The sequence below is a fragment of the Coenobita brevimanus genome, chromosome 46, assembly GCF_032717465.1.
Source record: "Coenobita brevimanus isolate Jiangsu-jjx chromosome 46, ASM3271746v2, whole genome shotgun sequence".
NCBI classification, from domain to species: domain Eukaryota; kingdom Metazoa; phylum Arthropoda; class Malacostraca; order Decapoda; family Coenobitidae; genus Coenobita; species Coenobita brevimanus.
Genome location: NC_136999.1, coordinates 4228170 through 4372348, shown reverse-complemented (window position 1 = coordinate 4372348; position 144179 = coordinate 4228170). Strand labels below are relative to the sequence as shown.

General features: G+C 41.8%; 1 protein-coding gene, 1 non-coding gene and 2 pseudogenes across 2 annotated transcripts; 1 reads left to right on the top strand and 3 right to left on the bottom strand.

Moving 5' to 3' along the window:
- The first annotated feature begins 33807 nt into the window (after positions 1-33807).
- Positions 33808-88408, top strand: LOC145398802 (uncharacterized). The gene is made up of 8 exons (XM_080271610.1): positions 33808-33967; positions 42444-42575; positions 43145-43180; positions 51920-52606; positions 54260-54435; positions 56879-56987; positions 68203-68323; positions 88141-88408. Exons 1-8 carry the CDS (start codon positions 33808-33810, stop codon positions 88406-88408), a joined length of 1689 nt encoding a protein of 562 aa, XP_080127736.1.
- On the bottom strand, positions 63441-63561 carry LOC145398839 (5S ribosomal RNA; annotated as a pseudogene).
- Positions 88409-98821: 10413 nt separating the features above from the next.
- On the bottom strand, positions 98822-98940 carry LOC145398891 (5S ribosomal RNA; annotated as a pseudogene).
- Positions 98941-134999: 36059 nt separating this feature from the next.
- LOC145398874 (5S ribosomal RNA) lies at positions 135000-135118 on the bottom strand. Its single transcript, XR_013897206.1, has one exon. It is a non-coding gene; the product is annotated as a 5S ribosomal RNA (ribosomal RNA).
- Positions 135119-144179: the final 9061 nt, after the last annotated feature.

The following is a 144179-nucleotide window of genomic DNA, read 5'->3' as shown; positions in this document are numbered from 1 at the left end:
TTCCCCTTCCCTCCATATCACTTACTCTTCCTGCCTACTTGCCCTTCCCCCGTTCGTCTTTTCCAAAGCCACATTTTCCTTCTAATCCTGCGGCCTTTAAAATGAATGCCCCCTCCTGCCCCCCTTTCCCTTTCGTCCTTCTTTTCCCTCTCTTTCTCCATCCTCTTCTTAGCCTCACATCCGCCCAGAATCATCTCTCCCCTTCCATTTCCCTGCCCCCTCTCCCCAGACCATTTCCTTTCCCTTTCCCTCCTGCGTTCCTTTTCTGATTCCCCTTCAACTCTCCCCTTTCCTCCTCCCTCCCCCTTTTCCATTTCCAGAATCACCTTCGTCAAACCCTTCTCCTCCATTCACTACTCCATTCCCTTCCTCGGCCCCCTTCCCCTTCCTCTTCTCCCATTCCCTTCCTCCAAAACCACGTCCTTCCCCCTGCCATCCTGCGTCCCTTTAATTCATTGCCCCCCTTTCCCCCTCTCTAATTCCAGTGATGTATACGTCTCTCGTCTCTCTGTAGGAACCGCCTCATCCATCACGCTGCTGGTTTATGGTACACCCGTATGTGTGTGTGTGTGTGTGTGTGTTCTATGGAGTTTATGTATTCTGTGTGGTCACTGATTTATGTGTGTGTGTGTGTGTGTGTGTATGTGTGTGTGTGCTTGTTTGTTTGTCTGTTAGTGTCGGAAAGTTTGCGTGTTTATGCGAATGTGAATATGAACCTACAAAATTAGCCTCTTTAAAAGCAGTGTTTTAACTCTACACTATGACATCATATTAATAAAATTTCAGATGAATTTTTTCTACAGCATTAGTGATGAAATCATTCTCCTCTGCTAACATACGTGCTCCCACAACTCAATACTAGCCTTAGGTGGAAGTAAAAATAAAATGATAAAAGGTGTCCTCAGCCTGAGTGAGTCAAAAGGATGAAGATGATAGGCAAAGATAAAGAAAAAAAAATCATTGTTGACCAGTAGTCTCTTGAATATATGAATAACTGACAATACTGCTTCTTTCTTACACTAGAGATTTAGACAGAAAAGTAGTGGGAATGTCTGGCCAGACGCTCGTTCCATGCCCGCTGTGATGTTAGTGGCATGAAGAGAAGGATTGGAAAAGAACAGCTTCCAACACACCAGCTACAGGAAAGAAAGTCATGTAACACTGAGGTGAAGAGAGAGCAGAAGAAGGCATAGATTAATGGCTATCGGCTGCATGAGGGTCATCTCCCAACAGTGCGACCAGCCAGTGGATTGGATGCAACATTCATGCCTCAAAATGTTTTGCTGGGTGAACAAAGACTAGGGGGAAACAAACTCTGACTGGTCCGAGAATCGAACTCAAGTTTTTTCAGTTACTATTTGGATTTGCTAACCAATACACCACAAGCCACCTAAAATAGAGAGACTGAAGGGGGTATTCTTATTAGCACTGTAAACTCCCAAGCACCTCTACCGCTTGATTTTTCATGTGTATATGGATTGTGGTTAGACTATGCAAAAGATACGCCATGAAAGTTGTACAAGTATATGCACCTATTTCTCAAAACACAGTTGAAGAAACAGACATTCTATGAAGTCATCTGCCAGATTATGGATGTCTCATGGGAGACTTAAATGCAAAAGTTGGTAACGCGAAAAATGGAGAAGCATGTATGGGAAGATTCGGAGTAGGAGAGAGGAATGACAGTTGTGAAATGGTATTGAATTTACTGAAATGTATAACATGAGATTAAAGGGACTAGAAGTAGAAGTAAGACTGGAATCAGGAATGAGTGTGAAAGCCGGAAGTGGAGTAGAAATAATAAAAAGAAAATGATGAGTGGTAGTGTAAATGAGAATTAGTGTGAGAGGTGGATCAGAACATGGAATGAGACTGGACGAATGCAACGTCAAAGTCAGTGGGAGTGGGAATAGGCTAAGGAAGAGGGTAGAGGTAGGAGTGAGTGGGAATGTGGATGGGCGTGCCGGGAGTATTGTGTCCAGATCCCTTTCAGCCGTCCTTTCCCCTCCCTGCTTGATCCATCCTTATCCTCTCCGGTCCGCCACCCTCCCTGATCCCTCCCTCTTTTCCCCCCCCTCTCTCTCTTCGACTCTATCCTATCCCCCTCCTCGTATCGTCCTTCCTATTGCTCCTCCCCATACCCCACCTATTATCCCCCTACTCATTTCGCCATCTCCTGTCCACCTCCCCTACTCCCACCTCCGATTCTTTCTAATCCCCCCTCCTGTCCCCACCTCGCCCACATCCTTCTTCCCCTCTCCTACTTGAGCACCTCGTCACGTCCCTCAGGATCCTGGGAAGGCCAGCTGCTGTGACGATCCCCCGGCAATCTTAGGAGCTTTGCAGGATATCTTAGGGTGCTTGGATGTGACTGAGAATGTTAGGATGAGACGTAAGATACCAAAGTGTAGCTATAGGATATCAGGGTGTGACAGGATATTAGGATGCAGATCATAGCAACAGATTGTGACATGGCATTAATGTAGGATGCTAGGATGTGACGTACGTTATTAGAATTTTACATAAGATTTAGTGTAGGATGTAAGGATATGATGTAGGATATGTTGTAGGATGTTGGCATATGGTGTGGGGTGTTACTATGTGGCATAGGATGCTAATGGATTTGATGTAGGGTGTTAGCATGTGGCGTACGATGGTAGGATTTGGTGAAGGATTGTTGCAAGCTGTAAGGATTTTATGCAGGATGCCACATAGGATGTTAGGATATGAAATGGGATGCTAGGACTGACTAAGGGTGCTGCGATGTAATGTAAGATGCTAGAATGTGATGTAGGATGCTGAGATGTATCATCAAAAGTGACGTTACAGTTTTCGTAAAATGAGAGATTGGATGTTAGGAAGTAAGGAAGAATGTGGCGTATGATGCTGCCTTGGATGCTAGGATATGACGTACGATGAGACACTGGATTCAAGAATTTGGCGTTGGATGAAACCTAGGCTGCTGAGATATGAGGCAAGATTTGGCGTACAGTGAAGTATTGGACACGAGAAGGTGATGTAGCATGTGATGTAGGATGCTGAGATATGATGTACTGTAGAATGCTAAAACATGACGCTGAATGCTGGGTTTTGACGTAGAATATAGCTTAGGATGCCAAGATGAGACGCAGGCATCTTGAGTATGATGTAAGATTGACATAATTGCAGTATATGACATAGAATTAATGTACGACAGCAAGATATGAGCTATAATTGATGTGGGAGAGCAGAACGTGTCGTAGGATTGAAATGAAAAAGAAGGATGTGATGCAGGATTGATGTAGATTAACAGAACATGACAGTAATATCATAGGTAATAGGACGTGGAGCAGAATCAATGTACTGTAGGATGGAAGGACATAACGCTGGCTTCATAAAGGAGAACAGTTACCGTAGGATTAATGAAAGGCAGTCGGACACGACGTAAGTTGTATATGCATGGAAAGAAATACGGTAATGTAGGCCTAATATAGGAAACCAGGATGTGACAAAGGATATCAAAATGTCACCTGGTACGGGAGGATGTGACGTTAGATGGCAGGATGCGATGTAGGAAGTGAAGCAAAATAACAAGATGTAACGTAGAATGTGATGCAGGATACCAACACGTGACGTACAACTGATGTAAGAGACAAGGAAGTGACGCAGGATACCAGGATGTTACGTAGGTTGCTATGATGCTGACACAGGGTTCTAGGATTTGGCGTAGGATTTGTAGGATGCAAGGAGATAACTGAGGGTTAATATAGGATATCCAGATGACTTATACTGATGGGATATAATTTACGATGATAGAATGTAATGTAGACCTCTGGGATATATATATATATATATATATATATATATATATATATATATATATATATATATATACGTGTATGTACGTATTTTTTTACTTTTGGGGTGACTTCAATGGCGTAGCCATGTGGGGTTCTGGGCCACTCTCCCCCAGTCAAACTTCCTTGACCCTCACAGCTTCCCATTTGAGCTTCTAGATCTGTTTATGTGTACAAAATGTGCACAACTGACCCCCTCCTCCCAAATTAGGGTTTGGCCCAACTTTAGCTGATCCCCCACCCCCAACAATTTGTGGAGGCCTAGCCACACTACTGGACTTCTCGCAGTGAAGGGTAAATATATAAACTTTTCATTCGGAAAGTCTCTCTTAAATGAAATGAAATTGCCAGGTTGAATAATTTACTAGCTTGTTGAGGTCCAATGCAGGACCGGCTTATCCCTACCGAAGCAGGGACGATACAGCCAACATATCTCTACCCAGTGGCTTAGGCTGTCTGGTAGAGACTGTATGTAAGGTGAGAAGTGCTTGTGAGTGTGATTGTAGTGTTGTAGTGGCTTTGGATGTGTGTGTAGTCTGTGAACCAAGTGTAATCGGCCCGCCTTAAGCCGATTGGATGCTGGCATACTAGTAAGCGACACAGGTTCAACCACAGCACCCCCTATGTCCGCCAAAGTAGCAAGTGGCTTGGTGAACGCTTCCCAAAGTTTTTACATCTCTGGCAGGAGGCGAACCCGCGCTCACCAGCGTGCGAAACGCACACTCTACCACTGTACCACTGAGGCTCCATATATATATATATATATATATATATATATATATATATATATATATATATATATATATATCAGTTGCTAGCAGGAATGAAAGGAAATGTACATCCTCAGAATGAAGAGATTAACACGGAAACGTTTTAATGTCAATGAATACTGAATTTCCCGTTGTGAAAAATAGAATAACATTCAGCAATTTTTCTCGTAAAATTACTTACGTACCTGTACTTGTTTGTCTTCACTGTACTGTATTATGAACCACACACACACACACACACACACACACACACACACACACACACACACACACACACACACACACACACACACACACACCTTTTAACAATAAAAATTCGAGAGAACTTTGAACATTCGAATGGCACAGTAAATATCTCTTTAACATTTTCTCTCACCGGTGTTTTCTGAAATGTTTTTCTCCCCAAAGCAACTTCTCTCTCTCTCTCTCTCTCTCTCTCTCTCTCTTTCTGTGTGTGTGTGTGTGTGTGTGTGTGTGTGTGTGTGTGTGTGTGTGTGTGTATGTGTGTGTGTGTGTGTGCGTGCGGGCTTATTATTCACCCCCAGTATCTCCCTTCTTCCGGTATCACGTATCGCCTTCTTATCTCCGTTCTCTCCCTCCCTCTCTGCATTCTTCTTTTATGTCCCTCTCGTTTTCGCTCTCTCCGCTCTCCTTCCATCCGCTTTAATCGTCATTCTTCCCTTCCGCTTCTCCGTTCGACTCCCATTTGCCTCCCTACATTTTTCCCTCTCTTTCTGTTCCTTGTCCAACACCCTCGCCTTAAGTTTCTTGTTTTCCTCTTCTTCGCATGTTTACTGCCCCCTCTATTTTCTTTAATCCTGCTTCGGGAAAAGCATGGAGGAGTTGGAGGATTCCATTGTTTATTTTTCTCTTTTAGGGGTCATTCTTGTTAATTTAAAGCAGTTCATAACACCTCTTTCTGATAGATTCAATTTCCATATCACATCTTAGAATCCTCCAGCAGGGTACTGGTGCTGAGTATGTCAGTATTCCCTCCTCGGGGACAGGACATCTTTAGTTTTGTTTAGCAAACACCAGATGATTATATCTATATGAGTGTATGCATTAGAGCCCGAATAAGTTAACACTGCTACCAGTAACTTCCCAATGATCGGGACAACTCGAGTATTCGATCCCAGCTAACAGTTTAAAATTTTATTCAGCTGACAAAATGAGCCATAGAAGTCTGAGTGTTGATGTATATATATATATATATATATATATATGTGTGTGTGTGTGTGTGTGTGTGTGTGTGTGTGTGTGTGTGTGTGTGTAGATCGATAGATAGATAGGTAAACAGATAATTTAATGGTTAGGCAGAGAGATAAGTAGTTTAAAACTCCTAAATGTCGCTTGGTATGGTGTGCAGTAATGTGTATGGACTGGACATGGGACGTGAGGTCGTATAACTGGTGTTGGAGATTTCATAACACCTTTTCCGTAACATTTTTTTTAAATCACACGTCAGCATCCTCCTGTACTTTATTGTTGCAAATTGTGTTAATATTAAAACGATAAAACTTGCATCCAAGAGAAAACGGAAGTGTAATAAGCCAAATAAGCCGCTAAATGGAAGGTAAAATACAAATTATGATTGCAAGTCACACAGTGTTGAAAACAAGCAATAATTAAAAATTGCCAACATCCCCAAGTGAATGCGGGATTGAGTCCACACAGTTATAGTTCACTTACATACTATTGTGCAACTTGCCATGATGCTTAGTGAATATTAAAGAATATAGGCTCCCAAAATTTTTATGTTTATGTAATACGGAATCACTCCGTAAATCTCATTGAAAGGCCTAAATTTTATAAACATGAAAAACTTGTCTAGGATAATTTGCCCAAAGAACAGCTGTTCCAAGTTCGAAGGGAAATGGAGAAGAAAAATGGAACAGCACCAAACCGAAAAGCGTTTGAAAGTCATAAAGAAGAAAACGGAACTGGGCAAATACAGCAGAACTGAACACTTATTTCACCGATTATGTTTTTGGTGGCAGAGTCGTGAGTTGCTCTACACCCTGTACTCCCCTCCCTGCTTGGAGGGATGTCGTAGCCAACGTTGTGTACCTGAGACCTATTTTTCAGTGTTATCCCCTTCACCACGATGACGGACACAGGGTAACCCTTGTACGCTCCATTTCCACTCCCCTGGGCGATTTCTTATGTGTTGTGGGAACGGCACAATGTTACCAGTATTTGCCATGCGTAAATTACTCATTTCCTACCCGCACTGCCACAAGCACGTCCAAGCTAGCCGACTGAGCCGTCCCCGCTAGTTACCCGCCACCTCGTATATCTTGCTGTCTCCAGTGGATTTCAAACAACTTAGGGTAGACCTCGTACCGAAGGGATTAATGAAGGCTTTGTCATACTACTCCACTTCGGAGTGTCTCTCCTTGGATAAACCAAACTGCTTGGAGAAAGAAAGCAGAAGAAATACGCCACTGAATGGATGAGAATAAGATGGTAGTTCAAAACTTTTGCTAGACGGCGCAAGGAACAGTTTGCAATAACAGTAATATTTGTGCAGTCTAGAAAAGCTTCGGATTACTAAAAAAAGGTCTGCTTTCAGCGTGAAATCCTGGCTACTGTTTCCTTATTGCCAGGGGGTAGGGGTTGAGGGTGGGCAGAAACTCCGTCTCGCTACTGTACAGCGTTTGTTTCTCACACGAAAGGCTCAGAGGCCAGATTTAAAACACATGCTACATACTGTAAGAGCAGTTCCCTCTTGTAACACGATTTACTGCACGTAGAAGAAAGGACACGAACAAAGAACAACAGAAATGGAAAAAAAAAATCTGCTCTGTGTCTTTCCTGCAAAACTATTGCAAGTTTACTTTCATCTGACAAAGACCTTTTTTTCGATTTTAGGTTGGTTGATGGCCAAGAGAAGTCAGAATGGAAGAAGTTTTTGATCAGTAACCAAGGAAATCATTCGTACCTCATAACTAAGGCTCATCGAAATTTACGCAATCACAACTAAGTATTTGGGTTGTGGGAGTAGTTTTGTTAAGTCAGATAAAAGAAAAAAATGGTTATAATCACAGTTACTAAAGACTGATGCTCGTAAGTCTGTGAATCCGAGTCGTGAGGTAAAAACTGCAAGAAAATATAGTGAAAAATATTTTTTCTAATATACTAATAATTTTCTAGGGGACAGCAAGTAGCTTACACGAGAATATAGAATACTAAGCTTGAGAGAAATAAGCGGGTATGGACGTGGTGCTTGGTAGTTTCCGGTACCCATGAGAATAGCTGCGGCCTTTTTTTTTTATTTTTGTTATTCAGTCTACAATTTTCATTTTTCCACAAAACATTCTCTCTCTCTCTCTCTCTCTCTCTCTCTCTCTCTCTCTCTCTCTCTCTCTCTCTCTCTCTCTCTCTCTCTCTCTCAGCCACTGAGAACGAGCGAAAGAAGGCAAGAAATGATTATGTCTAAGTTTCTCTGCCACTTCAAGATCACAATTTTAGATAGCGCGAAGTCCGAGAAGGGTAAATGAGGGATGACGGCTTTGGGTGGCTGGAGAGAGTGGGGAGCAGTTGTATTAATTAATGAGGCGTGATAGAGAGACCTCTTTTCTACTTCGTTCTAGCTTCCTCTTAACATTTTCATTCAGCTTGCGAGAGCCATTGCGAAGTAGAGGTGATGTCGTTTCTCCATTGGTCCCATTCTTTCATGAGGTCTTATTTTAAGGCGAGTAAAATCGTCTGTAGACAGAAAAAAAAAAAATGGTACACTAGGACACAAGCATAGTCAAGGGCTTAAATTGTGGTACGTTAGATGAACTCCGGGAACAGACATTTGGCAGTAGATAGACAGATAGGCTGAAAAGTCACCAGTGTCGATATAAGCCTGACCATAACATATCCAGCTGAAACAAAAGCATTCAGGGGCCGAATGCTAATCGCTCGCCAAAATATCTTGTTGACCAAAGTACAAACTACCTACAAACCAAATTTGAATTTAAAAAAGCAAAACTATACGGAATTAAGTCACCGTGTTTCGAAAAAAAAAAAAAATTCAATCCATGTTAAACTATAGGCCTAGCAGACCTGTCCCCGGCAGTCATTTTAGTGCTGACGTATAAAAACAACAGGATATCTAGTCAAAGATATCACATATCATGTTTGGAGTAAATCGGGTGAAAATTGACGATTTTATGCCCATTTGAAATTTTAGGCCCGAACCCCCCACCACTAACTGTGGGGTGAGCCCCCTGATGTAGTGAGACATGTTATAGGATGCAGATATGAAAGATACACCTTTAGGTTTTAGTTTCAAGTCTACATCACGAATTTGAAAGGAGTTATGGCGGAAGAACAATTTTTTAACGTTTTGGGGGCCTACAGCTTGGGCTTTGGCCCAGTTTGGCCCAAAATTTAATCAATTAATCAGAAGGTCATAGCCCATCATCCCTGTAATTTAAGTCAAAACCGCACCAGTAGTTCTTGTGTAAACTTGTCAACAGACAGACAGCCAGACAGACAAACCAAGTGAAAACAATATGCGCCCAAGAGCCCCTCTGGGGCGGGGCCGGGTAATGAAACAAAAGCATTCTGAGGTCAAATGCTGATCGCTAACCAAATTTGTTGTTGACCGAGGTACAAGCTACCTACAAGCCAAAGAAGATTTGCAAAGCTGTATCGAACTCAGTCGTCATGTTTCACGAAATGCGAATCCATATTAAAAAATAATATGTAACAACTGGCATTCGGTCGTCTTTGATTATATCCTGACCAAAAGTAATAGGCCTCTGCATATCGATATAGTTGTTATTTCCTGAAGGTTAGATGATAATTCATCCACAGCTTTTCGAGAGATTTTCGTGAAAGAAACATACACAAAGACACACACAGACAAAAACTATATCGCCTCATCTTGCTAATGGCAGGCGATAAAGATATATAGCTGCTGGCATTAGGTCGTCTTTGATCAGATCCTCATCAAAAGTAATAGGCTTCTGCACATCCACATAGTTGCCATTTTCCGATAGTTTATTGAAAATTCGTCCACAACTTTTCGAGATATTTTGGCCACACACACACACACACACACACACACACACACACACACACACACACACACACACACACACACACACACACACACACACACACACACACACACACACACACACACACACACACACACACACACACACACACACACACACACACACACACACACACACACACACCTGCTATACGGTTCTGATAAGATTTAGAGCAATTATCTTTCCACACACGTCAAACTCTTTTCACCACTGCGTGCCCCCGTTCCCTCTACTCCTACATTCCTCTCTCTCCATCTTCCTCCCCTCACTCCTTCCAAGTCCCACTCCACCACCTCTTACTCCTCTGCCTCTTTCACCCTGTCATTTCCCTTTCTTTCCTCCTTTTCATCCTTCTCCTCCACAGCCCCCTCCCCCCACCCTATCTTTTCTTTCTCCTGTCTGTCAAGCCTTCTTCTCATCCCTCTTTCTCCTTATTCACACTTGTCTTCCCTCATTCCCTCTTCCTTTCCTCCCAATCCACAAATTCTTTCCCCCCCATCCTATTCATTTTCCTCTGCCCATTCTCCCAGTCTCCCGTGCCCTCCCTCACTCGTCTCTCTTCTCCAACTCTCTCACTTCTCATGCTCACTCTCCATCTCTCCCTAGTCTCACCCTCCGCTCCCTCTCCACCCAGTCTCCTACTCCTCCTCCTCCTCACCTTAACTCGCTTCTGCAGAAAATGGTAAAACTTTAGATTATGTTTCACTCCCTTGCCGGCCAGTTCTAACCCTCCTTTCCTCTCTCTCTCTCTCTCTCTCTCTCCTTAACTATGTGTCTCTGTTACTTACTCTCATCCTTCTCCTCCTCCTCCTCCTCCGTCACACCCTGGGGCAGACGGAGGCCAAGGGTGGTACACAGAACAACACTTTCTTGGCAGTTCGAACCTAATTAGTACAAGAGGAGGCGAAGTGTGGAGATGAGGCGTAAAGTTGTGAAGAGAGAGAGAGAGAGAGATTGGGGGGAAGGGGAGGGAAGAATAATATGAGAAGGAAGGATGACAGCTGTGTTCGGAGGTATGAAACTTTATAAACAAATTAAGCTGTGTGTGTGTGTGTGTGTGTGTGTGTGTGTGTGTGTGTGTGTGTTGTGAGAGAGAGAGAGAGAGAGAGAGAGAGAGAGAGAGAGAGAGAGAGAGAGAGAGAGAGAGGTAAGGATGATAGCTGTGTTCAGAGAGAGAGAGAGAGGGAGAGAGAAAGGATGATAGCTGTATTCAGAGAGAGAGAGAGAGATGGGGGGAGGGAGAGGGAAGAGTTATGAGAGGGAAGGATGAGAGCTGTTTTTGGAAGTGTGAAACTTTGAAAATGGATTAAGCTGTGTGTGTGTGTGTGTGTGTGTGTGTGTGTGTGTGTGTGTGTGTGTGTGTGTGTGTGTGATAGTCAGTCAGACCGAGAGTTACAAGGAGTTACACGGACAAGTAGTACCTCAAAAGGTATTACAGTCCGTTGTGAGGGGCTTCCGTTCATGAGGTTACGGGGTAGGCGGTGATACTCTAATAGTGAGAGAAGACAAAGAGAAAGATGAAGCCTCTACCCACCCACGTCTCCCACCCACAATCCGATTGCGAGAAGGAACGTAAACATTACCCGGGGGGAATATAGCCTGGCTGGAAATGTTTACACGAAAGAAGGAAACATTCAGAATACCTTAAAATCAAAACATGCACAATTTTTTTGAAATGATCTGTCGACGAACCATTAGCTATATCCGTGCCGGTGGCTGATTCCAGGTATCTCAGATCTTGGAAGTGGAGAAATTACCTAATGTATTACCGGGGAAATGTTCCATGTCAAACCTTCATCCGTAGTTCCATGTCGTGTAAGTATTTAAGCTAAATTCTTATTAATAGTCGATCTTTTCAGGTCAGTGATCTTGAAATCCCCAATAAGCACTCTGCACAAGTGTCTAATTTCTGATGCAAAGAAATCCATTTCTTCCATCCATTTCTGGTATCTCATGTTCCTAATGAATATCATTTTTCAGTTTCGGCGACCAGAACTGCACAGCATTTTGTTGTGGCGGTATAAGCAGATTGACCAGAGAGAAAACTATCTCCTTTTTTCTGTACTTAAATTGTCTCTTAACATGACCTACAAGTCCGTGTTTTTTCTCTGCTTCAGTACTTTGTTTGAAGAACCTGAATTTACTGCTGATTAGTACACCAGGTCTTTTTCCACGTCAATAATCTTTATTGTACTCTCCAACAAAGAATAGTTGGCTCTATCATATACTGGATCAGTGTGCATCAACTTGTACTCTTCCAAGCTCAACGGCACTTCCAGTCATTCACACCATTCCATACATAACGCATCAATCTTCTCTGCGATGAAGCATTGTCTCTTCTAGCCTTGTGTCGTTACCAAGCTGCATTTCGGCTGACGATGCCCAAACCTGTATCACTGGTTTAAAAAAATAAAATAAAAATAAAAATAAACGGCAACGGACCCCGACCTGAACACTGGATCAACACACCTGTTACTGTTGCCTCCCACAGCTTGCCCCACTGCCCACCACTCTCTGGCGCCGATGGATCGCTAATTTTGAATCCATTCTTCTAGTGTTTCCTGAACTACCAGTTCATTTTTCTGTCAGTCTTCTGAGAGAGAGAGAGAGAGAGAGAGAGAGAGAGAGTGTTTTCATGGCGATGAAACATGAAAGAGTGAGCAATGTGCGTGTGTGTGTGTGTGTGTGTGTGTGTGTGTGTGTGTGTGTGTGTGTGTGTGTGTGTGTGTGTGTGAGAGAGAGAGAGAGAGAGAGAGAGGGGGGGGAGGGAAGAGAGAGGGGAGGCCTGAGGAAGAAGGAAGGAAAGATTTTACGAATGGAATGGGAGAGAGTAAAGAGGACTGGAAACTTAGAGGAAAGTATGTGGGGGGATATTAGCGGTAAGAAGATGGGGGGATGGACGAAGGAAAGGAGGAAACGGCTTGAGGCATGGAGGGAAATATGAGGAAAGAGTAAGAGTGAGTGGAGAGGAAAGAAGTTAGCTGAATAAGAAAGAGAGAGAGAGAGAGAGAGAGAGAGTTACAGGTACAAATGATACCTGAAATAGTTTTGCACACACGTGACGAGATAACCATGGATGCAGTAACCTGGTGCACGTTACGATTATAATAGTGAGAGAAAAGTATAGCAAAGATAAAAACTCTCACCACCTACAATATAGGCACGGAAAAGGAACACCTGACCCCGAAGAAAAAGGCCGGGCTAGGATATTATGCAAGAAAATGAGGAAGCATTCAGGCTACCATTAAGCTAGGCATAGCAAAACGTCGTCTAACCGTCCCATGAAGTGTTATGTTGAAAAAATGCCTTCTACCTCTGCTTGTAACCATCTTCAGGTACTGCAGGTCTTGTTGCGGTTGTGCTGCCCCGGTCTGTATGTGGTCAGGTGGTTCGACATCATGCTGGTATTTAAGCTAATAATTTGCTGAAACTCAATGTTCTCAGACTCATGATGGACTCTGGATACTTTAGCTAGTTGTCTGGGCAAACGTTGGTTTCTAATAAATAGAGGACCAGCGCCTACATTCTTCTTTGGTATCCCATTTGCCCGAAGGGTGGTATCAGTTTAGTGGCACGCACCTGGATTCCCTCAAAACTCACAATATCCTTCAGAGTCGATGACCGGAAATGAACAGTTTAATTCAAAGAAGACCGTGTAAGAGAGCTGTACAGATTATCCCCATATTCCTTTACCTAAACATCTTAATTCTAAAACCTAGAAACCTCTTTTTTCTCTCCAAGTCAGTGCTGATAATTGCACTCCCTAACATAGAGTAGTTGGTTACTGAATTTGCTTGGCCAGCATGCATCACTGTAGAAATCTTCACTTTGGCACTTGCCACCTTTCAGACCACTCACCTAACTTTCGCAGCTCCAAATGTACCGCATTACCTATGTGTTCATGAAGCACTAGCTCACAGTTTTGCGTCCTCTGTAAATTTTGTAATTCAGTAGATGATGTCGAATGATAATAATTATAAGTAGGTATTGATTTTTTTTTTATTATTTCATGTAATTCTTATATATTTGAGGTCTCTCTCTCTCTCTCTCTCTCTCTCTCTCTCTCTCTCTCTCTCTCTCTCTCTCTCTAGTATCGATAAGAACTCTACAGAATGCGGAGTTCAAGTCATATCTACAATATCAACGGGAACTCCACAGAGTGTGGAGTACTTAATAATAACTATAATAATAGCACAAATAAGAATGTTCTAGTAGTAGTAGAAAAAAATAATAATAATAATAATAATATTATTATTATTATTATTATTATTATTATTACTGTTATAACAAGAATTCTGAAATTGCTGATGAAAATACTTTCGTCATCATTACAGACCTCTTATTAAAGGACTTTTGGTATGACTAAAATGTTTTACGGATTTTGACCTGCGACCTTCAGATCAAGGTCAAGGTCATTCATACGATGCAAATCATGTTCACTCATGACCCACTACATTTCCACCGAGTTTGATCGGAACTGGCCAAATACTTACTGATTTAGCATTTTCAGGCATGAGGCTGCCATTTTGATTTTCCTTAGTATCTCAAAGAGTATTTGTTGGATCTCAGTATCAGTACCTAGGTGCACTAGCATATGTTGATGACTACATAGTGGAACATTTGCAAAGCAATCGATTCAGTAATTTTTGCTGCGCAGGAGGGCAAATATTGAAGGAGTAATATCGAGGGCGCAAGTGCGGCGATATTGCTAGGAAAAAAAAAATTGTGCCAAAAGAAGCCTGCAACCAAAATACATCACTCCTGAAAATTTTAAGCCTCTGTCTCGTACGGTCTTGGAATGCCGGCCTTCTTGATCTCCCCTCCCCCTCTCAAAAAAAAATAAAAATAAAGAAGAGACTATGTACAATATCAGTAGGAACTCCACAGAATGTGGAGTTCTAAATAATAATGATGATGAAGTTCATGATGATGTGGTGGGTGGGGCCCCCACCATCCACTCAGTTGATGTAGGAGTGCTTCCAAGGGATTTTACTTTAAGTGACAAGTCAAATGGTTTACCCTAGCCCAGGGACTCATTTACAGCCCTGGGTGATAACCATGTAGCCTATCCCCAGAGTAGGAGGGAAAGAACATTACCCCCCATAATCCCTAGGGGCCTGGCAGCAAAAAAGGGAGAAGGTGGACGGGGATTAGCATTCCCACACCTATTCTTACAAACACTGCTACAGAGAGCCTTGGAGCCGGGTACTGTACCAGTAATAAGTTGCTTCTTGTGACCTGTTGGAATGTAAGAGGTGTGACTGATGAAGGTATGAGAAAGGAAGTGGTGTGTTCAGGAATGCAGGATACGCTGTAAAGGTAATTTGTGAAACAAAGATGAAAAGGTGTGAAGTGTAGGAGTGAGAGGGTGTGGAGTGCATAAAGTCAGGTATAAGCATGTGTGGTTGCGGAAGGAGTTGCCCTATTGATGAATAAATAGCAGAGGATAATGCACGATTATTAATGTGTCATATCGAAAAATATCTGTGTCAAGTTCCAGTTTGAGAGGGTGACGGTGGCGTTGTTACATGTGTATTATGTTATCATAAGAGAAAGAATAGGGATGGTCTGGGGACCAGTTGGATGAAGTACTACGACGGATGGCAAAGGTTTAGAGTGTTTGTGACGAGTGACACGAATGGGAGTGTTGACATCGGTCCTGTGAATAATGTAGTGGACGGTTATGCAGTACCACAGGAGAATGATAACGGACGACGTCTGAAAGACATGCCGCGAAAGAATGCTATGCATTTGTTTTTCATATTTTAACGATAAGAATATACATAACCATACACAGTACACGCAGACGGACGAGAATAATGAAAGGAGCCTAATTAATTACTGTATGTTCTGCAAAACAAAGGGATGTTTGGGAGTGTTGTTAATAAGCAGGTGGTGAGAGGAAGATGCGGAGGTTTATCGGACCATATGATACGCTACCAGCAGCAAGGTAAAAATTGAGAGAGGCATGGAGAACAAGAAGAACTTAGAGATCAGAGTGAAAGACTTAAAGTGGAGAAGCTGAGCAACAGAGCAAAAGCAGATGAATATCAGGTAAAGGGAATAGGAGTTAGAGTAATGTAATTGAAAGGAAATGAATCTGGAAAATTTGTGGAGTGCATATACGGGTGTTTGGGTACTAATATAAATGCGGTATTTGGTGTTACGAGCAACAATTAAGGAAAGTACAACTTGGAGAGATGCTCAGGTTGAAAGGCTCATGCAGGAAAGAGATAGAAGTGACTAGAGTGGATGCAAGAAAAGGGATTGCATGAAAGAATAGGGGAACATATTGAGAATATAAAATGTGAAACACTAGCAAAGAGAGAATAAAAAGAAAGATAAGGGCATTAGAAGCAAAATGAATATAAACTATTCGGAAATTTGGAAATTGTTCCGGATGTGGTTGAGAAGATTAGGAGAAATACACTGAGGTGGTTTGGACATGTGGAGAGAATGGAGAATGAAAGACTGACTAGGAGGGTGTATGTAGGTGAGGTGGAGGGAGGGAGAGGGAGGGGTAGACCGAGGATGAGGTGGAGGGATGGAGTTGAGAGGTATATGAGGGAGGGGGGGTGAGTTGGGGGGAGGGTAGTCAAATGGTGGGTGACAGAGTGACTTGGAGGCGTTTTGTCTGCGGCCACCCTTTGCGGGATTAGGCGTCGGGCTATAGATAGATAGTTCCGGAAATAGGTACAAAATGTAACTATGAGAGTGGGGAAAAAAAAAAGTATGAAAATGTGAAGGATGAAAATGGAAGAATACTCAAAATGGAACCATGGAGCATATGGAAAGAATATTTTGAAAAGATGATGAATGGTAATGGTGAGAGCATAGCATTGAAAAGCAGAACTGTGTTTGGCTTTGTGCAGAGGATTGTGGTATCGGACAATGTGACACTGGCAGAAGTGAAGAGTGCTGTGAAGCGGTTGAAAAATGCGAAAGCTTCAGGAGTTGATGATATATATACAGAAATGACAACAGTACTGGAGAGAGAGGAATGTAGTGTTTATTGAAAGGATGTAAGAAAGCGTGGATGAAAGGAACTGTACCAGCAGAGTGAAGCAAGGATATGATTGGGCCCTTATACCAAAATAAAGCTGACTGAAATGAGTGCAGTAATCACCGTGGTATAAGTCTGTCGAGAGTAGTGGGAATGGTATAAAGAACTATAAAAGAGGAAGTAAGAAATACGAGTACATCAGAAGTATTGGTGAGTGATGTTAAGGGAGGATTTGGGATTGGCAGGGGATCTGTGGGTTAAATATTCGCTGAGACAGATAGTGGGGAAGGCTTGCGAAGAAGACTGTATGGTATTTATAGCATTTATGGTTCTAGAAAAAGCATACCACAAGGTAAACAGAGACGGTTTATGGAAGATTCTGGGTATTTATAGTGTAGAGGGAAAGCTGAAAGCTGTTAAATGGTGTTAAGAGTTTTTACCATAGCAGTGAAGCTTGTATAAGAGCAGGTAAGTGTAGGCCGTCAAGCGAGTATTTAAACATCAGTGTTGGACTAAGACAAGGATATGTGGTGTTGGACAAAGACAAGGATATGTGGTGTTGGACAAAGACAAGGATATGTGGTTACCCCATGGTTGTTCATTACGGGTATTTATATGGATCGGGTATTGAGAGAGGTAAAAACTTTAGTGGTGGAGAGAGGGATGAGAACAGTAATGACTGTGAAGACTGAAGTATTTCACATTCAGCGTATACTGATGATGCTGTGCTGCTGGCAAATATTGAACAGGAACTTTGCAGATTCGTAAGTAGTTTGTTTATGTCTGTAAGTGTCGTGTTTTAAAAGTATTTTTTTAGCTGAGAAAGAAGGTGACTCACTGAGTATTGTTCTGGTGAATGGAAAGAAACTTTAACTATTGAGAGCGTTTACTGTACGTACCTGGGTGCAGTGATAAAAAAGAGCGGTAAAAGCACAAAGAAAGTAGAAAATAGTGGCGGAGGGTAGAAAAGTGGCTGGCAGTGTGAAGGTCTTTATACGAAAAAAGAGATCTGAGCGATGAAGTTGCAAGAGAATTGCATGAAGGAGCATTAGTACGCACACTAACATGTGGTTGTCAGACTCTGGAATGACATGAAAACGAAAAGTCAAGAGTTAGAGCGAAGGAGATGAGATTCTTGAGAAACGTGCGTGGAATGCAGAGAGGTGGAAATGATAAACAAATAATGTGATTCGTGAAAGATGTGGAGTAAGAGGTCGAAGGAAAACAGAGCTGCAGAGGGTGTGCCTTGATGGTACTTGCTTAACGGCCGCCTTCGGAGCCCTTTCCGCTCGGTGTAAAAAAGGCTGTGTTACGGTAACTTCAATGTCTAAAGAAAGTGATCCGTCTAATGGCCGCCGAAGCCGCTCGATATCAGAAGGCCAGAAATGAGTCATAACTCGGGAACCGGTATCGCGATTGGACTGGAAATTGTATTATTCTTCAAGACGGAGTATTTTAGCGGTACCTTGCTCTGACAAAAGTTGTGCTACAGTCCGCCGTTTTTGCTGTGTTTCGGTAACAAATGGACACACCAGCAAACATACAGAAAACGGATCATTATGATACATAAGATAGATAGATAGACAGATGGTTATATGGAAAGAATGGATATGAATATGGTTGTGAAAAGGGTAAATGACTGAGTTTGGAGGCTTGAGGAGGCGTGATAAGCCAAGAAGGAAGTGGATAGAAATGGCAATGAGTGTATGAGAAATAGTTGAATGGAAGCTTGACTAGGCTAAAGGAACTGACAATGCATCGAGCTGGATAGATTAGTTTTATGTAGAGGAGTGAATGATATTGATTTATGGTTTAAAAAAAAAAAAAAAAAGTATATACGAGTGAATTTTGAGGTTGAAGACAGTGTATCACATCCAGAAGAATGTGGATTGATACGGTAAGTGAGTATCTGAGAAATAGAGGTGTGAATGTTGACAAAGCTAAGGAACTGACAAAGGATCAAGTTGACTGGATGAATTTTGTGTGGAGGAGTGTATGACAAGTGTTTTACGCCCCTTTATATTTACGTGGCAGTCGTCGGAATGACTTTGCCTGTTTGGTAAATATGAATCTACTTATGAATAGATGTACACATCAGTTGAGCTAAAATTTGAGGGGCCTGATTGGTGACTGAATGTGTATATGTGGCCCATTTCATTTGGCTTGCTGTTGGTTAGTTCTCGTACTGTTGTATTCTTTCCTTTCCAGGCATTTTGTACCCCATGTTAACCCACCTGCGCGCCATGGTGATGAAGATGGTGATGATGATGTTGATGATAATGATGATGATGATGATATAATAATAATAATAATAATAATAATAATAAATTGATTAAAATTATATATATATATATATATATATACATATATATATATATATATATACATACATATATATATATATATATATATATATATATATATATATATATATATATATATATAATAATACAAGGGAGAATGAACCAAAGGCCAGGAGCCCGCAAACCGTTCCTTAAAAAAAAAAAAAAAAAAATACAAAGGAGAGCCAAATTCAAGATCCGTTCATTTTGAGATATCTGGACACACTGTGTTTGAAAGACTGGCGATCACAGTGTTGCCACTTTGTGGGTTTTTACCCACAAATGTGTGGGTAAGGTGCCTGTTTGTGGGTGCTTTTGTGGGTGAAGCTATTTTACTTCAAATCTGTGGGTAAATTTTGTGGTGATTGAGTGTTCTTGTGGACATACACGAAATACATTCATATACGTTTATATTGATTTTTCTACGAAGGAAAAATTATATATCTATATATATATGATGCAAGAAAGATATTTTTTGTCTCAAGTTTTCTTGTGCTGTATATTTTTGGCTACTGCTACCTAAATATGTTATTTTGATGAAGACTCATTTTTTTTTTATTACCATTCATATGTCAAACAGTGATACAAGAATAAATTCACATGTATATATGTTGTTGAATTACTTGAACATAATCCACCTTGCGATCATATAAATAAGCCTAGATTCCGCATGACACTACGGGCGTCTGCGCGGCCGCCATTTTGGAACGGTCGACGAAGACGATGTTGTATTCCTAACAATGGACAAGGTTGACCACCATTAACCTAGAAATGCAACAACACTGTGCTGCTTTTGGGTGTAGAAAGCGTCGGAATATATCCATAGTGACACCGATAGCATGAGCGGCTCAACTCTCTTGCTACGCAAACTTCCTTCAGCTGCTTCCCTATCCCCCGAAAGGAAGATGGTGGGTTGCAGAAGGGAAATTTAAACCTGCAGTCCACCGAGTTCACTTTTCACATGAAACAGGAACCACAACCATTACCGCCACAACAGCCACCACCATAACCACCACAACAACAATCACCACCACCACCACCACAACAACAACAACAATCACCACCACCACCACAACAACAACAATCACAACCACAACCACCACCACCACCACCACCACCACAACAACAACAACAACAACAACAACAACCACAACCACAACAACAGCCAACACCATCACAACAACAACCATCACCACATCCACAACCACTACCATCACAATAACCACCACAGAAACAACCACCACCACCACAACAACCACCACCACCACAACAACCACCACCACAACAATCACCCCAACAACAATCATCACCACCACCACCACCATCACAACAACAACCACCATCACAACAATAACCACCACCACCACATCAGTCACCACAACAACAATCACCACAGCAACAACCACCATCACTGCAACAATAACCACCACCAGCATAACAATAACAAATATGACAACAACCAACACAACCACCACCACAACAGTCTTATTTATATCTGTGAATCTACCGAAGCGTCGTCGCAGTCCATCAAATGTTTTCAGTTTAGAAGGCCATAGTCTTTTTAATTGGTAAAACCTTAAGTGAAATGACACCATCTTAATATTTTGTAAACAGGAATATCAGTCTTCAAATATGCATGAACGGTACAAATGAATATTTGGGTAGTCATTGCAAACCATTTATTATGCATTTTTTCTGCTGTAGCCATGGATTTATTACATTTGACATTTACTGTTAAACAATCAACCAACCTAACGTTTATAACTCCTATAACTCAAGAAATAATGTATCTGTAAAGTATGACAGGGCGGGTATGGTCAAGTTTTTGTTGTGACGGTGAATCGTCATGAAGGGGAATTGTCCCGAAAGCGAAGAAAACAAACATCGCCGATAGGTGAGGTTAAGGTAAGTGTAAGTTGTACGTTTGAACACAGAAGGACCTTGGCAGTTCAGTTGCTATTACTCCTGTTTGTTTTCTGTGTTCTGAATTTTCATTATGATATACAATTGTTTTCTGTTTATTTTCCCCCCTCCGACATAATTGTAATGGCTCAGTTGCGGCCGAAGTGGAGCTACCAAGTCAATAACTAGGACACACAAGAAGTGCGCAACGTACAGTAGTCAGAATGATTATTTACTCGTCTGAAAAACTAAGACAGCCTTTGATTACTTTCATAACAATACTCGTTCACCTCCAAACACGTATCTTCGTTATATGTACAAACTTTTGAGCAACTTTAATGTACTTACTCCTAGTATTAATTTAATACCAACAAGGTCTTGCCACCTGGAGCCCTATTATAGTGACTGTGGACAAATAGAAACTCTCCAAGCCCAAGGATCAGTGGCTGTCTTGGGTTAAATCCCTCTTCATGAAAAAAGTTTCGTTCATTTCGTTTCGTTTTTGAAGGTTCCGTCATGTAGCATGCGTCGGCCCAGTTATCATCCCCCATCTTCTCCACATGCCCAAGCCATCTTAATTTACCCCTCCTCCTCACAACATCAATACACTCCAATCTCATCCTATGCCTCAACTCTTCCATTGTAAACCTAGCACCCCCCAGGCCTCACACTCAGGGACTCACTGCACATTCACCTAATCATTGTCATTTCTGTACAGTTGAGCCTGCAGATATCCTCTTCTTTCACTGCCCAGGTCTCACTACCATACAACATTACCCTCCTGACACATGCTACATACAAAGATCCCCTAGCATGGAGGGAGAGCCCACACAGTGTCAAGAGAGGCAACAGCTCCTTGAACTTTTTCCAACCACTCCTCACCCTAGCTGCAGAGCCAGCTCCACCTCAGCACATGTCATCCAAAGAAAAAAACTCTTCCACACACTCATGAGACTTACTAGCAGTTTCAGTCCTTTCATGCCTGACAATCTCCACCTCTCTCCCCGACACACCGCAAACATGAAATCAGCATTATCTCAGTTTACCTATAATACCAGTACATCACCAATGCACCCATTTATCCCAGACACTGCACAAGATGGAATTACTTCCTACGCCCTTGTGGCAAATCACACATGGCCACTCTTCCTCTTTGACAGTACTGCCACCAGCTCTTGATACCATCACTTTTGTTTTATTTGCATTTACTTTTAAACCTTTGTGCCCATACCATCTCTCCACTTCCTAAATCTTTCCTTTAACTCACTTTCATTCTCTATAGTCAACACCAAACCATCAGCATACAACATCTCTCACGGGAGTCCAGTTCTGAAGATACGTCAGAGGGCTTCAGGTACAGTACCATGATAAAAAGTTGAAGATAATAAGTCATCACTAGGCTGTACATATGTAAAAACTGAAATGTAACTATCTATCTTTCTAGCATTTGCCAGATGCCTCAATCCCATGAGGGGTGGCCACAAACAAATTTCCTCCATGGCACCCTCTCCAATGCCATTTCACTACCTTGCACCCAACTCTCACATCTCCTCTTTAATATATCTCACTGCTCCATTGCTCCATCTCATACTTGGCCTCCCCCTCTCTCTCCCCCCCCCTTCACCTCACTCGCATACACTCTCCTCGTTAGTCCCTCGCTCTCCATCCTCTCCACATGGCCAAACCACCTCCGTGTGTTTCTCCTAACGCTTTGTATCACATTCACAACCACACCACAACGCTCCTTCACTTCCTGATTTGTCGGTCTGTCTCTCCATGTATCTCTACATGCTCCTCTCAAATAACTCATTTCCACTGCTCTCACTCCTGACTTGCGTCCTTCCAAGAATGTCCAAGCTTCACTTCCATATGTTAGAGTTGGTATGACAAGACTGTCCTGCAGTGACTATTTTTACTTCCATGCTCATTTCGCTGTTCCTTATCACTGCTTTCAAAGAACCAGCATCGTTTTCTTCCCTGTTGTACTCATTCAAGCACTTCACCCTCTAAACTTCCATCCTTACTCATCACGCTACCCAAGTGTGGTGCCTAAATGCACCCACATTTTCCATTTCCTACTCATCCAACCTCACTGTACAGTCAGTGGTTTCCTTTCTTTCAAAGACCATAACTTTACTCATCCCTACATTCACCTTTAAATTTCGTTTCTTACACACTCTCCCAAACTCATTCACCAAGTCTTGCAATTCCCCTTCATCTTCACTTAGATTACAGTATCATCTGCAAACAGCAGTACTGGGAATTTTCAGACACTACCCTCTCTTATTAGGGTCACTCCAGCATCCACTGCCCTACCTTGTATCTTCTTTTTTTCTTTCTTTCTTCCCTTCCTTTTTCTTTTTTTTAATGTGTTTGACTCTGGGCATAGACTTCAGGGCCTATCCCAAGGCCCAGTAGTCCTCCTACACATGTCACCACTTTGGCACCAATACCCACCGTCCATACTGAATATGTGCTAGGGCTGTCTCATACAGGACTGGTGTGCTGGTGTTAATGGGGTATTTTTGCGACATGTCAGTGGGTCGTCTGGTAGATCAGTAAAGTCTACTTTTGTGAAACTCAAACCCTTAAACTGTTCCCTGCCCCAGCTGGAATTTGATCCTGAGTCCATTAGGACTGCAGGCCACCTCTCTACCGATTCAGCCACCTCCCCTTTTATAACTCCGTGCATACAGCTACAGACTCAACAGCCATGGAGACATGATACACCCCTCCTTCATTCCAACGTTCAGATAGAAAAATCCACTCAGTTCACTATCCACATGCATTGCAGCCCAAGCACTCTCATACATACTCTTCACAGCATTCAGCAGCTTCCCATTTATTCTGTACAATTTTTAATATTTTCCACATTCTTTGTTGATCCATTCTGTCAAATTCTTTCTCTAAATCCATAAAGGCCATATGAAACTTCTTTTCCTTCTCAGCAAACTTTTCCACGAAAGACCTAAGGATGACCATCTGTTCTACACAACCTCTTCCCTTCCTAAAACCTCCCTGTTCTTCTTCAACTAATTCCTCTGTTATTTCCGTAACTCTGTCAATTAGTATCCTACCATATACTTTCCCTGTTACACTAAGAAGATAAATGCCCCTATGATTACCACACACTTTTTTTCCCCCTTTTCCTTTGTACAGGGGAATAATTATACCTGTCTTCCAATCCTCCGGGACTCAACCTTCCTCCCAGGCCAATCTGCACATTATCCATATCCATTCTACTACTATTTCTCCATCATGCTTCTGCATTTCACCACACACTCCATCAGTTCCTGGGGCTTTCCCCATTTTGACTTTCTCCACTGCTTCTATTACTTCCATCCCACTCATTTCTTCCTCTTCTCTCACCTCCCTTCTCCCAGCCATTCCCCAGCCACTTATACTTACATTAGTTTCATTCTCAATGTTAAACAGTTCCTTAAAATGTTCTCCATCTGCTCACTTTTTCCCCCTTTTCCACTGTCAATCTACCATTTTTATCTCTCACTCCCCAACTACCTTCTTTATCACCCTGTCTAACTCTACCTCCATCCAGAACATTTTCTTACATTCCCTTCACTTTACACTCAGTTTCCTTGCAAATTCCTCATCCACTGTCTTCATACTCTTCCTTGCTAATATTTCACCTTTATCTTCCTCTCCATAATTGGTTAAGTAAAAAGCCATCATTAGGCGGGGTATCATGTATCGGGTAGATTTAACATGTAAAGTATAGGGATGCATTTTTGAGCCTTGAGTTTCCCCCTCAACCAAGTCCTAAACCCACCCAAATGAATCCAAAAACAAGTTAAAAAAACAGTCTAAATGGCCAAACAGCTGTAAAAGAAGTTAACCTAAGCCTAACACCTGTAAATAGCTTGCTAAATCCAACAAATAAAATCTTCATATCTTCAAACTTACCGGTAAGCCTGGAAAAAATCAAACTTAGTAAACTGTACCCCAAAATGACAGTGTTCGCCCCATCTATGACTAAAACACATTAATATAAGTCAAAAAACAGTTTATGAATCAATCTAAACATACAATTTGTCAAAAGTATCATCAAAATCAGTAAACAAAAATCAAAACCCATCGTTAAACTGGGATTTGGCTATCGTTAGGCGGGGTATGGTGGTATTTCTACCCACCCATCGCTAAGCTGGGGTATCGCGTCTAGGGGTATCGTATATCGAGATATACCTGTAACTGTCTCTTCCATCTCTCAACTTCCTCCATGCCTCTGCTCACTATCTGCTTTCTTCTTTTGTGCCACAGCTTGTCTCACTTCTTGATTCCACCATGCTGTTTCTTGCATCTCCTTTCATCATCTCTTCACTCCACACACCACCTCACATGCTGCACAGATTTCGTTTGTGGATATTTTGCACACATTTAGCCTCCCCCAACTGCTCCAGATCATATTTACCCACTCTATCCTCCACTTTTCTCTTATTTTCTGCCTTTTTTTTCCATCCTCTTGCAACCTTTCTACTCTCCTTGTATGGACTACCCCCTCCTGTCCCTCCCTTCCTCTGTTCATCCATTGCATTTGTACCTTGACTTTCACCACCACCAAGGGTGCTCAGAAAGTCCATTCCCATAACTTCTGTATGCTTTTGCATCCATTACATACCTTCTCTTCTCTCATCCACACACACGATCAATCATTGTCTTCCGTTCATTCAGTTCACCACCTACCCTTCTCATCACTTGCCATGTATACCTGTGGATCATTTTGTACCCAAAGAGGATATTGGCTATCACCAGTCCCCTCCCCGTTAATGTCCACTCGAGCACTGCCATTCTCATCCACTTCTGCAGGCATACCCCACTCACCAACTACCGGTACTTCATCCACTTTCACATTTCCTACATTTAATTCATACCGCCAATCAAAAATGGTCCCATTTCTTTCAGTCTTTTTCATGCACACTTCCACATTTGCCTAGGACTCTTCTTTCACTCTGCCTGCACGATCTTGTGTTGGTGCATGTATGCACACAGTCGCCCATGTTTGTCTTCTTACTTTCAGTCTTAACTACGCACTTATTGAAACAATTGATCCGTACTCTCTTATATTCTCCTTCCATCTTCTGCATGAAACAATACATACCGGTACACCCTTGTTTTGCCCTCTCATTCTCACCTACTCCCGCACATACAGTATACCCCATCCATACTGCCACTCTCTTACACGCTCGCCTCTCCATTTCATCTCAGTCAGTCCACATAGAGGCATGTCCTCTTTTGCACTCTGAAGCACGTAAACAGTCTCTCTCTTTCACCTCATCATTCTCGCCGCTTACATTCCATGTTGCAATCCATACCATGTCCTTTGTATTGTGAAGACAAAGGGGAGCTACAAGGCTTGGTGAATGAGTTTGGGAGAGTGTGTAAGAAACAGAATCTAAAGGTGAATGTAGTGAAGAGTAAAGTTGTGGTCTTCAGGAGAAATTAAATCACTGAATGCACAGTGAGATTGGATGATGAGGAAATGGAAAATGTGAGGGTATTTAAATACTTGGGTAGTTTACTGAGTAAGGATGAAAGTTTGGAGGATGATAAGTGCTTGAAAAGATACAACAAGGAAGAAAGGTTGCTGATTCTTTGAAAGCAGTGAGAAGATATAGGAAAGTGAGCATGAAAGTAAAAAAGTTACTGATTATATTGTGATACCAACTCTAACGCATGGAAGGGAAGCTTGGACCTTGTTCGAAGGGCACAAGTCAAGAGTGGTAGCAGTGGAAATGAGTTATTTGAGAGGAGCATGTGACTCACAAATGAGGAAATGAAGGAGCATTGTGTTGTGGATGTGGAGGTGATTGAAAGCGTTAGGAGAAATACTGTACATTGAGATGCTTTGGCCATGTGGAGAGGATGGGGAGCGAGAGAATAATGAGGAGAAAGTACAGTATGTGAGTGAGGTAGAAGGAGGGAGAGGGAGGGGGAGGCTGAGGATGAGATGGAGGGATGGAGAAATATATGAGGAGGGGTATGTGAGCTGGGGGAAGTGCACCGAAATGGCAGGGGACAGGGCGACATGGAGGCAGTGTGTTTTGGGCCACCTTTTATGGGATTGAAGCGTCCGGCAATAGATATATAGACTATGGCTAGGTTGTGGAAGATGGAGGCTATGATGTAAATATTCAAGCGATATATGCACAATATTCAGTAACATAATGAATGTTTTGGATAAAGGTAACATGACTGAAGAACAGCAACTACAGTATGTGTATGTGTAACTATAGATGTAATGAATATAGTGCTTTCTAGAACTTGGGTACAAATTCAAGATATTCACTGAGAATGGAAAGTAACAGATTTTCATTAATTAACGATGAGATTTGCCCAGTCAGTGTAATAAGTTATGGGTTTTTACACTTTGCTATAAGAGGACATTCCACTACTGTACATAGTGAGTCAATGTGTGTCCTGCTGGTGTCCCACAAACTGCACAAGGTATGGGGACATCTCTGGTGAATTCCCCAAAATATTTGTATCCAAGTTGCAGTCTCTTGACAACAGCGTCATAAAGTCCACCTCTTTGGCCATATGTTACCTGAGTGTTCTGAGACAGATTTACATGGTGAAGAGAGCTAGTACTGCCATTTTGTTATGCTAGCTTGAAGCTGTCTAGATGTATCATGACTAACAAGAGAGTTGAATCATACTTTTGACAGAAGTACAGTAGTCCCTCATTTATCCAGATGCTCAGTATCTTGCACTAGGGTGGTGGGAAGTTATATGAAGGGAAGTTTTACTCCTGAACACTTTATTGTTGCTGCATTTCTATTCTTGTATTTATCAGTTTTATGTTTTTTTATAAAGGAGCGTTGTGGTGTGGATGTGGATGTGATAGGAAGCGTTATGAGGAACACACTGAGGTGGTTTGGCCATGTGGAGAGGATGGAGGGCGAAAGACTGACGAAGAGAGTGTATGTGAGTGAGGTGGAGGGGGGAAGAGGGAGGGGGAGGCCGAGGATGAGATGGAGGGATGGGGTGGAGAGGTATATGAGAGAGGGGGGTGTGAGTTGGGAGCAGGGCAGTGAAATGGCGGGGGACAGGGCGACTTGGAGGCGATTTGTTTGTGGCCACCCCAAACGGGATTGAGGCGTCTGGCAATAGATAGATAGATAGATAGATGTTTTTTTTTTAGCTTATGGTATAAACACCAGCGAAGATGATGGTATACCATTTATACCAATATAACCAATTTCTGGTGGCATAATTGGCTGTGAAATTTTTTAGGGGGGTCCCGGGAGCAATCACTCATCAGAGACAACAGATTTTCAAATCGTTGTCAGGTCTTTTGTTGGTTATGCATTGTTTTTATGATTTTTAGCATTAATATGAATAATCCTACTTGTGTAATGATGTCTCAGTATGGCAGAATGACCGGAAAACAGAGCCAAAATTAGGAGGGGTACTGTACATACAGTACACCTGGGAGAAGGAGGGATGTGAGAAGAGAGGAAGAAATCAGTAGGATGGAAGTTGTGGAAGCAGTGAAGAATGTTAAAATGGAGTAAGCCCCAGGAATTGATGGAGTATGAGGTGAAATGCTGAATCTTGGGGGAGAAATAGTAGTAGAATGGATGTGGAAGATGCGCAGATTGGCCTGGGAGGAAGGCAGAGTCCCGGAGGATTGGAAGTCAGGTATAATTATTCCCCTGTACAAAGGAAAAGGGGAAAAAGAAGCGTGTGGTAATCATACAGGCATATGTCTTCTTAGTGTAGTAGGAAAAGTATATGGTAGGATGCTTATTGACAGAGTTAGGGAAATAAGGGAGGATTTAGTTGGAGAAGAACAGGGGGGTTTTAGGAAAGGAAGAGGTTGCGTAGATCAGAAATTCATTCGTAGGTCTTTAGTGGAAAAGTTTCTAGAGAAGGGAAAGAAGTTGTATGCGGCCTTCGTGGATTTGTAGAAAGCATATGACAGGGTAGATAGACAAGGTTGTAGAAAGTATTAAGAATATATGGAGTAGATGGGAAGTTGTTGAAGGCTGTGAAGAGTATGTACGAGGATGCTAAAGCTGCAATGCTTGTGGATAGTGAACTGAGTGAATTTTTCTATTTGAAGATTGAATTGAAACAATGATGTGTCATGTCTCCATGATTGTGAAAGAGATACAAGGTAGGGCAGTGGATGTTGGAGTGGCCCTGTTTAAAGAAGGCAGTGTTTGGAGCCTCCCTGTATTGTTTCCAGATGATGCTGTGTTGTTAAGTGAAGACGAAAGAGAGCTGCAAGGCTTGGTGGATGAGTTTGGGAGAGTGTGTAAGAGTTGGAATCTAAAGGTGAATGTAGGGAAGGGTAAAGTTATGGTCTTCGAGAGAAATGAAGTCAGTGAATGTACAATGAGGTTGGATGAGGAGGAAATGGAAAATGTGAGTGTGTTTAAGTACTTGGGTAGTGTGATGAGTAAGGATGGATGTTTAGAGGGTGAAGTGCATGAAAAGGTACAACAAGGAAGAAAGGTTGCTGGTTCCTTGAAAGCAGTGATAAGAAATAGGAAAGTGAGCATGGAAGTGAAAAAGTTACTACATGACAGTATTGTGATACCAACTCTAATGTATGGAAGTGAAGCTTGGACCTTGTTGGAGGGAAAAAAGTCAAGAGTGAGAGCAGTGGAAATGAGTTATATGAGAGGAGCCTGTGGAGTCACATGGAGAGAGAGGCTGACAAATGAGGAAGTGAAGGAGCATTGTGGTGTGGATGTGGATGTGATAGGAAGCGTTAGGAGAAACACACTGATGTGGTTTGGCCATGTGGAGAGGATGGAGAGTGAGAGACTGATGAGGAGAGTGTATATGAGTGAGGTGGAGGGGGGGAGAGGGAGGGAGAGGCCAAGGATGAGATGGAGGGATGGAGTGGAGAAGTATATGAGAGAGGGGGATGTGAGCTGGGAGCAGGACAATGAAATAGCAGGGGACAGGGTAACATGGAGGCCATTTGTTTGTTTGTGGCTACCCCGTATGGGATTGAGGCATCTGGCAATTGATAGATAGCTAGACTGTACATACAGTAGTGTATAGGTCGGATGTTTTTTGATTTTCAGTGTGTTTTTTTTATTTATGGTTTTCTTTGTGCTTAGCGTTGATATGGGTAATGCTATGTGTGTTTTGATGTCTCAGTATGGCAGAATAACTGGAAAACAGTGCCAAAATTAGGAGGGGTACTGTACGTACAGTAGTGTATAGGTCGGGTGTTTTTTGGTTTTCAGTTTTTTATTTTTTTGTTTATTTTTTTTTTTTTCATGGTTTTCTTGGTCTTTAGCATTACTTTGGATATTCCTATGTGTGTTTTGATGTCTAAATATGGCAGATTGACCTGAAAACAGTGCCAGAATTAGTAGGGGTACTGTACATACGGTAGTGTATAGGTTGAATGTTTTTTGGCGTTCAGTGTGTTTTTTTTTTATTGTTTTCTTGGTGTTTAGCATTACTTTCGACATTTCTATGTGTGTTTGGATGTCAAAATATGGCAGATTGACCAGAAAACACTGTCGGAATTAGGAGGGGTACTGTACATACAGTATTTAGGTATGATGGTTTTTGGTTTTCATTGTTTTTGTTGCATAGTTTTCTTGGTGTTAAAAATTATTTTTGATATTCTTGCGTGTGTTTTGATGTCTAAATATGCTGCATGACTGGAAAACACTGCTAAAGTAAGCAGAGGTATTGTACAAAAAGGTTAGGTATAGGTTGGAGGTTGGGTATAGGTAGGGTCTGGGTATAGTAGGGGGGATATTGTTCATTATCCGGACATTGCCACTACCCGGATATGCTTTTGGCTTTATTACATTGGCTAATTGAGGGACTACTGTACCTCCCTTATTTACTCCCCTCATCCACATAAACACCTCAGTTACCGGGTAAGTCTCCCTTTACTCTACACCTTTCTAATGAGTGCAGATTATGTCTTTTCAGGTGTCTTCATATGAAAGGTTCAGAAAATCATGTATAATTTTTGTCATTCGTCTCTGTACATTTTCTAACAAATTTATATCCATTCTATAGTATGTATACTAAGACTCTTTTTCATTACGTGTCATCACGTGCGCCCAGCAGTTTTTCTAGTACTTTTAAGTTTAGGTTTATGTTGTGATGATTTATGTCATGGGAGGGTCTTTGGGAGGCATAGTCCCCCCCCCCCCATCCCTCTCAGTTAGATACTCTACCTGCCTGAGGTTCATATTTCATTTGTTTGGAGGGAGAGGGGTTCAAATGAAAGATTTCATGTTTTTGACTGTTTTTCTTATGTCCATTTTTGTTGGAAATACAGTACTTGTTTTTTTCCATGTGAAAGGGGGGAAGGGAGATAATAAAGGGCAAAATAATGCATTTTTGATAAAAATGACCAACATAAGAATTTAAAACACTTGGAAATCTTTCATTTGAACCCCCCCCCCCAGGAAAAGTGAGTTAATGTAAAAAATATCCTAACTTCTTCATATTGTAAACAGGCATAGAGAGTATTGGCTTCCCAGATGAAGTAAACCTCCAGTGGCAAAGTGAATAGTTCAGTGGACACTGGTCTAATGTAACTTGTACAGATGGCAGGTTTAACAAAGCATGATGTGATGAAGTGAAGCATGTGACTACATGATCGGCAGATTTCCTGTTCTAGCAACACCCTCCATATTCAAGATTATTGTCAAAACTGGTTTCGACCAAAGAAAATCTCGCCAGAACACGACTCTCTTGTAATCCAGATCATATAAGGGTAGGAGATCGATTTATGGTCCAGGTAACATTTGTTTGATCACAGTACTGTATGTTAATATATACTGTATTTCCCTAGGCAGGTTGAAGTCAGGTAGTTAACTCTTAGATTTATTAATGTGTGAAGTGTGATCATTCATGAAGGTAAGCACTGGTGTAAATTAATTGGATACTGTGTAATCCCTTGATTATCCGTACAGTTTATATCCTTTCATGCTTTGTATCCGTTCATTAGGCCTTGGCTATACTGTACTGTATTATAAACTTAATGGATTTATTTGTCTGTAGTTAACTCTTAGATTCATTAATGTGTGAAGTGTGATCATTCGTGAATGTAAGCACTGGTGTAAATTAATTGGATATACAGTAATCTCGACAGATATCCGTTCATGCTTTGCATCCGTTCATTAGGCCTTGGCCATATTATAACCGTAACTGGATTTATTTGTCCGTAACCATTCATAAACGCTCCAGCTTCGTTGGTTGGCTGGCTGCCGACAAAATAAAAAATTCATTCTGTGGCTTATTGGTTTCTGTGTTCGCATGCAGGTAATAGACCCTAACCCACAAGGTGAGTGAGAATGGCTGTATGGATCCCTAACTTATAGTCGAAAGCACCCTGCCACACCGATCAGTGGAAACATACTGGCTGTGCGTGAGGAAAACAGACGTAAACCACGTGGTGAGTGAGAATGGTTGTACAGGTCCTTACCAAATGGTGAAATTCCCCAGCTGGCTGGATCAGTGGGAACATACCACCCTCGGTGTAGTAACACAGAGTCTAACCCACTAGCAGAGCAAAAGCACCTGTCTGCCTCCTCACCATATGGTGAAAGTCCTGTGGCATCCCTCGTTTCCCTCCCTCCCTCCCAGTCCCTCCTCCATCCCTCCCCATGATCACAGCTGGCAGACTTACCACCCTCCCTCTCCCTCAATCCTCCCCCACCCCCATGTCGCCTATAATCCCTGCATGAGTTTTTTAGTTTTTTTGTGATTTATTAGAAGATTATTGGTTGTAACGAAATTCCGAAATGACCACGAGAAAGCTCATGAAGTTCTGCATCTAGACATGTGCTTAGCTCTTGCACGGTGCGGGCAAAATATTTGCGCTAGGGTGTTGGGAAGTTATTTGAAGGTATTTTTTACTCTCCAACAAATTTAGTCTCACTGCTTTTTTGTGTTTTTACCAATCAGTTTTTTGTGGTCTTATTGCTTATCTTATAGTATAAACACCAGCAAAGATGATGGTATATAATTTATACCAATATAACCAGTTTCTGGGGGGCATATTGAAATTGAAAGAAATTTTTTCCTCATGAATTGAGTCAGCCATTATTCTTGCTGTCTCAGAAACTTTTTGAATTCCTGAGAGGGTTAAAAATATTGCAACCATCATCCTCATTGATTTTTTTTGTGGACTTTTGTTGTTTATGCGTTGCTTTTTTAGCGTTTAGCATTACATTGGATATTCCCATGTGTGTTTTGATGTCTAAATACAGCTGAAAGACCGAATAACACTGACAAAATTAGGAGGGGTATTGTACATTATATGTGTTTGTGGATTTTTGTTGTTTATACTTTGTTTTCTTAGTGTCTAGCATTACACTGGATATTTCCATGTGTGTTTTGATGTCTAAATACTGCTGAAAGACCAGAGAACACTGCTAAAATTAGGGGGGGTACTTTTGCATATTGTTTTTTTTTTTTTTTTTTTTTTTTTTTTTTGCAATGTGTGTTTTGATGTCTAAAATAGCCAAAAGACCTCAGAACACTGCCAAAATTAGGAGTTGTACTGTATACTGTATGTTGGTATGGTTTTGGTTTTTTTTTTTTTTTTTTTTTTTTTTTTTTTAAATGGATTGGTTTCTTAGTATTTAGGATCATATTGCATATTGCAGTGTGTGCTTTAGTGTCTGAAAACAGCCAAAAGACCTCAGAACATTGCCAGAATTAGTAGGGATAGTGTACATATAGGTTGGGTATGGGTATGGGTATGGGTACAGGAGAGGATATGGCTCTGTATCTGTCTGTTGGCTGTATCTGGTCATGCCCTTGGCTCTGTTACGACAGATAATTGAGGGATTACTGTATTCCCCTTTCAGGGAATATGGAGTAATTTGTAATACAGTTGCTATATTTTTCCTTCAGAGTGGACACCACAGTGTACTGCTAGCAATGGATACAACACTGTTTGTAACTTGTGGCCGTGGACTGGGTGTATTTGCTAAGGAGGAGATCCAAGAGAAGCTCATTCATGTTAGCAAGGTTCATGAACTTGGAGAAGGCAAGATTTCATTTACCATCAGACATCACTTCGAAGACCCCAGCACAAATGGTAATCAGACACAGTGACTATTTTTTGTGTGCTAAACAAAAATCCAAGTCAATTGAATCATAAGGCGCCCAAGGTTGTGGCATGCATGTCAGATGAGACATCCATTGTTTGGGAAATATTAACCGTTTTCACTTCAAGAAATTTCACAAAAATACGAATGTTGATAGAAATTGATAGCTTCACAAGTTGTTGTGATAATTGCTCATCCTTGGTCCTCCTTGCTGAGCAGACCCATTGACCACAGGTAAGCTTCTGCCTGTATGGGGTTCTCCCATAGGTTCTTACACCACTGTTTTGTGTCTACCTCTTAGTTTGGCATGTGCTGTGCAGTGCTCTCTAATGTGTTAATATTGTGTGGACCTAATAGAGGCATATGACAAATCCAACCGATATCTAAGCTAGTGAGGATGGCGGGGTAGTGTTCTTATTAAAACCTAGCTAGATGTACTCAGTCAACTCTCTTCAAGGATATCTCTGATGTGTGAATGTCAAGAGGTGGGGGGGAGGCTGCAATGCAGTGTTTTGATTGGGATGCTGTATTGCCCCGCACATGAAATGAGTGTGTAGGTGTTTCTTCATTGTTAGTGACAGAATGTCAGGTATTGTGTGTGGTGATTGTTTCATATGCTTTAGTTGTGTTATGAGGCTTTGTCATGTAATAGCAGAGGTGTGTGTTAGCACATGCTGCCATGTAGAACTGTATTGCTCTTGATCAAGATACTTGATCAAGATACTTTAACAGGGAGGACTTTAGTTTTAAAGTGTCAGTGAGCTGTAGGAATAGATTTGGTTCAACCAGTGATGATCTGTAGGTTGTTTTTTTTGTTTGGTCTGCAAGGCATTGTAGTGGGTTTTTGATAAATTGGGGGCTCATGCCAGAGAGACATTGAACATCACTGATCTGATATATTGTTTGTAGAGTAGGGAGAGTGTTTCTTTTTGTTACCCAGAGTTTGTCACTATAATAGGACATCACTGGTCTGATATATTATTTGTAGAGTAGGGAGAGTGTTTCTTTTTGATATCCAAAGTTTGACCCTTTATGTGTCCTGAGTGCCTTGAGTCTGGGGGCGCATTGCCTCTTCATGTCTGTATGTGGTTCTTGAAGGTGAATCCAGTGTCATATGTCACTCCAAGGATGCGGCCTACTATCTTGTAGTTCATGTTAGTGAAGTGTTATCACTTTGGTTTGGAGTGTATTCTTGTGGTGATGCTAGGGAGGAGGTCTGAAGGGAGTTTAGGTTCTGTATGCCTGGTGGTGGTTTGTGAAAATATGGATGGGCAGATTATGATGTCTGGGGAGGAGGGAGAATAGAATGCATGTTGTGGGATGTAAGTGTATTGTAAGATGTTATTGAATATGTACGTGTTGTTAAACGGCGTTCCAGTGTCAAGGCCGTGACAGTTGTCTTGGGTGTGTTTGTACCAGGCATTGTTTCTAGTGTTAAAGTCAGCAACAAGGATAGAATTTGTTGTGTATGTTTGGGGAAGGAGCTAAGGGTTGCACTGAGAAGTGTAAGGGAGAGTGTAAATGTTAAAAATGTCGATTTCTTATTTATGACCAGAATTAACAGCGCATTGTGGTGTGGATATGAATGTGATAGGAAGCATTCGGAGAAACACATTGAGGTGGTATGGCCATGTGGAGAGGATGGAGAGTGAGTGACTGATGAGGAGAGTGTATGTGAGTGAGGTGGAGGGGGGGGAGAGGGAGGGGGAGGCCAAGGATGAGATGGAGGGAGGGAGTGGAGTGGTAAATGAGAGAGGAGTGTGTGAGCTGGGAGCGGGGCAATGAAATGGTGAGGGACAGGGCAACATGGAGGGGATTTGTTTGTGGCCACCTCTTACGGGATTAAGGCGCCTGGCAATAGTTAGATAGATAGATAGAATTAACACTGACTGTATTTCTGATACGGTGTCATTCTGGAAGAATGATTGTGTTTTCTGAGTTGTATCTTTGTAAGGGATGAATTTGTGAATGTAAGTGATGATGCCACCCCCATGGCCATCAATTCTGTCTGTGCAGATATGGGAATTGTGTGTGATGTGTTTAGTCTTATGTGTATGTGTGAGCTTTGTTTCTTGTAGGAGTGAAATGTTTTATGTTATGCTTGTTATGAAAGTCTTCAATTTGCAATATTTTGGAGTGGAGGCTGATGACATTCAGTTGTATGTGTGATGTGTTCAAGGTGGTGCATGTGTAGTGTGGATGTGTGCTTTAGGTGTAGTGCTTGTGTACAGGACTGAGTTGTGGTGGCAGGGGCATTGTGAGTGAGGATGTTATTGGAGAGGGTGGGGGGAATTGTGTTTGGTGTGGTAGGAGTATATTTGGAGGAGGTGCACCTGTCACCTACCCATATGCATTAGTGTTGTCTGGTATTTGTAAATGTAGTACACATGGTGTGGGTCCATTCAATTCAAGAATTGCATTGAACTGATCCACATGTTCATTATTACTTTGTAATAATCAATCTATCTATCTATAGCCTGACGCCCTAATCCTGCAAAGGGTGGCCACAGACAAAACGCCTCCAAGTTGCTCTGTCACCCACCACTTGACTGCCCTCCCTCCAACTCATTCCTCCCTCCTTCATATACACTCAGCTCCATCCCTCCTCCTCCTCGGTCTTCCCCTCCCTCTGCCTCCCTCCACTTCTCCTACATACACTCTTGTAGTCAGTATTTCACTCTCCATTCTCTCCACATGTCCAAACTGCCTCAGTGTATTTCTCCTATTTTTCTCAATCACATCCACATCCTCCCCTCAATGTTCCTTCACTTCTTCATTCATCAACTTGTCCCACCATGTCACTCCACATGCTCCTCTCAAGTAACTTATTTCCACTGCTCTCACTCTTGTTTCCCTCTAGCAAGGTCCACGCCTCGCTAGGGTAGGGATCACAATACTATCATGCAGTGACTTCTTAACTTCCATACTCACTTCCCTGTTTCTCATCACCACTTTCAGTGAACCAACAACCTTCCTTCCCTGCTGTACCCTTTCTAGCACTTCATCCCCAAAACTTCCATCCCTACTCATCATGCTACCCAAGTATAGTACTTGAATGCACTCACATTCTCCATATCCTCACCATCCAGCCTCACTATGCATTCAGTGAATTCATTCCTCTCAAACACCATAACTTTACTCTTGTTTACTTTAACTTTCAGATTCCTCTTCTACACACTGTCCTAAATTCATTCACCAAACCTTGCAGCTCCTCCCCCCCCCACACACACACACAAACACAAAATCCTTGGTGTAATATACAATACATCATTGTCATTTAAACAGCACATTACAAACAGTAAAGATAGATTAACACCAAGACTCAATGCCTTAAGGTCACTTGCCTATACAGTACAACATTTGGACACAACAAAGAAACCACCACCACAGTATACAAACAGTATATTCATTCAGTGATGAATTATGCAAGCCCTGCTTGGGTTTCTAACCTAACCAAAACACACTGCAACACTCTACAGACCATACAGAACAAGATCCTTAAAATAATCACAGGCTGCACAGCTACTACACCCACAGACCACCTACACCAAGAAACCAAAGTCCTCAAAGTCAAGGATCATCTAGACATGAGAGGCACACAAATTCTTGCCGCAGCCTCCACAAACCTGCTCCATCCACTACACTACATTGCAGCACATCCACACATACCAAGGAACATCAAGACAACACCCAGCACACGATATCATATGCAAATACTGTCATCTACCCCCTCGCTTGCCTCAAACCAGCTTCCAGAAACATATCCATACTCAAGTCACTTGCTGCTCCATTCAGTCACTTAAAGACAACACACAGCTGCATGCATGGCCTCTTGATATCCACCCTTCTGAATCCTACCTCCCTTGTGAGGACAGGGTTCACCTGGCCAGGCTGAGATGTGGGCATCATCCAGCCCTCTTGAGTTATCAGAAGAGGCTGGATGACTTCGTCGCTAATGCCTGTCCAGGATGCAACACAGCACCCCATACTATTCAGCACATTATGGAGGACTGCATTGCACACAATCACCTGCACCAGCAACGCAACGTACACTACTTGAGAGCTCTGTGGGAAAGCATGGTCTCGGCCATGGCCTTCCTTAGGGACTCAGGGCTGTTCAGCCAGACTGCCTAGGGAACAGCTGCTACTACTACTACTACTACTACTACTACTACAAACCAGAGATGAAACTATGGCACACCTAATGTCTGACTTGGCTTATATCTCCGATTGAGGTAAAAGTAATCGTGTTGTTTTTAATGGATCAAAAACTCATTTCATACATCTGTCAACCTGACAGAATCTTCCACGGGAGTACCCTCTAATTTTCAACAATATCCAGCTTATTCCTGCGTCATCTTTAAACATACTTGGGGTTTCATTCTCTTGGGATTTTTCTTGGAAAGAACATATTATCTCTCTCATAAAATGTGCTTCCAAGAGATTAGATGTGCTAAGCCGTCTCCATGGCTTTTTTACCCCTGCACAGTTGTTGACTTCACACAAGGGTTTCATTCATCCCCGTTTAGAGTACATCTTTCATGTGTGGGGAGGCTCCCCACATTCAGACCTTCTCAACAAGGTGGAGGCAAGTGCTTTTTGCCTCATTAACTCTCCTCCCTTACTAGCTCCCTTCAACCTCTGTATCTCCGCTGTACTGTTGCATCTTTATCTCTTTTCTATCACTACTGCAGTGGTCACTGCTTGTCTGAACTCTCTGCTTGCATCCCTCCTCTACTACGCCGGGCGTGTAGCACCCGTCTAGCAACAAACTCCCATCCCTGTTCTGTCCAACTCTCAGATGCAAGAGTTAACCGTTACTCCCAGTCCTTCATGTATGCAACGGGTAACTGTCTCCCTCTGTCTGTATTTCCTACTGCCTGTGATCTCCAGTCTTTCAAATCCAGTGTGTCCAGGCATCTTGTAAGGAACGGTTCTTGAATTTGGGTCTCTTGTCTTGTTTTTGTTTTTTCTTGGAGGGAACAATTTGCTGTTTCCTGGCCTTTGGTTCTTTCTTTTTTGCATTAAAAAAATAAATAAATAAAATAAAATAAAAATACAGTATAGGGATTGCTTAGGAATGCTAAAACGGTGTGTGGTGTGGCAAGAGTAACAACAAAGAAGAAAAGTATGGCATGGTGGAATGAAGAGGTCAAGAGAGTAGTGGAGGAAAAGAGGAAGAAGTAGCTAGAGTGGATACTGGACGGGGATTCAGTTGAAATAACTGAATATATTGAGAGCAAGAAGCACATAAAGAGAGTAGTGAAGAGGAAAATGGAGGAGGTAAATGATGATCTAGGAAGAAAATAAATGCAGATTTCTCTGAAAATAGGAACTTAATCTGGAAAGAGGTGCAGAACTGTAGAAATGACATTGGAAAGAAAGGTTTGAAGGTTTTAAGTGGTAGATTGTTAACCCATGGGGACAAAGTGAGGACCATGTGGGAAGAATATTTTGTAAGTTTGATGAATGGGAATGGAAAGAGCAAAGCAACAGTTAATATGATTGGTTTTGGAGGTGTACTGAGAAGGAATGCAGTGCCAGGAAGCATGACACTGGCAGAGGTGAAGCGGCTGAAAAATGGGAAATCAGCTAGGGTTGATGAAGTGTATGCAGAGATGATTAAATGTAGTGGAGAGAGCAGACTGAAGTGCTTGTTGGAGATAATGTAAGAAGGCATGGATGAGTGAAACTGTGCCAGTAGAATGGAAAAAGGCAATGATTGTACCCCCGTACAAATATAGAGGTGAGTGAAGTGAGGGCAAGAATTATCATGGCATAAGTCTGTTGAGTGTTGTAGGGAAGATGTGTGGAAGAATTATTATGAGGAAAGTAAGTGAGATATCAGAATTCCTAGTGAGTAACGAACAGGGTGGCTTTAGGAGTGACAGAGGATGGGTGGATCAAGTATTTGCTCTCAGACAGATAGTGGCAAAGGCTTGTGAGAAGGACTATAAGATGTTTATGACATTTGTGGATCTGGAAAAAGCATACAACAAAATAGACAGAGAAGGATTGTGGAAGTATTTTGAGCATGTACGGTGTAGATGGTAAGCTGCTAAGTGTTGTCAAGAGTTTTTATGATGGTAGTGAAATATGTGTAAGGGTAAATGGGCATCAAAGTGAATGGTTCATGATCAGTGTGGGTGTGCGACAAGGTTGTGATGTCTCCATGGTTGTTCAGTATACAGTGTATATGTATGGATGAGGTGATGAGAGAAGTAAAAACACATTTAATGGAGAGAAGGATGGTGTAGGTAATGAATGGAGATGAATGGAATATCTCAAATTTGTTGTATGCTGATGGTGTGGTGCTGTTTGCAAATACCGGACAAGAGCTTGGTAGACTAGTGCAGTTTTGTAGATGTCTGTGAGCATAATGCCTTGAGAGTAAATGTAGAAAAGAGTAAAGTGATGTTTACCGAGAGAGAAGGTGACTCCCAGTGCGATGTTACAGTGAATGGAGAGAGACTGGGATTGGTGAGAGAGTTAAAATACCTGGGTACAGTGATAGAAAAGAGAGGAAAATGTGCAAATGAAGTTGAAAGTAGAGTGACACAAGAAAGGAAAGTAGCTGGTGCAATGAAGGCCTTGATAATAAACAGAGGCTTGAGTGTTGCAGCTGCACAGGGCTTACATGAAGGAGTGTTAGTGCCAGCTTTAACATACAGATGTGAGACTCTGGTGTGGCATGAAAATGAAAAGTCAGGGGTAAGAGCATTGGAGATAGGACTGCTGAGGAATGTATGAGGATGTGGATTAATGTGATTCATGAAGGATGAGGAGTGAAGAAGTCTGTGGACACCAGAATCAGAGAGAGTGTACTGAGATGGTATGATCATGTGGAGAGAATGGATGACAATTGAGTGGTGAGAAATTTATATCTGAATGAATATGAAGGAGGGAGGATGCAAGGCAGGCCAAGAAGAAGGTGGAAATTTATAGTGGATGAATGTGTGAGGAAGAGAGGTATGGAAGTTGGTGAGGCTAGGGGACTGACAAGAGATTATGCTAGCTGGATGAATTTTGTGCAGAGAAGTGCGTGTCCAAGGATTTGACACCCCATTTTAACGTGACATTGTTCGGTTTGGCTCTGTCTGATAGGTATATGTGAAGCTACAGAATGTGGTGAAAGTTTTTTGACCTATCAGATGGAGCTAGGATTTCGAGGGCCTGAGTGATGAGTGAATGGATGCATGCTCCATTGAATTAGGCAAACTTTGACTGTCTGGATGTTGCTACTCCTTACCCTGCCCTAGGGTGGGAAAGGAGGTCCAGATGATGATGATGATGATGGTATTGAAAATTAACATGTTGTTTAGATGTGAAACAAAATCAAGGCCTCTGCAGTTCTTTTGGTTGTGTTTGTACCAAGCAATGTTTATAGAATTAAAGTCCTGATTGAAGTGAATTATGTCTTCATTAAGTTTTACTTTTGGTAAGAAATGTGTACTTTTCTGTAACAGTCACATAGCAAGGATATTCATTTGGAATTACTGGGATAAGATTTCATTTGCAGTTCGTTACAATTCAGATAGAAATGTTCACCAATAAATACGCAATATTGATCATCATGTATAACCAGTATTTACAGATATGCTTATTTTAATGCAGTAGTTAATAAAGAGATGGCAGTTGATTTTTATTAACATGCATCCAGTTGGGAGTAAAGAATGTCATTGAATCATTCTAATGGGAAGTGGCCTGCAGTTCAATACCAAAATCATTGTTTGTCATGCCAGCTAAGAAAGTTTGCACATTCCTGCTTTAACCCATTCATTACAATTATCTGTTGTTATTTGTGGTAGGTGGGGGTGCTGACCGTCCACTCACTCGATGTAGTGCTGCTTGAGGTGTCTGCCTTTTCCTTTCTTCCTTCCTTCCTCTTTCATCTTTCTCTCCTTCATTCTTTCCTCTTCCATCTGCCCACGGGTGACCTTACACTCCCTCCTCTGTCTTTCTTTCCTTCATTCTTTCCTCTTCCTTCTGCCTATGGGTAGGATTGAATTGGATGTTGTGTAAAAGAAAAAGAAAGAAAAGTCTTCAGATATGCATTTTTCGTGTGGAAACAGGTGATATAGTATATGTCTCATATCTCTCTCGCATGCACACACACACACACACACACACACACACACACACACACACACACACACACACACACACACACACACACACACACACACACACACACACACACACACACACACACAAGGTGATATAGTATATGTCTCATATCTCTCTCACACACACACACACACACACACACACACACACACACACACACACACACACACACACACACACGTACATACGTTTTGCAAATCGGAGGCTTTGTAAATCAGATTTTTGGACATGAGAGTTTGTTCTGTATTCATCGTTGATCGCACAGAAATGATACTATACTTGTTATAATTTCATGATTTTTTACTAATGTAATATTTACACTGTGACAATTGTTGACAGATGAGTGCAGTATGGTAATCAGCACCCCTGAGAAGTCATGGAGAGACTTTTCTTATGTTTCTGCCATTGCTCCAGTCTTTCAGCTCAAGTTGGTGGAGAGAATCTTTCTTTTGCTTCACTGTGAGAGCACAGGTAATATTTATACAGTATTTGAACATTAATTACAGGTATTTTGGATTTATTATTTAGTGTGTGACTGTTATTATTTTATTGTATTTTGTTTCTTTGGATAACAGACACAGTACTGTACAGTTTAAAAACTTATGTCAGTTTTACAATGTAATATAGGACACTGGTACTGTACTCCTGTAAGCCTAATGCTTAAACAACTGCTGAGTCATTAAAATTGCAAAATCTGTTTTCAGATATACAACCTGTTGCAGATCTAGACCCAGATGATAGCTCTGCAATAAACTCTGTTTTAAAAGAGTGTAAGTTGCTCAGTCATTTTGTATATTGTAATACAGAGCATTAATGCTGTATATAGCAAAACAAAAGATATAGTTACTGGATGCTCTTGTAGAGTTTATTTGATTTATTTAAATGATTTTCTGTAAACCAGGAAGTCCCTTACAATGCCGGGTGGTAACCTTATGACCAACCAGCACGTGTTCTCTGCGTGACAATAAGTAGGGTTAGTGCCCCTCCACAGAAAACAACTAACAAAAAATATGAACAAGAAGCCTCAGACCAGGACTGACCAACAGGTGACGACCAAGGACTGAACATAGGACATGGTACAGCTTGCGGCATGGCATGTAAGGGGTGCAAATGATGTGAAAGAGAGAGAGATTTTCCAGGTGCTTGAGGGTGCAAAAATGGATGTATGTGGATTAACTGAAACTAAATGGAGAGGTGAGAGTGTGAGAGAATGGGAGCATGGTTGGAGTATATGTGAAGGAGTGGGTTAGAATGAGAGGGCAAAAGAAGGAGTGTGTATTGTTGTGTGCAATAGAGTATGGATCAGTTGGCTCAAAGGTTGTGTGGGTAAGATTGAAAGTTGGGCTACAAATGTGGGCGATTGTGTGTGTATGCGCCAGTGCAAGATTGTGCAAGTAGAGTTAAAGAAGAGTTCTGGACAAATGTGGAAGCATGCATGGAAAAGTTTGAAAGGAATGAGAAAATGTTTTTGATTGGAAATATGAATGGAAAAGCAGGGAATGTGAAAGTGGATGGAGTAGTTGATGAGTGGGGTGGGCTTGCAGAGGTGGATGAGAATGGCAGTGGTCTAGTGGATGTTTGTGCCGGGAAGGGGTTGGTGATAGCCAATACCCTCTTCAGGCACAAAATGATCCACAAGTATACATGGCAAGTGATGAGATGTGTGGGTGGTGAACTGAATGAACGGAAGGCAATAATTGATTATGTGTGTCTAGATGATAGGATGAGAAGGTGTGTAATGGATGCAAGAGCATAAAGAGGTTGGGGGAGTGAACTTTCTGACCACTACTTGGTGGTGGTGAGAATCAAGGTTCAAATGAAATGAAGGAATTGAAGAAGGGAAGGACAGGAGGAGGTAGTTCATAAAAGAAGGGTGAAAAGTTTACAAGAGTATGGAAAAAAGGCAGAATATAAGAGAAGTGGAGGAGCGGTTGGGTAAATAAGGAATGTAGTAGATGGGGGATGTGGAAGGTGTGTGCAAGATATGCACGGAAGAAATCTGTGCAGCATGTGAGTTGGTGCATGGGATGAGAAGAGAAGACAAAAGGGGGTGCAAGGAACAGCACATTGGACTGAAGAGGTGAGACAGGCTGCGACACAAAAGAAGAAAGCATATAGTGAGTGGATGAGAAGCGGGTGTGGAAGAAGTTGAGAGACGGAAGAGAGAGTTATATGTAGAGAGGAAGAGAGAGGTGAAAAAATTAGTAAGAGAGAGTAAGATGAGAGTGGATGAGAAATTAAGAAGGAATTTGAGTGTAAAGTGGAGGGAATGTAAGAAAATGTTCTGGAAAGAGGTAAAGAGAGTTAGACTGGGTGGCAAAGAAGTTAGGGAGTGAAAAATAAGTATGTTAGATTACAAGTGGAGAAGGGAGAAAAGTGAGCAGATGGAGAGAACACTTTAAGGAATTATTGAACTTAAAGAATGAAAATAATTCGAGTATAAGTGGCTGGGGAATGGCTGGGAGATGGAGGGATGTGAGAAGAGAGGAAGAAATCAGTAGGATGGAAGTTGTGGAAGCAATGATGAAAGTCAAAATAGGGAAAGCCCCAGGAATTGATGGAGTGTGTGGTGAAATGCTGAAGCATGGGGGAGAGGTAGTAGTAGAATGGATGTGGAAGATGTGCTGATTGGCCTGAGAGGAAGGTAGAGTCCCGGAGGATTGGAAGTCAGGTATAATTATTCCCTTGTGCAAAGAAAAAGGGGAAAACAAGTGTATGGTAATCATAGGGGCATTTGTCTTCTTAGTGTAATAGGAAAAGTATGTGGTAGGATACTTATTGACAGAGTTAGGGAAATAAGAGAGGAATTAGTTGGAGAAGAACAGGGAGGTTTTAGGAAGGGAAGAGGTTGTGTAGATCAGATATTCATTCGTAGGTTTTTAGTGGAAAAGTTTCCATAGAAGGGAAAAAAATAGTTTGCAGCCTTCATGGATTTGGAGAAAGCATATGACAGGGTGGATAGACAAGGATTGTGGAAAGTATTAAGAATATATGGAGTAAATAGGAAGTTGTCTAATGCCGTGAAGAGTATGGATGAGGGTGCTAAGGCTGCAGTGCGTGTAGATAGTGAACTGGGTGAATTTTTCTATTTGAAGGTTGGATTGAAACAGGGATGTGTCATGTCTCCATGGTTGTTCAGTCTGTATATGGATGGGGTTATAAAAGAGATGCAAGGTAGGGTAGTAGATGTTGGAGCAGCCCTTATGAGAGAGGGCAGTGTTTGGAAACTCCCTGTATTGTTGTTTGCAGATGATACTCTGTTGTTAAGTGAAAACAAAGTGGAGCTGCAGGGCTTGGTGGATGAGTTTCGGAGAGTGTGTAAGAAACGGAATCTATAGGTACATGTGGGGAAGAGTAACGTTATGGTCTTCAAGAGAAATGAAGTCAGTGAATGTACAGCGAGGTTGGATGGTGAGGAAATGGAAAATGTGAGTGTGTTTAAGTACTTGGGTAGTGTGATGAGTAAGGACGGAAATTTGGAGGGTGAAGTGCTTGGAAGGGCACAACAAGGAAGAAAAGTTGCTGGTTCCTTTAAAGCAGTGATAAGAAACAGGGAAGAGAGCATGGAAGTGGAAAAGTTACTACTTGACAGTATTGTGATATCAACTCTAACGTAAGGTAGTGAAGCTTGGACCTTGTTGGAGGGACAGAAGTCAAGAGTGAGAGTTGTGAAAATGAGTTGTTTGAGAGGAGCATGTGGAGTCACATGGAGAGAGAGGCTGACAAATGAGGATGTGAAGGAGCATTGTGGTGTGGATGTGAGTGGAGGCATTGAGAGAAACACACTGAGGTGGTTTGGCCATGTGGAGAGGATGGAGAGCGAGAGACTGATGAGGAGAGTGTGCGTGAGTGAGGTGGAGGGGGCGAGAGGGATGGGGAGGCCAAGGATGAGATGGAGGGATGGAGTGGAGAAGTATATGAGAGAGGGGGGTGTGAGCTGGGAGCAGGGCAGTGAAATGGCGAGGGACAGGACGACGGGAAGGCGATTCGTTTGTGGCCACCCCTTATGGGATTAAGGCATCTGACAACAGATAGACAGATAGGTAGGTTCCTTATATTCATTTAAATTCTTATCATCAGCAGCATTTGATCTGTTTATACATCAAATTTTAGAGGAAAAGGAGACTCTGGTCATTAGTAGCCTCTCCAGTTTAGCATACGTAAATTGACATAAGGATTGTGGAGGCAGTATGCAGTCTTTCATAACTCCAGAGATTGTGTTTGTAGTTGTTGTTGTTGTTGTTGATGATGATGAGGGTGATCATCCCTGGTCAAGGCTGGCCTAACAGACATCTCAGCCAGATGTAAGCAACTGCCTGTATGGCATTGTTCCATGGATTCTCTACACTGTTGATGGTGTGTGTGCATCATAGTGTAGCATGTGTTGTTCAGGGCTCCGTAATGTGGATGTTGTTGTCTGTCCGTCTGTGTATCTATCTATCGCCAGACTCCTTAATCCTGTAAGGGGTGGCCACAAACAAATCGCCTCCATGTCACCCTGTCCCTCCCTCTCTCATATACCTCCCCACTCCATCCCTCCATCTCATCCTTGGCCTCCCCCTCCCTCTCACCCCCTCCACCTCACTCACATACACTCTCCTCATCAGTCTCTTACTCTCCATCCTCTCCACATGGCCAGACCACCTCAGTGTGTTTCTCCTAACACTTCCTGTCACATCCACATCCACACCACAACGCTTCTTCACTTTTTCATTTGTCAGTCTGTCTCTCCATGTGACTTCACATGCTCCTCTCAGATAACTCATCTCCACTTTTCTCATTCTTGACTTCCGACCCTCCAACAATGTCCAAGCTTCATTTCCATACGTTAGAGCTAGTATCACAATACAGTCATGTAGTAGCTTTTTCACTTCCATGCTCACTTCCCTGTTGTTGTGTGGGCCTTCCAAGCTCACTTCCCTGTTGTTGTGTGGGCCTGTTTTAGAGGGGCATATATTATCTGTGATTCCACCCAACCCAGATATAGATTAGTAACTGAGAAGGGCTGTGTACTGTCCTGATCTACATTTAGCTGGGTGAACTTGATCATCTCTGTACAGTACTGAAGTGGAAGAAGGGAGGAGACAGAGTTGTACGTGGTGGCTAAGTGAAGGGCTAGGAACAAAATATATTGGGGAAAGACTAAGGCACCAGAAGATAAAACTGAACAAGTTAAATAGTCTGGAAGGAAGACCTGAAATATTCAAAATGCCTAAGCATTATGTCAAGGAAGATTCAAGATACTGTATTCAATATGGCAAAGAATGTGACAAAAGAACATCACAAAGTGGTCACTGAGCAATGCGTCAAGCATGATGCAGGAATGCTGGCTGGTGCAACGGACTACTGTACTTAAGAAGAGCACGATAAGAGCACTATAGCAGTTTATTGAAAGAGACATCTGACTGGAAGAGGGTGGGCATTAGCAATCCTGCACAAGTGCAAGAGCCTTGTGCATATATTAAAGAGGAGGCAGTTAGAAATACAATTAACAAGATGAAGAAGGGTTAAGTGGTCGGAACCTCTGAAATTGTAGCTAAGATGCTCATTGCTGCTGGTAAAGTGTGAAAATGGTAGCTGTGCTCATAATTGCAGTTATATGTGAAACAACAGAACCAAAATACTGGCTGGAGAGTATGAATATAAATATATAAAATGAAAAGATCATACAATGAAGAGAGTTTATTAGAAAAAGTTAAAGTTACTGCACCATAAATGATAATAGAAGGGCTCTCCCTCTGTGCTAGGGGGTCCTTATACCGTATGTAGAATGTGTTGAATGTGTTTTGTGGTAGGTGGGGATGCTTACCATTCACTCACTCGATGTAGTGCTGCTTTGGGTGTCTGTCCTTTCCTCTCTTCCGTCCTTCGTCTCTTTCTTTTTTTCCTTCATTCCTTCCTCTTTCTTCTGCATATGGGTGACCCTACACTGAGTGACAAGCCAAATGGTTTCCTGTACACCAGGAAACCATTTACTGTGCTGGGTGGTAACCATATAAACAAATTTTGGCGCTTGGTTGTTTAGTGGGTAATTACGGCATTCCAGTCGGATTGAGCTGGTTAAGGTTTATATCCAAGGGGTGGTTGGGTTTTATTGCTCATGTAATGCCACTTAGGGATGAGTGAGGGTGGTCACTCTCATCTTAAATGTCAGGACCAACTTGCCTAGCCCTGGGATCCTATGCTCCTGGTGGGGCAACATAGGATTGGATGATGGTGATGATGATTTTTTCTGCTTTACCCACCATCCTCATAATTGCAGAAATTCTTTTCATCATAATGGGTTCCTTTAGCTTGATGTCACAGACTTGTAGTATATGATTTGACTCACATTTGTCACCAGTTATTACCAAGTGTAACTTTCACATCCTCGATGAAGATCCTGTTCTGCTAATAAGGTCAAAATATGCCCGACGTTCATTCCCACCTGAATAACTACATAGGTTTACCAACCTTAAAATGTGGTGACACACTAACTGGTGTTTAATTACAGTAGCCACGAAATATTTGTTTACCTTTTGTAGGAAGGATGTACAGTAGACCCTCACTGTAGCAACCCTCAGTAGAACAGATTTTGGATAGAATGAATGCCTCAGAGCCCACCAAACTTTTGTCGGCTATACAGTACTGAACAGTGGTCATTAAATGAAGTGCATCACACAGCCCTTCTGAACACCTCTGAGCCCACAGAACTGTTTTTCATCTGTACTGAAGAGTGATTGTTAAGTGGGGCGCAGTACACAGCCCATCTGAACTGCTTCCCAGCATGATTGCTGAATTGTAATACCAGATTATAGTAATGCTGTAGTAGTCATAAAGAAGTGCTATGACAAGAATATGAAATAAGCTGCCAAAGGGCAAAATTATGGGCCAGGTTAGTGTAAAATGGGCTTAGATTTCATTTTTAGTACTAGAATATGATATTGTACTCACTTATTTTCAAACATGTACTTGAATTCCTACCGGGGGGTGGGGGGGAGGACCCTCAGATTTAACGTACTTTGGGCTTTATCGAACCTGGCTTCCCCCCAAACAGTCCATTACAGCGGTCTACTGTAGAAAGTAACCATCTTTCCTGGAAGGTACTACTGTGGGAATGTTATGGTACCAGAAGCCCAGCAGCTTTCCTTTTGCAACATTTCTGTGCAGGGAACTGAACCATATTTATACAGCCAGTCCTGGTTAAGAGTACTTAATTCTGTAGAGCTGTACTTGTGAATGAATCTTGATTTTAGCTTTGTTTTGGTTTGCCCCATTTCCACTGTGAGCAGGGCAATAGGCAGGATGTAGTTGGGAAGACAGCAGATGTGTCTGGGTTGACTGATGAAGTGCTGAAAGCCTTGTTAGATATAGGATAGGGGTTAGTTATTGATTTGATAAAGATATGTGAATGTGTTGTCCCAGATGACTGACTGAAGAGTGTGATTGTAAATGTGTGCCCTGAAAAGAGAAAAATTATAGAGGCATAGAACTTTTGGACCAGATAAACAAGGCAGTGGTGAGAGTTCTATAAAGTATGATTACAGAAGGAGTTAATATTAATGAGATGCAGTTTGGGTTTATGCCAGGTAAAGGAACAACTGATGCCAGCTTGAGGAAGGTATATAAGAAAGAAAAGGGATCTGTACTTTGTTTTTGTTGATTTAGAGGTCTTTGACAGAGTCCTAAGGGAGGAGGTGAAGCTAGCAATGAGAAAGACTGGGATGGAGACATGGCTTGTTAGCATAGTTATGGCCATGTCTGTGGATGTCCACACCCAGGTGAGAGTGAATAGAGATTTGATTGATGAGTTTCCATGAATATTGGTGTGCATCAGGCGTCAGTCATGAACCATGTATTGTTTATCATGGTGCATGAAACCCCCTGATGTGACTTCAGAAGTGGACTTCCATGGGAGATGTTTTATGTTGATAATTTGGTGTTGATTGCAGAAAATGAAAGGGAGGTGGAGGAAAGATTTAGGAAGTGGAGAGATAGTATGGGACACAAGGACTTGAGAGTAAATGGAGATAAAACAAAAGTAATTGTATCTAGGGCTGGTGGTAGTACTGTCAGAGAAGAGGGAGAGTGGCCATGTGTAGTTTGCCACAGGGGTGTGGGAGGCAATTTCATCTTGTACAGTATTTGTGATAAGTGGGTGCATAAGAGATGTAATGGTATTAGAGGTAGATTGTTTGATAATGCTGATTTTGTGTGTGTGGTGTGTCAGGGAGAGCATGTGGACAGTGTCAGGCATGAAAGAACTGATCTTACTGGTGAGTCTCTTGAGTATGTGGAAGAGTTTTGTTACTTGGGAGATATTTTATATGCTGGAAGTGGGGCTAGGAGCTAGCTCTGTGGCTAGAGTGAGGCATGGTTGGCAGAAGTTCAGGGAGTTGTTATCTCTCCTGACATTGAGAGGGCTCTCCCTCCGTGCTAAGGGATCATTGTATGCAGCATGTGTTAGGAGTGCTGTGCTGTACAGTAGTGATACCTGGACCATAAAGGAAGAGAGTACAGTATTCATAGGCTCAAACGTACAGAAATGACTGATTAGGTGGATGTGTAGTACGTCCTTGTATGCAAGGTGTGAGGGGACTAAGTTTTTGATGGAAGAGTTGAGAGGAAGGATGAAACTGGGGTGTATTGGTGTTGTGATGAGGAGAGGTAGATTGAAATGGTTTGGGCATGTGGAAAGGATAGGGGATGACAGTTGGGTGTAGAAAGTGAGCAGTGTGACTGAAAAAGACCTGGGATGAGGTCATAGCGTATGACTTCAGGGATGAGGGACTGAATAGGGAGGCTGCCAGAGATTGAGCACCATGGAGAGCCACCAATAGGTGATCAGTGCTGACACATGCAAGCATATTGGAGCCTTTATAACTGAAATGAAAAGAACAAGTTTTGCAGCCTCTAACCCTATGATTAGAATGTTGAAAAGGGTATATCTGAGCAAATTTGAAGGTAGGAAGAGGTGTGGCATGCCTAGAAGAAAGTGGAAAGATATACTAAATGAGTGTGTGAGAAAGGTATAGGAGCTGATGAGGCTAGGGAACTGATAAGCAATTAAGCTTGCTGGATAAATTATGTGTGGAGAAGGGTATGATCAATGTTAGGCACCCCATTTTAACTTGACAGTCATTCGATTGGCTGTCAGATAGGTGAGTGTGAAGCTACATGTGGAATGTCTTTTTACCTATCAGGTGGAGCCAGGATTCCTGGGGCTTGATTGGGAAGTGAATAGGAATTTGGCTCATTCAGATGGACAAACTTTTGTTAATACATTGCTGTATCTCATTGTCAATTTTTTTTTACTCTCTGATCTCTGCCAATACCTCACCCCACATTTGGGTAAGGAAAGTGGTCTGGATGATGATGATGATGAAGATGACAATGATGAGAGGAGGAGGAGGATGTTGATGATGATGATGAGGAGGAGGAGGAGGAGGAGGAGGAGGATACAGTCTCCTCTGCACCACCAGCATCTGTTCTCGGAGGCAGGCTGGACTCATTAACCTTGAATGGTAGCTGGCCTTGGAGAAGGAAAACTGAATTCAAACAGGAGGTCCTAGTTATGGGTTGGCGAGAGTGTGAGCATACAGGCATTACAAAACTGTCCCACCGTACTTTATGGTGGCACACTGTTGATGGTGGAGCTGCATGGCATATGGTAGTTCAGTTATAGCCATGAATGGTGAAAATACTTACACAGATATTCATGACCAAGACCTAAAATAATGTAAACTAACATTGTGACAATATGTCAGACTTTTAATATAGATACTGTGAACTACAAAATACTTCAGTACTTAGATTTTTTTTTTTTTTTTCAACAGACACGATGAAATTGGAAAGCATTGTAAGGAGCTGCAAATGGGATGAGATAAGCCGAAGAGTGCGGTTATTGCGTGATTATCAGACCAGCAGTAGTGTCCCTTGGGTCCAGTGTCAGCAACCCTCTACTTGTCCTGCTTATACTGACACACACCCTTATCTTACACACCACCAGTTGCACCGTCACCACCACCATCCAGCAAGACCTAGAAATAAAAAGAAAAGAAAACTACATATATGTCCTGACAGTGAAGAAAACAAAGCAAAAAAGAATAGATGTAGCTCTCCTAGTGATGGAGTAGAAAACAGTAATAAATATACATCAGGAGAGTCTGTGTTTATTGAAAATGGTATTGAGGAAACTGTATCACCTACAGAGACAATTACAGCAAAACCAACCAGTGAAAAGTTACCCAGTGAAGTTCAAATACTTGATCCTTTGAGTTCAAGTTATGTGCAGGTGAAAGAAATTCAGATTTATGAAGACAGTGAAGCTAGTAACAATGAAGAAACAAGTTTTAGAGTGTCTTCAAGAATATCTGGTGTCTATAAATCAATTATAACTAAAGAATGGGTAAATAAGAATATAATGCACCATGTATGTGAAGCAATGACATCATGGACAGTGAACTGGAGGATGCCTCTGGTGGACATATATGTGAATATCACAGACTCTCATTTTATCTTGGGTAAATATTACCATATAGTTATGTAATTTCAGTACTCCGTATTAGCAGTCGTGTATTTTTGTGTAAAAGCATTGTAAGATCATCCTTTTAGGTATCAAGACAGTATAGTACAGTGAACTCTTAACCCATGGATTGTGCAATTACCTTTCTTTATCCCATCCCATGGTGCGCAAAAAATGAAGAAAAAAAAGTTTCTTTTTTAGTTTTTGTTCATTATAAACTTGAAGATAAACATCCAGGGCATCATCTGGTGAAAAAAAATCTCTCTCTCTCCGTCTTTGCGTAGGGCCATGCATAAGTTTACGTAGGGGAGTAGTTAAAAAAAAAAAAAAAAAAAAAAATGTTTATTATAAACATGAAGATAAACATCCAGGGCATCATCTGGTGAAAAGAAAAAATCTCTTTCTCTCTCCATCATTGCATAAGCGCCATGCGTATGTTTGCGTAGTGGTCGAGTAGTTAACGGTGATGCATGGCCAGCACAGCCTGAGCCGTGGTTCGCAACGCGACGCTACCCAGCCTGAGCTATGGCTCGCAGTCCACGAGTTAATTATCCGTCGTTGCAATATCTGGCGCTTCTGGCTGGGCTCTTGTGAAGCAGTATCTGGCAAAATATGCAATATCCAGCGCCAAAATGGGACATACCACCAGTTCTACGCAATATGCGGCATTGAAGTGTATCACCCAGCTCATAAATGGTAGCCAGCAAGTGCATTATTACCATACTGTATTGCTGTATTGTATAATTACTTTATTGTATTTTGTGCTTATTTTTCATCTTTTATTCATGGGAAGGTTTTTAGGATAGCGGGTTGAGACAGATAGTGATGCAGTATCCAGCTCGTCGCTGAATATTGGGCTGATGGAGGGTTCCATGCAATGCGCGGCGTTTTATGTTATTCTGCATAGGACTTGGCTGAACAATGTCGGATAATTGTGAGTTTACTGTATTTCCCATTTCTTCCTGCTCATTGGGGCATGATGAAGTCAGTAAACCAGGTACAGTATATATATATATATATATATATATATACCGTATATATATCTATATATATATCTACAGTATATATATCTATAGCTATATCTATCTATCTGTCTATCTATCTATCTATGTGTGTGTGTGTGTGTGTGATTGGTTCATGAGATATTACATCACTGAGATTGAGCTAGCCACTGGTGAAGACTTATCTTGTATTTATTACATTTATCACATGATTGTGAGAAATCACAATTCTGCCTCATCTGCACACACCAAAGTAACCAAACTGAGCATTCTTTAATCCCAATTGTTTTAATTACATATCACCTTTACATGTATATAGACATCGTGTATTTGTTCCTCATTCCATGCGTTTTCCTCTGAACATAAATATGTATAGGCATTTTCCTGATAATGAAGGGGTTCATTCATTTGGTGCTTCGGAGATCGAGGATATGCATATGCTGAAAATATACTAGACTCTCTCTCTTTCTCAAGTTCAAAGTGTACAACTCATGGATGAATGACTGGTCACATTTAATTTAAATGTCTGGACCACGTAGCTTAGCTGTGGGCCTGAACACACCTAATGGGACAATAAAAGATTGAATGGTGAGTGGATGAATGGATAGTTTTTTAAACAATTTTTTTAGGTCCTGCTCAACTCATTTCAGGTGTATCATTAACGGAGCGACCCCTGTCTCTGCGAGCCTATGCTGCACACTTGCCTCTGCGATCTACCATTGGTTACTTGGTGGCTTGGTTGGCTGCCATCACCCCAGGTGCTACTATCCTTGACCCCATGTGTGGCAGTGGCACCATCTTGCTGGAAGCAGCCACTAGTTTCAAGGTTATTGTTAGCTTTATGTTTATATACAAATGGTTCATCTAGAGTAATACACCCAATAGTGTGGGGATGGCTTTGTTTGGTGGTGTGGAGAGTGCAGACATTTTGGTTGCATATTTCATTTTGATTCATTTATAAAGGCTCCAACATGCTTGCATGCATTGGCCTTGGTCACCTAATGGAGGCTGTCCATACTGCTCAGTCTGTGGCAGCCTTCTCGTTGTCACTTATCCCTTAGGTTTCATTTTATGGCCTCGTCCCAAGTCTTCTTTAGTCTGCCTGTCACAACCGTGCTCTCGACATTCACACCTTTCACCATCCACATACAGTTGTCTTCTTCCATCCTCTCAACATGCCTGAACCACGTCAATCTACCCCTTCTCATCACAAGACTCATATATTTAACCCTGAAATAGTGGGCTACTTCCCAATTTTACATCCATGTGGGACAAATTATTTTGGAAAAGATAGTGTTATGAATTCAGGCAAAACAAGCATAAGTGGGTCAGAATAGCTGAAAAAACAAAGAATTTGATGTTAATCTCTTCAGATTGCATGCAGGCTGGGTGGTGGTGAGAGGTGAGTGAAGGGGTGGTGGCGCGTCAAGATCGCTCTCAGTGGTATACGACTGAGGGCAGGCAGGCACAGAGTTTTGTTTTCTGCTCTTATTTGTAACAGCACCCTAAAATATATTATTTTTACATTATGTACACTGTTCTGTGCCTTTGTAGTGCACTTTGAACACTACCTAATATATTATAACAAAATTTTTCTCATCATACATCTCTACAGCTGTAATGATACATATATAAATATTATGTACAACTGTATATTACAACTATTCACACTATTATGTCTTGAGAGTGTGGTATTCTCTAAAGCAATTGATACAGAGACCCCCACCACACTCAGAGCATCATGTAATCACATCTCTGCATTTACCTGGGCATCTCATTGAATTCTCGCACACAACACACCTCCTCTGTTCTTTACGGCCACTTGCATCAACTAGAAGTGACTCAATGTGGTGTCGTGAGGTATATTCACGTCCTAACAGGCACTGTTGCCATATCTCCCATTTGTTTCATGTAATAGACCCGTGGAATAGAAATGCATTCCGGAACGTCAGCCGCCCATTCCTTGGCAGACATGCAGGAATGTTGACCATCCTTTAGGTGTTAATCCCATCTTTCATCTCAACACCTCATTTTGCAATCCTAATCTCCCCAGGCCCCTCATTCAAGGATACACAACACATCCATCTAATCTTTATCAGTTCTGTATGTTTGAGCCTATGATTATCCTTTTCCATTACTGCCTAGCTCTCACTCCTGTACAGCATTATATTCGTAACACATGCTGCATACAAGGACTCCTTAGCACAGAGGGGGAGCCCTTTCATTGTCACGAGAAGCAGCAGCTCCCTGAACTTCCTCCAACCTCTTCTTACCCTAGCCACAGAGCTAGTTCCAGCCTTAGCTCCAGCACATAGCATGTCCCCCAAATAACAAAAGTCCTTCATGCACTCAAGGGACTCTGCAGTAGTATCAATCCTTGCATGCCTCTCAGTTTCTACATGCTCTCCCCAGCACACCACACACACACCAAATGAGCATTATTTTGTAGTCTACCTCTAATACCACTACATCTCTTATGCACCCACTTATCACAAACACTATACAATATAGAGTTACTTCCCATATCCATGTGGCAAACTGCACAAGCCCATAGTCCCGCTGCTTTGACAGTTATAAGGGTATCTTGTTTGTTAATGATTTTTTTACCTGCTTTAGTTTGAACATTTTAGTTTTTAAGGCTGTGTGTGTGTGGGAATTGGTAAGGACTTTATTATGGGTACATTTTTTTTTTTTTATTAACTACGTGGAATTTAATATTCTCAGCAAAGTTTCAAAATCTGTATAGGCATGTCTGAACTTATTTTTCTTGATATGACGTTTTGTTTCTCTATTCACTAATCATGCCACAGTGTGTTAGTGTGTGACTTTCACCGTTTTTGGTGTATAGTATTGTAATTCTTTGGATATCCCCAGATTAACATTGGGAAATTTAATTCTACAGACCTGCTAGTCTGAATGTATCACTGTTTGCCATTATTCTCCAGCTTATTTTTCATAACTGTTGCTCACTGTTGTTGCTGTTTTGTTGCCTGAGGTTGTACATGAATGACTAGGTCATAATTAGCCCCTTGAAACCAGGTGATGTTTTTAGTAACTGTTTCTTGCTACTGCCATGTGATTTCATACAGATGAGGAAGGATTCCTTGTAGTGAAGTTATTGTGGGCTTTATCTTAACACTCCATTTCAAAGTCACCTTTAACCTGTAGAAAATCTTCCTGAGATAACAAAACTTATATAAAAACCTTACCGGATGGAAGGGGATATATCAGGAATGTGTTTTGCTGTACTGACTCCCCACATTCGGCAGGTTGGTCAAGTGATAGCCAGTGACAATAGCACAGACCAGCTGAAGATTGCCAGGTGTAACTTACACTCCTTGAAGATTCCTGTTGTCCTTCTGCAGGCTGATGCAAGAGGTATTGTTGTAATTCCTTTAGTCTCCTAGCGTATTTATAATTTTATTCATACTAACTCCAGATGACTTTACTTAACTTAGGGGAGTCTTTTCAAACTGAAGGGGTTAGTTGTAGCGACCATTAACCTCTTTGCTGCAAATAAGCTCTCCCAAGCTGAATAGTGTCATCCAGTAGTAGCAAGAAGTACCATACTTCGTGGGGTATAAGACGCACTTTTTTGTCTCAAAATTACCTTCAAAAATCCCCATGCCTCCTGGAGGCCAGACTAAGACAGGTTAACTTGGCTTCATTTTGAAGAATCTGTTATACAGATGATCATCTCACTGCTTGGCGGTCACAAGTACTTGTGATACCAACTGTAACGTACGGAAGTGAAGCTTGGACATTGTTGGAAGGACACAAGTCAAGAGTGAGAGCAGTGGAAATGAGTTATTTAAGAGGAGCCTGTGGAGTCACGTGGAGAGACAGGCTGACGAATGAGGATATAAAGGAGCGTTGTGGTGTGGATGTGGATGTGGATGTGATAGGAAGCGTTATGAGGAACACACTGACGTGGTTTGGCCATGTGGAGAGGATGAAGGGTGAAAGACTGACGAAGAGAGTGTATGTGAGTGAGGTGGAGGGGGGAAGAGGGAGGGGAAGGCCGAGGATGAGATGGAGGGATGGGGTGGAGAGGTATATGAGAGAGGGGGGTGTGAGTTGGGAGCAGGACAGTGAAACGGTGAGGGACAGGGAGACTTGGAGGCGATTTGTTTGTGGCCACCCCAAACGGGATTGAGGCGTCTGGCAATAGATAGATAGATAGATAGATCAACTGGTGGTCAACATTGTTGTAATTTCTGAACCTGATGACCTTTTTATATGAAGGGGATTTCGGGACATCAAAACTAAGAGTGATCAGAGCATGATCAGAGATGAGGGGGTCAAATGAGTCAACTTCCACTTCTGATACGCGCCTGCAACCAACAGGGGACAAGATCAAGTCAAGGACATGTCCTGAGACATGAGTTGGATTACTCACATGATTGAAAAAATTGTTCTGGGTGATCAACTCAAGGAATTCTGAAGAAAATGGTTTTGACTCTGGACTGTCAACCCAATAATTGAAATCACCACAAACAAGAAGTCCTCAAGGTTTAAGAGAAAACCCTTCAAGAAACTGTCCAAACTCCTCCATAAAACCTCGATCTCTGCCCGGATGACCTGGTCGATAGACAATTGCAATTCTAATGGTATTCTGATGGAAATTTATTAATACTTCCATAAATTCAAATGAAGATGGGGTCAGGTCTGAGTCATTGAGAGAAACGTTTGCAAGTGCTGCCGAGTAGATGAGTGCTATGCCTCCTTCCGGATAGTCAGCAGCAAGCCTGGGAATACTAATAATAGAATGTGTCTTAGGCAAAGCATTACGAATAATATCGATATCAGACTCATACAACCAGGTTTCAGTCAAGCACAAAATATCAAGCTCATGCTGATTTAGGGTTTCATTAATATAGTCTATCTTATTACGGATAGAACGAATATTTAAAAGACCCATCCTTAACAGGTTCAAGAGGGACGTAGTCAGTTTTTTTAATGGTCTAAATTGGTGTTTTCAATCAATCTATTCCTATGAGAAATCATAATTGCACATTCTCTACTTGATGCAAAATGGGCAACCGACTGTGACTTTGAGTTAGCATCTTGATGTCTTAAAGAGGAGCAGTTGATGCATTTCGGAGAATTTCTGTTACTACAGTCCTTAGATTTATGGGCTCCAGCACAAAAGACGCATTTAGGTTGATCACTTTTCCTAGAACATCTCTCAAATGTATGACCACATACTTCTCTCTCCCCTTTTCCTTTGTATAAAGGATCAATTATATCTGATTTCCAGTCCTCTGGAACCCTTCCCTCTTCCCAATTCTGGATACTTGCCTTAATCTTAATCAACTCTTTGCTAATTTCCTTTAAACCATGTACAGCTTGAGTTTCCAGGTTATCCATTCACTCCTCGATCCTGTCCTGCCTTAGTGATGGCGTACTCATGTGAGATACCATTTTTCCTACAACCACATTACACTTGGAACAATACCAGTGAATAGAGCTAGCATTATTGTTCTTCAAAAACATATACAATGACTCACTGATATCCTCACACTTGATGTGGTGCCACATTTCACAAGGATCACATCCCAAAGCAAAATCATTCTTAAGAACTTGAACTTTATAAGCTGGACAGATATCATTATTTTGTTTACCTTCTTGTCCCTCCTGACTTCTGATCGGTGGTTTCCCTTTCCCACCATCTCTCATAGTTCCACTCATAATGATAACAATAACTTTAAACTGGTGAGAAATGAGCTTTACCACAGAGCACCTTCATGCACGTCTGCCCCTGACCACAGCGCCACTTGGTTTTATTCACTTCAGGAAACATCGTGCACTGAATGGGTTAGTGTGGGCTGAATCAGTTGCCCCTAGTTTGAAAACTTTTGCTAATCGTTTGTACTCAATAAAAACGTTTGCATTAGCAACAGAAAGAGAATAATTTTGGTAGACTGGTTTGCTCATGTTTGGCAGCTTCTTTGACTAATCTGTTAGAATAAAACAAGATAAGAAAGAAGGGTCTTCCTTGCTTACCTAACCTTTTGGCTGAAACTGACAGAAAATGGAGGTAGGGACTTGGGATTTTGATATAACTGTTAATAAGTATTGTGTGAAGGAGAGTTGGGTGGTAGAATGTCTCGGTACCTATCTATGTATAATTTTATTTATCTGGTTCTCTCTCTGATATTCACCTTGGCATTTCCAGTGCAGAATTATGTTCTGATATTTGGTAATGGGGCATTTCTCTTGCACTATCCTTAGAGCTGTCACTTACCATACAGTGGTACAGCAGCTGGGAGACAGCAGTGTTATGAAGGCATAACAGTGGATGTTTAAATGTTGTCACTGAATTCGATATGTTTTGAGGTTAGTGACTGTTTTAGGAAATTGTGAACATTTAAGAATGTTTTGTTAATTTTTGGTGTTGCAAGGCAAGCAGCACTGTCAGTGAGGGAGTGTTATTGAGAAGAGGGTAGAGACAGCTGTACGCCATGTTCCCAACAACTTCGCCATATTGAACTTCAGTTGTAAAACGTTTTAATTTGTTTAATGGAGAAGGGAGAAAAAGTGAGCAGATGGAAAGAACACTTTAAGGAATTGTTGAACATAGAGAATGAAAGTAATGCAAGTACAATACTATTACACCCTGTCAGACTTTCTTTACCTCTTTCCAGAAAATTTTCTTACATTCCTTCCACTTAACACTCAAATTCCTTCCAAATTGCTCATCCACTCTCTTCTTGCTCTCTCTTGCTAATCTTTTCACCTCTCTCTTCCACTCTCTCTTCCGTCTCGCAACTTCCTCCACATCCCTGTTTCTCGTCCACTCATTACTGTATATGCTTTCTTTTGTGTCATGGCCTGTCTCACGTCTTCATCCTACCATGCTGTTCCTTTCACCCCCTTTTGTCTTCTCTTCACCTCACACACCACCTCACATGTTGCACAGATTTCTACTGTGAACATTTTTCACACGCCTTCCATGTCCCCTATCTGCTCCACATCATATTTACCCAGTCGCTCCTCCACGTTTCTGTTCTGTCTTTTTCTTCCATCCTCTTGTAACCTTTCTACCCCTTCTTGGATGAACTAATTCCTCCTGTCCTTCCCATCTTCCATTCTTCCATTTCATTATCTGACATAATAGAGACAAAGACATGTCTGGATACAGTCAAAATCCTGATACAGAGCAATATCCTCAACCATACTCATACTCTACCCATACCCAGCCTATATGCACAGTACTCTTCCTGGTTTTGGCAGTGCTCTCTGGTCTTTCAGCTGTATTTAGACATCAAAACACTCGTGGAAATATCCAGTGTAATGCTAGACACTAAAAAAGCAATCCATAAACAGCAAATCCACAAATACCCTGCCTATAATGTACAGTACCCCTCCTAATTTTGGCAGTGTTTTCTGGTCATTCAGCTTTATTTAGAAATCAAAACACACATGGGAATATCCAGTGTAATACTAGACTTCAAGAAAGCAATGCATAAATAAAAAAAATCCACAAATACTCTACCTATATGTACAGTACCTCTCCTAATTGTGGCAGACTTCTTTGGTCTTTCAGCTATGTAGACATCAAAACACACTTGGGAATATCCATTATAATGCTAGACACATTCATTTATTCGTCATCCAATCCTGAGTTACACCATGAGGAGCGTAGGAGCCCGTGGCTAGGCAAGTTGGTCCTGACATTTAAGATGAGAATGACCGGCCTCACTCATCCATGAGCAGCATTATGTGAGCAGTAAACCCCAACCACCCCTTGGATATAATCCTTTGCTGGCTCAATCCTATTGCAGTGCTGTATTTACCCACTAAACCACCAGGTGCCATAACTTGGTTGTTTGGTTACCACCCAGCATAGTAAATGGTTTCCCGGTGTACAGGAAGCCATTTGGCTTGTCAGTCAGTGTAGTGTCACCCACAGGCAGAAGGATGAGGAAAGAATGAAAGAAAGGAAGACAGAAGAGGATGGAAGGAAAGGAGGATGGAGGAAGGGAGAAGGCAGACACCCGAGAGCAGCATTGCGTCGAATGAATGGATGGTGAGTGCCCCTACCTACCACAATGCTAGACACTAAGAAAACAAAGCATAAACAACTTAGTCACAAAAAATCAATGAAGATGATGGTTTTAAAAATGAATATTAACCCCATTGGAAACCGTAAGTTATCAGTAAGTTTCTGGGGCAATAAGAGAGTGAAGAACCCAGCTATGGCTACTTCCATGGCACAAAGAAAAATATTTCCATGGCCAAAGTTGCCCCTAGAAATTAGTTATATTGGTATAAATTTTATATCATCTTCGCTGGTGTTTATACTGTAAGGTAAGCTAATAAAAACACACAAAGCTGATGCGTAAAAGTCCAGAATTGCAGTGAGAATAAACCTGTTCAAGAATAATAATTGCTTCAAATAACTTCCCAACATCCTAGCCAAAAAGTTTGCCTGCACCGTGCAAGAGCTAAGCATGTCTAGATGCAGAATTTCACGAGCTTTCTCATGGTGTTTTCAGAATTTCAATACGACCAGTAGTTCTTGATTAAATTACCAAACACTGAAAAACTCACTGGTGGTGATGCAGGGATGGTGGAAGAGGCAATGGACTATGCAGGGGTAGGGCAGGATGTGGGGATGGGGAGGGAGACACACCTGGCAGCTCTGAGCATGGAGGGGGATGGAGGAGGGACAGGGGGTTGAGAAGCGAGGGTGGCTGAGGAACTTTGACCGTTTGGTAGGGATCTGAACAGCCATTTTGCACAGCTTATGGGTTATGGGCCTGTACTACTTGTGCAGTGACAGAACTTTCTGAGTGATAAGGGCATCCAGGGAATTTTGACCATTTGGTAGGGAACTGACAACCATTTTTCCTCAGCTTGTGGGTTCAGTCTATTACCCACACATGATCAGAGAGTCTGTCCGGACACCCAACCAATTTTTTGGATTTGTAGGCAGCCCAGCCACTGATGTCGCAACTCTTATGTTCGGATATGGACAAAGAAATCCAGATATGGAAATAATAGAGCCAAGGCTTAATGTCCGGAGATGGAGCATGTTTGGATACAGAGTGTCTGGATAATCTGGGGATTGCTGTACAGCATAAGCAGAAGTTTGCCGATGATCCTCTGCCAGAAGTGTGTCCTGCCTTCCATCTTACCCATGTGTCTACAAAGGAGAGATACTCTGTTGTGTACAGGTAGCCTCAGCAAACCCAACCCTTATAAAATGTAAATTCACTAAACCATAAACTATCATTAATTGAAAATATGATATGGAAAATAACAAGAAATTTTGATATTTCAAGTACAGTAAGGCACCAGGTTTCGTGTCTAATAGGGACCATGAAAATTGCTGCCAAAGTTGATTCCGCCAAACTTGGAGCATTGACCTTATGGGAGATAAGCTAATAAGGACCAGGCCCTTAACCTGTGGGTTATGCAATTACTGTACTTTTTTCTATCCCACCCCGTGGTGCACACAAAAAGGGAAAAAAAAAAGTTGTAGTTTTTTTTTTTTTTTATTATAAACTTGAAGATAGGAAAAAAAAAAGTTGTAGTTTTTTTTTTTTTATTATAAACTTGAAGATAAACATCCAGGGTATCATCTGGTGAAAAAAAAAAAAAAAAAAATCTCTTTCTCTCATTCTGTCTTTGCGTAGCGCCATGCGTAAGTTTGCGCAGGGGATCAGTGAAAAATGAAAAAAATTATGTTTTTTTATTTTTTATTCATTCATTCATTCATTGCCAGACGCCATGTATCCCAAACAGGGTGGCCAACGGCTTAGAGTCAATTGTTTTACAGGGAGGGGCACTGATCCTCCACCAACCCCACTTGACATGTAGGGGTGCCAACAGCAGCTGGTGTTCCCAGGCGGTCACCCATCCAAGTACTAACCAGACCCAACGTTGCTTAACTTCGCTGATCGGACGGGAAGCAGTGTACTCAACGTTTTTGTTTATTATAAACTTTAAGATAAACATCCAGGGCATCATCTGGTGAAAAAAAAAAAAAAAAAAAAAAATCTCCCTCCGTCTTTGCGTAGTGCCATGTGTAACATGTGTAAGTTTGCATAGGGGTGGAGTAGTTAGCAGTGATGCACAGCCTGAGCTGTGGCTTACAACGTGATGCTCCTCAGCTTGAGCTGTGGCTTGCAATCCACAGGTTAAGAAAACTCACCCCCTTAGTGTATTTCCTACTTTGAATATGTCCTAAAGTTACCTAAATGACACACTAGCACCTTTCCGGGTCCTCCTATTCAACTGCTGTGACAAATAATGTTCAACCGCTGGCATACAGTAGTTGAGCTGCACAGTACTCAGTCACTGTTTTCTATCGTCTGCCTCTGGTGCCTGGTTTAAAATACCTCATCGCAAGGGCTAGATCAGCTTTAGGTTCACCTAGCCGTTTTCTCATAACTGCGCACAGTCGGCTCTGACACATTATACATTTTGCATATTTCAGAGGTGTGAGCACCTTTTTCTGTTTCTGCCATGATTTTGTTTTTTAACTCGTCATCATACTTGCATATTTTCACCCCTTGTGGTAGTCATGCTTGGCCTTCCCTTTACCATGTGCTGCTCCAGGTTCACATCTTCGTACACTATTTCCACCATCAGCCATTCCACCTCTGGCTCCACTTGAAGCACAAGATGACATATTTCTGTCAGTTACTAATTAAGAACATGAGAGTTTAACATTCAACTTGTGGACGCACTGAACATGTGCGGGAAACAGACCAAAACCGAGTGTTGGTGCTGGCATTGCCATTGCGAGAATCTGAAACTTGTGCTGCCGGAGGGTGCGAAAGTGCATTTTTTAGTCGCGAATGTGCAATCACGGGAGTATTTGATGGCTGTAGACAGAGTGCTATTTCGCCAATCTGAATGCCATGAAACCTGGTGCCATACTGTACATGTGCACCAACACCTAAACATTCTTGGGGGCACAATCCTTAAACCCTTGGGAATGTAGAGTTTTGGTAATAGCTTGTTTGCTATCCTTATCTCATTTTGGTTGACGTCACACCCTAGGTAGTTAACAGTATGGAGTATGGTCCATCTGGTCATCTCCAGTCATCTCCCTTTCTTATGTTTACCACGTGGCTACCCATATAATATCAAGCCTGAAAATTGGTTTCTGAAAATTACAGAACATCTAATTAATTACGAGTATTGTTAATCACTGGCTTAAAAACAAGTGATATTATTGACCTAAAATGTAATAAAGGAAAAGGTAAAGGGATATAAAATAATGGTCATAATGTTATTGAAAGGAAAATATGCAGTACACTTTACTGCTGAAGGGACCTGAAGAAGTACAAAGGTTATTGAAAGTTATGTTAAACCCTCCAGTTTGAAAAATCATACAAATGCCGCATTTGGAATAACTCCTCGTTGTGATGAATATTGCAGCAGAGTAACAATTTCATTAGCTTACTGATTCAGTGTTTGTCCACTTAGTTTTCCATACTCAACAAATGAATTTGAATATACAGTACAGTACTCTACTGTACCATCATCGGAGTAGTGCTGGAGTTTTTGCATGATCATGACAATAGCATGAAAGTTTTGTTACAGGGAAGAGTTTGAACATATTGTGGTGGGGGAGGTGGTAGCCGAATCGAGAGAGGTGGCCTGGAGTCCCAGTGGACACAGGTTTGAATCCCGTCTGGGGGGGTGAACTGTTTAAGGATATGAATGTTGTTAAAGTAGACTTTCCTGATCTACCATAAGACGTGCTGACGTGTCACAAAAATATCCCCACTAATACCAGTACAACAGTTTTGTTGAGACAGCCCTAGCCTGTATTGAATATGAATGGTGGGTGTTAATGCCAAAGTGGTGACATGTAGAGGTGTATGGTTTCTGTATATTGGAGGACGGGTGAGCCTCAGAGAACAGGCTGTTTAAGCTTATGCCCAGAGTTTGGCACACATTTAAAAAAAAAAAAAAAAAAAACTGAGTGCAGCCAGGCCCTAATTTGTGTGTACAGCCGTAATTAATATTTTGATGGCATTTTTCCACCAGGTGGTTCTGTGATTGGTGTTGCTATGCATGAACTGTTTTTATGTGATAGTGATAGCAGAATGAATCACACAGCAAGAGAGTATGAGAATGAAGAATATTCTGTGGTTTGGGGAGGAATGAGAAATTTGGATGACAGGACTCACTGCTGGCAGATGTCAGTGAACTTTTGTTCATGGCTGTATGTTACATAAACAAGTACTGCCTCTTTTCACATTCTCACTTGTACACAGGTGCCCAATACACTCTACTGATTGCAGTGCATATATATGTTGTATTATCTCAGTTCAGGACTTTAGTCAAGTATGATAATGTTAGGGAGCGTATATGTGTATTTTATTATGACGTTTGAAAGCATTGCGGCACCTGACTGGCTGGCTTCACTTGTCACTCTCTGTCTGGCTCCCTCATTCCTACTTCCTTCATATTTTTAATAAGTAGTGACCCAACATTCTTAACAACAATTTTTGTTCATGTGAATATGAAATTTTATTCATAAACCATTCCTAACAATAAATTTCTGACCTTTTGAATACAACAGCTCTCATAATCCAAATAGCGTTTCTCACTATTCTAAGTTAACCATACAATAATTCTATTGGCATTTTTTATTTACTTGTACTTCGAATTATTACCCATGGTGAATCAGAAGCTTTCTCCATTAATTTATAAGTAACTGTGCAGTGCATAAAACAACTACATTTCGGGGTTATTGAGCTTACAGGAGGCCAGTCTCCCTGAAGCTCGCCATTACCATACTAACTGACACATACCCTGTGACATAGCCCATTACCAGCCTGAATCTTCAGGTATATTTTCTCTCATCTGTGTGTTAAAAGTGTATAGACAGGTATTTGGGGGGATTTAAGTACAGTAAGAGACCTTTGCTGTGTTAAAACAAAGCAGTTTAGTTTTGTGTGTGTGTGTGTGTGTGTGTGTGTGTGTGTGTGTGTGTGTGTGTGCAGATAAATGTTGTTTATAGTTCTTCAAGGGGTAGTAATTGTAGTTTTGTTGTTTTAAAAGTTTCACTTCCAGGAGGAGTACAGTATTTCTGGTACACCCTTTGATTTTCATGTATTTTTCTTGTTGCCTAGTCACAGCCAAGATGTTTTTACCTGCAGATTTAAAGGAGGTGCATACTTGCAAACTTGTGTAAGACCTTGATCAAGAAAATGTAGTAACAAAACCATTATCAGTGAGTTTAACTGTACGTATTGTATTTCCCTAAGGATTCCAGTTAAGAAACATCAGCCTGGCATAAACAACCTGGGCTGTGGCGACAGGAGCGTTAGCAATATATCTTGATGTCAGCCCAGCCTAGAGTGTTTCAAGCTATTCATAAATGGTGAATGTACATGCTAGACTTTTCTTGCAGCGCAATATCACCTGCATGGAAATAGTGTGAGGTTGTATTTTGACAAACCATATTATATGCAACTGTGTGATGCTCAGGAATGTGACCCTTATAGTTTGTGGGGACTGCTTGTACTTTATATTGTTTTCTTTTTAAAATGGTTCATGTAGCACCTTTGCCACAGCTGGTAGAAAAGTGTTGGCAGACTTTTGCTACAGGCTATACATTATTGATAATGTGCTGCATTGTTATCAGTATGGCAATGAAATGTGGACTGTGACTAGCAGAATACTTCCTAGGTTTCAGGTAATGGAACTCACTTTTTTCATGACAGCTGCAGGCATCAGCAGGATGGATAGTAGAAGTATTATTATTGTTATAATGGAGTGGAAGGGAGGACTGTTGGAATAAAGGTGAAAAATTTGTCACTGCATACAAAAAACACATTTTAATGGTATGGATATATTGAAAGATTGCACATAGAGTAGATACCAATGAAAGTAGGCTATGTGAAACACAGGGAAATGTTGAAAAAGGAAGAGCATCTGTATTGTGGAGGAAGGGACTGGAACTGTACAGTGTTGAGAGAAGCATAATGAAGATTAGTGATTGAGAGATTTAGGTGGGTACATGAGGACAGTTTTCTGAAGATGGTTCTTTCATGTTTATTCCTAGCATGGGGGTTCCCAGGAAGAAGCAAGGCATCAGAATTGATGATCTTGGTGATATTGTACCTTGCTGGTAAAGTGGTATTTTACAAGGTATCTTTAGAACTCCTACTGACACAGATCGGATGTAGCAGTGTAGTCCACGTTGAGGGACAGCATTCCTTTACCAGATGTTACATTTAATGCCTGGACATTGAATGAGGGTGAAATGTCTGAGATCTGAGCGTTAAAATTGGTTTCATAAGAGGAGTTGGTGGTAGAAGACTGAATAAGTAGAATGCTGGTATCAAAAAACTTTGGTATGGAGGAAAGGACTAAAGGAACATAGTGTGGGGATATGGACATGTGAACGGTCTGGGCGATTTTTTTTCTCCATGCAGTTGATTCAGATCACAGGTATGCGAATGCTTGCTGTAGTGTATGAAATGGCCACATACATACAGTCATGTTGACTCTGGTTCTGTATTTCTGGGACTTGCATTGGAGCAGGCTCAACTGTGTTGTGTACAAGTTTAAAATTTGTATCATTACCTGTATTAAAGATTTTTTTTTTTTTTTCCAGCTCTGCCATTGCAATGCTCATCAGTTGATGTTGTGGTGTGTGACTTTCCATTTGGCCTGAAACACAAGGTGACTGGAAATGCTACAGAGCTTTTAAGAAAAGTTTTACTGGAGGTTGCAAGGTAATACTCTGCAAGCATTTTCATTTGTTTAATATCTTTGTATCATCTTTACGACAGGCCTATAATATTATGTACGGACATTGAGGAGAAAATGTTTTATAATTTTCCAGTTAACAAAAAAGTAAATAAAAGGGACTAAAATGTGGGCATGAACTGTCATTCCTTTATACTGTAATACCTCTGTTATCTGGATGGCCATGACCTGGACAGTTCATTACCCGGATGCTGTGATCTGGCGGTTCAAAACCATTATTCATACATTTTTTCATAATAAATGAACAAAATGCACGCATCGGGGCGGAAATTATGACCGCACAAACTTTTTTGTTCCCGGCCGGGTGGGAATATCCCAGTTGCGTTGACCTGTCTGGCTTGGTATTTCACCCAGTGACGGCTAGAGACCCCCTCAATCATTCACAGTTCCCGCGCAGCGACAGTGTAGTAAACATTTCTCAGACAGTTGTTAAGGCAGCGCATGTGGTAGCTTTTGTGGCTGTTTCCTGCCTACTTCAGGCCTTGCTATTCCTTGCATGTCTCATCCTAGGGTGTGTGATGATGGCCCCTTCATGAGGGAAAAGGAAGAGAATAGTGATGACTGTGGAGAAGCAGGAGATCCCTGTTAAGGTTGATAGAGGATGGTCGAATCAGGAGTGTTGACTTTATTCTTCCTTACTGTACTGTACCATGATTACTCTCTTTTATGTTTTGTGTGCCCACTGCATTTTTCTTGTGTAGCTCTTTTTTTTTTTTTTTTTTTTTTTTTTCTGAATGTATGACCCTGCAGTGTTGATTGCTTGTCTGTGATTGATGGGTCTGCTTGATCATGGTAATTGCATGTCTGTGGTTTATATGTCTGCTTGACCAGATAGGATCTTGGTGAACAACAGGAACAAGTGTTGTATGATGTACTGTAGTGGCCTTTTATACTGGCTTTCAAAGTTAGGTTATGTACAAAGGGGGACCAAGGAGAAGTCCATTATCCGGACGGAGCCATTACCCGGACATGTCTTTAGCTCTCTTATGTCGAATAACTGAGGGATTACTGTATTTTATGCTACAGTGTGGCAAGTCCACCATTTAGCATAGGCATACTTGTAGCTCTTTACCCATTCTTAATCCCTGCCGGGCTAAGTATTTGAAAGGTAGTTTACCTACCCTGAGTCATTGTTTTGTAACTAATGTAGATTGTTCCTCATATGAGGCTTGCAACTTGGCTCATGCAGACCTTCATTGTACTTTATATGAGGTCTGCAGCTCACCTTAGGTTAAGGTCTGGTATTCATTTATTACACACCAGTCAAGGGCAGCCCCACAGTACTCCCTGGGTGTGCAGAGAATATCACATTCAGAGGTTATGTGATTGTACTGATCTTGTCTGCCAAAAGATTATATTGTTCTGGCTAATGCCAGACAGTTTTGTTAATATTTGGTGAGACATCATCAGGCTGAGTAGGGTTCGAAGCAGATTCAGTAACCCTTTTCAGTCTAGGGATATCTTTTATTTTATTCTGGGTAATTCCTGGCAGTTTTATTCAGCTTAGGCCTGGGCTGAAGGGTCCAACAGAGGTGTTTATGTGTGGGGGGCCTCTGGGAAGTTTATATGAAAGTAATGTTGACAAATATTGAAGTTGTTGTTCCCTGCCACAATTCACAGTTCTAACTCACTACTGTAACCACATAACCACCACCTCTGTCAAATTTATACAGATTCTGATTTTTTTTTTTTTTTTTTTTTTTTTTGTTTGTTTGTTTGATAAATGCAGCCCTATATGGTTACATTAAAAAAGAAAAAGACTTACATACAACTTCTTTTGCACTTTCAGCATTCTTTAATCTCTTCAGTCCAGGCAATGTCTTTCTCATTTCATTCATGCCATCATCAGTCACTTTAACTGAGTTTTGCATAGAAATTTCATATTGGAGAAGTTAGATACAACTTTAACCCCTACTGTACAAGTGGCCTTTCCTAGACTGAATGAAATTATCTGGTAGCACTAAGAAATAGTTCAAAAGCAATTAGGAATTAAGAATGATGTATTGCCTTGTTCTCCAGTTATCACCTCTCTTTACATGATACTTTCTTGATACTCCACTGTGTGGACACTGTGTGCATTGTTCTCTGCTGTAGTACAAGTTACATGGATTTTTTAATGTTCTTTTTACTATTAAGTCCCTGTTAAATTACATTAAAAATGATTGTTCCATTTCTACCAAGCCACTAAAGCTGATTTACCAGTTCTTGAAATATATAGTATTGCTTTATGCCATACAGTAAACTCAGTCATCCATTGTAATTCAGCCAGGCCCTACATTGAATAACATGAAATGCCAGATATTGCATATCCAGTTCAACATTTGGCTTTGAGTCGGATATTGTGATTCTGTCGGTCTAGACCCTTTATCCTAAAAACTTTCCATGAGTAATAGTTGAAAACTAAGCATATAAAAACAACACAGCAATGATACGGTAAGTAATACAGTACTGTACAGTACATAGTGTACTATTGTATGTACTCACCAAGTGTTGGCATTGATGGGGAGAAACAGCACTGGGGGGTTCGCACTCGTAAACAGTACAGTACACAGTATAGCACAAGGGTAGTTTAACAGTCACAATAGAGAACTAGGACATGAGCACTGACGGGCCATTAGCATTGTAATACAATACAGTCCAGTAGCTTGAATATAGGATGTCACAGAGTTAGTCAAAGTACCAGGGTTTTGCAACCTCATGGTCAAAAGAGCAGAGTGCACAGGCAGGTCTTGACTCTACAACATCCACAGATGAGAATGGGTATTCTTGGTGCACCGGATAAGCTACGCCCATGATGGATTCTGTTTGGCTGGTGCGTAGTGGGTGTTTTTGCTGGCTTCCGAATTTTGGGATTTCCCCTGGTGCTGATTGGCTACCGCATACAAGCCGGTTGAGACCTCTCAACACCAGATATTGCATTGGACCACTAGTTACATCCCGTTTCAGCAGTAGATATTGCATAAAAATCGCAGGATATTGTTTAACAGAGCCAAGATGTAGTGCTGCTCTCGGGTGTCTGCCCTTTCCTCTCCATCCTTCTTTCCTTCCATTCTTTTCTGTCTTTCTTTCCTTCATTCTTTCTTTGTCCTTCTGCCTATGGGTGACTTTACACTCCCACTTCTGTCTTTCTTTCCTCCATTCTTTCCACTTCCTTCAGCCTGTGGGTGACTCTACACTGAGTGACAAGCCAAAAGGTTTCCTGTACACCAGGAAACCATTTACTACGCTGGGTGGTAACCATATAACCAAATTTTGGGCCCTGGTGGTTTAGTGGGTAATTATTGCGCTCCAGTCGGATTGAGCCGGTGAAGGTTTATATCCAAGGGGTGGTTGGGGTTGATTGCTCATGTAATGCCACTCAGGGATGAGTGATGCTGGTCACTCTCATCTTAAATGTCGGGACCAACTGCCTAGCCCTGGGCTCCTACGCTCATCATGGGGCAATGTAGGATTGGATGATGGATGGATGGATGGATGGATAAAGCCAAGATAATACATGTAAACTACTTTTTGCTGTGAGTTAAATGGGTAGGTGGGTACAGCTGGTGCTGCCTATTTTCATATCCTGTGAATCCAGAACCCAGCCATTTTTTATAGTTTTGATATAAAAATATAGGAAACATACAGTACTTATGGATTTCCCCTAAACAAACCCCTTAATCAGAGTGAATAATGATATTTATATGAAGTAAGTGACATTGTTGGTGCATTATAGTTGCTGTTAGTTTTGTACATTGGACAATGAAATTTATAGGTAGTATAGTCACTGTTCACATAACATGCGAATATTGTTCCTGGCAGAATGTTGTCCCTACAGAAACCCTATACTCTACAGTGTTGTACTGTATAACTATCCAGTTATAGAAAAAACAACCCCATTTGAGGTTTCCTGTATATTATACAGTATTACTGTACTGTACATGCAGTACAGAGTCTGTCCAAAAAGAAAACGAACTTTTCAAAGAACAAATTTATTCCTTTACTTACAGCTTAGTCACTCTTGTCTCCTTCAAAATACTCCCCTTCACTGTTCATACAGTGTTCCCAACGTTTTTTTCTATTTCTGGAATGCATTGAGAAAAACCTTTTAAGAGATGGTGCATAGGTTTTGTAGTGAATTAACTTCTGCCTCTTCAATTGTCTGAAAATGGCATCTATTCATAAGGGATTTCAACTTTGGGAACAAAAAGAATAGGTCACCAAGGCCAAATCCGGAGAGTAGGGAGGCTGGGGGATAATAGTCGTCATGTGCTTCACCAAAAAGTCACGGGTAAGGAGTGACACATGAGCAGGTGCATTGTAATGGTGCAGCATCCAGGTTTTGTTTGTCCACACCTCATGCTTTTTCCTTCACACTGCATCCCTCAGTTTTTTCAGGATGTCCAAATAAAACTTTTTATTGACTTTCTGACCATGTGGAACAAATTCATGATGAATGACCCTTCCAGTAAAAGATGATGATCAACATCATTTTCACATTTGAGCAACTGTGACGTGCCTTTTTTGGTTGCGGTGACGATGTTCCAACCCACTGTGAGGACTGCCTTTTTGTTTCGACATCTTAGTTGTACACCTACTTTTCATCACCTGTTGTGACATTTTTTAGAAATTTGATCATTGTACAGTCAGGCAACTCCTGTCTGACTGTGACACAGTTCTCTTTCTGCTCATCTGTCAGAAGACATGGCACAAATTTTTAGGCAGCGTGATGCATCTTCAGTTTTTCTGTTAAAATTGTGTGGTATGAACATTTACAAATGCCTACTTCTTTGGAAACTTCATGAACAGTCAGGCAAAAGTTTTCACATATCACAGGTCAAACTTTCTCAATGTGATCACTGTCTTGACATGGAAGGCCATCCAGATTTGGGATTATCTTTGGTTGATGTCCTTCCCATTTTGAACTACTAGAACCACTTGTGACATTGCAAACAGCTCAAACAATCCTCTCCATAAGCCTGTTGCAACACTTGAAAAGTCTCCATTAAAGTTTTTCCCAATTTGATATAGAATTTTGCACAAACACGTTGCTCTTCAAGAGCTTTCATTGTTTAACTTGCAACAAATTGCCAAGTGAACTAAACACATGTTCACTCAAGCATGTGTACCTCAGTGACTAAGTGATGTGGCATGGTGATCACTTCTAAATCAGCGTGATGATCGTGGAGACAGAGGGGGGGTTGGAGAGAATACTGTCAGGAGCTGGTTGTGAGTTGTTGGTTGTAAGAGGTATTTTTTGTTTTCACTCTTGATAATGCAGAATCAATTGTACACTCGTGGGCTTGTATTTTATAGGAATTCACTGTAGATTCGTAGATGAGGTTCGTACGTTCGCTGCCGCCATATCTCACAATAACTTTGTGAGTGCTTGTAGAGAAGTTTTGTAGATCAGGTATACATATATTAGACTCGTGGATGAGCAGTTGTTTGTAGCCAGCAATTATGCAACCTCGAACAACACCGAAAAAGCGTAGAAAAAAAAAAAAAAAAAAAAAAAAATAGAGTAAGATCATTTAACAAACTAATGAAAATAAGCGTAAGTGTTACTACAAGTGCCAAAAGACCACATAAACTCCTTCTATAAGTGAAACAAAAAGCAAATTAGTGTTCTCCACAAGCAAGTGGCATGGCACATCATCACATAAACTCCTTCTATAAGTGAAACAAAAAGCAAATTGTTGTCTCCACAAGCTAGTGGCATGGCACATCATCGACCGCAGCATGACCGGATTCAGTGTCAGGACTGCAATTATTACAATTATGTAACTACAAACGATATGTAACTACAAACAATATGTAACAATTATGTAACAGTTGCATTAACAAGATGTAACTTTTATGTAACTTTAACTACAGTTATAAGGCCAACACAATTATGTAACAGTTGCATTAACAAAATGTAACTACAATTATAAGGCCAACACAGTTATGCGTTACCACAATATTATGTAACAATTCATAAAATATTACAATTATATATTACTACAATGTTACTACAATGTAACAATTACAATACAATTATGTAACAATTCACAATGTTACAATTATATATTACCGCAATGTTACTACAATATTATGTAAAATCATACAATTTTACCACAATTCTGTATTACCAGAATCATCATACAAGTTCGGTGAAATATTAGACATTACTAAAGGGATAACTCAATATGTAATGTAATAACCTAGCAGTATTACCATTGCACAGTTATATGCGTATGTCAGTTATACATAAACATCTTACAAAATGTCATACAACAACCATTGCATTTGTTCAATTATGTATACAACTTGTTTAAAATGTAGTATTACTTGGATCAGTACAATATTATCATAAATATTATGTCTATACAATATTATAATCAATATTATACACTGATAGATTAGCATATGTCAATGATGATTGCTGTCAGAGGACCTCCAGTACATGGCCGAGCAGTGTCAGGACTCCATATTATAATTGCAAATCATAATAGATAGATAGTTAAATAGACAGATAGACAGACAGATAGAAGCAGCAAGTCAGATGATGAGAAGGTATTGTGTCTGCGAGAATCGAGCAGTGCTAAACATGCTTACACACTCTAATGCTTGATAGGCACATGACAGCACCTCGTGACCATACACACACATACACACATACTCACACAAAGGCTTCTAGAACATTTCAGCAACAGTGTAACACACGTGACATGTCCCTTGCTACACCAGAATTTGGGAAGCAGAGCTCAGAAGGAGGCTAGCCATAGAACCGGCAGGTAGTAGGGAGAATAAGCCTAGCAACATGGACAAGAGGGAAGAGAGAGAGAGAGAGAGAGAGAGAGCGAGACTGGGAGGTAGCTCGTGGGACTTTATACTTCACTCTGTGTGAGAGACTTTGTTAATATTTCCAAGACAAATAAAAATAGTCCCATACTATTCTTTACCTCTCCTGTCATTGCATGACAAAAGGGAACCAAGATTATCTACTTACAAAGCTACTCACGTATAACAACCGCTCGTCCACGAGTCTAATATATGTATGACTGATCTACAGAACTTCTCTACAAGCACTCACAAAGTTATTGTAAGACAGCTAGTGTTACTCTAAAGCTCAAAGTCGCCTCTACACAGCGCTCTTGTCATGAGCATGCTACACCAGCTCGTTGGCAGACTGTTTAAATAGTTTGGCTTGTTTTTGGACATACGTTGTATACTGTACAGTATGTACAGTAATTCATGCTCAAAAAATAGACATGCAGTAATGTAAAAAATGATAAGACATGCAGTACATTACAGTATTTTGCTGTAAAATATACAACTACTGTATACTGTACTGTGCTCAACATACTGCTGTACTGTAGAATATTTTTATTATTATTCCTGTGTGGTTATTGGCATAGAGGAGATGCCATTATTCAGTACCATGTGATTCCTTAACTACAGCTACTGCAAATTGACTTAGGACCTACCCCTGCAAGATATTAAAAAATACAGAAATCATAGTATATCACAATATTTGTTCATGAAATGCCATTCATTAATATGAATTCATGTTTCCCTTGTTTTTAAGGACTAGTTGGATGTGTTTTGGCATGGAATCACTTAGATCTCTAAAGTAATCTAAGGACATTTCTTTGCACCAAAGATTTGTCAGTTCAGTCTTGAGGTTGTCCAGATTGGATGTCTTCTTCTCTACCATGATTTTCTTCATCTTTGCTTAGCAGTTTTCTGTTGGATTTAGATCCGGACTGTTGCCAGGCCAGTCAGGGACCTCATTCCAGTTATCCTGAGGTCTTTTTGTCACCTTTCTTGACTTGTGACATGGAGCTGAATCGTGCATGAAAGGTCACACCCATGAATAGCAAAGAAGTTTAATAAATAATCTTTCAGAACTTGAGTGTACCAGCCACCATTCATCATCAAGTTCATAGGAAGAAAGTAGAGGCCTCCCCTTCCCATTTCACTTGAGAAACACCCCCATACCATTACTGATTGTGGGTGCGTAACAGTCGGCACTGTGTAAGCAGGGTCATATCGACTACGGGAGGCGGGGCGATGAACCTCGGCAGAATGCACCTGGAACACTTGAAATGTGCTTTCATTGGAAAACATAACTTTTCTCCACTCATCTGATGTCCAGTGTGCATACTTCTTGGCATACTGAATGCACTGCTTCTTCATGCGGTCAGTGAGATTCAGTGTCTTGGCTGCAGTGCGGCTTGGCAGACCCAACTCCTTTTGCAAGTGGTGTTCAATAGTTCGAATTGAGATGTAACAGCTGGGGATGCATTCTCTTCAATTCTCCTGCTGTCTGTCAAAGTTTCTTGATTACATCCCTCTTCTGAAGAGTATCTGTACCTCTGGAAGTCGTCCTCTTCTTTTCACCACCATGCTTGTGCTCTGGTACGACATCAGGTGGCAGGCCGCTCACTGCAGCAAGAATTTTCATGACGGTCGACTTTGAGCGTCCAGTACTTTAACAAATCGTGTTGATGGGGACATTATCCTGCCTCCATGCAATGATACAGACCCTCTCGTCCCTTGAGCAGTACTTTTCAGGCATGACAGCTAGACTCTAGGAAAATAACAGGACAAAGAGTAATGCATATGAAAATAGAGGGAGGTGCAAGCTCAGACCAGCGGGAACATATACTCCCACGCTCGCTTCTGGGCAAGCACTGATGTGCTGAGTGTTTCACCACCTCCCGCCAACACCAGAGGAGTTGCCAGTTACTTCTTGACCAAAAAATTCACTTGGTAGAGGTGGAAACACAAAGCAAGGACAGACAATTCTCCCATAGCAATTCTGTGTGTAGGTCCTAAGTCAATTTGCAGTGGGTGTAGCCTTTGTCAGATTGCCTCATTATCTCCTGTTTTTTGAGGGACAGGAACTTCTTTGTGCTCATGGTAGGAGGGGGAGCCATGCACACACATGCCAGCATAAGGGCAAGCAACATAAGTGTATGCAAAAGCTCTGGTGTGGCACCAGTGGGCACAGACGCCTTGACAAACTTAGCATGTACCTGTACCAGAAGATTTTCTGTGTGTTACTGAGGTAGAGTGGGCAGGCTGGGTTTGTTTTGGTGGGCATTGTTGGTGGCACTTGGATGGTGGGGAGTGGCAGGCAGTTTGAAAAATTCCATTTCCCTGTGCACTGTCAGTTAATGCTGTAAAGAATGGATATCACTTAAGTCAGCCGGATATTTTGCTTTTTCTGATAATAACAGTTGTCAGATAATGCAGCATAAGATAATCAGGGGATTACTGTACTTAACCCGTGGAGAGCGACCATACTTCCGTAGGTACCGGGTGCCAAGCAACGATTTGGCTGAAATTTTGAATCTTACAGAATTAAATGAAACACACATCATCATCTTGGACATGTTCGCGCGCATCTGGGAATATATATATATATGACCACATAAAGTCACATGGTGATGAGATAAAATGCCCAGAAGATGAACAGCTGGTGGCTCGAGCAACCCACCAACCACCTGTGGTGATTGAGGTAGGTCATTGTCCTGGAAAAACAGCCTATATTTACCATGACCTTTGGCAAGGATCACGTGATTACTGTATCATCTCTCTCTCTCTCTCTCTCTCTCTCTCTCTCAGAGAGGAGGGAGGGAATGGAGAGTAAGAGAGAGAAGAGGGAGGGCATGGAGAATAAGTGAGAGGGAGGGAATGGAGAACAAGAGAGAGAGGAGGGAGGGAATGGAGAATAAGAGAGAGCAGAGGGAGGGAATGGAGAATAAGAGAGAGCAGAGGGAGGGAATGGAGAATAAGGGAGAGAGGAGGGAGGGAATGGAGAATAAGGGAGAGAGGAGGGAGGGAATGGAAAATAAGAGAGAGAGGAGGGAGGGAATGAAGAATAAGAGAAGAGAGATGAAGTTTATGCCTTATCTCCTGACTCAAAGGGACGCTCCTTTGCCATTCCCGTATTTATTCTCTCTCTCTCTCTCTCTCTCTTTCTCAGAAAAATGCCCCATATCTCTCTCTCTCGCTCTCTCATGTGTGTGCAGATCCCATTTCTCTGTCTGTCTCTCTCTCGTGTGTGTGTGTGTGTGTGTGTGTGTGTGTGTGTAGAGCCCTTAGCGCCTGGTGCAGGGTTGGCGGTGTCACGGGAGGAAAATTAGTGTGCGCTACATGGTGTCCGCGGTTTTGGTATGCCTTTGAAAATTGTGCTTCTTTTAGGCCTATTGCTTTCAACTCTGATAAGTCCCCAATGAGGCCTATCGCTCTCAATGGGCTAATTTCAGTTGTAGCCACCTGATGATCCAGGAAGTTAAGGTGCTTCTGCTGGAAGAGACCCATAAGGGCCTAATGCCAAGAGATGGTTGGGGTTTGTCACTCATGTGATGCAGGTAAGAGGTGAGTAACTGGTCACTGTTGCCTTAAATGTCTGGACAGTGTAGCGTAGTCCCAGACCTCTGTGATCCTGATGGAACAATACAGGATTAGAGGATAAATGGCCATAATACTTTACATAGTCATATTGTCTTATAATTTTCTCCTTTTAAGGTACAAAAATTTCTTGCAGAGTGCTTGTTTGCAGAGGAAGTGCAGTATTTCTGTTGTCTCCACGCCAACACAGCAACATTATGCTCTCGGGTGGTCAAGACAGCTCATTTCACATTGAAGGTATTTTTTTTTTCTTTAAGTATTTACTTTTTTTGGTCATACTACTACTAAATGAGTTTATTCAACACTGGGGAGACTTTTCAAAATGGAGCAATTAGACATGACTTTCAATAACTTTTTAACTAGGAGACACCATTAACTTGAAAATAAACATGATGTGGTGGCTTGAATAATACACTATACAGTATATATATATATATATATATATATATACAGTAAAATCTCGATATGATGGACTTCAGTAGACCGGAATTCACTTTTATCAGACTTGAGGAGCTACCAGACTAAATTCCTATATATCGGAAAATGTCCGATAAAGCCAGAAGCAGTCCAGACTGCCTGACCACTTCAGCTATGTTCACCACAATATGGTAAATAAAAGACATGTTTATCAGTGTACAGTCCTTTATTATTATATACTGTATATTATACCATTTCATTAATGTAGTCAAGTTATAACACAGTACAGTACCACAGTGGTAGTCAAAACAGTTTAAAAACTGTTCATGCGATCCAGACTAATGTCTGATTTATTAGAAAAAGTCCTGGTTAGCAGGGGAAAGTCCAGATGTCACTCTTATTGGAATTTTCTCATTTTTCGAAATGGTTTGGGCCCCAATTAGTCCATTATAGTGAGGTCTTACTGTATATATCTATTTATCTATCTATCTATCTTTTTATATACTGTGTGTGTATATATATATATATATATATATATATATATATATATATATATACACACACACACACACTCAATCCTCATAAATCATATGTTTATAAATCACGGATTCTTAAATCACAGCTAAGTGGCTGTCAGACTGCCGGCACCCTTAAATCGCTGTTAAGTCACGAAAATCGCGACCTAGGCACCGAAGTGGGCCTTTTCTGAGGAGAATCATAAACCGTGGCATTCAGTTTGAAAATCGCGACCCAACAACCAATCACCACCCTTCCCTGGTGGCAAGTGTGCATACTAATGCTGCCACATTGTTGTTGTTCTTCCCACCAGTCCGCACGCTATAGACCATCGCCGTGGAGTACGAGAGCTACCTGCCTTTTTTTGTGCACCTTCCCCCCCACCTCCTACCCTCCATGGCCCCTCCCGAACCCCCGATGAAGCGCTTTAAGCAGTATGGCATCAAGAAGCAGCCGCTGTTGTCGTACAGTCAACGTTTGGAGCTCATTTGTCGTGTTGAGAAGGAAGAGAAGTTTTTAAGGCTGGCGAAAGAGCTCCTTGGGAAGGAGCAGCTCAGTGATTTGCTTGTTTACGTAGACTTGGCCAAGGAGATTGTGAAATCCATTGAACGTGATGAGGAAAAGTGTAGTGAGAGTATTGGTTACCTAGAAAAAGCTGTGCGTTTTTACAAGGAATTGCATAATCACAGAGTTAATGAGAAACATCAGGAACTCATCACCCACTATTTTGCCCGGGTAAGAGCAGAAGCTGAGCCTGAACCACAGCCTGGCCCTTCACACACAGAGGACGTGGATGACGTAGCATCTGTCATCTTTGAGACAGACTTTGAGGGCTTCCTGAGGGAGGCAGAGGAGCTGGAGAAGAGAGAACAGCATGAGGGAGCACCCCCACCTCATGCTGAGAGGTTCTAAGTTCTTCCCAACACCACCCCACTCCATTCACTTAAGCAATATCATCATAGGATTAAGGTGAGATCCCTTAACATTGCTTATTTCTATTAAATACATGCACTGAATATTCCTAAATTTGTATGTTTGTGTTTGATGGTGCCTAGATAGGTATAGGTAGGGTGCTGTGGGGGGTGGTTGGCCAGAGTCCAGACCCAAATTCATTTTTCACATGAGTTATTATTTATAAACCACGGAATTTGTAAATCGCGGCAGTGGTCCAGACTCAAATTGTCGCGATTTACGAGGATTGAGCGTATATATATACTGTATATATATATATATATATATTCCTATTCATTTTTTCCTTCTTTCATCTTTTATCTGTGGGTGACTCTACACTGAGTGACAATCCAATTGGTTTCCTGTACTCCAGGAAACCATTTACTATACTGGGTGGTAACCATATAACCAGACTATGGCCCCTGGTGGTTTAGTGGGTAATTGAGGTGCTCCAGTCGGATTAAGCCTGTGAAGGTTTACATCCAAGGAGTGGTTGGAGTTTATTGCTCATGTAATGCCACTCAGGGATGAATGAGGTTGGTCACTTTCATATTAAATGTCAGGACCAACTTGCCTATCTCTAGACTCCTACGCTCCTCATGGGACAACACAGGTTTAGATGATGATGATGATGATGACAATGATATATATATATATATACAGTGGAACCTCGGTCCTCGAACGTCTCACATGTCGAACAAATCGGACCTCGACCAAAAAATTCAAGAAATTTTTGCTCCAGACCTCGACCAACCTGAACGTAGCCAAACGAAGGGAAGCTGGCCAACCGACAGTCACGCGTCCACCTTTGTTGTTCGTCAGCGTCGTCGTCCTGCTGTGCTTCACATTTTTCTTGATTCAGTGCAGTATTAGCCCCTAATAATGGCTCCAAAGAAAGCAAGTTCATCCAGTACGGCTACTGGCAGTGAAAAGAGGAAAGTAGTGCGGAAAATAATTGAAGAAGTGGAAAAATTATTGCTTATCTTCATCAATGAGAAACAGTTAGCAGGAGACAGTGTTAGTGAGTATATAATTTGTGAAAAGGCAAGAGAAATATTCAGTGACCTCATAAAGGAAAGCACTGGTACCAGTGCTGAAACTTAAATAGGTAAGCATCTGGGGTCTTGGAACAGATTAAAATGATTTACATTATTTCTTAGTGGGAAAATTAGTTCAGTCTTCGACCAATTCGGTCCTGGAACAGCCTTCCAGAACGGATTGTGTTCGAGGACCGAGGTTCTACTTTTTTTATATATATATATATATATATCCATCCATCCATCATCCAATCCTACATTGCCCCATGAGGAGCGTAGGAGCCCGGGGCTTGGCAGTTGGTCCCAACATTTAAGATGAGAGTGAACATATATATATATATATATATATATATATATATTTTTTGATAATGCTGGTTCCTTGAAAGCAGTGATATGAAACAGGGAAGTGAGCATGGAAGTGAAAAAGTTACTACATGACAGTATTGTGATACCAACTCTAACATATGGAAGTGAAGCTTGGATGTTGTTGGATGGACACAAGTCAAGAGTGAAAGTAGTGGAAATGAGTTTTTTAAGAGGAGCCTGTGGAGTCACATGGAGAGACAGGCTGACAAATGAGGATATAAAGGAGCGTTGTGGTGTGGATGTAGATGTGATAGGAAGCGTTATGAGGAACATACAGAGGTGCTTTTGCCACGTGGAGAGGATGGAGGGTGAGAGACTGACAAGGAGAGTGTATGTGAGTGAGGTGGAGGGGGGTAGAGGGAGTGGAAGGCCAAGGATGAGATGGAGGGATGGAGTGGAGAGGTATATGAGAGAGGGGGGTGTGAGTTGGGAGCAGGTCAGTGAAATGGCAGGGGACAGGGCAACATGGAGGCGATTTGTTTGTGGCCACCCTGTACGGGATTGGGGCGTCTGGCAATAGATAGATAGAGAGATATGTATATTCACTCAAACCTCGAGTACCGCAGGCAGTAGGGACTGGACAAGGACCGTGGTACTCAAATCTGCATTACTCAGGCACTGTGTTTACATGTAAAATGGTACAATATGTTCTGGCAACTTTCCAAAACTCTCACTTTTACCCCTCTTTACCACCTTACCCCCACGTAAGTTACCCCCACTTATACCCACCGTTAGGTAAAACACTGAAAGAGATATAACCACTATAATTAAGACCATCATTGGTATTAAAAATAGCATTAACAAAACAGAAGTTTGGCTGATCACCCTTGTGTTGTTAATAGTAGCTTCCCGATACATTAGAGTCTTCATACAGCACGAGACAGGTTATGCAGAACCTCATGCGAAATCAGTTTCGTGCTAAAGTGTGACATATATTACATGGGGGTAGGGGGGTTTCAAGAATACTCCCCCAGTATCCCTGCTTGTCATATGAGGTGACCAAAAGGGTTGGTGGTGGGTTAGTGCCCGACCCCATAAAAAGAACTAACTAAACAAGCGAACAAAGCGCCTCGGAGCAGGACGGACCATACATTGATGACCAAGGAACGGACAAAGGACATTCTAAGGATGGGAACATGGAATGTGAGAGGAGTGAACGATGAAGTGAAAGAGAGATTGTTCAGGTGCTTGAGGATGCAAGAGTGGATGTATGTGGATATACTGAAACTAAATGGAAAGATGGAAGGATGAGAGAATGGGAGTATGGTTTAGGACTATGTGCGGGAGTTATTGAGAATGAGAGGGCAAGAGAGGGAGTATGATAATAAGCAAGAAGTGGAAGGAGAATATAAGAGAGTATGGAACATTGGGTGCAAGGATTGTATGGGTGAGGATGAAAATAGGTATACAAGCTTGAGCAATTGTATGTGCATATACTCCAACAGAGGACCTAGTGGCAAGAGTGAAAGATGAGTTTTGGGTGAGTGTAGAAGCATGTATGGATAAGTTTGAGAGGAGCGAGGGAGTGTTTTTGATTAGAAACATGAATGGCAAAGTTGGGAATGTACGAATGGTTGGAGTGGTTGGTCAGTGTGGTGTGCCAGCTGAAGTAGATAGGAATGGTAGTGCTTTGGTGGACGTCTGTGCTAGTAAAGCGTTGGCAATAGCCAACACCTTCTTCTGGCATAAGATGATCCACAGGTATACATGGAGAGTCACAAGGAGGATGGACGGCGAACTTGTTGAACAAAGGGCAATGATAGGGTACGTGTGTGTGGATGAGCGAATGAGAAGACAAGTGTTGGATGCAAGAGTGTGAAGAGGGTGGAGGAATGGAATCTCGGACCATCAGTTGGTGATGGTCAAGGTAAGGCTGCAAAGAAAATGGGTGAAGAGATGAAGGGGAAGACAGGAGGAAACAGCTCCTGTGAAAAGAGTGAAGTTGCAAGAAAGTGAGAAGAGGCAGAATATAAGAGCTCTCAACTCTCCAGCTCAAATTCTTCCCGCTCCTTCTGGCACCTTGCCAAAAACCTTTCTAACAACTGTACCTCATCATCCTTCCCTCCTCTTTTCTAGTCTGATGGCTCTGTAGCTATATCTTCTAATGATAAAGCAGATCTCCTCGCTCAGCCTTTCTCCTCCAATTCCACCTTAGACAATTCCGGTGCGTTCCTCCATCACTTCCCCCCTCTGACTTCCTCATGGCTGACAATAAAATTTCTTCAGCTGATGTATTTTCTGCCAGCACAGGCCTCAGTACTAACAAGGCATATGGGCATGATGGAATCCCTCCTGTTGTTTTCAAGAACTGTGCTTCTGTGCTTACACCCTGCCTAGGCAAACTCTTTCGCCTTTGTCTGTCAACTATACCTTTCCTTCTTGCTGGAAGTTTGCTCTCATTCAGCCAGTCCCAAAGAAGGGTGACCATTCCCAACCCTCTAACTATCATCCAATTGCTTTAACATCCTGTATCTCTAATGTTTTTGAATCACTTCTGAATAGAAAAATTTTAATGCATCTTTCCTATCACATCCTTCTTTCAGATCGTCAGTATGGGTTCCATCAGGGACGCTCCACTGGCGATATTCTCACCTACCTTTCAGACTCCTGGTCATCCTCCTTTTGGGACTTTGGCGAAAGCTTTGCCACTGCACTTGACATCTCAAAGGCTTTCGATCGAGTCTGGCATAAATCTTTAATTTCCAAACTGCCCTCTTATGGTTTCTATCCTTCTATCTGTGCCTTCATCTCTAACTTCCTTTCTGGTCGTTCTGTAACCGCTGTTGTAGACGGCCATCTTTCTCCTAGAACTGTCAACAGTGGTGTTCCTCAGGGCTCTGTCCTATCACCAGCTCTCTTCCTTTTATTCATCATAAACCTTCTAAGTTGTACATCTAACCCTATCCAATCATACGCTGATGACTCCACCCTTCACCTTTCCATTCGGTTCCTGCAATCTCCATCTCAGCAGTTAATTCAACAAACAAGGGATGAGGCTATGGCACACCTAATGTCTGACTTGGCTTATATCTCTGACTGGGGTAAAAATAATCTTGTTGTTTTTAATGCATCAAAGACTCAGTTCTTACACCCATCAACCCGACAAAATCTTCCACAGGTGTACCCACTAATGTTTAATAATATTCAGCTTAATCCTGCATCATCCTTGAACATACCTGGGGTTTCATTTACTCAGGACTTGTCTTGGAAAGATCATATTACATCTCTTGTAAAATCTGCTTCTAAGAGATTAGGTGTGCTAAGCTGACTCCGTTCCTTCTTTACCCCTGCACAATTGTTGACTGTATGCACGGGTTTTATCCGCCCCTGTGTGGAGTACAACTCTCATATGTGGGGAGGTTCCCCACATACAGCTCTTCTCAATAGGGTGGAGTCAGAGGCTTTTTGTCTCATTAACTCTCCTCCTCTTACTGACTCCCTTCAACCTCTGTCTCTTTGCTGCACTGTTGCATCTGTATCTCTTCCGCTACTTCAATGGTCACTGCTCCTCTGAACTGACTGCATGTATTCCTTTACCTCTACGACTGGCGCGCAGCACCCGTCTAGCAGCAAACTCTCGTTTCTTTTCTGTCCCCCTCTCTAATGCAAGAGTTAACCATTACTCTCAGTCCTTCATTTATGTAACAGGTCAACTATGGAACTGTCTCCCTCTGTCTGTACTTCCTGCTTCCTATGATCTCCAGTCTTTCAAATGCAGTGTGTCCAGGCATCACGAAATGATCGGATCTTGACTTTGGCTCTCTCTTGTATTTTGTTTTTCTCTTGGAGGGAACAGTTATTGCAGGCTCATGGCCTGTGGTTCCTGCTTCCTCACATAAAAAAAATAAAAAATAAAATAGTGGAAGAAAGATTAGGAAGGTATGAGTTAGAGCAGATGGAGGGGTTTTAAGAAGTATGCAAGATATTCACGGGAGAGATAGAGGCAGCATGCGAGATGGTTTTTGGAGTGAGGAGGAGATGCAGGGGTGTGCAGGGGACAGCATGGTGGAATGATGAGGTGAAATAGCCGTGGAACAAAAGAAGAAGGCATATAATGACTGGCTAGTGAGTATAAGTAGGGGAGAGGATGAGAGAGAGAAGAGAGAGGTATAGGCTATGTGAGCAGGAGAAGGGAGGTGAAGAGATTGGTGAAGGAGAGTAAGAAGAGAGTGGATGAAGAGTTTGGGAGGAATCTGTGTGTGAAATGGAGGGAGAGTAAGAAATTGTTTTGGAAGGAGGTAAAGAAAGTAAGACCGTGTGAAAGGAGAAATAGTAGGGGAGTGAAAGATGGGAATAATAGATTGTTGGAGAAGAGAGAGAAAATGAGAAGATGGAAGGAGTACTTAGAGGGTTTGTTGAATGTAGAGAGTGAGAGCAGTGTGAGTATAAGTGGTTGGGGAATGGCTGGGAGAAGAGGAGATGAGAGGAGGGAGGAAGAGATTAGTAGGGTGGAAGTAGTTGAATAGATGAAGAAGATCAAGATGGGAAAGGCCCCAGGAATTGATGGAGTGTGTGGTGAAATGCTGAAGTATGGAAGTGAGATTGTTGTGGAGTGGATATGGAAGTTGTGTAGGTTGGCTTCGGAAGAGGAAAAGGTTCCAGAGGACTGGAAATCAGGTATAATTGTTCCTTTATACAAAGGAAAAGGGGAGTGAGATGTATGTGGTAACCATAGGGGTATTTGCCTTCTTAGTGTGATTGGAAAAATTATGGTAGAATACTTATTGATAGGGGTAGGCATAGAACAGAGGAGCTAGTTGGAGAAGAACAAGGGGGATTTAGGAAGGGAAAAAGGTGTGTAGATCAGATATTTGTTTTAAGATATGTAGTGGAGAAGTATCTAGAGAAGGGATGAAAAGTGTATGCTGCCTTCATGGACTTGGAGAAAGCATCTTACAGAGTAGATAGGCAGGGTATGTGGAAGGTATTAAGAAATATGGAGTGGAGGGGAACTTGTTGAGTTCTGTGAAGATTATGTACGAGGGAGTTAGGGCTACAGTGCAAGTGGATGGTGAGCTGAGTTAGTTCTTTGATCTAAATGTGGGACTGAAACAGGGATGTGTAATGTCTCCATGGTAGTGTAATATATTCATGGATGGGGTTGTAAAGGAGGTGCAAGGTAGGGCAGTGGATGTGGGGGTGGCCCTAATGAATGAGGGTGAGATTTGGAAGATTCCGGTGTTGCTGTTTGCTGATGATACAGTGTTGTTGAGTGAAGATGAATGGGAGTTGCAAGGTTTGGTGAATGAATTTGTGACAGTGTGTAGGAAGAAGAATCTGAAAGTTAATGTAAACAAGAGTAAAGTTATGGTGTTTGAGAGGAATGAAGTCACAGAATGTACAGTGAGGTTGGATGGTGAGGATATGGAGAATGTGAGTGCATTCAAGTACTTGGGTAGTGTCATGAGTAAGGATGGAACATTGGGGGAATAAGTGTGTGAAAGGGTACAGCAGAGAAGGAAGGTTGTTGGTTCACTGAAAGCAGTGATGAGAAATAGGGAGGTGAGTATGGAAGTTAAGAAGTCACTGCATGATAGTATTGCAATCCCTACCCTGACGTATGGAAATGAGGTGTGGAACTAGCAAGAGGGGAACAAGTTAAGAGTGAGAGCAGTGGAAATGAGTTACCTGGGAGGAGCATGTGGAGTGACATGGAGGGACAGGTTGACAAATGAAGAATTGCAAGAACGTTGTGGGGTGGATGTGGATGTGATTGAGAAAATTAGGAGAAATACACTGAGGTGGTTTGGAAATGTGGAGAGAAACACTGACTAAGAGGGTGTATGTAGGTGAAGTGGAGGGAGGGAGGATGAGGTGGAGGAATGGGGTTGAGAGGTATATGAGGGAGGGGGAAGTGAATTGGGGGGAGGGCAATCAAATGGTGGGTGACAGAGTGATTTGGAGGCGTTTTGTCTGCGGCCACCTTTTGCGGGATTCGGGCATCGGACTATAGATAGATAGATAAATTATTACAAAGTAATACCCTGGTATACGATACCCCTAGATGTGATGCCCCAGCTTAGTGACGGGGGTACAAACACCACCACGCCCCGATACCCGTTGGCAGAGCCCCGGTTTAACCGATGAACTCTCTTATGTCACGCCCACAGACTATGGGCTGAAAATTTGAATCACGCGTATTGCCGTGGCCAGCTGAGCCCGCCCACCTCCCAGGATGTGCAGAAACACTCGCACAGGCCCCATAGCCATTGCTCATGCCGCTCTCACCCATATTGCTCTTCTCGCCCTGGCCATCTCAGAGTGAGGATCTCCCTTATGCTCGCACACCACACATCGTGTTGCACCACCAAAGTTATGCAAGTAGCTATCGTAGTGCACCATAACTGTGTTCGAGTGGTGCCGTGTGTAGAGCAGTGATACTATTCATGTGTGGAGTGCAATATTGTGTGACATTTGGCCCAAATAAGTGTCATAATGTGTGGTAAGGGTGCTGCAAGTGGTGGTGCAAGTGGAGGCCCTAGTTGTGGTGGTAAGCGGCCTGCTAGTGGTGGTGCTGGTGATGTTCCCGCAAAGCGTGTGTGTAAGACTTTGTCACTAGAGGTGAGACTGAAAATCCTTAAGCGGCATGACAAAGGCAAAGGTGCATGTGCTATCGCCTTGGCTCTCCACGTGGCCCAGGTGACTGTCTCCACCATCATAAAGAAGAAGGAAGCCAGTAAGGCTGCTGCTGGGGAGGTTGCAACCTTTTCCACCTCTCGTATCACCTGCCAGCGAGAGCCTGCGATGGAGCTGGAGCATATGTTCCGCAAGTGGGTGGAAGATCAGAACCAGCACAAGGCACCCATGAGCCAGGCAATAATATGCACTAAGGCAGTCTCACTCTGGGACGAGTTAAAGGTCAGGCGTGATCTTGATGAAAGTGAGACCTCTAAGGTGAGCCATGGGTGGTTTGACTGGTTCAAGAGGCGGGCAAACCTCCACCACATGAAGATTTACGGTGAGGCGGTGAGTGCGGATATGGTGGCAGCGGCAGCGTTTCCTGACGAGCCTGGACTCTTTTGGAAGAGAATGTCCTCCAAGACATATCTTGCAATGGAGGAAGGGTCTACACCAGGATTCAAGGCCTCGAAGGACTGGCTGACACTCCTGCTGGGGGGCAGTGCCGAGGGCAATCTCAAGATGAAGCTGCTCCTGGTCTACCACTCCGAGAACCCCAGGGCTCTGGTGAGGTATGTTAAGGAGAACCTTGGGGTTATCTGGAAGTTGAACAAGAAGGCTTGGTTGTCTTCAGATATCTGTTTGTTGTATTCCCACTCGTACCTTTCATGTGCTGAAGAGGTATGCGTCACGTGAAAATTTGGCGAACATATTTTTTGTGGTCGTGGATAACGTGCCTAGCCACTTGCCTGGGATGAAGGAATGGGCCAGCAATATTGAGGTGGTGTTCCTGCCCCCCAGCACCATGTCTTTGTTGCAGCCAATTTACCAAGGGGTGATCGCAGCATTTTAAGCTTACTACCTCTGCCGCACGATGAAGCAGTTGGGAAGGGCCTGCAACAGTGATGACAGGACAACAGTGCAGCAGCTTTGGAAGGACTATGATATGTGCCATGCCCTTGAGAATATAACTGCTTCATGGAACAAGGTTAGCCAGGTGATGATGAACAGTGTGTGGCAGAAGCTGTGGCCAGAATGTCTCCACTCCTTCACCGGCTTCCCTGAGGGAGTGCAAGCTCCACCTGTCGAGTGTGTGTGGCAGGACATTGTTGAATTGTCACACAGGGCGGGCTTTGGGGAGGTCGACGAGGATGATGTGGAGGAGGAGGTTCTCGAGAGCCACAGGGAGGAGCTCAGCAACGAGGAGCTCCTAAATATGGTGATCCAGTAGGCACACCAGGAGGCAGAGGAGGAGGAGGTTGTGCCTGAGGTCCGAGCTCTCAACATCAAAATCCTGAAAGAAATGCTAACGAAGCTGGACGAGATAACTGACCTAATGAGAACACATGACTACCTCCCAGGCACAACTAATTGGCTCAAGGAGGGAATGAAAGTCTACAGGACGATGCTGGAGGAGACGAAGAGGGCGGCCAGGCAGACTACGATCACAGCCTTCTTCAAGCAGGCCCCCACCATTCCAGCAAGTCACACAAGATCTCTCCAGCCCTCAACAAGCAGAGCATCTCCCCAGCCTTCAATCAGCAGAGCATCTCCCCAACCTTCAACCAACAGAGAAACACTGAGGGACACCTCCCACCGAGGACGTGCTCGGCCCGTTGTGCTGGACCTAACCTCCAACCTATCCCATCTCCCGTGTCACCTGTGTCTCCGCTAAGGCACTCTGTCACTCCATCGCTGCCTTCCTCGTCCCGGCCTCCATCTCCCACACCACCTCGGCCACTGTCTCTGTCTCCCTCATCACCTCACTGGACATCGCAGCTGTCTCCCTCACCACCTCCTCTATCATCGCATCACACTCCATCGCCACCCCCAGAGCCATCGCATCGCACCTCATTGCCACTGCCTGAGCCAGCACATCACACCCCATCACCTCCGCCTGAGTCATCGCATCGCACTCCATCACCACAGCTTGAGTCATCGCATCGCACTCCATCGCCACCCTCTCTGACCCTCCCCTGGAAATTGGGTTTGAGGGCTTTGAGGAGGAGGATTGAGTGTTGGGAGCACCACATGTCCGCTAGCCCCGGGGGGGATAGCAAGGATGATGACCAGGACTGGACATGGACTTACAAGAAGTGATGAGAGGTGTTTGATATTTTCTAACCTGTTCCCTATGATTTTCAGGCTTTATTTGTTGCTTTTAAATTATTATTTACAGGTGTGTATGTATATATATATATATATATATATATATATATATATATATATATATATATATATACCATATACATGGAGCTTCTGTGGTACAGTGGTAGAGTGTGTGTTTCACGAGCTGGTGGGCATGGATTCGCCTCCCGCCAGAGTTGTAAAAACTCTGGGAAGCATTCACCAATCCACTGACTGCTTTGGCGGACACAAGGGGTGCTCTGGTCAGTGGCGGATTAAGGGGGGGGGCTGACTGGGCTGCAGCCAGGGGCCCCCAGTATTTGAGGGGCCCCCAATTCCTACAATTTGTCAACAGAAAATCTGATACAAAAGGTCACCTAAGGGGAATGCATGATTGAGGGCCCTCCAGGGGGACCCCTTCCCAATCCCCCATAACAAACCTTCCCTCAGGTATTCCCCCACGGCTACATTAACAATATATTTAGGTTTTCATTTTATAAAGTAATAAAAATAACAATAGGCCTACATACAACTTAATTGGACCGGTGAATAAAAATAAAATAGTTACCGGTTCAATTACGTTTGGGCTGTGGTTTTCTTCCATGACTTCGTTATTATATGCAAATATTTTATACAGATATTCAGGATAATTTCTCTTTTTTTATTAAGTTATATTATGTTTAGTATATAATAATTGCTTTAGTATCTGTGAGACCTTGAAGAGAGAATCAGAATATTATTATTTATAAAGTATAATTTTATTCCTACTCAAATGCTGAAATCTTTGTTGACATGACACTCCGGTACTCGTGTGTGGTATAGGGAATCGAAGACCGTCCTAGACGGCCAAAATAGCAACATTTAGACGTAAGTTTCTCTATTTGATATTTTCATTACTTCTTGTATAAAATGGAGGGTATTATTTTACAAGTGGACAATATGCAGTTTCAGAATTTTAGCACCATTATCGTATGTATAGTCCTTAAAGATCACAAATAACCCCCATTACCCCATTCCTGAAGTTGATTATTACTCCCCTAAGATAGGTTAGGTATGTTGGGTTTGGTTTGGTTAGTTTTATTGTGTTCGGTGAGGGGCATTTCCCACAAAAATGAAGGTCAGAAACATTAGAATCGCATCAAAAACTACCTGAAAAATATATTGCACTACCTCGGGGTGTATTGTCCACTTGTAAAAATTTACCAAATGGAGTACCTCAAGCATTATTGTGAACTCTACTAAACGCACATCGGAAAGACAGAACAAAGGTGCAATGCTTCTGCAAGCCGACCTGCCACTTAGCAGCTGTGTAGCATGTTACTGTACAGAAAAAAAGAGAAAATTACTCTATCACTATTCCTCACTATGTGCTATCAATAGGAAGTTCCGGTTTAAGTTTTGTGTTCTATTTACTTTGTTTATTTTTACTAAAGATAATTATCGAGTAGGCCTAATGCCAGATGCGATTTTTCCCATCAATTTTTATCGTGTTCTTCGAGCTATGAAACACGGATAGATAAGGTAATTGTAAAAGCATATACCGGTAGTACCTAGTTTGGTATTGTTAGGTTCATTTTAATAGGCTAAGTAAACCTAATTACCTCCGCCAACGAAGTTGGAGGGGTTATGTTTTCACCCATGCTTGTTTGTTTGTCTGTCTGTGAACAAAATTACTCAAAAACACGTGGGCAGATTCTTACGAAATTTTGCATATAGACTGGACATGGCCTACTGAACAAATGATTAGATTTTGGTGAAGATCGGGTCAAAGGTCAAGGTCGTGGATGCAAAAAGGTCATACCCCACAATTTCGTACTCAAAAATACTTGACGGATTTCAATGAAATATTGCGGTAGGCTTTGATATTGTCCGAGGAAGAGGTGATTTGATTTTTGTGAATATCGGGTCAAAGGTCAAGGTCACAAACGAAAAGGTCAAAACAACACATTTTTGTCCATAATTTCCTTTCTAATAATGATAGAAACTTGGGACCAACGAAATTTTGTAGTATTAAGCAAGGCCTTTCTTATGTGTGCTGTCAAATTTGTCATATGTTTTATTTCTTTGTTTTTGTTTTTTACTTTGTAAGATTGTTTGTTACCAACATGACTCAAAAAGTACTTGATGGAAGGGCCCCCACCTGAAGTTTAGCCAGGGGCCCCATGCACTCTTAATCTGCCCCTGGCTGTGGTTGAACTAGTGTCGCATACTAGTATGCTTGCACCCAGTCGGCTTAAGGCGGGCCTATTACACTTGGTTCACAGACTACACACACATCCAAAGCCACTTCAACATTACAATTACACTCATAAGCACTTCTCACCCTACGTACAGTCTCTACCAGACAGCCAAAGCCACTGGGTAGAGATACATTGGCTGTATCCTCCCTGCTTTGGTAGGGATAGGCTGGTCCTGCATTGGACCTCAATGGCTGATGATGATGATGATGATGATATATACACACACACACCCACACACACACATATATATATATATATATATACATCCATCCATCCATCCATCCATCCATCATCCAATCCTACATTGCCCCATGAGGAGCGTAGGAGCCCTGGGCTAGGCAGTTGGTCTCGACATTTAAGATGAGAGTGACCAGCCTCACTCATCCCTGAGTGGCATTACACGAGCAATCAACCCCAACCACCCCTTGGATATAAACCTTCACCGGCTCAATCCGAGTGGAGTCCAATAATTACTCACTAAACCACCAGGCACCAAAATTTGGTTATATAGTTACCACCCAGTGTAGTAAATGGTTTCCTGGTGTACAGAAAACCATTTGGCTTGTCACTCAGTGTAGAGTCACCCACAGGCAGAAGGAAGAGGAAAGATTGAAGGAAAGAAAGACAGAAGAGGGAGTGTAAAGTTACCCGTAGGCAGAAAGACAAGGAAAGAATGAAGTAAAGGAAAACAGAAGAGGATGGAAGGAAAGAAGGATGGAGGAGAGGAAAGGCCAGACACCCGACAACAGCATTACATCGAGTGAGTGGATGATGGTCGCCACCACCTACCACTAATATATATATATACAGTATATACATACACTCAATCCTTGTAAATCGTGGCAGTTTGGGTCTGGACCACTGCCGCGATTTACAGATTCCATGGTTTATAAATAATAACTCATGTGAAAAATGAATTTGGGTCTGGACTTTGGCCAACCACCCCCCACAGCACCCTACCTATACCTATCTAGGCATCATCAAACACAAACATACAAATTTAGGAATATTCAGTGCATTTATTTAATAGAAATAAGCAGTGTTAAGGGATCTCACCTTAATTCTATAATGATATTGCTTAAGTGAATGGAGTGGGGTGGTGGGAAGAACTTAGAACCTCTCGGCATGAGGTGGGGGTGCTCCCTAATGCTGTTCTCCCTTCTCCAGATCCTCTGCCTCCCTCAGGAAGCCCTCAAAGTCTGCCTCAGAGATGACAGATGCTATATCATCCACGTCCTCAGTGTGTGAAGGGCCAGGCTGTGGTTCAGGCTCAGCTTTTGCCCTTACCCGGGCAAAATAGTGGGTGATGAGTTCCTGATGTTTCTCATTAACTCTTCGGCATTAATATGCACACTTGCCACCAGGGACGAGTGGTGATTGGTTGTTGGGTCGCAATTTTCAAATTGAATGCCGCGGTTTACGATTCTCCTTGGAAAAGGCCCACTTCGGTGCCTAGATCCGCGATTTTCGTGACTTAACAGCGATTTAAGGGGCCGGCAGTCTGACAGCCACTTAGCCATGATTTACAAATCTGTGATTTATAAACGCGATTTATGAGGATTGAGTGTAAATATATACAGTATATTTGTGTATATATATATATATATATATATATATATATATATATATATATACAGTAGAACCTCTCTCATTCGGACTATATGGGGGGAAGGGTTGTCCGAATTAGCAGATTGTCTGGACCATCAGGGTAATCTCCATTTCATACCAAAAACTATCTACATGTGGTATGTTTGTTAATTATTAACATATGTGGCATTTTTAGAGTTTTTCTTTTATTTTCACAACAGTCACTGTTTGTAACATAAAATTTTAAAGCAAACTGTCTAATTTTCTCTTTGTTTTTCTTGATGTCTGACACAGTTTGTTTGGCGATACCAAACTCGTTCACGAGTTTTCCTGGAGGAACACCAGCCTCTAGTTTATCCAGTATTTTCACTTTATCTGCAATACTTAGTGTTACATGCTTCCTTTTAACACCTTTATTCATTGCAGAAGCTACACTTGCATTAAGGGGCATGGTAAGGAGGATTAACTTTTGAAATACAGCGTAAAAATATAAATGGTTGGTGAACTAGTTGATGGAACGAATGCTAGCGTGTGTTTAAACAGGCGCCCAAGTTGCGACCTAGCGTAATCCGAGACTAAACGAATGACGATCGCTTTTCGTGCCGATACTGAAAATGACTTTAGAATTACTTTCAACATATTTTTGGAGCTTATTATTTTTAAATTTTGTCCGAATGAACAGAAATCCGGATCAAAGGGGTCCGGACCAAAGAGGTTCTACTGTGTATATATATATATATATATATATATATATATATATATATATATATATATAAATCTATCTATCTGTCTATCTATCTATAAATATCTCTCTCTCTCTCTCTCTCTCTCTCTCTCTCTATATATATATATATATATATCCATCCATTATCCAGTCCTACCTTGCCCCATGAGGGACGTAGGAGCCCGGGGCTGGGCATGTTGGTCCTGACATTTAAGATGAGAGTGACCAGCCTCACTCATCCCTGAGTGGCATTATGTGAGCAATAACCCCAGCCACCCCTTGGATATAAACCTTCACTGGCTCAATCCGGTTGGAGCGCCACAATTCCCACTAAACCACCAGGTACCATAATTTGGTTATATGGTTACCACCCAGCATAGTAAATGGTTTCCTGGTGTACAGGAAACTATTTGGCTTGTCACTCAGTGTAGAGTCACCCATAGGCAGAAGGATAGAAAAGAATGCAGGAAAGAAAGCCAAAAGGGGGAGTGTAAAGTCACCCGTAGGTAGAAGGACGAGGAAAGAATGAACTAAAGAAAGACAGAAGAGGAAGGAAAGAAAAGAGAGAGGATAGGAAAGGGTAGACACCCAAGAGCAGCACTTCGTCTAGTGAGTGGATGGTGAGCTCCCCCACCTACCACCAATATATATATATATATATATATATATGTATGTATATACAGTAAAACCTCGATATAATGGACTTCAATAGACTGGAATTAGCTTTTATTGGACTCAAGGAGCTACCGGACTAAATTCCTATATATCGGAAAAAGTCTGATAAAGCCAAAAGCAGTCAGGACTGCCTGACCACTTCAGCTATGTTCACCACAATAAGGTAAATAAAAGGCATGTTTATCAGTGCACAGTATAGTATTATTTTATATATTATACCATTTGATTAATGTAGTGAAGTTATAACACAGTACAGTACCACAATGGTAGTCAAAACAGTTTTAAAACTGTTCATGCAATCCAGACTAATGTCTGATATATCGGAAAAAGTCCGGATTAGCAGGGGGAAGTCCGGATGTCGCTTTTATCGGAATTTTGCATTTTTCAGAATGGTTTGGGCCCCAATTAGTCCATTATAGTGAGGTCTTACTGTGTATATATATATATATATATATATATATATATATATATATGTGTGTGTGTGTGTGTGTGTCACAGGAGAGGAGGTTGTGCATTTGTAACTTGAATTTCAGACACAAAGCTGCACATGAATATACACAGTATAAAGGGAACGAGGATCGTGTTGAAAGAAGCGTGATTGATTATGTGCTCGCAGAGAGGTCGATGATGGAAATGGTTGCTGATACGAGGGCCGTGAGAGGACGATGTGGAGGTCTGTCAGATCTTATGATTGTGGTATGCAAGATCAAGCTGAGAGGAGTGAGGTGGATCAGGAGAGATAGGAGCAGTCAGGGAGAAAAACTGAAAGTTGAGAAGTTGAGGATCAAAGAAATGACAGATGATTACAGGACCAAAGTAGAGGAGGAGTTAGAATCAGTGAATTGGAATGAAATGGATTTGGACAGCCTGTGGAATGCATATAGGGATTGCTTAATTAGGAGTGCTAAAACGGTGTGTGGTGTGGCGAGAATAACAACAAAGAAGAAAAGTATGACATGGTGGGATGAGGAGGTATAGAGAGTGGTGGAGGAAAAGAGGAAGAAATGGCTAAAGTGGTTACAGGACAGGGGTTCTGTTGAAATAAGAACCGAATATATTGAGAGCAAGAAGCACGTAAAGAGACTAGTGAAGAGGAAATGGAAGAAGGTAAACGATGATCTAGGAAGGAAAATGAATGCGAACTATTGTACTCTGAAAATAGGAAGTTAATCTGGAAAGAGTTGTGGAAATGTAGAAGTGAAAGCAGAAAGAAGTGTGATGGTGTGAGGGATGTAGGTTGTAGATTATTAACCCATGGGGATGAAGTAAGGACCAGACGGAAAGAATATTTTGAAAGCCTTATGAATGGGAATAGAGAGAGCAGAGCGGCTGTAAACATGATTGGTTTTGGGGGTGTGGAGAGAAGGAATGCAGTGCCAGGAGACGTGACACTCGCACAGGTGAAGAGTGCTGTGAAGCGGCTGAAAAATGGGAAAGCAGCTGGGGTTGATGAGGTGTATGGAGAGATGCTTAAGTGTAGTGGAGAGAGTGGAATGAAGTGCTTGGAGATAGGTAAGAAGGCATGAATGAGTGAAACTGTGGCAGCAGAGTGGAAAAAGGCTGTGATTGTACCCCTGTACAAAAATAAAAGTGAGTGAAGTGAGTGCAAGAATTATCATGGCATAAGTTTATTGAGTGTTGTAGGGAAGGTATATGGAAGAATTATTATCGAGAAAGTGAGAGAGATATCAAAGGTCCTAGTGAGTAATGAACAGGGTGGCTTTAGGAGTGGCAGAGGATGTATGGATCAAATATTTGCAGTGAGACAGATAGCAGAGAAGGCTTGTGAGAAGGACCATAAGGTGATTATGGTATTCATGAATCTGGAAAAAGCATACGACAAAGTGGACAGGGAAGGATTGTGGAAGCTTTTGCGCATGTGTGGTGTAGATGGTAAGCTGCTAGGTGCTGTCAGGAGTTTTTATGATGGTAGTGAAGCATGTGTAAGGGTTAATGGGTATCTGAGTGAATGGTTCACGATCGGTGTGGGCTTGTGACAAGGTTGTGTGATGTCCCCATGGTTGTTCAGTATCTATATATGGATGAGGTGATGAGAGAAGTAAAAACACGAGTAATGGAGAGAGGGATGGCATTGGTAATGAATGGTGATGGATGGAATATCTCAAATTTGTTGTATGCTGATGATGCAGTTCTGCTTGCAAGTACCAGACAAGAACTTGGTAGGCTAGTGCAGAGTTTTGCTGATGTCTGTGAGCATCGTGCCTTGAGAGTAAATGTAGAAAAGTGTAAAGTGATGGTTATTGAGAGAGAAAGTGACTCCTAGTGCAATGTTACAGTGAATGGAGAGGGACTGGAATTGGTGAAAGATTTCAAATACCTGGGTACAGTGATAGAAAAGAGAGGAAAATGTGCAAAAGAAGTTGAAAGTAGAGTGACACAAGGAAGAAAAGTAGTTGATGCTATGAAGGCCTTGATAAGAAACAGAGGCTTGAGTGTTGCAGCTGCATGAGGCTTACTTGAACGAGTGTTAGTGCCAGCTTTAACAAGGGGGTGTGAGACTATGATGTGGCATGAAAATGAAAAGTCAAGAGTAAGAGCAATGGAGATGGAACTGCTGAGGGATGTATGTGAAGTACAGAGGGTGGATAGGATTTGAAATAATGTGATTCATGAAAGATGTGGAGTGAGTAAGTTGGTGGACACCAGAATCAAAGAGAGTGTACTGAGATGGTATGGTTCATTCATTCATTCATTCATTGCCAGACGCCATGTATCCCAGACAGGGTGGCCAAGGGCTTAGAGTTAATTGTTTTACAGGGAGGGGCACTAATCCTCCACCAACCCCACTTGACGTAGGGATGCCAACAGCATCTGGTGTTCCCAGGCGGTCACCCATCCAAGTACTAACCAGACCCAACGTTGCTTAACTTCGCTGATCGAACGGGAAGCGGTGTACTCAACGTGGCATGGATGGTATGGTCATGTGGAGAAAATAGATACAATAGAGTGGTGAAAAAGGTGTATTTGAGCGAATTTGAAGGAGGGAGGAGGCGAGGTAGGCCAAGGAGAAGGTGGAGATATGGTGGATGAGTGTGTGAGGAAGAGAGGTTTGGAAGTCGGTGAGACTAGGGAACTGACAAGAGATCGAGCTGGGTGGATGAACGTTGTGAGGAGAAGTGCACGATTAGGATTTGGCACCCATTTTTAATGTGGCAGTGTCCGGATTGACTCAGTCGGATATGTTTATGTGAAGCTACAGAACGTGGTGAATGTTTTTGACGTATCCAATAGAGCCAGGATTCTGGGAGCTTAAATGGTGAGTGAATGGAAGCAAGGCCCATTGAATTGGGCAGATTTGGGCTGTCTGGACATTGCTACTCCTTACTTTACCCTAGGGTAGGAAAGGAGGTCTAAATGATGATATATATATATATATATATATATATATATATATATATATATATATATAGGCTATTCAAGGTGCTACCCAAAAGATTCAGTAATTTGAATATTGTAGGAAAATAAGTTACCTCCTAGTTCTCACTGTCGCTTTCAAAATAGTCCCCTTGGGCATGTATACAGTAGTCCCAGCATTTTTTCCACGAATCCATGCATCACTAGAAGGCGTCAGGCGTGATGGTCTTGAGCACCTCCTGTGATTATGTCTGGATCTCCTCAATCTAGTCAAAGCAATGCCCTTCCAGTCATAATTTCAACTTGGGAAACAGGAAAAAGTCATGGGGGGCAAGGTCAGGCGAATAGGGTGGGTGCGGAATGACTACCGTGTTATTGGAAGCCAGGAACTGCCGGACAGCAGTTGATGTGTAGGTGGGAGTGTTGTCATGATGTAGGACCCAGTCCTTGTTCTTCCACTGTTCTGAACGTTTGCGGTGGATGTTCTCCCTCTGACGCTGTAAAACTTCACAGTAGACCTTTCCGCTGACAGATTGACTGGGTGGAACGAATTCCTTGTGAACAATCCCTTAGATATCAAAGAAAACAATCAACATCGACTTGACATTGCTGCGAACTTGACACCCTTTTTTCGGCCTCAATGAATTGGGAGACTTCCATTGTGATGACTGCTGCTTAGTCTCTGGGTCATAACCATAAACCCATGATTCATCACCAGTTATGTCCTTGGAGATTAAGGTGGCATCATCTCTGACCAGATTCTTGAACTCCCTGCAAACTGCAGTGCAATGTGCCATCTGCTCATCACTCAGCAGTCTTTGCACAAATTTTGCAGCGATGCGTCTCATGCCCAACATGCCCGACAAAATGCGTTGCACACTCCCGTACGACAGTCCAACGATATCACAAACATCATGGATAGTTCGTCTATGATCTGTAAGGATAGCCTGACAAACCTTTCTTACGTTTTCTGGTGTTGTTGCCGTTGACAGTCGTCCAGAACGGTCATCGTCTTCGACTGACGTTCGTCCTTCCTTTAACCACTTGTACCAGAAAAATGTTCTGCTTTGGGACGTGGCATTGTCACCAAAGGCTTGCTGAAGCAGTCAGTGAGTATTTGCAGCCATCTTGTTGATCTTGAAGCAGAACTTGATGCAGATTCTTTGTTCCATGAGGTCTGCCATTGTAAAACCGCCAAACCACTTACCACGTTACAATAGTAAGCATAGCTCAACAACATGTCCGCTCACAGACAAGGATGGGGCCACACTGATGCACAAGGGGTGCTGCTGACTCCTCCTAGTGGCAAAAGGCAAAACTGCAAATGGTTGGCTCCCTCTGTTCAAATTACTGGAACTTTTGGGTAGCACCTTATGTGTTGTGCGTGTGTGTGTGTGTGTGTATATATATAGATATAGATATATATATATATATAGATATATATATATATGTATGTATATATATATATATATATATATATATATATATATATACGGTACATATATATGAAATATGTAATACAAAAATAACGGTGCTGAAGAGGGACACCTTCTCATGGTGGCACTATGTAACCAGTTGGCTCTGCTGCCTGGTTATATAAACATAGCTCAGCTCCTTTGTCCGCCTAAAGGAGGATGGGTCTGCGGCAGGATGAGGGCAGCTTCAGGCTCCAGTCCACCAGGTTCATACTCAGATGTGCCTGGGGTTGTTCATACTAAGATGATATAACACTTTTATCCAACAATTGTCAGTTATCTGTATCAACAGGTCTGCCAGTGAAGTTTGTTTCATCTCACTTGGTGTCCTTAGGAGAAACTTCAGCATACGTCACCAGATTCACCAGAGAAGAGAGAGCTACCTGACTGTAAGAAGATATTTTTAATATGTTATTCAATAGGTTGTTGCACCAGCCATTCAAGGTGATACTTCTGAAGGGTGGGAAAGCTGGTGGTAGGGATGCTGGAGCTTCCATTCACTAGCCCTCAGGTCTATCATGATCATCCTCCTTTGCTGACCCTTTTCAGTGTGTCATAAACATGGAGAGGAGACCAGCGTACTCTCCCAAATACTTTTATCTAACTGTCTTCTATCACCACATTACATGCACTTCACTTACTGCACATCATATCCTACTGCATATAGGAGGTGGCACCAAGAAGGGCTGGTGGCGTGAAAATTTTCCCCACACTGTCTTTTAGCAGACACAAGGAGAGGTATGGGCCAGGCTTTGTAGGTGTGAGCCAGGATGAGGCTTTGGACTCTGATCTGTGCCACAATTTACAGAGCAGTGTAGTTCACAGGCTGCCGCTTCCTCCCAGTAGTGAGGGGCCAGAATCTGGGAGTAGTGCCTTAGGAGGCTACCCTATCATTGGGGACATTATGATGGGGCTGCTCATAGTTCCAATGTACACTTGAAAGGTGTCCTTGTGGCTGCTCTGGTGGGATGCCCTGAGGTCACTGGCATAGCCATTGGCCAAGCTTTTGGTCCATGGTTCCTTGTTCCCCCATCTGAGCTCAAGGCCATGTGGTCAAGCATAGCCTATGTCCATCTCCACATTTTATTTACGTAACAATGAATAAAACCAGGGATAATGTAAAAAGCAAGTCTGAAGGAACTAGATCAATTGATGGATTCAGAGTGGCATCTTGGAATGTTGGTAGTACGAGGAGTAAAAAGGGAGTTGGTAGAGACCTTGGGCAGGCAGTGATTGGATATCTGTTGCAGACACAGCTTCAGGTATAGGGGAGAATCAGCAAGGATGATTGTTGGGAAGAATTGTAGGTATAAGAAGTTTTGAAAGAGAAGTATAGAGAGATATGATGGGATGTGCATGCTTTTTGAAGAGAAAAGCATGAGATACAATCAAGTCGCCACTGGCGCTTGCTTCTGTGGCACAGTTTTCTATAACACGGCAAGGTGCCAGACCCCCAAAAAAACCACACGCATAAAATACCTATGGCGTGGGTGCGGCAAGGTTTGAAACATGCAGGCAACTTCCCCTGGTGGTCAGTGCACTCCCCTGTTTGTAAGCAAAAACATTGGCGACCACTTCAGCTCCAACTGTGGACTTCTTTCTCTCTTATGAGGAGGTTAAACCTCACCAAATTCATTGTGTTTAGTAATGAAACATTAAAGATTCCTTTGGTATTTTGACTAGTTTATAGGTTTGTTTGTAAAACCACTATGAACAGGTTAGTGACGAAGCACCTAGATTCCGTTGGTATTATGACTAGTTTATAGGTTTTTTCGTAAAACTGCTATGAACGGGTTAGTGACGAAGCACCTATCTCTGAGCTAAGACGAAGTATAATGCCTCTCATCACCATCATCACGTATATAAGAATGATTATTAATGTGTTAAATGTGAATTTTGTGGACACTTGAGCATACAGACTTTATCAAATAAATTTCTTCAATCAGTGCTTGACCAGGCAGCCTCCACCATCTTTAATGTTATGGACGGTCAGCTGATGTGTGTCTACTTGTCCGAGCTTTTTTTTGCTCGATCTGCAGCGCATGGTATTGCCCAAGTAGACACAAGGCTGATCACCCCCCTGTTTTTTGTGCCTATTATGTGTAATACATGCATTGATTGATTGCTTGATTGTGTGCGTGTGTAAAGTTGGGAAAAGTGGGGTGAAAAGGGGGACTGGTCAAATGTCCAGAACCAAATACCATTTTTCCATAGGCTTAGTTATTTCTGTGGGACAGTTTTCTATGGCACAGGCATGGTCCAGAACCAATTAGCTGCGCCTTAGGTGATTTGACTGTATGATAAGAACAGAGTGAGAATAAATCAGAGGATTATAATGTTGAAATTAATGTTTGGAAAACTCCTGGTAATTACGATATTGTCATGGCCTCCACAGGTACTCTTGGATGATGAAGAAAATGATATATTCTGGGATGATCTGATATGTTTGGTTGGAAGTGTGGGGGATAACGAGATTGTAGTTTTGGAAGGGTATATTAGTGGCCATGTGGGTGCAGCAGCACAAGGATATGAAGGAGTGCACAAGAGTTGTGCTTGTGGTCTGTGGAATGCAAAAGGTAAGAGGATACTGGAGTTCAGATAAACAATAAACAATTGTGTGCACAGTGTAGGAAAACAGAGAGTGTACTGATTATATTTAAGTGGGGGGTAATAGTTTTTTTTCATTCATTGCCAGACGTCATGTATCCCAGACGGGGTGGCCAAGGGCTTAGAGTTAATTGTTTTACAGGGAGGGGCACTAATCCTCCACCAACCCCACTTGACACGTAGGGATGCCAACAGCATCTGGTGTTCCCAGGCGGTCACCCATCCAAGTACTAACCAGACCCAACGTTGGGGTAATAGTACCCAGATCAATTACTGTACTTCTTGATCAGGAGGATCAATAGGAGGCCAGTAAAGAATGTAAAAGTTATGCGGGTGAATTTTATGTTCAGCAATCCATATTACCGTTATGTTAGATGGTATCAAGGAAGCTGATAGTGAAGAAAAGGACCTGTGTATCCAGGAGGAAAATATGGAAGTTGAAAAAGCAAGCTGCAAGGGATGTCTGCTATAGTGAGATTAGTAGAGTGGTGGCTGAGCAATGGGCTGTAGACAGAAATATAGATTAGCAGTACAGAGCTCTCAGGAACAGTTTCTTGAGAGTTTCTGATTTGTGTGGCTGGGCAAGGGGAACACCAAGATAGAAGGTAAAGTGGTGGTGGGATGCAGGTGTAGAATGTGTAGTTAAAGATAAGAGAAAGGCTCATTTATAAGGTGTGGTAACAAAGAGGAGTACACAGCTTCTAAGCTTACAGTCTGAGTCTCAGAGAATTTTACTAGATAGCACATACAGTGCTAAGAGGAGCAATGTGGTATTGTCGGTGGCTAATCACGACGAGAAAACGGGGAAATCATAGGTGAGCAGTGTGTGTGAAGGATGATGAAGGGAGGATAGTGGTGGGTAGTGAGGATATTATGGATGCTTGGAGAGAGCATTACAGCAGGGTTCTCAGTGAGAAATTTGACTGGAACAGGTAAGGTTTGGAGACTGCAGATGTAATCGTTTGTCCTTGGCCTTTTGTTGGTATTGGTACCATGTGTAGGGTAGTTAACAGAATGCATATGGGAAAGTTGGCTGGTGTTTCTGGGTTGACTGCTGACATGTTGAAGGCCTCTGGAGACATAGGAGTGGGTTTAGTCACTACTTTGATGAATTCTGCTGTATGTTGTTCCAGATGACGGGTTGAAGAACACGTTTGTAAATGCATAGTACATGGAAGGGTGACACCATGTAAAATGGAAATTATAGTGACATGGAGCTTTTGGACCGGGGGGGGGGGAGTGAGGCTTTTGACTGAGTGACCAGGGAAGTTGTGAAGTGGGCAGTGAGAAGGCTTGAGATTGAGGAGTGGTTGGTTAGACTGGTTGTGGCAGTGTACGAGGGTGCTCACGTCCAGATGAGAGTGAACGGAGGTCTGAGTGTTGAGTTTTCTGTGAATGTCAGTTTGCATCAGGGGTCGGTGTTAAGCCCCTTATTGTGTATCATGGCGCTTGAAGCACTCTCATGTAATTTCAGAACTGGACTCCCATGGTAGGTGTTGTAAGCAGATGACTTGATGTTGATTGCTGAGAATGAGAGTGTAGCAGATGTAAGATTTAGAAAATGGAAAGATTGAATGGAGTACAAAGGTTTGAAGGTAAATGCAGATAAAAGAAAAGTGATGATAGCTAGGGCAGGTGGTAGTACTGTCAGAGCAAAAGGAGTGTCACCAAGCAGTTTACCATAACGGTGAGGGAAGTAAGTCCATTTTGTGCAGTGTTTGTATTAGAAGCAGGCTTGAAAATAATGCTAATTTGTGTGTGTGGTACGGAAAGGAAAGCATACAGAAACAGAGACATGAGAAAGGATTAATCTCACTGGAGAGTCTCTGAGGTGCGTTGAGGACTTTTTTTGTTACCTGGGGGACGTGATATGTGTTGGAGGCAGGGCTGGAGCTGTCTTGATGGCAAAGCTGAGGAGTGGTTGGAAGAAATTAAGAGAATTGTTGCCATTCCTTAGAGGGCTGTCCATCCATTGCTGAGTGGTCCATGTATGCAGCATGTGTTAGGAATGTAATGTTTGATGGTAGTGGGACTTAGGCAGCGAAGTAGGAGGATATCTGTAGGTTCAAACGTACATAGATGAAAGTGATTATGAATGACAGGCCTGGAGGATCAAGATTGTGAATGATGTGTGGAGAGAAGGAATGGGACTTTATGTACATTAGTATTGTGATGAGAAAGGGTAATTTGAGATGGTTCGGGTATGTGGAGGGGATGAAGGTTGGCAACTGGGTGCAGGGAGTGAGAGGTGTAAACATTGAGAGTAGAGTTGCAAGAGGCACATCGAAAATGACTTAGGATGAGGTTATAGGGTGTGACCTAAGGGATAAGGGACTGAATAGAGAGGCTCCTAGAGATTGAGCAGCATAAAGAATCACCATTAGGTGACAAAGGCTGACACATACAAGCATGTTGGAGTTTATACTTGTATAAATGAACAAACAAATGATTCACTTATGGTTAATGTAATTTTTGTATGCTCACAGAATATAAGAGATAATCCTGATTGTGAAGAAGCATGCTAAGATTTTGATTCACTTATGGTTAATAATGTAATTTTTGTGTGCTCACAGAATATAAAAGATAATCCTGACTCGGAAGAAGCATGCTAAGATTTTGTTATTTCCTGGATAGTTAGTCTGTCATATTGAGTGTATCTTGCTATAAGATGAGCTGTATGATGTGAGCCACAATTAACATTTCCTAGTTGGGAGAATTATTAGCACTATGTCACTACTACACTGGCATTGGATGGAATGATTTCCTATTTGGAGCATTATTAGTACTGTGTCACTATTACACTGGCATTAGATGGAATGGTTGGGTGGGAGAAATGAAATACATGGCTGTGACAGATGCATGACCACTAATTTCAAACTCCATCAGTTCATTTGACTAATAGGGAGCATTTATGCAGCTCTTGAACACAGTGCATCAAACTATCTAACAGTGTGCTCTTATATTAGATTTCCACCCTAAACCTAAATTAATAAGCAGGTACAGTGACATATTAGTTGATTAGTGCTGATGTTCACTGAATATACATAAATGAATGCAAACTGATCAGCCTGGTTTAATTGCTACCTTTTACACCTCATTTGATATTATCGATATTATCACTATTATTGGTGCAATAGCCTACTAGATAAAACCTGTGGAGATGTGCAAGAATGTGCTGATTGCATGTGAGAAATGGATCAGTCTGGCAGGTGTATATTACAGTGCATATTATATGGATTACAGTACTAAGAAATAGATATCCCTCTGCCATAACTGAGCATTGCATTCACACTCTGCCATAACTGAGCATTGTATTTGCACTTTATTGTACAACGATATGATCCAGATATAGGTTTAGAAATTGCTGGAAAATGCAGAATTAACATAAAGATTTTTTAAATGACCACTTGGGTAAGACAATTTGTGAAATAAATAGGAATCATTTGCTAAGACAGTTTATGTAATAATGTTTTATACTGTAGTTTATTGAACCTAAAAGTTAGAATACACATTACACTTAATTTTGAAGTTGAATGTATTATTGTCCTTAAACTTTGTACAGTAATAGAAATTAATCGTGATGTATTCAGTCAATTATTGCACTAATGTATACTGTAGTTCATATTGCTCCATATATACATTGCCAGCACAGTTCTACTATAGATTTACTTTACTCATTCAATTTTTGATTTGTAGCCATAGTTTATGAAGTTGCAGTTTAGTGAGAGCAGCAGTAGGAAGAGTAGTAACCAGTACTATAAAACAGAAAAAGACAAAATAGGCAGTAATTACGAGTAGTAACCAGTACTATAAAACAGAAAAAGACAAAATAGGCAGTAATTACTGCAGTTCCATTTTGGTTAATCTCTACCTAGAATTCCCAGGAAAGCAAGGCATCAGAGATTATTATTATTATTATTATTTTTTTTTTAGAATTTGCCAATTAGTATGAAATAATTCTTTCCATGCATGCTGTGTATCAAACAGTGCCATAGGGTTCTAAAATTCACAGATGCCAAGTGCTTTGCTTTTTAATTAAGTAGTTTTCATTCAAAATTTTAGTAATATATAATATACATTTAAGGTATATAGAATTAAAGCCTAAATTACACAATGTAATACAGTACTGGGAACATAAGAAGTTAATGTGTTATAGAGTAGGACTAGGCTGTAGTGCCAGCCAGTCAGTGCTGTAATCCTGAAGAGGATGGAAAAGTGATGATAGGGAGAGCTGGATCTCCTGTTTCTCTAGTGTTCAGGTTATCCAAATAATGAATGACTCTGACATTTCTGCAAGAGATGGTGTACCTTCCCTATCACTGCTAGTACTGGAGTCAGATTGTGGGTCATAGCCAGTCTCCTGAAGTTAGCACTGCTTAAAAGGTGATTGGTCTGCAGTCAAATGATACAATGCTACTTTACAGTGGCCAAGAGGTTTTACTGACCTGCACTGCTGAATAGATTTTGCTGCCATACAGTTTTTCCAGATCTGTACATATCTTGACTTCTCAGTGTTTATATGTTCAGTAGGCACATACATTAGTTCAGTTTTATCTGTTATTTGTTCAGCCTCCTCATAAAATTCTACAGCAGACCTTACTGTACAGCGACCTTGCAAAACTCGCTTGTAGACATTCCGTTTTAGTAAAGCCCCAGTCCTATCATGAGGGCCCTTGCCATGATAACTTTCTTGAAAGTTCCATTTAGCAGTGCAGTTGTGGATGGCTTTGTAAGAGGTTAGAGCTGCCATAGAATACCTATTCTTGAAGTGGGCTGCTGCCCCATCAGTCCACAATGATACATGTGTAAAATGAATACCAGCAGAATTCAGATAATCAGCTGGAGTCATTGGAGACATGATGGTAAAGCACACTCACCAGGTACCAGGCAAAATCAATTTACTATTTGGAAAGAATAAAAACTTAAAGATAACATACTAAATTACAAACACAGGGATTTTATCATTGGACTTCAGTGCAGGTACTTTGATTTTTTGTTCAAAGGTGTGCGTGAGAAATTTTACATCATTTTCTGGTAATGTTCCTCACAGTGTGCATGTAACGTGTGTGACAGACCATATGGCTTACCGGGGTTTATTTCAAAGTATCCCAGCGTTACATTATTAAGGCCTTGGGATGCCTGTTTATAATATAAAGTTATGTTGGTATTCTCCGGTTTGTTAGTTGTGTATGGGTAAAATGGGGAAAAAACATGAGACATGTTACTCCTGAAATACTTCCATTTAAAGGTCATGCTACATTCTGACCACAACATACAGTATATGTAGACAACTGTAGTGTCAATCACAACTCAAATAGACACATTTTCAGTAAAACACAGTGTCAGCATTCCAAACAATAACATACTCTGGTCAATGATGTTATGAAAGTTGCTATATTCAGCACTGGTTTTTCTTTGGTGACAACGTGACAGTTTTTTATGCAGCTCCCCAAGTTGACAGTTTAGGTTCTCTTTCTCTTCAGATTCATAAAATTCAATGATTAAGCTTTAAAATGATGTATAATTTATATACTTTTAAGCAATTCTGATTTTGACACAAAAGGTTGACATCTTTGTGGAATTACCCAAATGTGACATCCATCCAGGAACTAAACTTTTACGCTATTCCCCGCTGTCAGCCGCAAGGGAATACAGACTCAGTGCATGGGAAGGGCAGTTGCTTCCCTGCAGTTGATGGGTCTGCTCATCTAGACAGACAAGGGTTGATCAACAGCAACAACCCCTGGAGTGTGATATAGGCAGATTTCTGTAATTCTTTGTATTGGAAGGCAGATTAATTCAGCATTTGGTGACATTTTTTTTGTCCCTTCAATATGTAAACTGTAGCCAGCATATACTGTATGTGGACTGCAGACTGGGGTACTGCATTTTTATTATTATTATTATTATTATTATTATTGACTCTCGGATACGTTTATGTGAAACTACAGAACGTGGTCAATGTTTTTGGCATATCATACAGAGCCAGGATTCTGGGGACTTGAATGGTGAGCGAATGGAAGCGTGGCCCATTGGATTAGGCAAATTTGGGCTGTCTGGACATTGCTACTCCTCACCCTGCCCAGATGATGATGATGATTATCATTATAGCAAGGAGGAATACTTGGCTGCCAAGCGTAGGGCTAGAAGAGAGGTATACAGGGCGAAGTCTGAGTCACCGAGACTTTTGTTTGATAACCTAAATAGTGTGGAAAGGAAAAATATGATATTTAAGGAGATGAAGTGATCAGATGAAGAGGGATAATCGGGATATTATAGGTGAGCAGTGTGTGAAGAATGATGAAGGAAGGGTAGTGGTGAACAGTGGGGATAATAAAGATGCATGGAGAGAGCATTATAACCGGTTGTTGAATGGGGAGTTTGACTGGGTCAGGGAAGGCTTGGAGCCAGCAGATCCAGTGTTTGGACCTTGGCCTTTGATTGATGCTGCTACTGTGAGTGAGGCAATAGGCAGGATGAAGGTGAGTAAGGCAGCAGGTGTGTCTGGGTTGACTGCCGAAATGTTGAAGGCCTCGGGAGATATAGGGGTGCGGTTAGTCACTGACCTGACAGATGTGATTATTTATGAGTGAATGCCACTCAGGGATAAGTGAGGCTGGTCACTCTCATCTTAAATGTCGAGACCAACTGCCTAGCCCCGGGCTCCTACGCTCCTCATGGGGCAATGTAGGATTGGATGATGGATGGATGGTGTTGTCCCAGATGATTGGCTGAAGAGTGTAATTGTAAATGTGTATAAAGGGAAGGGTGATGACCTGGAAATAGGAAATTATAGAGGTATAAAGCTTTTAGATCAGATAATGAAGGTAATGGAGAGAGTCTTAGAAGGTATGATTAGAGAGAGTGAATGTTGATGAGATGCATTTTGGGTTTATGCCAGGTAGGGGGACCACTGATGCCATATTCATTGTTAACAGCTTCAGGAAAAATATATTGGTAAGAAAAGGGATCTGTATTTTGTTTTTGTTGATTTGGAAAAGGCCTTTGACAGAGTCCCTAGAGAGGTGGTGAAGTGGGCAATGAGAAGGCTTGACTAGGAGGAGTGGCTAGTTAGGGTGGTTATGGCTATGTATGTGGGTGCACACACCCAGGTAGCACCCAGGTAAGAGTGAATGGAGATTTGAGTGATGAGTTTTCCGTGAACGTTGGTGTGCATGAGGGGTCAGTTTTGAGTCCTATGTTGTTTATCATGGTACTTGAAGCCCTCTCACATGACTTCAAAAGCAGATTCCTGTGGGAAATGTTGCATGCCGATGATTTGATGTTGATTGCAGAGAATGAAACGGAAGCGGAGGAAAGATTTAGGAAGTGGAGGGATGGTATGGGGCACAAGGGCTTAAGGGTAATCTAGGGTTGGTGGCGGTACTGTCAAAGACGAGGGAGAGTGACCATGTGCAGTTTGACACGAGGGCGTGGGAAGTAATTACATCTTGTGCGGTGTTTGTGATAAATGGGGGTGCAAGAGATGTAGTGCTGTCAGAGGTATACGGTGAGATACTACTGATTTTATGTGTACTGCATGTCGGGGAGAGCAGATGGAGATTGTCAGGCGTGAAAGGATTTATCTTGCTGGTGAATCTCTTGAGTGTGTGGAAGAGTTTTGTTATTTGGGAAACATGTTGTGTGCTGGAGGTGGGGCTGGAGCTAGTTCTGTGGCTAGGGTGAGAAGTGGTTGGAAGAAGTTCAGGGAGCTCTTGCCTCTCATGACATTGAGAGGACTCTCCCTATGTGCTAAGAGGTCTTTGTATGCAGCATGTGTTAGGAGTGTCATGCTGTATGGTAATGATACTTGAGCAGTAAAGGAGGAGGATATTCGCCGGCTTAGACGTACAGAAATGACAATGATTAGGTGGATGTGTAGTGCGTCCCTGTGTGCAAGGTCTGAGGGGGCTGGGTTTACGATGGAAGAGTTGAGAGGTAGGATGGGACTGGAATGTATTGGTGTTGTGATGAGCAGAGGTAAATTGAGATGGTTTGGCCATATGGAGAGGATGGGGGATGATAATTGGGTGAGGATGGTGAGAAATGTTAATATTGGGGGTGGGGTTATGAGGGGTAGACCGAGAAAGACATGGGACGAGGTCATTAAGTGTGACCTCAGGGTTAAGGGACCGAACAGGGAGGCTGCAATAGATCATGCAGCATGGAGAGCCACCATTAGGTGACCAAGGCCGACTCATGCAAGCATGTTGGAGCCTTTAAAAATGAAACAATTATTATTATTATTGTTGTTATTACTATTATTATTATTTATTATTATTTTTATTACTACAGATTTCGCAAATTCTTACTGCCATGTAATTAAACCTTACTGTTCCCAGGTTATATTGTTCTTGCTGCTAACCAGATACTTTTGTTAATCAAGGTTTGGAAGGAAAGGACTAATGTGTACTATTTTTTCAGGTGTGTTAATTGACCCAGCTGTGGAAACTGCCAACAGAGACGGAGAAAGTGGAGAAGAAAACCACAACCAGCTGCCAAATTAATACCAACCAGCTGCCCAGTCACGGTAATACCAACCATCTGCCTCCACTCTCAGGTAAGCGTCCTATTGTGACTTTTTTTAATTTTGCCAAAGGGACCTGTAGTATGGGGCCTTCTGCTCTTGTCATAATATACTTGCTACCACCAGACTCTTTCATTTATATTAGGAGACGGCCATCATTGTGAAGGAATCTATCTACTACCCAGTTTCCCACTATCTATCTGTTTAAACTGCCATCTGTCCTTATTCAGTGCTGAGTTGTAAGAAAAGATTAACACAGGAATAAAGCCAGTCATGAAGAGTTCGGTAAATAATGCAGAGCCGCCAGAATTTCTTGTTCTGCTGGGAATAGGGAAGTACTTGAGGGACTATAACCAAGGAATTGAGCTAGACAGATGATGTAAAATGGATTTGTTTATCTTAGGTCTTGTGTACTATGGTCCTTTCGCAGCAAGAAGTCCGTTCAGGGTGTGGCAGAAGTTGGGATTTCCCCGAGTGCGACGTTGTCAATTTGACCACCAATTATCGGATTATCACTGTCTCCCTACCTACCCCCATCCCACCTGTTTCTCTCTCTGTCTCTCTGTCTCTCTCTCTCTCTCTCTATATATATATATATATATATATATATATATATATTTATATATATGTATATTGTATATATTTATTATTTATTTTCAACTTTTTTTCCACACCACCTATGAGGTAAAAGTCTAGGCGCATTTTATTTTTAAGAGGTTTCCCCTGTAGGCCTAATCCTCTCTCTGACCCTGGGTCCCTCACCGACTTCGGCATGGCAACATGGGAAAAAAGCACTGCCACGTGTCATAGAATTCATTCAAATCGTTGTTATAATTCTAAAAAGTGACTCTCAGTGTACTATATGGCTTCCTTTATTATAAACAGAATATAAAAAACAATTTCAAATGGCACATAGATGGGAAATAAGAGAGAGTGAGGCATGTACTACGGTTGATTTGGCAGCATCGCTAGAGGTGATTCATCAGGTGGGCCCCACCCTGAACGAACTTCTTGCGGTGAAAGGACCATAGTAGTAGTTCAACCCCAGGCACAGCAGAACATTATCCCAGTGGACTGCAGGCTGAGTTACCCTTCTGTAGTCCATCATTCTCTTGCGGGATAGGTGTGGCATTGAGAAGTGTAAATGTAGTCAGGCAGCCCTCCCCCACCATCCAGCACCAATACACTAGGGGTTAATTAAGATCCATATTGAACTCCTCCACAGACAAAAGGATTAAGTTTGAACACACTTGAGATTATCTCCTAAAACCTTACCTTATTTTCAGGGTCCGTCTGTGTTACTCAGGTTGCTGTTCCTGTGATTGCTGAGTTGGTGCTGCCATGCTGGCATTGATCTTGGTGTTGCTGCTGTGCTGGCGTTGATCCTGGTGGTGCTGCCGTGCTGGCGTTGATCCTGGTGGTGCTGCAGTGCTGGCGTTGATCCTGGTGGTGCTGCCTGCTGGAGTTGATCCTGGTGGTGCTGCCTGCTGGAGCCGGCGGTGCTGGCTCAATTTTTCTCATCATGCAGTGTCTATACCCAAGGGTGGTTGGGGTTTATCGTTAACGTAATGCCACTCGGGGATGAGTGTGGCTGGTCACTCTCATCTTGAATGTCGGGACCAACTTGCCCAGCCTTGGGCTCCTTCGCTGCTCATAGGGCGATACAAGATTGTGTGGTGAATGTTGAAAAATACTCAGGCCTCAAAACTCGGGAAATACCTCTGATAGATATAGAGGTTCCCAGCCGTTGATCCTGAAAACCTTTCTACATCTCAGTTCCTTCTACTACAACTACAGCTACAACCACCCGTCTGAAATGTGAGTTAGAAAATTTTTGGTTGGTCCACCTTGACTTGGTGGAGAGTTTTGTCCTTGGCAGCCTAATTTCATCGGCCAGAAGCAGAGTAAGACAAGGCTAGCAATACTGTGGCTCTGCATCCTTTCCAGATCACTTTTAAGCCAAGTTGAGGTGGACAGCGTATAACAGTTGCTCCCCTACTTACGATATTTTAATAGAGAACTGACCCCATCGTTGGGTGGGAAGAGGAGTCAGGAATGATGATGATAATGCCTAATGATTTTAATTATGATCAGTGGCAGTGCTGGGCTGCATAACTAGATCATTCCACCACTAGGGTATACAAGACCAGTTAACTTAGTCTAGGTACTGATTTTACTTGCCTATTGATGACGACGACGATGATTGATGATAGAATAGTTAGTGCTAGGCTCCATAACTAGATCATTCCACCACTAGGATATAGAAGGCCAGTTAACTTAGTCTAGGTGCTGATTTTACTGGCCAATCAACGATGACGATGATTGATGATAAGCTAGGATGATGCAGTGCCAGGAGTCAATCCCTGGCACTATCAGGCTGGCAACCACCCAGCCGAATGAAATCTCAAGCCGATAAGTGTTTAATCTCAACAGCAATTCTTCTTAGCTCTTGTTCGTAAGTGGGAGAGCAACTGTCTTTATTTCAACTAACACCAGATGGTTATATTCAACTGAGAGTGATGCATTGGGGGTCTAAGGATAATAATGAGCTTTATTTTTAACTTATTTTCATCTTAAATGTCAGGACCAACTTGCCTAGCCCCGGGTTCCTACGCTTCTCTGTGGGGCGACGTGGGATTGGATGATGGCTGAGTGGATGGATTTTTAACTTATTTATATTCGTCTATGCTCAATTATCATACTTCTTGCACCGTAACGTGGCCTGGGATTTGTCCATTCACCTGCTTTTTTAATATATCTCTGTGGTAGAATAACACAGTACTACATGTCTACATCCATCCCACTGCACTTCTTCATGACTAGCATTCTGCTTGATAAACTGTTGCTAAGATGCATATTTTATGCCTGGGTAGAGTAACAAGAGTACAGTAAGTAAATTCCCCAGGTTTGAAACCTTTCCCCTGCACTTCATGATTAGCATGTCTCCTTGCTAAGGTGTTGCCTCAGCTCAGCAATATTTCAAGCTGATAGATAAAGTAAACAGATAGGTAAACATTACACAGATACACATAGATAGTAGATATATTGCAGTAAGTGTTAGCTAGGTAGATACCTGGTATACTGCAAGAATTTTGTGATGGAAAGGTTCCTCATGTTATTTTTGATGCCTTTGACCGCTAGTAGTGTTTCTCTCAGTTGAACAGTGTCTGGTGTTTGTTCAAAGTGGCTTGTCTTCTTTGTGGCTGGGGTGATTTCCTAACGTGATTTCTTAGCAAGCCTCCTGAGCCACCTAGAAGACACCCAAGTGAATTATGCATATGATTATTGCTTGATTATTATGTTGATGTTTGTATTGTAATTGATGCACAGTGGACAGATTTTTTTATAGCCTGTGGTTTGGCCAGTTGTTTGATACTTGTGTATATTGTCGCTATGTTGTCCGTTTAAATCACCCACACCAATCGACCCTGCAGTTCTGGCGTTACTCATTGTTTACGAACCTTGGCCCGTCGATTCCCCTGTGTGGAAGTTGGAACGCTAAGTACCGGTATGCTTTTCAAAAAAATTAGCGCCAAGTCAAACTGAGGAGATTAAAGTTTTGCGCTGGCAGTAAATGAACAAAAAGTCTGCATCGTAAAGGTAAACTTTAAAGATTGTGCGCCGAATTAGTTGCCATAATACTGTCTTGCAGCGTGGCCCCAAGTCCCTTTGCTACTAGTGGGGTTTTGTGGGATTGGGGATGCCTGGGGGGTTGGGTCAATACTTTTACAGCACACACAACCCACCATTGTGTGCCATGATATATATCCATTTTGACGTGGGTAATGGGGGCTGTCGGACAGTGAGAAGGAGTCCATCATTGCATATGTTGGAAGGATAAGTGGCACACAGGTGGATGATTATATAGGTAAACATGCACTCAGGCCTTGCTTGCAATAACCACGTTGTGGCCGTACAGTAAGGGGGCGGAATGCTCTATGAGGGGGTTGTGTTTGATGGCCAGTTTTTTTGTTTATTTTTTACGGCCTAGGCAATGCCTCAAGGATTGGGCATACGTTCTTAAGTGGATATTGCAAGCCAGACATTGCACACTTTGTTCTCATCTATCAGATGCTGGACCTCACATTCACAGCCACCCAGTCATTCACCAATGTTTTGTTTCCCCTGTTTTGCAAGAGACCTGGGACTAGCTACTGACTGATGTAATACCGTATAGTGCCATGTCCAGCTGGAGCGCCGTAACTCCTTACACCACCACGTGACTGTCTAGTTGTATGCTCATTGTTTACAAACCGCAACCCTGTCGATTCCCCTTTGTATGCAGTTAACCTTACTGTTCCATGAAAGCGTGTGTGGCAGGAAAAGCGATTACTGTATTCTTAAAGTCAGATGGAAATTGGACATACATATAAAAGCATGCTACAAGGTTGAGTAAGATTAGTAACAAGTATGGTGTGGGAATAACTACCATAATACCTAAGGCAGCAGAGTAATGTATATATTATTAAAGTTTTATGCTGGAAGTTAGAACGCTAAGTACGGATGTAAAAATATGCGCCATGTCAGACCAAGGAGATTAAAGTTTTACGCAGGCAGTAAATAAACAAAAAGTCTGCTTCATAAAAATAAGCTTTAAAAATTTTGTGCCGAATTAGTTGCCATAATACTGTCGTGTAGCGTGGCCCCAAGTCCCTTTGCTACTAGTGGGGTTTTGGGGGATTGGGGATGCCTGGGGGGTTGAGTCAATACTTTCACAGCACACACAACCCACCATTGTGTGCCATGATATATATCCGTTTTGACATGGGTAATGGGGGCTGTCGGACAGTGAGAAGGAGTCCATCATTGCATATGTTGGAAGGATAAGTGGCACACAGGTGGATGATTATATAGGTAAACATGCACTCAGGCCTTGCTTGCAATAACCACGTTGTGGCCGTACAGTAAGGGGGCGGAATGCTCTATGAGGGGGTTGTGTTTGATGGCCAGTTTTTTTGTTTATTTTTTACGGCCTAGGCAATGCCTCAAGGATTGGGCATACGTTCTTAAGTGGATATTGCAAGCCAGTCATTGCACACTTTGTTCACATCTATCAGATGCTGGACCTCACATTCACAGCCACCCAGTCATTCACCAATTTTTTGTTTCCCCATTTTTTGAAGAGACCTGGGACTAGCTACTGACTAATTTAATACCAGATATTGCCACATCCAGCTGGAGCGCCGTAACTCTTTACACCACCACGTGACTGTCTAGTTGTATATTACCACCAAGTGTAGTAACTTATATCCTGGGTAGCCAGAAGCCACTTGGCTTGTCACACGATAGTCACGAGATGTCCACTTTGATTAGTAATCGTATCAAACAACCAGTTTCTTTACCTGCTGCCGTCAGCTCTGAAAGAAGACATCTTCGCCAGATTCGAGTATAGCGACTAAGGTTATAGACAACTGGCCAGCCGTACACAACCATTGGCTATGAAATGTTTTGCATAAATCCTGTCCTGAGCATGAGCAAAGTATGTAGACACTTCTCTGCCAGCTGTAGGAATGGAGGGTGTTGTTTGAAATATTTTATGTGGTAAGGACTGCACATCAACGTTACTATCCTTTCCTAGTCCACCATTCTCCTGTATGGGGATAGTAAAGGAACTGAAGGCTGTTATTTTAATCTGACATTCAATATCTGATCATTGCCATATGAAGGTGTCTGTTCCAGGCATCAGGAAAACAGGCAACAGAAGGAATGTTACCCTCTAGTCATTTGGGGAAGAGTGGTAAATATGAAATACAAGTTAGTGCTGGCAGAGTATTGTTGGCATACTTTTGCACATGCCTGTACATCACAAACAGATGCAGTTAAGTCCTGGTTATGTGCCACAGATGCTAAAAAATACAGGGTGGTTCATATATAACATGTCTGATCCCATGTGTTTTGTTGTTGCATTTTGAACCATACCTTACCCCATCCTTAGGTGGGAAGAAGAGGCTGGGATGATGATGATGACGTTTGCAGTGATGATTTTCATAATAATGAATGATGATGATTATATTGATTTTGATTTTTGATGATTGATATGGTGGAGGCTCAGTCGGCTTTACCATCACTACCCTGCATCATTTTCTGTTTCCCATAACCCTTTCTTACTTGATAGTGATTGCTTGTTTGCATCCATTGGTTGCATTTTTTTATCAAGTAATTTAATATCTCCTCTTGCATTTTCTTCAGTAATTGCTTAAAGTTCACTCATTTTGGTAAGAAGAGATTTTTACCCTCCACTGACTTTTATCTATTGCCAGATATCTCAATCGCATAAGGGGAGGCCACAAACAAATTAACTCAATGTCATTCTGTTATCTGCTATTTGACTGCCCTCTCTCCAACTCACACCTCCCTCCCTTGTATCTCTCCACTCCAGTCTTCCGTCTCTGCCATGGTCTCTCCTCCTCTTCACATCATACACATACCTTATAGTCATTCTCTCATTCCCCATCCTCTACATGGGCAAACTATCTCAAAGTATTTCTCTTAATAGCACCACAGCACTTTTCCACTTCCTCATTTGTATATCTGTCTGTCCATAAAACTCCACACATTCCTCAGGTCATTTCCACTGCTCTCACTCTTGTGCCCTTCCAACAGGATCTAAGCCTCATTTCTCAACGTCTTATCATAGCTTTCAGTGATCCAGCAACCTTTCTACCCTGCTGTACCCATTCAGGTACATCCTTCCATCCTCACTCATCACTCTAAAGTACTTGGATGCACCTTCATTATCTATTTCCTCACCATCCAGTCTCACTCTGTATGCTGTGATTTCCCTCAAGACCATAACTTTACCCATACGTATATTCTCTTTAGGATTCTGTTTCTTACATCCTCAGATTCATGCACCAAGCCTTGCAGTTCACATTCATCACAGTACAGTATCATCAGCAAGCAACAGCTCAGGAAGTTTCCACATCTTACCGTCCCTCACTAGATACCAATATATTCACATTCCTTCCTATTACCTCTCTTATAGCTTCATCCATGTACAAATTGAACAGCCACTGAGACATGACATGCAGAAACATGACACAAAGAGACAAGATTTTTGTCCTTATGCAGATTCATTTCCCTCACGTCACTGGCAGAATAAGATAGCACTGTGGCCCAACATCCTTTCCATATCACTTCTTCATGACTAGCACCATAATAGTCATGTTTCAACTAGCATTTACAAAGGAATGATGGTAATTTAATACCCAGTTAAACGGAGCATAATTAGGTTCTCAAAATACGTGCTTCCCCCATACCCGCAGACTGAGCCGACAACACCAGATATATATGGGCAGCCCTGTATTTTGGTTTAGTAAATTGTGGGCTGCTGTTGCTGTGGTCCTGTATTCCTGGCTAAGTAGGACAGTGGCAGGTGTTTGGATATGCCTGTGTAGTAGTGCTGTAATCAAACCACTTCTCAGAACCAACATAGCATCAATTTCAGCATTTTTGCCAGTACAGTATTTGCTGCCTAAGTAAAACAGTGTCAGTTGGTTGTACCTTAGCTGTGTGTGCTGATCATCTACCTTCTTGAATGAGATGTGGCTAAATGAGCTATGAAACTTTGCTAAGGATATATGCGTGTCATTTTCCAGAGTAAACTCCTGAAAGATGCACACACACGTCTGAAGAATATTAGAGGATAATCTTGGTTGTAAGAATTTTGGAGCTCCTATTGCCTCTTTTCTTTGATTAAATTCCAGTATTTAGGTTCTCCAGCATTGACTCTGATTCTTAGTAATTAAAATGAGCCAGGGACCACCACAACAGCAGGTATTATCAGCCCAAAAGATCGTAAATAACTGTGGCAAATAAAAGGACTCTGCCAAAAAGCCATAGTGCTTGTTTACCCAACAATAAAAATGGGTGTTTTGTATATATTATCCCTCCTGAACTGTTGATGTTGGTTATTGTATTTGTACGCCAATTGTTATGCCCATTTTCTTGTTATATTTGCATTATTATTATTACCATGTCATTGTGATGTACTGCACAGTCAGCCACAGGAAAAAATATCCTGAAAAAAATATGTACTCTTGTCCTTCTTTAGTTGATTGTAATTGGCAACAGGTCAACTTGAATTTATTTTTCTCAATCTCTATTTCCCTCTGCCTGTGACCTCCAGTCTTGTAAATGCAATGTGTGCAGGAATTTCAGATGTAAGATATCTTGCATTTGGCTCTCTTTTGTGTATTATTTCTTGCACTCTTCAGTTTCTGCTTCTCTGCATTAAAAAGAAGAATGTATTGTCCTAAATAGCACTGAGATTTTAAAACTAAGAAGCATCCTTAGTTAACAACCATTTATGTCAAAGGTTGATGAGCAACTTGAGTCGTTTCCTTTTATTTATATCCAAAAATAACAATCATTCTGAGTTTATTCCCCTCATTAAACATAGCAGTTGAATCCCTTCATTTAGGTGAGAGATTAACGAGATTTTTCCCTGCATATATACGAACATTTATCGTTAATACGGTTTATGTTTTTTATATTATTTTTCCTGTGGCTGACTATGTCTTATATATTGATGTGGGAGTGTTTTTTTGGTGTCTTTATTTCTGTTGATTTATTCTATAGTCAGTTTGCTTCACCTGACAGAGATTCATAACCATTAGCTTTATGGCCAAGTGTAGTCAGACTGGAGAGTTAATTTGACTAGTAACCCAGGAGACTCATCTGTACCCCATCACTAAAGCATATTGAATTTTATACGTCAGTGATTTAGTACTGAAGCGATAAAAGTTGCCTTGTTTTGTCAGATGGAAATAAACTGACTATAGTTATATGCTGAATTGGAATATGTTATACTCTTATCGGCACGTGGGAAAATGTGGCACGTGTTTGAAATTTTATAACTATATGGATTAGGGCATCAGGCTATAGATAGATTGATATAGGTAGGGAGAGATCCTAGGGTGCCCATAAACTAAACTATTTTGATATATCTCTTCCTATCACACAGTCATTTGCCATATTTTCCTAAGCATGCGCAAGAACCAATTTGCCTGTCAGGTCTCTATCGCCTTTCAACCCAGGGCATCTCAGAAATCAGCAGTATTATGTGTTGAGCAGATAATTTTGTGCAGTATGCCTGGCCCTGGCTTCCTGCGCTCCTTATGGGGTGACATAGGATTGGATGATGGCAGACGATGTTGTATAAAGTTGCAAGGTCTCCAACATCACAGCCAATGGTTGATACGTTTTTAGAATTACTATCGTTATGCTGATTCTTAGGCTATGCTGTCAATATTTCTCCTTCATTGTTGCATTTTCTTGGTCTGTGTATCGTTTGGGTGTTTGTGATGGTGTTGATGTCTGTTGGGTTGGGTTGTCGTGGTTTATGATTAGAGAGAGCAAGGATGTGTGATGTCCCCATGGTTTTGTGTGTGTGTTTGTGTGTAAGATACTAGGATTTGAATGGTAAGTGAATGAGTGTATGAGCCATTGCATTGGGCTTGCAGTTAGTTTCACTCTCTCATGGGTTTCCTCTTTGCTTTATGGGCCCTATGCATTTTATCCATGTGTAAAAAAAATAAATAAACAGGATAGGAGTGACTGCTTGAAAAAGAAAAAAAAAAAATGGTTACGATGATTGAAAAATAATTGGTTACGAAGATGATGATGATGATGATGATGATGATGATTAGTCCACTTCACTAGGCATGGTTCTGATAGTTCGCCCCCTTAATGCTTGTATATTCTTTGTTCTTTGCTCCCACTTCAGATATTTCTGTCATGAGAGATAGAGAGACCCTGTTGTTGTAGTGCTAAAATCATTACATGCCTCTGACCCTCCTATCACCTGTATTGGCCGTCATAACCTTCCCTTCCAGCAAATTAATTCTCATGATAAATTGAAATCCTTTGTCAGTGGATGATAAACCTGTTATATCAAAATTATGCTGTTTTGAAGAATATTTGCTATGTATTAGTAAATCTTGGCTTGTAATCCCACTTGACTGACTACAGAAACCCTGGCAGCCCCAAAGGTATATGTTGAAGGATTGTCTGTTGTGGTAGTGTGGTGTGGTGTGTGGGAGGAGGCCTACACTGTGGTACATGTGGTGAGTGTTTGTAGTAGTGTGTTGTGGTGAGGGGGGGAGGCCTTACACTGTGGTAAATGTGAGTGTGGTGTGGTGTGGCAGGAAGCATTACACTGTGGCCATAGTGCATTGTGTGTGAGTTGTGTATTGTGTTGGCATTGAAGTAGAGAAAGATGATGATTGTGTTGAAGTCTGGGTATACTCATTTCACTCTAACTTGGCACATATTTTCATTTTTTGGTATTTTTTTTTTTTTAACGTGTCCCACTGGCAGAAACAAAACATTAGACCTGCATTCACTCCATAGCTTTTCATTGTGACAGGCATCATATTTTAATGCCTGTTTACTGTATTCTTACAACTCAGCATTCATGAGAGAGCATAAGCCATTTTTAGACCAAGTTAGAGTTGTGTTTCTCTGGGTATGGTTGAGTCTGAAGGGTGGGTGTCTGGTGATGGTTTTTGAAGGTTTCTGTTTTATATCTAGGTAGTAGCTATGTACCGTCTGAAGTAGTAGAAATAAAGTTTAAAAAGAAAGAAAAAAAAAAGTGGATGACGGCCACAGCCACTTGGCGGTCTGCACTTGGGCTACTGGACTGCACTTAGGCCACCGGTATTGCAGATGGTCGGAGCCAGTGACCTGTACTGTGAAATTCCATATGCTTTTCACAGCACAGTTCCTTTGGAATGGGGGCCGTATTAAGGGGGTAGGAAAAAATATGTATCCTTCTGAAAAATAGTGTTGGGTATAGGATGAGAATAGGTTGTAAGTACTCTTTGTAATGTAAGTTCTTATTACATGCTTTCCATAGCTGTTCTTCAAAACCAGCATCATATTTTAGTGCTTATATACTGTATTCTTACAATACAGCATCCACGAGGGAGAGCACAGGGCATTTTTAGATCAAGTTAGAGTAAAAAGAGAGAGAGAGTATAGGTTGAGTTTTTCTGGATGTGGTTGTGTCTGAAGGGTGGGTGTCTCATGATGGTTTTTGAAGGCTTCTGTTTGGCTGTAGTGGCCATGTATATCTAGGTAGTTGCTATGTACCGTCTGAAGTAGTAGAAATAAAGTTAGACGAGAGAAAAAAAAAAAGTGGACGACGGCCACAGCCACTGATGGATCTGCACTTTGGCTACAGGTATTGCAGGTGGACGGAGCCGGTGACCTGTACTGTGAAATTCCATATGTTTTTCACAGTATGGTTCTGTTGGAATGGGGGCCGTTTTAAGGGGGTAGGAAAGAAAATATGTATTCTTGTGAATTTTAGTGTTGGGTATAGGATGAGAATATCTATCCATCTGTCTGCCTACTGCCAGCTGCCATAATCCCGTAAGGGGGGGCCATTTGACTTTTATTTATGGGGAGGGGCACTAACCCTTCACCAACCCACTTGTTGACACATAGGGAGCACATATGGTTTGATTATATGGTTACCACCCAGCATTGTAAACAGTTTCTTGGCTTATAGATTTTTTTAAAGTACGTTTTGTAATGCAAGTTTTTATTACATGCCTTCCGTAGCTCTTCTTCATAACCAGCATCGTATTTTAGTGTTTATATGCTATGCTTACAACCCAGCATCCATGAGAGAGGCGATACGTTTGTGGCCATCCCGTACGGGATTAAGGCGTCTGGCAATAGATAGATAGATAGATCCATGAGAGAGAGCACAAGGCATTTTTAGACAAAGTTAGAGTAAAGAGAGGGTGAGAGAGAGTAGGTGTATTCATGTTTCTCTGGGTAGGGTTGTTTGTGAAGGGTGGGTGTCTGGTGATGGTTTTTGAAGGGTCCTGTTTGGCTGTAGATTTGTGGATGTCTGTAGTGGCCTTGTGTGTATAGGTAGCTAGGTACAGTGTGAAATAATAAACCAAAAGTACTGTGTATATATATTTATTTTAAAAAAAAGCTGTGTACACTGAAATAATAAAGTACTGGGAAAAAAAAAAAAAAAAAAAAAGGGTTGACGGCCACAGCCATCGGCGGACTGCGACAAGTGCAGGTGGTTGGAGCCGATGACCTGTACTGTGAAATTCCATGTATTTTCACAGCACAGTTCCTTCTGAATGGGGGCCGTTTTAGGGGCGAGAAAAAAAATATTGACTATATCTTGTGAAATTTAGTGCTGGCGTGCAGTGTTATAGGCTTTGAATGGCTGTAGTGGCTAGGTAGGCAGTATGTACAGGATAAATATTAACAGAAAAAAAAGGAAATAAGAAAAAAGGAGGAAAAATAAAAATGGTTGCATATTTTATTTGGATTTAGGTAACTTTCTACTTTGGGGCAGTGGTCAAGTAATAGGTCTAGTACAACTTCCTTGGTGGTTTGAATGGCTGTAATGCTTTTATGTTCCTCTGACAAAGTGGGGCCAGACTGCAGGGTCAGTTGAACTAGTAATCAAGGATACTCATTCCTGTCCAAGTACTAAAAATTTCACTGTTTCATGGGATTAGTTATTATGAAGAGGTACATAATGAGGTTGGGGGGAGGAGGCAGCCTTATAACTTTGTGTGAAGGTCTTGTTGGGTAGTGGTGGTGGTTTATGTGTTCGTATTTTTCTGCATTGAGAGTCACCTTGTTGTCCTGTGTCTGTGTTTAGCCACGAGAGATTTTTGGCACTGAGAACACCAACTGGTATTGTAGTGGTGTTGGTTTGGAATAGGAAAGTCCTGGAGTTGATAATTTTGAAGCACTTATGTAGGGAGAAATATGTGAGGTAGTCAGGATTCCAGGGGCTTAAATGGTCAGTGAGTGAGCATCTGGCCCTTTTCACTGGACATGGCCTGGTTATATCAGTGCCACCACCTGAAGGTGTCTGCCCTGCACCGCAATTTTATAACAATTGGGTGCGTAAGGTGAGAAGTGTGAATTTCGGGGGTAGGGTTGTGAGGCAGACTTGAAAGAAAATACGAGACAAGGTCATAGGGTGGTTGCCAGAGATTGAGCAGCATAGACAGCCACCATTAGGTGACTATGGCCAATGAATGCATGTTGGAGCCTTCATGAATGGTACGATACAAATGATATAAAAATACTGAACTGTTTCAACAGGCCCATCATGTACACCTCAGTATTTATATATGCATAGCTTTGAAATACTGTATATATAAACACATCATCTGAGATCTAGTGGCACATTTTCCACACAGTTAAAAACAGAATATGTGTAAATTGTGAGTTTTGTTTGTGTATAATGCCAGCAGTAAGTAATTCCTCATTTAATAATTGATATATATTCCCGTAATTTGCTGATTGCGTGAAGTTAGGGTCGGGTCCCAGCAAGAGGGACTTTTTCTCCAGCATTTAAGGATCATATGCAAGACAGAACTAACTAGCAAGATTTATTTGTGTTAAATTTTAAAAATTTATATTTTTAGATGAATTAACATTGATCTTTCACAGCACACCTTTGAGATTAATTAAGAAGTTTGTGAAAAGTGTATTTTTGAGTGACATTAAGAGAGAGACTGTGCTTAGTGAGTGTATCTTAAATGAGGAATTACTGATAGGGGTTTGCCAGTAAATTATTATTATTATTATTATTATTAGACCCACAAGCAGTTTTTGAAGCATAAACTAATGATACCCCTTGCTGGTATAAATATTACAAAGGAAAACAAAGTTGAATGTTTATTCTCTGTGTTTTAGTACTTCATATAGTTAAGTATTGTATTAGGCTTCCTCTTCTCCTCCTCGTTGTTCTTCTCTTCCTTCCTCTTCCTCCCTGTATTGTATTAGGCTTCCTCTTCTCCTCCTCGTTGTTCTTCTCTTCCTTCCTCTTCCTCCCTGTATTGTATTAGGCTTCCTCTTCTTCTCCTCGTTGTTCTTTTCCTCTTCTTCCTTCCTCTTGCCCTCCTCATTCTTCTTCTTCTTCCTCATTCTTTTCTTCCTTCCTCCTCCTCCTCCTCATTCTTTTCTTCCTTCCTCCTCCTCCTCCTCATTCTTTTCTTCCTTCCTCCTCCTCCTCCTCATTCTTTTCTTCCTTCCTCCTCCTCCTCATTCTTTTCTTCCTTCCTCCTCCTTCTCCTCATTCTTTTCTCCCTTCCTCCTCCTCCTCCTCATTCTTTTCTTCCTTCCTCCTCCTCCTCCTCATTCTTTTCTTCCTTCCTCCTCCTCCCCCTCATTCTTTTCTTCCTTCCTCCTCCTCCCCCTCATTCTTTTCTTCCTTCCTCCTCCTCCCCTTTTTGTATTAGGCTTCCTCTCCTCCTCTTATTGTATTAGGCCTCCTCTTCTCCTCATTCTTCTCTCCCTTTTCTTCTTTCCTCTTCCTCCCCTCTTTCTTCCTCTTCCTAACCTTACCACCCTGCAACCCACCCTACCACCCCCACCCTTGCTATGCCCTACCAGGTGTCCCTTGCTATTCATGTCATCGTTGTCCTGTCCTTCCATCCCTGTTCTGTCAACCATGTCCTGTCCTTCCACCCCTGTCCTGCCATCACTTACCTGCCCTGCACCCTTACACTTTCCTTCCCTCCCCTACACCCTTGCAATATGCAGCCATGCCCTCCCCTACACCCTTGCTATTCCCTCCCCTGACCTGCCTTGCCACCCATGCACTGTCATCTGCACTCTTGCCGTGCCCTGCCATCCTTGGCCTGTCCTCCCCTCCCCTCCTTGGCCTGTCCTCCCCTCCTTAATATTCTTACCCTGTGTCCTGCCCTTCCATATCTGCTATTTTTTCATTTGTGTGTGCTGCCCTTCCATCTCTTGCTGTATCCTGCTTGTCTTGCCTTGCTATGACCTGCCCTGCCCTGTTGGGCCCTTCCATCATCTGTGCTATGTCCTGCTTTGTGCCCTGCCACCCCTGTCCTGCCCTGCACCCATGCACTGTCATCTGCACTCTTGCTGTGCCCTGCCATCCTTGGCCTCTCCTCCCCTCCTTGCTATTCTTACCCTGTGTCGTGCTGTTCTTGCCTAGGGTGTCCTGCCCTTCCATATCTGCTATTTTTTCCTTTGTGTCTCCTGCCCTTCTATCTCTTGCTGTATCCTGCTTGTCTTGCCTTGCTATGATGACCTGCCTTGTCATTTGTGCTATGTCCTGCCCTGTTGTGTCCTTCCATCATCTGTGTCATGTCCTGCTGTTCTTGCCCTGTCATCTGTGCTGTGTCCTTCCATGTCATTATGCCATGTCCTGCTGTTCTTGCCCTGTCATCTGTGCCCTGTCCTTCCATGTCATTGTGCCCCGTCATGTGCTATGTCCTGCTGTGTCCTTCCTTGTCTTCTGTGCTATGTCCTGCTGTTCTTGCCCTGTCATCTCTGCTATGTCCTGCTGTCCTTCCTCTGTCCTGGTCCATGTGTCTTGTTTTGTTTGTTTTTAATATGTTTCTTTTATTCTTTAATGTCTTTGTATATTGTCCTTTTAAGTTCATAATTTTTTCTAAGTGCTAAATTTTGAATGTTAAGTTACTTATATATGTATAGTACTTTGAAAAATATCAGAAAAAGAATACCAATAGACATGAATAGTACGAAGTGATGTCTCCTTCGTACTATTCATGTCTATTGGTATTCTCTTTCTGATATTTTTCAAAGTACTATACATATATAAGTACTATACATATATATGTATAGTACTGTATAGTACTTAAATAAGTACTATACATATATAAGTGCTATAAATATATATGTATAGTACTTATGTATGTATAGTACTTATATATGTATAGTACATATATATGTATAGTACATATATAAGTACTATACATATTACTTATATATGTATAGTACATATATAAGTACTATACATATTACTTATATATGTATAGTACATATATAAGTACTATACATATATAAGTAATATACAAAAAAAGGTATATCTATATAATAAAGACATGGTAATAATACATGGGTTTTATTTCCACAAGATGTACACAAGAGTGAAGGATGTCAAAAAATAAACTATCTCGATAAATCGGCCAGAGAAATACGGACTGGTAACCCTGAGGGTTGCCAGTCCGTATTTTCGTGGCCGATTTATCGAGATAGTTTCTGCGCCCTACCCCAAGATGCTTCCAAGAGCGTGCCCTTCAAATCACTGTGTAGATGCCATGTCTTGTATTGCTCTGCCCAGCTAATGCCAGGCAGAGCTATACAAGAACACATGGCATACAACAAAGTGATCAAAAGGGCTACTTAACATACATTGCTAAACACTGTGTGCACCACGCAACGTGTGTTTGCTAAGGCATGTTAAACAGGAAGCAATGCACCATTAGTCAACATGGCATACAGTACTATACCAAAGACATGAGCCAATTAACCCCTTCAGTATGAGGACATTTTATTCCTGCTGATGCCACACGATTTTATTCAGCTTGGAGTGCGAACTCATACTGGAGGGGACATAGCCTCCCTTCAGTATGACACTCCCTTCCTAAGCTGAGTAAAATCGTCGGGCAGCAGCAAGAATAAAATCATCTGGGACACAGCAACAATACAGAAAAGATGTAACAGTACTGAAGAGGTTAAAAAATAACAACATGGACTGGTTGTGATGCATGTTAAATATCAACAAAATCACATTCCACTGAACAATATTTACTCTTCACTAACTTGGCCCAATTTTTCAGTCTTTTCCAGCTGTGTCACATGAGTAACTCGAGGCACAGAAAGGCAATGCTATTACTCATAATCCTTTTCACACTGCCTACTATCCTGTTTTAAGAAAGTTACAACTCATAATTCAGGCTGGAAAGACTTACAATTTTAGGCCAAGCTAAAGTTCAGAGTATAATCTCAAGCAAACAAATAAAACTAAAAATATAATGGCCATATTACTATAACAATGTGAAAGTGTGGACATGCTATATCTACCTATAGCCAGACACCTTGATCCTGTGAGGGTACATATCTCCTCCCTGTCCACTGCCATCTACCTGCCCTCCCCCCAGATTACACCCCCTGCCTCTCCCCCCACCTCACTCACATACACCCTCCTGATTATGTTTCCTACTCTCCATTCCCCCAACTTACACCCCCCTCTCATATATCTCTCCACTCCATCCCTCCATCTCATCCTCAGTCTCCACCTCACTCACATACACTCTCAGAATTAATCTTCCTACATCCTCCTCTCTCATGCACCTCTCCACTCCATCCCTCCATCAGTGTGACAAATAGCATTTTATCCTTCATCCTATTCATTACCATTCATAGGGTATCTCTTAACACCCTATCCATTACCATTCACAGGTTCTCCCAACATCCTGTTCATAACCACTGGTAGGTTCTCTCTCAACCCTCTTTTCGCCCATGGAAGAGAACCAGTGGGACTTCAAGAATCTTTTAAATTTCTTTTACAAGGAATGCACCTTGTGGAGCATTTCTTCCCTGTCTAGTTGTCTACTAAAGAGCTTGCATTGTTCGTGACATTCATGGTTGTAACATCAGTGGCATTGTCACCTAAGTAGTTGTGCAAAAATGAAAGTTGCAGCAAGCTGCTTTACACTAATTTTGAGGCTTCTTGTCGGAGCCACAGCTGCACGCAGACTGACGCGATCAGGGACATATAGTGTGAACAGTGACATAGCAAATGAACCGTAACCCTATGAAGACGAACCGTATAGTGTGAATTGTCCCTTAGTCTCTCACTCCAGCCCTCCATCTCATCCTTGGTCTCCCCTCCTACCTCACTCACATACACTCCTAGTTAATTCTCTCCCACTCCACTCCATCCCTCAGTCTCCCAATTCTAATTTATGGAGCATAGACAACCAAATGACATATGATTTCTTACTAAACTCGTGGAATGTTGCCATAACCTACCTACCAATAACAGATCTTTGGAAAAAAAAAAAAATATATGGCCACCTTATTTTTAAAAGTAATGAAGTAATATTTCTCGCCTTTTAAGACTTCGTTCCCTTAAAAAACCTTGGAATAGCACTTCTAAAAAATTACAAGGTTACTTATGAACTGGCTGCTACAGTTTATATAACCCTTGTTAATTTCTTGGTCATAAACAGACACACATCTTAACCAAGACTGGCTGAAGTTTAAATCTATTGCTCATGGTTTGGTGCAAGTAGGTAACTAATAAAGTACTGTAGCTATAAAATCAATAATGCTGTTCCTGGCCTACCAAGCCATTGATACCCAGGCAACAGGTCTTATAGTCCAACATGACAGATGAACACTACAGCAGGTAATTTTTAGGCAATGTTGTTCCCACAACAATTTAAATCTATTTTATGCAAGGAAGAAGGAACCAAATGCTAGAAAATCTGAACGACTGTTCCCTCCAACAAAAAACTAAGTTAAGGGCCAAATTCAAGATCGTTCATCTTGCGATGCCTGGACACAGCATTAAAAAGACTGGAGGGTCATAGGCAGTAGGAAGAGTGAAAAGCAGTTCGAGAGTTGACCTATTGCGTACATGAAGGTTAACTCCTGCATTTGATAGCTGGACAGAAAAGGGATGAAAGTTTGCTGCTAGACAGGTGCTACGCACCCGCCAGGGTGGTGGAGGGATGCATGCAGACGTTTCGGAGGGGCAGTGACCATTGACACAGCAGTACAAATGAGATAAACATGCAACAGTTGTAGTCAGATGGAATAAAAATTGGCAAGCTGCATCACTATGTGCCACTGATGCAATATGTCGAGATGTTTCAAATAATTTTTGCCTGCACCAGGAGCATGCATTTATTTTTTTTTTTTAGCTGCAGTTCTTTGGTGGTGTGTTTAGTATTTTTATTAAAAGATGCAGCAATATTTCACGCACTGGCAAAGCAACTGACGTTAGATTTAAAAAGCACAATTAATTTTACTACCTCTCAAATATTGGAAATTATAAGACTGCCTTGTCAAAATCAAGCTGTTTTTCATTAGTCTTGAAAGGCGATAAACTCTACTCCACTACACAAAATATTGAAACATTTATATTAAAGAAGCATTTACATTAAACATGCATTTATTGGAATAAAGAAAATATGGTCATCAAATATAAATATATAAGTAATGGATGTGGGATCATGAAGGGCCGCAATATATTAAAATCTACACGAGTGAAGTTCTGCTGAGAAATCATATGGTCTGACTGACTGGCCAAGAGATGCTCCCACATCCACAAATACTGTACAGTGCATATACAGATGTCCTCGTTTAGCCACAGGTATGGCCTAAACTAAGAGTATTCCCACCATACAACTGGTAATGGAAAATTCTGCACCCTGACTAAACTTTACAGAAACACTTTTCGGAAAAAAAAAAAAAAAAAAAAAAAAAAAAAAAAAAAAAAAACCACTGGAGAATGAGGGGGGTTGCATTGGAGAGAGAGAGAGAGAAAAAAAAAAGGGGGGGGGAGTATGCCGTTAAATAAAAAAAAAAAAATTAAGATAGCGGGGGATAGGGGCTGCATTGTTTGAAAAAATTAATAAATTAAGGGTTGCACTGATTAAAAGAGTGGGGCAGGACAGGGGCTGCATTGTTTGATGGTCCTTAATTATGAGGTATGACAGCCTCCTTGGTTACTTCGTTTATTTTCCTATCGCTTACAAAGGCTTCAACATGCCTGCATAGCCTTGGTCACGTAATGGCAACTCTCCATACTACTACTATTTTTTTTTTTTTAAGTGTCCGACTCTGCGCATAGGCTTCACAGCCTGCTATCAAGGCCCAGCAGTCCTACATACCATGCACCTCTACATGTCACTTGATCTCTGGCAGTCTCCCTGTCCAGTCCCTTATCCCTGAGGTCTCAACCTGACTTCATCCCAGGTCTTTTTTTAGTCTGCCTCTCACAACTCGACCCTAAACAATCACAGCTCTCACCCTCCATCCTCTCCACAAGTCCAAACCATCTCAACCTACCCCTCCTCATCACTACATCAATACATTCAAGTCACATTCTTCTTCTCAACTCTTCAACTGCAGTCCTAACACCCCTCCCAAGGCCCGTCATTCAAGGATGCACTAAAAACAAATCTAATTGTTGTCATTACTCTATGTTTAAGCCTATGAACATCCTCATCCTTCACTGCCCAGGTCTCACCACCATACAGCATTACACTCCTAACACGTGCCACATACAAAGATCCCTTAGCACTGAGGGAGAGCCCTCTCAATGTCAGGAGGCAACAGCTCTCTGAACTTCCTCCAGCCACTCCTTACCCTAGCCACACAGCTAACACCAGCTCCACCTCCAGCACATAGCATGTCCTCAAAATAAAATTTAAAAAAATCCGCCACACACTCAACAGCAAGACTAATCCTTTCATGCCTGAAATCTCCACATGCTCCCCCCCCCCCCCACACACACACACACTGCACACACCATGTCAGCATTTTTCACAGTCTACCTCTAACACCACATACACAGCCTCTCACCAAACAGTGAACAAGTTGCAATTCCTTCCCACACCCTAGTGGTAATCCACACATGGCCACACTCCCTCAGCTTTGACAGTACCACCACCAGCCCTAGATACCATCACCCTTGGTTACTAGTCGTATCAACCCTCCAATCACACTACACACTGCCATCAACTGAGACAAAAGGGAACAGAGATCTGTCAGGTTTGATAACATGCTATAACAAATTTAACAGACAATGGAGAAAGTTGCCTTCATGAGGTGGCAGTCTCCTTGGTTATGGCTACTAGTCATATCAATGTGCTACAGCAATACACTTCACAGGTACAGGAGGCTTGCTTTCATGTGTCTCCTTGATTACTAGTCCTGCAGGCGGTAGGTGACTGATCATCCACTCACTTGATGTACAGTGCAACCTCTTAAATTCGAAGTTCTTGTGTCCTTTTGATACTTTTGAAAAATTTGAACTTTTAATAAAGCATTTCTGTGGCTGTCTTAATTCTCATGGTTTAGACATGCTTTTGACAAGCTTTGTTGTCTGGGCTAACTAGCTGGCTTCGGGCATCTTATTTTCCATTGTTAACACCACCATTTACCTCATCTCTTAACTCAAGGATCAGTACTATAATAGCTACAAACCATGAAGTGTTTCTTTCACATTTCCTTTCCTCATCTTGTGTATGTCCCCTTGTTCTAAAACACTTTGCAGTTGTATTCATATTTAACATCAATCAGTAAGTTGTAAGGGACAGTGATTATGAATTCATTTATTTACGCAAAAACTACGGTACTGAACATGAATATTTACATCTTTCAGCAACCACCATCCACTCCTTGATGTAGCACTGCCCACTATCTCCAATATTTTTGTTTCTGTCCTCCTCTCTCCCTATTTCTCACATCATTCCTGTCAATTTTTATTACTCCTTCCTTTTCAGGTGGCTTTACATTGAGTAACATGCCTAATGGCTTTCTGTAAGCCAGAAAACCATTTACAATGCTGGGTGGTAACCATATAACCAACCCATAAGTGATGCTACACTTCACACTGTGCACTGATTACACAGTTTATTTTATGACATTTTATGATACGTACAATTACTGCCAGTCTGCATTACTATAATCTTGCAGAAATACTGCAATCTCAGTGATGAAATACATAAGTACATTGTGTGTGTGTGTGAAAAAGAAATGGAAGATGGTGGTGGTTTATATCCATTCAAAAATATTGCACAGTGGTTTAACTGTGATGCAAATGATCTATTAGAATTACACTAAGACTGCTGCCTACCAACAATCATGCTTCAGTCAAAGTGAATAAAATCAGTTGACGTCTGACAAGTGGTGTTGCATGGTGTTGCGTGATACAGGAATATTTACCATAATTCCTCTCAAAAACTTAAAAACCTTATCACACTGTTTTGTAATGTCATACACTGTCAGGTTTAACACCACCGTTATCTTTGACAACACCTGCAATGAGTTATTTACTCTAGTTTCAGTTGGTACAGCACTGAGAACTGTCAAATTTGTCATACATGGTAGTTTCCATCACCAGTCATTTCACAATACACACTAAGTACTTGTGGCTGCATTCTTATACTACATCGTTTTTGTTCCCAGCACTGCACTAAGCTAAAGCCAGGACACCTGTTTGAAGCCACAATTATGGTCAAATTTGGATACGATAAAACTGACTCAAATAATAAAGAGCTTACCCAAGAGGAGGAAAGGAAATAATTATTATTGTGGGTGACCACACGCTTTATGGTGAGGTCATCAGTACCAGATGGGTGTAGCTGGGTATTTTTTTTTTTTTTTTTACTAGTCTCTGGTTATTTCTGAGCTAGTTTTGGTAAATAAAAATGACATTTTTCATAAATTAAGGGAATTGAATTTTAGAGGTTTGCAAACTTTTGAGGTTGCACTGTAGTACTACCTATTCTTCCTTCAACATTATCATTCTGTTTGTCCTCACTCCCTACTTCTCCCTTTCCTTCCTGTCACTTTTTCTCTTCTTTCCACTTCATGTGGTTTTACACCAGGTGACAGGCCTAATGGTTTCCTGCAACCCAGGAAACCTTTACAATGTTGGGTGGTAACCATATCACCAAATAATGGGGTGATGTGGGGCCTGCTATGGTGCCCATGTTAACTGGATTATGCAAATGCAGCATCCATCCAGGAACCAAACCTCCACACTATTAAACGCACCTTGCCGTTGTAGGGCACTGTCAGCCACAAGGGAACACTGGTTCATTAAATGAGGTGGCAAGGCTGTTGCTTGCCTGTGGTTGATAGGACTGCTTGGCCAGGCTGACTGGGGTTGATCAACAACGTACTTCAATTCACAATGCCATCAAACAAAACATGCCCCAATTCCCTCCCTTATCCTCCAAGGATGGTGGAGTACACGAGTCTCCTTGGTTACTAGTCTAATACCTCCCTATCATCCCATAAAGGAATGTGGTGGACTACAGGATAAGGGCCAATTCAGCCAGCAGACCAACATGTTCCTGTTATCATCATCATCATCATCATCATCATTGCCAGACGCCATGTATCCCAAACGGGGTGGCCAAGGGCTCAGAGTTAATTGTTTTACAGAGAGGGGCACTAATCCTCCACCAACCCCACTTGACACGAAGGGAGAACGTTATGCCAACAGCATCTGGTGTTCCCAGGCGGTCACCCAACCAAGTACTAACCAGACCCAACATTGCTTAACTTCGCTGATCGGACGGGAAGCGGTGTACTCAACGTGGCATGGCCGTCCACAAAATACATCACTTCAGCACTACCATATAAACCAGCCAGGGAACACATTGACAATTACTTCGATTTAAAGTACATGAAAACAGCACTTCTTCATGACTAGCATAAACGAGGACTTTCTGTACACACAACTACAGTTCTTTCACTTAAACTTGGCCAAGACATATCCTTTGACAGCTGACTTCACTTAGTTCACTGGCTCTACAACCTTTCCACCACACTGCATGACTAACATCACTAATTTTGATCTAATACAGTATACCTAAACACGATTCAAAGATGGTAATTTTAGGTCGTTGAAACCTTTCCACAGCACTTCTTCGTGACTAGCAAGGTATTTTTAGGCCAAGTTAAAGCAAAATGATTGAGACGCAGTTTTAACACATTACCAATCTTCTTCAAACATACAGCATATTCCTCTACCCAGCTGGCTTATTTACCCAGCTGGCTTCATCTTGATATCTTCTTCATAGATCTTGTCAGAAGCCATCTGTTTCCTGCAAATACAACAACACATTAGCAATGTTTCTATCTACACCCACACCCACTGATCTACTCTACACCTACACCCACTGACCTAATGCACACACAGACCCACAGACCTAATCTACAACACCCACTGACCTACTCTACACCTACACCAACTGACCTAATCTAACACACACACACACACACACACACACACACACACACACACACACACACACACACACACACACACACACACACACACACACACACACACACACACACCTAACCTTCGAACACCAGCCAACTGGATTACCTAAACACAAGATCACAAGTTTAAATTCTGTACCTAAACAACAAGAGCCTAGCTGCACAGACTGCAGTCAATATTTAAGTTTCTTTCAAACTCAGAATGTGAAACTTGTATTAAAATGCCTCCTTATGGCCAAAACTGACAACTGTTTAATAATCAGCTGATGCAACAGCTGACCTATCAAATCAACTGAAAATTTCAAGCTGAGCAACTTTGTATTTCATAAGCCACTACAATGCCTCCTTAAAGTCAAACTGAAATGCACCCAACAGTCAGCTTAGGCAATGGTTGACATGATAAATCAACAAAAGTTCAGGCTGAGCAGCTTTGTATTTCATAAAATCACTCAAAGCTCTCCAAGAGTAGATATTTACACTTTCCTAGGAGAGAGAAAAAAAGTAACACTTGTAGACCTGTTAGCTTTGCCACAGGTGAACAGACCTATTAATATTCCACAGCACATCTGGCTGGACCACCTTAACCCACTACATCACCAGGCATCTACAGTAAACACAGCAGCACAACCACCTGACACATTCAAAGCCTCAGACACCACCACCTTAACCCACTACACCACCAGGCACCTACAGTAAACACAGCAGCACAACCACCTGACACATTCAAAGCCTCAGACACCACCACCTTAACTCACTGAACGAGTTTGACGATGGCCAGATTTAGAAAGACGGCAGAAACTATAACCACTGCTAATACACCTAAAGATAATTCACCATACTCCCTGAGTGCTTTATCCATCTATATCTATTTATCTATATCTACTGAAGAAATTCTGGAGCCTATTTCAAAGTCTGCATTACATGAGGAAGCTACTACAGTTAAAAAAAATCTCCCCAAACAAGAAATGAACAAAGTCAAGAACCATTCAGTGCAAGATGCCTGGCCAGTGCATTTAAGAGTGTAACAGTAGGAAGCACCAAAGAACCTGCACCAACAAACCAGCACCAATGAACCTGCACCAAGTCACACTGGCTACATGGCACCAAGACTGGCATGGGAGCAGCTTTGGCCATGAAGATGCGTGGTGATGAAACAGTTTGGTGTTAATGCACAAGGAGGAAGGCAGGATAGGGAGGGAGGAAGGCAGGATAGGGAGGGAGGAAGGCAGGATAGGGAGGAGGGCAGGATAGGGAGGAAGGGAAGGATAGGGAGGAAGGGGAGGAGAGGGAAGAAGGGGAGGGTAGGGAGGAAGGGGAGGATAGGGATGAAGGAAGGATGGGGCAGTGTTAATGGCAGGGCCTTAAACTATCCATGGCATAATACTAAATGTCTAGCCTGATAGGGGGGAAATGTAGGGCCAATAGAATTATGGAAATATCAAGAAAAGGTGGAACAGTAGAGAGAGGACAGGAAGGAGAGAGAAAGGAGATACAGTCACTGGTAAAATGAAAAGTCACAGGCAGAAAGAGAAAGTCACTGGCAGGAGGAGAAAGACACAGGCAGAAGGAGAAAGACAAAGACGCAGGCAGGAGGAGAAAGACGCAGGCAGGAGGAGAAAGACGCAGGCAGGAGGAGAAAGACGCAGGCAGGAGGAGAAAGACGCAGGCAGAAGGAGAATGACGCAGGCAGAAGGAGAAAGACGCAGGCAGAAGGAGAAAGACGCAGGCAGAAGGAGAAAGACGCAGGCAGAAGGAGAAAGACGCAGGCAGAAGGAGAAAGACGCAGGCAGAAGGAGAAAGACGCAGGCAGAAGGAGAAAGACGCAGGCAGAAGGAGAAAGACGCAGGCATTTTGTAAAAAAAATTCATTCATTCATTCATTGCCAGACGCCATGTATCCCAGACGGGGTGGCCAATGGCTTAGAGTTAATTGTTTTACAGGGAGGGGCACTAATCCTCCACCAGCCCCACTTGACACGTAGGGATGCCAACAGCATCTGGTGTTCCCAGGCGGTCACCCATCCAAGTACTAACCAGAAAAAAAAAAAAAAAAAAAAAAAAAAAAAAAGTCAGATTCATTCAAACTTACACAGTACTTCCAATTCCCTGACTCCCCGAACATCTCTTCCTTAGTGATATATTTTTGGTTTCATTCTTGCTACTATTGTACTTGGCAATTTTTACAACTCAGGGGCTGGTACTCTTGAAGCACCTCCCCTAACACCTCTTCCTTATTGAATTATTGTTTTATTCTTGCCACCACCAGGCATTTTAAACCTCAGGGAGGACTTACAGCTCTGATGGGGTTAATAAGGCTACATCTTAAGTTCAAAAAATACAGGATTAATAGACTCTGGAAATATTGCTATCGTATCGTTTATATAGACTCTGGAAATATTGCTATCGTATCGTTTATATAGACTCTGGAAATACAGCTATCGTATCATTTATATAGACTCTGGAAATACAGCTATCGTATCGTTTATATAGACTCTGGAAATACACCTATCGTATCGTTTATATACACTCTGGATATATAGCTATCATATCGTTTATATAGACTCTGGAATTACAGCTATCGCATCGTTTATATTATAAACTCTGGAAATACAGGTATCGTATCATTTATAATAGACTCTGGAAATATTGCTATCGTATCATTTATACAGACTCTGGAAATATTGCTATCATATTTATAATACACTGAAAATATTGCTATCGTATTGTTTATATAGACTAAAATATTGTTATCGTGTTGTTTATATACAGCAGACTCTGGAAATATTGCTATCGTATCGTTTATATTCACTCTAGAAATATTGCTCTCGTATCATTTATATAGACTGAAAATACAGCTATCGTATCGTTTATATAGACACTGGAAATATTGCTATCATATAGTTTATAGAGACTCTGGAAATACAGCTATCGTATCGTTTATATAGGCTGGAAATACAGCTATCGTATCATTTATATAGACTGGAAATACAGCTATCGTATCATTTATATAGACTGGAAATACAGCTATCGTATCATTTATATAGACTGGAAATACAGCTATCGTATAGTTTATATAGACTCTGGAAATACAGCTATCGTATCGTTTATATAGACTCTGGAAATATTGCTCTCGTATCGTTTATATAGACTCTGGAAATATTGCTCTCGTATCGTTTATATAGACTCTGGAAATATTGCTCTCGTATCGTTTATATAGACTCCGGAAATATTGCTCTCGTATCGTTTATGTAGACTCTGGAAATACTGCTATCATATCGATTATAAAGGCTCCAACATGCTTGAATGCGTCGGTTTTCATAACTTAATAGCAGCTCTCCACACTGCTCAATCTCTGGCAGCCTCCCTATTCAGTTCTAGCCCTCAGGTCACACCCTATGGCCTCTTCCCAGGTCTTTTTCAGTCTGCCTCTCACCCCTACCCTCAACCTTGCCACTTATCACCTTCCACACCCAACTGTTACTCTCCATTAAAAATAAAATCAAGGCATTTGAGAGAACAACAAGTACCAATGGAACTTAGAAATCTGCATATAAGACAAGGCTTTACTATCACACCACTGATTTCTCTAGATAAATAGCTAAGGAAGAGGTGTTAGGGAGCTTCCTGTTGTGTGTTAATTCACTCCTGCCACAGCCAATGGTTTTATCCAGCTCTGGGGATATTTTATTTACTGATGGGGTAATAATGGCTATATGGCTTCTGTTGCAAGTCTCCAAAGACTTAATACTATATGCAAAAGTTAAGAAAAACCTAAGGCACAAGGGGTGGCAGTGATCATTTCCTGGAATATGGTTGTTAGCACTGCCAATTTAACTGCAGCACACTTACTGCAAATAATTCCACTTAGCAAAATTGAGTTTTTAATGTTCTGCATGATTCTTGCAACTTTAGCTTCCTCAGCTATTTAAGCACAAGCTGCAGTGCATTTTGACTAACACCTAGTGAGGCAAGTTCTGCAACCAACTGGCAATTAGCAAAAGCAGCACCACAGCAAGATTTAAAGAAAACTATACATTAAGTATAAAACACTCCACTGGCCCATCAATGGTAATTTCAACTGACTGGCACCTAAGTGATTAAGTATAACATTTTTAAATGTACTCATCTTGTAGTATTCAGCCAAGTTGCTCCCCTTCATCACTGGTGGTGGTGGTGGATGTCTACCACCCGACACCACCACAGCAGGGGTGGCCTTCTCTGTCATCAAGCTGCCCTCGTCGTACTGCCCTAAAGTACAAACATGCTTTATAACTCCACCCTTGAACTACAATGCCAGTGCTACCTCAACCATCAACACTAGTTAAATCTTAGGCTGAAGGACATACTGAAGGCTGTATCAAACCAGCCATTTCAAGGAGTCTATCAGTTAATATTCTTGCCATACACATATCTACCTCTCTCTCAGAAGGAGGATGGTGGACTACTGAAGGGGAATTTTGGCATGAAGTCTCCTAGATTCATATCCAGATAAGCATGAACCCAAAACTGAGTTAAGGGCTCTAGTAAATAAGTTTCTCAGTGAAATATGTTAACACCCAAATATGCCTAGTAACCAATGCATTTATTCCTATACAGTATAATGCTACTTCCCTATTCAAGTTAAGCAAATGCAAACAGCAAACTAGCTAGGAACAATCTTCATTTTCCTTCATCCTGATCTTTTTCACCTTATGCTGGAGTGAGGAAGGGTGCAGAAAGGAAGGACAGGGAAAGAAATAATAGAGGAAGCACCATAAAACAAATAACTCAAAGTCAAATGGCCACCCCTTATGGGATTGTGGCGTCTGGCAATAGATAGATAGATAGACTTACATTTATACCTCAACATCTTTACCCGCCTAATGGAGCGGGAAAAAGGAACTTATTTCCTTCATTCATTCATTTATAAAAACTCCAAGATGCTTCCATACATCACCCTTGATCATCTAATGGCAGTTCTCCATGCTGCTTGATCTCTAGCAGCTTCTCTGTCCAGCCCTTTATCCCTGAGGACACTGACTTCATCCCAGGTCTTTCAGTCTGCCTCTAAACTTTACCCTCCATGCTCACACCTCTCACCCTCCGCACCCAAATGTCATCCCCCATCCTCTCCACATGCCCAAACCATCTCACTCTACCCCTCCTAATCACACCACCACTACACTCCAGCCCCATCCTGCCTCCCAAACCATCTCAATTTACCCCTTAACTCTACCCTCAACACACACACCTCTCCCCCGCTGGATCCAGTTGTCATCCTCCATTCTCTCCACATGCCCAATGCAATGGACAGTAAATTTCCATGACTGCACCTATGGAGATATACCGTATACTTTACCAATGCCTTCACCCACACTGGATAAAACTTACGTCATAACGTATGAACTGTTCCCTAATCTTTCTTGCAGAGTCTACTGTATAGTCTGTTAACTGCTCTAACACACGTATCTAAATGACTTGTTAATTATGCTAAAGAAGGGCTACGGCAAAGGTCGGCAACCTGCGGCTCAGAAGCCGCACGAGGCTCTTAGGACACTTTTGCGGCTCCAGGAGCTTCATAAATAACCATTTATTCTTTCAGAACAAAGGCATCATATTATACATGCAAGGCAACATTAGATATTTCATTCAACTCTGATAAGATCTATATTATAAGCAGATCAAACAATATCACCGAAATGTTTTGTTTAGATTTAGAATACAGCAGATTTCGGTTTATGAGAATTTTCTGCATTGCGGCTCCAGGAGTACTACATTTTTATGAAACTTTGAAAAGATCTACAATATACAATAAGTAGATCAAACAGTATTACCGAAATGTTTTGTTTAGAATACTGCGGATTTCAGTTTGAGAATTTTTTGTATTGCGGCTCCAAGAGTACTACATTTTTTGAAACTTTAAACTAAATGGCTCTTGTAGCTTTAAGGGTTGCTGACCTCTGGGCTATGAGAAAGGTGTACAGGCAAGATAATGTCAATCTGGCATTAAGCTGTATCCCTCCACAAAAGGACAAAAAGCTATACCAATTTAAGAGTAAAATCTGTGTTTCCATCTCACTTAGATTTCTTAACCAAGGAAAAAATAATCTTGCCACTTAGCTATACTGTAGTCTGTCCTTCACCTGGTGGAACTGGCCCATTCTCACAAATTTAGTACTTAATTAATTACAGTTTCACTAATTTTATAGTTATGGAGGTATGAATGAGTCTCCTTGGTTACTACATGTTTTCACTGGACATAACTACTACTCCCACATCAATACAGTGTGCTTGCTGGAAATTCAGTTATATATCTATCTAATCTATCTATTGCCAGACATCTTAATCCTGTAAGGTGTGGCCACAAATTTCCTCCACACTGTCCTGTCCTCTGCCACTTCACTGCCTTCCCTCCAACTCACACCCCCCCTCTCATCTCCATCCCTCCAACTCACACCCTCCCTCCACTATATCTACCCACACTCATCCCTCATACACACATTCTCACTCCCATATCTACTTGTATCTACTCTCCATCCCTCCAACTTCCCCCCCCCCCATCTCTCCACTCCATCCCTCCATCTCATTCTTGGCTATAATGTAAGAATGAGTGTCCTTGCTCAATTCAACCCTCCATAGTTACCTGCCTACACTAACAGACAAACAGGAGAGGCAGACAAGAGAAAGACAGGAAAAGAGACATACGAGACAGACAGACAAGAGGGACAGACATGAGATAGAAAAAGACAAGAGGGACAGACAAGAGTCAGGAAAAACAGACAGGAGAGACAGGAGACAGTACTATACCCATCACAACAGATTTCAACCTCTCCAAGCAGTCGTGGCCCCTCTGCTACTCTGATTTCTCCAGGCAGTCTCCCTTCACTCCTCTTGAACCGCCATCACACTGTCATCTCTCTGGAACCCTGCTTTCTTGTACTTCACTTACACCCACAAAAACCAAAAGGCCGCCACAGGAACACCACTGCAATGATTGTAGGAACATAATACAAATTATTCACATTTAGAGTAGACAGTTATACAGTAAATAGCACTACTTCTTCTACCTTCTACTTGGCCTATATTATGCTTTATGCAGTCAATCTCACACAGTTCAGTGGCAGAACAAGGTAATGCTATAGAGTACCCTTTCCACAGCACTTCTTCATGACTAGCAACATTCTACTCATCTACAGTTACAATTCAAAATTCATGATGCTATGATATTTTAAACCAAAAAAGAAGGGCATAGCATAATATTCTAATAAAATTTTGTTACAGCCAAGTATTCAAAGTGGAAAGTTTTTATACCTATAGCCACTTCTGAATCAGTCACTCCCGCAAAAAAATACGAAGATGTGTATGCATCTGACGAGCTGTAGTTATGAGTTAGGAATGAGTCTCCTTGGTTACTATTCCAATTTACAACTACTAAAATCTGACTGGTCACTCCCACAAAAAATACGAAGATGTGGTTGCATCTGACGAGCTGTGGTTTTGAGTCAAGAATGTCTCCTTGGTTACTATTCCAATTTACAAATAAAATTTGATGCTAGTCATGAACAAGTGCTATGAGTCTCCTTCGTTACTAGCTTGCTTTTACTTTACCTTGGCCTAAAATTGCCATCTCTCCATTCTGAATGCTGAATTGTAATCAGATAAACACTAGAACATGATGCTAGTCACAAAGAAGTGCTATGGGATGACTGTACAGCCATACCATTGCTTTTTCCCTGCCAATGCGCTATGTGAAATAATTTACAAGGGAATGAACACCTGGGCAAAGCTATTGTGACAGTCTCCTTGGTTATTAGTCAAAACTGCCCTCCTAGTCTGACTACACCTGCCCATCAATTAACTGAAAAGGGGCTAGGGATCTTTACAAAGCCTTGGTCATGAGTAAAGAATAAGTCTCCTTGGTTAATAGCCAGAATTACCCCCCCCCCCAATCTGACTGCTTTGCCATAAACTGAAAATCATGAAGAGCCTCCTGAGCCTCCTTGGTCATGAATAAGGAATGAGTCTCCTTGGTTACTAGTCAAAATTACCATCAATCTGACTACTACTTGCCATCAGCTTATTGAAAAGGGGTGAGGGATCTTTACATAGTTCCTGTATGGAATACTAGCCTTAAGTTAGGGAATGAGTCTCCCTGGTTAGTCAAAATTACCATTCCTATCTGCCTACACTTGGCCAAAAAGTAACTGAAATTAGGCTAAGGATCAATACGTGGGGCTTTGGGTGCGAGTCTCCTTGGTTACTAGTCAAAATTACCCTCCCAATCTGACTACACTTGTCCATAAAGTAACTGAAATCAGGCTAGGGATCATTCCATAGGACTTTAGTCATGAGTCTCCTTGGTTACTAGTCAAATTATCTTTCCAATCTAGCTACACCTGGCCAACCAC

Excerpts from the sequence above, each read along its gene's own strand:
- LOC145398802 (XM_080271610.1), top strand. The coding sequence starts at position 33,808 with ATGGATACAACACTGTTTGTAACTTGTGGCCGTGGACTGGGTGTATTT. Across the intron at positions 42,576-43,144 it reads GCTTCACTGTGAGAGCACAG|CAACAGGTGACGACCAAGGA; the intron begins GTAATATTTATA and ends ACCAGGACTGAC. Across the intron at positions 43,181-51,919 it reads AGGACTGAACATAGGACATG|ACACGATGAAATTGGAAAGC; the intron begins GTACAGCTTGCG and ends TTTTTTCAACAG.